The sequence below is a fragment of the Orcinus orca genome, chromosome 11 (genome assembly GCF_937001465.1).
Source record: "Orcinus orca chromosome 11, mOrcOrc1.1, whole genome shotgun sequence".
Classification (NCBI taxonomy): Eukaryota; Metazoa; Chordata; class Mammalia; order Artiodactyla; family Delphinidae; genus Orcinus; species Orcinus orca.
This window is the reverse complement of record NC_064569.1, coordinates 99,423,721-99,561,257: the sequence shown is the minus strand read 5'-3', so window position 1 is coordinate 99,561,257 and position 137,537 is coordinate 99,423,721. Positions and strand designations below refer to the sequence as shown.

Below are 137,537 nucleotides of genomic sequence, written 5' to 3'. Positions count from 1 at the left end.
GAGCCCCCTCCTCTCCCAGGCTTCCCCTCGAATTCCCTTCACAGCCATGCCACGGTCGGCCCCCTGCAGCTCTGTCTTCATGTCACTTCCAGAACCTGCCCCTCGCTGCCTGCACCAGCCCCACCCCCCGTGCTCACCTGGACGGGTCCCTCGCTCGTCCCCTAGACCAGGTGTTCCCTGCTTCTGCCTGCGCCCCCAAACCCCAGCCCCGCTGCAGGGAAATCAATCCTTAGTTCCTTCCCCTGCGCCCCCGCCCCGCCCCCGGGCGATCTGGCCCCGAGGTGCCTCGCACGGGTGGCCCCCCACCTCGGCACGTGCCCCCTCCTCCCGGGAGCTCCCTGCTCACTTTCATCAGCGGCCGTGCTCGCCCATCATCCTCATTATTTTTCCTCCGTGACCCTCACCATGGAATTATCGGAATATGGAATCATTCCGTCTTCACTCCGGGTGGCCTGTCCCCCTGCCTGGGATCCACGCCTTGGGGGAGCAGAAGTGCCCCTCATCCCTGCCACCCCCCACCAGTCCCAGCCCTTTCGATAAATGAGGCGTAGCTTTTTAAACAAGGGACCCAAGAGAATTTGGGGTTCTCTTAACCCTTGGTTACCTTCTGGGGTTCCTCCAGCCCCAAGGCCCCAGCACCAACTCTGGCTGCCCTTCTTTAATGCAGGGTGTGAGAATGGGGGAGACGGCCACCAATATCGCCACGCTGAACATGAAGGACGCCCTCAAGGTCAGGGTGAAGGATGGCTGTGACGTGGAGGACCCCTGCTCCTCTAGCCCCTGCCCGCAGCATAGCCACTGCCACGACACCTGGGACGGCTACTCCTGCATCTGCGACAGAGGTGGGCGCCCACAGCCCCCCTTTCCTGGTGCCCGTCGGTGGAGGGCGACGCCTTTGGTGTTTAAAACACATTGTGGAAAGCCGAGTTGGGTGGCGGCTCCCCCATCACCTCTCTGGGGGTCTGGGGCGCCCTGAGCTTTGTTTCGTAACTAAGGAGTGTCCCTGTGTCCTGTGTCTTCTTCACGTGGGGGACAGGGGACACTTCTGGTTGGATCCTCAGGGCATATACTGAGATGAGGGAGAGTCTGTGAAAGGCGCACATTTAAAAAATAATATGTTCAGGGGTTGTCTCTGAATTTTGAGGTGATGTGGCTGTCCTCAGCTGGTACCCACCCGCTGTGAGCCCTCCCGGGGGGCCTGGGAGGCAGGCCCTCATCTCTGCGTTTCCAGGTCTGACCCCCCCGAGTGTTCGTGCTTCCTGTGACTCTGAGAGGCTCTGCCACTTTCCTCTGCAGAGTGGCATGGCAAGTCGAGGCTTGGGGAAGCCGCAGATTGCTAGCACATCCTAACACAGAGGGTGTCGCTCCGGAAAGCGGACTTGCAAAGCCAGATCCTGGGGTGGGCTAACGCTGGCCTGTCCCCGCAGGGTACTTTGGAAGGAAGTGTGTGGACGCGTGTCATGTGAACCCCTGCAAGCACGTGGCAGCCTGCGTGCACAGCCCCGACTCCCCGCGGGGCTACGTGTGTGAGTGTGGGTCCGGCCACTACGGGCAGTACTGCGAGAACAGGTGAGAGTGCGCCCTCGCTTTCAGGGTCCACGTGGCTACTTCTCCTCCTGACCTGTTCTCTCCTCTTTGCTATTTAACCCCCAAATACGTATGGTTCAGGATAACAAGGACATATCTTTTTCAATTTGGCATGAAATAAACGAGAATCCAGTTGGGCATCTCACACTAACCCCACTGAGCATGTTTCCACCCCAGAAATGCACAGCACAGCTCATTTATCAAGAGCCCAGCTGTGCACAGAGCAGGCAGTCGCTGAGATACGGGAAGATGAGTGTAATTACGGAAAACACTATCTTTCAAGTCGGGAGTGGCAGTCATCTCTGCTGTGCGCGTAGAGTCCTGGTGTAATTCACTGGGGGCATCTTGGTCTCCAGGCCCCCGCAGTCCAGGTGTGTAGTCATCACAGGATGAGCACTTTCTCCCAGATGGGGCCACGAGGTCCTTCACACACCAAGACTCCAGCCCCTTTGGGACGTGATGCGGTGAAGGTTGCTGGTCCTTGGCCAGTGCCGGGCCGTCCTGGCACAGAAGCCGCACGGTGCCAGCCTGCTCCGCCTGGCCGGGACACCTCGCCCTGCTTTTTGTCCACTGGGGGCCGGAGTGTGTGCTGTAACCCCACCCGTGACCCGGATGCAGCACCGCCCTCGGCACCGCACAGCCCGTTGGATGCTGGCGGGTTGGGAGTCAGCGGGGCTGAAGGAGGGGGCGTTCCAGCAGGGACACCAAGGGGGCAGGGCCGGAGAGCAGTGATGGGATGAGACCCGTCTAAGGAGCTCAGCGGGTGGGTCCCGGGCAGAGCCGGCGCGTGCTGTCCCAGCATGTTCTGCGCCGGGGAGACGCACAGGCCTGGGTAGAGGGCCTGCCTGCAAACCGGGAACAGAGCTGGGCTTTGTAGAGGCTGCAGGGGCTCCGCAGAAAAGGGGCAGGATCAGGTCTGGGTGTCAGAGCGCCCCCAGCTCACAGGTGGAGTGTGGTGGAAGCAGACGGAAGGCAGAGGCAAAGGGACCAGCTGGGAGGCCGTGCGGCGTCCCCAAGGGCTGGCGATGCCCGCAAGGCAGGGCTGAGTAGACAGTGAGAAGGGGTGCGACACCAAGCCTCTGGGATCCCCACACTGTTGATGTAGACCCATCAGCACCAGCCTGGAGCCCCAGCCCATCCTGTCGTCGTTATGCCCCTAGCGTGTACACAGTCGGTACTTAATAATTGCTGGTCCCCAGCCCATCCTGGTCGTCGTTATGCCCCTAGCGTGTACACAGCCGGTACTTAATAATTGCTGGTCCCCAGCCCATCCTGGTCGTCGTTATGCCCCTAGCGTGTACACAGCCGGTACTTAATAATTGCTGGTCCCCAGCCCATCCTGGTCGTCGTTATGCCCCTAGCGTGTACACAGCCGGTACTTAATAATTGCTGGTCCCCAGCCCATCCTGGTCGTCGTTATGCCCCTAGCGTGTACACAGCCGGTACTTAATAATTGCTGGTCCCCAGCCCATCCTGGTCGTCGTTATGCCCCTAGCGTGTACACAGCCGGTACTTAATAATTGCTGGTTCCCAGCCCATCCTGGTCGTCGTTATGCCCCTAGCGTGTACACAGTCGGTACTTAATAATTGCTGGTTAGGTGAACAAGTGAGTAGGAGAGGTTGATGGCTGGCGGGTGGGCGGCTGGAATGCCGTTAGCCAGGATAGTAAACACAGGCCAGCGTTTCATTTGCGGAGCCTGAAGGACACTCGGGGGGCATCCCCAGGCAGACGGGTCAGCAGCAGACACTCAAGTGAGCGCTCAGGTGGGGAGGGGGCGTAGGGTGACAGCAACAGGCAGCAGCCACCACCGGGCAGGGCAGGGAGGAGCCTGGCCTCGGCACCGTGGAGGTCGCCTGTTGCAGGGTCTGCCCGGGCACCTCAAGGGGGCGGGACTGGGCAGGTCTGACGGTTCTGAGTCCACCGTGTCCAGCCCAGGGCTGCTCTGAGCTGACTGAAGCAGGCTCCACATCCCAGGAAAGGCTGCTCCCAGCATCCGTGGGGACGTGGTCAGCATTTGACCCCGGGGACCCGGGAAGCATCGATGCTGCCAATCCCACCGGTCTTGTGCTCCCGGGACCCGGGAGAAGGTTGCCCAGGGCAGCTGGGCTCGGTCTGCGCTGGGTGGGGCTGGGTGAAGAACCAGCCTGACAGTGGGTTGGTTGTCGCTGAGCGCCCTCCCTCGCGGGCCAGGCGTCATGGTGTAGGGGTGCTGAGCGGAGAGGACTTACTGACACGGTGCTCCTAGGAAGCTGGGTTGGGGCACTCGCCTGCATCTTGCAGGTGGAAGAAAAAAGTGAGCAAACAAATTATTTTAAAATAACAGTATTGTAGGTAGAACCCTTCCAGATGCGGGGCCCCGGAAGGCTGGGCATAGGTCATAAAATGCTAAGTCCTGCAGGTGGGGGCCAGCAAGGGGGCAACGGACCACTCAGGGGGGCAGGAGGTGCCCAGAACTAGTCCAGCCAGGCCCAGGCCTCCATCATCCCTCTCGTTCCAAAAAGGGCAGTTCTGTACACCTTCCGTCTGCCATCTGATTTCCCAACAGGATTGACCTTCCGTGCCCCAGAGGCTGGTGGGGGAACCCTGTGTGCGGGCCTTGCCACTGTGCTGTCAGCAAAGGCTTCGACCCCGACTGCAACAAGACCAACGGGCAGTGCCAGTGCAAGGTGAGGCCCGGCCGCGGGCGGACAGCAGGGACCCAGGGAGACGGCGGGGCGTGCACACCCACACACCCGCCCACACGTCTACCTGGACGCGAACACACACACGCTTGGGTACTCACAGGGCTCACTGTGGGTGAGCACAGCTTACAGGTTCTCACCTGTGAGCTGGCTCAGCCCCGCACACGGTCACGGGAAACCAAGCAATTTCTGTGAGTTTGATTCATCTTCGTCACCAAACATGGTTCTCCTGATCGGTCATTTTCCTGGTCTTTTATCAAACCACTCGATGATCACCAACATTTTAAAAAATATTTAATTAATTAATTTGCCTGCTCCGGGTCTCAGTTGCGGCATGCAGGATCGTTGCCGCGTGCGGGATCTTTAGTTGTGGCATACGAACTCTTACTTGCAGCATGTGGGATCTAGTTCCCTGCAGGGATCAAACCCGGGCCCCCTGCATTGGGAGTGCGGAGTCTTAGGCCCTGGACCACCAGGGAAGTCCCCAGTGACGACCAACATCTAAAATATGAAAAGCTTTGCCCACTCCCTTGCCTCGGGTGCCTGTCGTCCTCGTGCACAGCCGCAGTGTTCTCAGCCCAAAGCACAGGGAATCCCGGCCCTCTGGGCCTCCCAGAAAACTCCACGTACCTTCAGAATGTTGTGTCGACAACTGCCGTGAGCTGCCGGTAACTTGAATCCCAAAGGAGAATTCTGTGCGTAACAGTAGCCGCTCGGAGGGACGCGCTGTCCCGTGGCCAGGCTTGCTGACCCAAGAGGGGAACCTGCCGTCACGGCGCCCTCTGATGCTCCCCGGCACCCTGTCTGACATGCGTCATGTCCCGCGTGCTCCGCCGTGCCTCCGATGTCGCCTGAAAGATCATAAGGGCCCTAGCAGATCAGGACCACGCAAACCACATGGTGTGAGATGGCGGTCATGGCACTGGTGGGGGGCAGGGCAGGAGGAGAGTGAGGAGGGTACCTGGGGGAAACATGCCTAGGGTTTTTTTTTTTCATCAAAATTTGTAGAAAATGCAGAAAGGACTGTATAAACAGTGACAGTGATACCGTGTGCCCTCCCAGAGTGACTGCTCACATGCAGTGCCTCCTCAGGCACTGGAAGACACACAGTTGGAGCCGCCTGTGGGACAGTTCCGTGTCCCTGCCTGACACAGAAGCCTCTGTCACTGGCCACAAGTCTGCCCAGTTTTCAGCCGGGGACCCTTGGACCTTGGGAAGCCAAGTGTCCTGGCAAGGGCAGTGTGGCCAGTGAATGGCCAAGCTGGGCGTAAATTCAGGACTTCCCAGAACTGAAGCCCATGCTCTTGACCATCAGCTTGACCTGCCCGGTGACAGATGTTCGGGTGGCTTCTAATTTCTCACAATTAAAAAAAACAAAAACACCTCCATCAGCCATCCTGGTACCCTGGTGCATAGATCTCCATTTGAATCACTGTTCCTTTTTAGGACAGATGGTGGCTTACGGTGTTTGCTGAGATGTGAGAGAGGGCGTCTTTTCCTGGAGGACACACCTGCCCCGTCCGTCCTGGGGGCCCCAGACGCCGCTGGCCTGGAGGCCGTGGGTGGAGGACAGCCGGGAGGCCAGGGAGCCGGGCGGGAACCCTGACGTTGCTCAGGAAACGCCCTCCAGGTGTAGGTTGTCTGCGGTGTCTGACGTCCAGTCTCTGCTTCTGGCTCTTGCAGGAGAATTACTACAGGCCCCCGGCGCAGGACACCTGCCTGCCGTGTGACTGCTTCCCGCACGGCTCCCACAGCCGCGCGTGCGACATGGACACTGGCCAGTGCAGCTGCAAGCCCGGCGTCATTGGCCGCCAGTGCAACCGCTGCGACAACCCTTTCGCCGAGGTCACGGTCCTCGGCTGCGAAGGTCCGCGTTGCCCTTGACCCTCTCAGGCTGTACGGCAGGGACAGGCCACTGTGTGTGTGCGTGTGTGCACGCATGTGTGTGCGTGTGTGCACCTGTCTACATGTGCATGCGTGTGTGCGTGTGCGTGCGTGTGTCTACATGTGCGCGCGTGTGTCTGCGTGCGCGTCTCTGCATGCGCCTGCATGCGTCTGTGTGTGCATGCACGTGTGTGTGTGCCTGTGTGTCTGCGTGTGTGCGTGTGCCTGTGTGTGTGCCTGCATGTGTCTGCGTGTGCGTGTCTGCGTCTGCGTGCGTGTGTGCATGTGTGTGCACCCCACACTCCTGGGGCGTGGTGGGGGCGCCTGACAGCCTCCTGGTCCAGCTGTGTCTGCTTGGCCTTCTGTCCACTGGCCCGTCAGGAGGCGTGGGTCAGAGCCTGCGTCCCCCCTCCCCCTGCTCTAACACCGATGCAGGGTGCGAGGGGTCCGGTTCTTGGCGGGGGCGGGGCCTCCGTCCAGGAGGAGCCTGTGGAGCACGCTGCACGTCTGTGCACGGATGTGCCAGGCTGAGCGCCTTCTCCCCTCTGTACCCCAGTGATCTACAACGGCTGTCCCAGAGCATTTGAGGCTGGCATCTGGTGGCCGCAGACCAAGTTCGGGCAGCCGGCCGCAGTGCCGTGCCCTAAAGGGTCTGTGGGTAAGTACCGCGGGGTGTGGCTTGTGGCATCCGTTCCAGGCGGAACATTAGACGGAGGCGTGCGGCTTGCGGGAGAGCCGGCCGAGGCATCGGAACTCACCGCAAGTTCCGTGTTGAAATAGTTCCTTTAGCCAAAGTGATCGGGGGGGTAAGATAACTTTTTCCTCTGTTGTAAATGATAAAACCTGGAAAGAGCACAATGAAAATACAGAGAGTCTAGTGGCTGGGATGGGGACGGCGGCGGGGAGGCTCGGACAAGCTGCCTCACCGTTCACGGCATTGGCATCTCATCGTAAAACGGGGATGGTAGCTGCGTCTGGCCACAGGGGGCTGGGGGAGGTCTGGTGAGTCAGTGCAGAGAAAGCAGCAGCCCGGAGTGGGATCCGGGTGGGCTAGCAGCGCATGTGGACACGGTGGGTGCCCGATGGACCACTCAGCCGATTTCTCTTTTCACGGACTCGCTCAGGTGTCCGCCCATAGTTGCTGGGCAGCTCAGGCCAACGGTAAGGCCTGGTTGTGAACGTCAGGCAGCTGTCAGCGTGTTCCCAGGTCTGAGGGAAGAGCAGCGTTGGCTTCGTGGCTATGGTACCTGCCGGCCCTGGGCCAGCCGAGGGGTTCATTCACAGTTCAGCTTTCAGGCTTGGCGGGTCCTTCTCTGTTCCCTAGGAAACGCGGTCCGGCACTGCAGCGGGGAGAAGGGCTGGCTGCCCCCAGAGCTCTTTAACTGCACCACCGTCTCCTTCGTGGACCTCAAAGCCATGGTAGGCTGCACCCTGGGGACATGCAGGAAGAGGGTGGGCTTCCAGGCTGCCGGGTCATGCTGGTCCCAGGCTGGGCGGGGCCCGGAGACAGCACATCTGTTTGGGGCGCCGCGGCAGCCGTCTCCTCTTCCCTTTCCAGATCCCACCCTGCGTCTGGTTCTGCAGACTCAGAGTCCCCACGTCCGAGCCCCCCGCCTTGCCATCCGCCCATGACTCACGGTGGCATGCTCTCTCCCTTCTTCCACCTGGTGTCTTTTTCCAAGTGCTTTTTAGCCTGACAGACCCTCCTTTTTTGTGCCACGGCCATCAGCCCAATTTCATTTTGGGGCTTGGGGATTTTTAAAGTTCTTTTCTGACAAGGGTATTTCCACTGGAAAGTAGTGGATTCTGAGTCAGGGGAAGGGCCCAGGGCCGACCTGGCGCTTGCTCCCCGACCCAGAACGAGAAGCTGAGCCGGAACGAGACGCAGATGGACGGTGACCGGTCCCTGTGGCTGGCCCGGGCGCTACGCAATGCCACGCGGCACACGGACGCGCTCTTTGGCAACGATGTGCGGACGGCCTACCAGCTGCTGGGCCGCGTCCTGCTGCATGAAAGCAGCCAGCAGGGCTTCGAGCTGGCGGCCACGCGGGATGCCGACTTCCACGAGGTAGGAAGGCGGCGGGCAGAGAGCCCCACACGTGCAGGGGTGAGCTGGACCGGGGGCCCTGGCTTGGTCGTGGAAGGTCGTCTGGCCCGGTGTCCTCAGGGCGAGACTGCCCTTTTCAGACGTGAGCCCAGGCCAGTTCAGTGACCAGCAAAAGGGTTTCCAAGTGTTAGGAGCGTCTTGGCAAAGGGACAGGCCTGATGGTGACGACAGCGGTGCCGCTGTCCGCTGACCACTGCCTGCGCGCCAGTGTCCTGGGGGCTGCAGGAATCGGCCCACTTGTTCCCACACACGTCCTGTACGAAGCTCGGCTGTCGCCCTGCTTTACAATTAAGGAAGCTGAGGCGCAGGGAACCAAGGGCACACAACCCATAAGGGGGGGGTGCCAGGACCGCCACCTCCAAACTCCGAGGTCCTACTCTCACACGGCTTGACGCCTCCTGCTGCAGACAGTCCTGTTTGTCTTTAAGTGATCAGCCCCTGAGGCGTGTCTTTAGCATCACTGGCCAGAGGCGCATTCATCCAGTTTATAAGCTGCTCTTGCCAGGGGTGCGGGTGAGGCGTGGCATTGCCTCGTGCTTCCCCTTCACTCCTCTCTAAGGCCTCCCCGTCCACACAGAGCCCCCGGGGGCCTCCCCTGTCCGTGCGGAGCCCTCAGGGCCTTGGCAGTGTTCCCGCACCTGTATTTCAGTCCAGGTCTGAGAGTCTAGGCCCAGGGATTTGTTTCCACTTCCGGTTCTTTGCAAACAGAAGTTTTCCGACCTGGTTTCCACCTGGGTTGTGGCCCCTGAATCCCCGTGACAGCCCGAGTGTCCTCCCCACGCTGCCCCCTGTTCATCTGAGGTGTTCAGGGCGGGAGCGTCACCGAACTGGAACCCGCAGCGCGTCCTCGGCTGCCTTGCTGTGTGCTCAGCGACGGGGCGACCGTTCCCAGGCCAGGCTCTCCTGGTGGATTCCGATGTAACATCTGGGGGTTCCGATGTAACATCTGGGGGTTCCGATGTATCAGGGGGTGTCTCCGCATGCCTGCTCCCCTTTGTGTCTCGGGGTGCACACGGTGAAACCCCCTGCAAAGTTTCCCCCGACACGTGTCTCCTGCCTTGGAGCTGAGACAACAGCCTCTCGCGGTTTCTGATCCTGGCCCGGCCTGGTCCTGTGACCTAAAGGCTCTCTGGAGCCTGGGCCTCAGCGTGTCAGCCAGGCCTCCGCTGGCCAGCCGCTCACATGAGCTGAGCGCCGTCTGTCTGTCTGTCTGACCAGGACATCGTCCAGGCGGGCAGCGCCCTCCTGGCCCCGGGCACCAGGGCCGCGTGGGAGCAGATCCAGCGGAGCGAGGGGGGCACCGCGCAGCTGCTGAGGCGCTTCGAGGCCTATTTCAGCAACGTGGCCCGAAACCTGCGGAGGACCTACCTGCGGCCCTTCGTCATCGTCACCCCCAACATGAGTGAGGCTGTGGGCCCGGCGGGGGGGACGGTGGAACCCCGGGGCCCATCTCAGGTGCAGCCCCCCTCGGCCATCTCTGGGAGAAGGGTCGACGCTGGCAGGATCTTGGTGGTCCTCTTACCTTCAGAACTAGGTGTGGGGCTGCCCGAGGAAGTGGGCTGGAGGGTCTGGCGGCAGGTCCAGCCTCCAGGCTCACCCAGAGGCACAGACCCTGGGAGAGGGCCGGGGACAGGCAGCTGGCACCTGGCGGAGGGGGAACCCCCTCTCTGGGCTGGGAGCCGAGCCACCAGCAGAGCCAACGCTTGTGGACCGAGTCACCCCGAGGGCCCAGGACGTGCTGCTTGGGGGTCAGGGGTTGAACGTCGGCTTCCTTCCTGGGGAGGAAGCCCTTGTGGTACAGACCTGCCCACCGAGGCATAGCAGCAGCGTCCCTGGAGCGGGGGCCCGTCCTACAGGCACTGCTGGTTTTCTCCTCCCGTGACTGTTTACTTAGCACCCCCATGGGGGCTCGGGCAGGACCCAGGGATTGCCCCTTCCCAGGGAGTCGCCCCTTGAGTTAGCCGGTTATCTGTCGCCAGGAGGGCCTGAGCCTTTAACCCAGGTGCGGCGGCATCCCTGGCGTGAACTCTCAGGCTCCCAGGGAGGGGCCCTCACTTCCTGACCAGAAGATGTTCGGGCTGGTCTGCACCTCCCAGGCCCACCTGAGCCCAGGATGCCACCTGCCTTGCATTGGGGTGGAGGTGGGCTTGGGAGCCCGTCATCACTGGGGCAGGACAGAAGGGTGAGCGCCCTGCATTCCGGCCTCTGTCCCAAGAGAGGGTCTGGCAGAGTTGGCCTGCAGACTCTCGGGGACGGACAGGACACAGGCGCCTGACGGGCACCTGGTGTAGCTGTTGCCCCCCAGCCCCTTCCAGAGACTTCAGGCAGGTCCCGGCCAAACCTCTGGCCCACCTCTGCCAGCACACCCCTCCAGTGTCCTTCTCTGATGCCCTGTGGTTGGGACCATCGCCCCTGCACTGGGCTGAGAGCTTCCTTCTTGGTTCTCCCTGGGCTCGGGCCACAGGCCAGCCCTGTCCATCCTCCCAGTCCTTGGGGCCAGTGGCCCCTGCCTCCTGGGGCCAGCGCTCCCACCCACCCTGGTCCTGAGCGCCTCAGGTGGGAGCACAGCCCTTGCCTGTGCAGTGAATTGAGGGCGCCCTTTGTATCGGGGGTGTTGGAAAAACGGCTCAGCGGGAAGACCTGGGGGGTCGCCCTGGAGCCTGCAGGGCTGACTGCCAGTAGGGACACAGCTGCAGGGAAAAGACACACCCGTGGGGGGGGGCCGGGGGGGCGCCTCCTGAGCTCCCCGAGACCCCCAGTAAGGCACCGGGCTGTGTGACTCAGCAGGAAGTGGAGGTAGGTTCTGTTTAAAGGTGATCGGGGACAGCCGTCCTGGTCGGGTTGAAAACGGCACGGGTCCGGGCAGGCTCTCCGCGGGAGGGCTTGGGAGCCGCGTGTGATGGAGGTCCCTGTCCCCGCAGTTCTCACTGTCGACGTCTTCGACAAACTGAACTTCACGGGAGCCTGGGTGCCGCAGTTCAAGCACGTGCGGGGCGAGGTCCCCAAAGACCTGGAGTCCTCGGTCTTCTTCTCGGAGGACTTCTTCAAACCACCCGAGAGGAAAGGTAAAGCTGCTAAGACAGGACGGCCGCCCTTGGGGGCTGCAGGTGGAGGAGGGCGGGCCTCCGTGGTGCCGCAGGGGGAGTGGGTCCGCTGTCGTCGCAGCGCCACCTGCGCGCGCACATCTGCCCTGCATCCAGCAGCCTGTTTGCTGGCGTCAGACGGAAAGGCAATGGTGGGGTGTTTCTTACAAAACTTTGGCTAATTTATAAGGTGATGAATGAGGGAACACCTAAATCGTGCGTGAGGTTGTCTTCCTTGTGCAGTGAAAAGCTGCCTTTCCGTGGATGTAAAATTTTTAGGCTCCTCCCTGCCCCCCCGCCCCCCCCGCCCCCCCGCAAAACCAAACCAGAGCCGTCTGTGTGCAGTTCTCCAGTCCTGGGTTAGGACTCTAATACCACACGGCTTAAACATGTTGAATTTTCTTAAAGTATTTTTCACAGATCCACTCAAGCTACTGAAAATGTCTGCCCCAAGGTAGGAGCTTGAAGACGTAAAATTCTGTAACGGACAGTTAAACATGTGAAGGGTTTTAGTAAATGCGTTTCGTAGTTACATGGCTATTATTCAGGCATCTTAAAAACTTTTAAAGAGGGTTTCACACGGAGGTGGGATCAAGCTCGACGACTGACCCCATCTTACAAGTTGTATTTATTTGGGATCGATTTGGGTTTTCAACGTTCAGCGGTGTGTTTTGTTCGTCGTTATCCTCAGAATAGCGATATACAGACATCACCCCTTTATCTGTGGTTTCTGAGTTTTCAGTTACCCAAGGTCAAGACCCATGGTCTGGAAAATTCCAGAAATAAAAATTCATGTTTTAAATTGCATGCAGTTCTGAGTAGCTCCTTGCAGACTTACTCCATCCACCCTTTGTCCAGTGTATTGGTCACTTAGGTGATCAGATTGACTGTCCAAGTATCACAGGGCTCGTGTTCAAGTGACCCTTATCTACCTAATATGACGACCTCAGAGCAAAAATACTGATGCTGGCAAGTCAGTTGTGCCAAAGGGAAGCCACGAAGTGCTTCCTTCAAGTGAAAGGGCGAAAATTCTCGACTTAGTAAGGAAAGAAAAATCATACGCTGGGGTTGCTCAGATCCACAGTAAGAAGGAATCTTCTATCTGTGAAATTGTGAGGAAGGAAAAAGAAATATATGCCGGTTTGCCGTTGTACCTAAAACTACAAGTTACAGCCACAGTGCGTGATAAGTGCTTAGTTAAGATAGGAAAGGCATTAAGTTTGTACAATAAGGTATTTTGAAAGAAAGAGAAAGAGACCACATTCACATAACTTTTAATACAGTGTGTAGTTGTAATTGTTCTATTATTGGTTATTGTTGTTTTCTTAATGTGCCTAATTTACAAATTTAGCCTTTTCATAGGTGTGATGTATAGGAAAAAATATACTATATAATAGCGTTGTAATAGTTGCAGTTTCAGGCATCTAGTGGGGGTCAGCCCTGGGGCTTGGCTCTGAGCCTCTGCCCACCTCTCACCCGCCCCCTCGGGCTTCACCAGGCTTACGTCCTCCTTCCTCAGACACTGACCTTCTCCCCTTGGCCCAGATCCCTTCTTTGCTCTGACTCCCTCCTAGGCAGGTTCTCCAGCCCTTGGCCCAGGAGGCATGTGTGCATGTTGCCTGTTCTACTGGGGTGAGGTACCCCCGGATGCTTTGCCCAAAGGGGGGCCTCCGGTACCCACTTGCTGGCTGACTGGTTAGCTGGGGACACGATGGGCCAGTCGAGTCTTGGAGAAAACTGGGCTTTAAACCCATCGATGTGTCCGGGGCCAGGAGCAGACACGGGGAAGGGGTGTGTGTGCTCTGGGGTCACGGTCATGACACGCGCCCGAGAGGCCACCCCGCTGCGGGGTGCTGTCTGGTGTCCCCGCCGCAGCCTCTCACTTGATGCCCCCGGGAGGTGACAGCCCTGCTGGAGGAGGGGGCCTGGAGCCCGGCCCAGGGCGACTGAACAGAGGCAGTGGAGCCAGGCGGTGGGAGGCTTAGGGAGCACCGAGTCAGCGTCCTTATGGGGCCCCGCTTTGTGGGACTTCACAGGAGCGGGGAGCGGGTAGACGCACTTGCTGCTGAAGATGATAACATCGGCTCCTCAAGTCCGAGCCCTCGACAGGGAGGCGTCTGTCTCAAGTCAGGGTGGGGGCCTGGGAGGGTCACCCAGCCTGGGGGAGCATCGGGCCCTCCACTCAGGAAGCCCACAGCCTGCACTGCCCTCGCCCAGAGGAAGAGCCGGAACAGCCCAGTTAGGTGACTGGCCAGACAGAGCAGGAGAGGGGGTGGTGACTCCACGCACCTTCCCAAAAGCTCTCAGCCAGACCCTGGAAAAGAGCAACCCTAGCGGCAGTTGGAGCCTCCTGCCTCCCTGCTGACCCCAAAGCCAGAGTGTCGACCAGCCTGCGTCACTAACCAGCCTGAGTGAGGCTAGGCGGTGTTGCTAACCAGCCTGAATGTAGCTAATCAGGGTTGTTAACCAGGCTGAGTGTGGCTAACCAAGGTTGCTAACCAACCAGTATTGTTAACCAGCCTGAATGTAGCTAGCTGGTGCTGTTAACCAGGCTGAGTGTGGCTAACTGGTGCTGTTAACCAGACTGAGTGTGGCTAGCCGGTATTGTTAACCAGGTTGAGTGTGGCTAACCAGTATTGTTAACCAGGCTGAGTGTGGCTAACCAGTATTGTTAACCAGGCTGAGTGTGGCTAACTGGTGCTGTTAACCAGGCTGAGTGTGGCTAACCAGCATTGTTAATCAGCCTGAGTGTGGCTAGTTGGTGCTGTTAACCAGCCACTGACCAGCACGGCCCTGAGCAGGGTCAGAAGGGCCTGAAAGGTGTGTGGCGTCCCCATCACGGGGGCAGAGGGGAGACCCTCCCCCACTGCACCTCTAGCCCCCACCCCCTGCTCTGCTCCTGTCCTCCCCTCCCCGAGACGTGTCGCCCCTCCCAGAACCCGACCCTCAGGGCTCCACTGCCCGCCCCTCTGGAGCCTGTGCTCTGCGCAGTGCGTACTGGGCGGTGGATGTTTCCGGAGACAACTCCTGGACCAGGCACAGCCGGGGCACTTTGTGGACTGTGGAAAATGTGGGTGACTGTGGCTGCTTTCTACAAAGTCAGTCTCCAGGTTCCCCACATAAGTGGAATCTACGTTATTTGACCAGCTTCTCTCACCGGGCATCGTGTCCTCAAAGTTCATCCACGTTGTAGCCTGTGCCAGAACCTCCTTCCTTTCTAAGCCTAAACGACATCTCCTTATATGGGTGGGACCGCGTGTTGCTTATCCAACATCCGTTGATGGACGCTTGCGCTGCTTACACCTTCTGGCTGTTGTGAATCGCGCTTGCTGTGAGCGTGGGTGTGCAAGCATCTGTCGAGTCCCTGCTTTCAGCTTTTTGGGGTGCACACCCGGAAGTGGAGTTGCAGGGTCCTGTGGTGGTTCTGTGTTTGATCTTTTGAGAAACCTCCTACTGTTTCCCGTGGAACATCTACTGATTTCAGGAAGCAGCGGCTCAAGCAGAAGGCGATTTGGTGGGAACACAGGCGTCCAGCCCCCTTCCTCACGCTGTGCTTACGTTGCAGAGGGCCCCACGGTGAGGCCGGCTGGTCGCAGGGCCGCCCCCCAGACGGCACGCCCGCAGCCCAGCGCCGAGATGGAGGCCCCATTCAAGAGGCGGAAGAGACACCCCGAGGAGCCTGGCCAGTTCGCCATCGCCCTGGTCATCATCTACCGGACCCTGGGGCAGCTCCTGCCCGAGCGCTACGACCCAGACCGCCGCAGCCTCAGGTGAGCCTGGCTCCAGGAGCTCGGGGAGGGGGGGGCAGTTTCCAGAGGGTTCCGAGGCTTCCATAAGTCAGAATCTCAACCACCGGAACATCTGTACAAGCACACTACGCAGTGACCCCGGCCCACGGCCAGAGACCACTGCCCTGTGATCCCCCTGGGACAGAGGTTCGGGGTCTGCCTAGTGTTTCTGCCGGGAACGCCCCTCCCCAGCACACACCCCAGGCTCAGCAGTGTAATTCCTGCTCGGGGCACCCGTCCCCGCACACCTGCCTGCCACCGGCTGTTGGCGGCCCCAGTACCTAGGGCAGCTCAGTAAATACCGGCGGAAGCAGCCAATGCCACCGAAGGGCTTCGAGGCCTGAGTAGAGGCGGAGCACAGAGGCTTCACTTTTCAACCTCAGAATCACTTCCAGCTCCTGCCTGGCTCTGTGGCCTCCATGTGCATCCTTCCCAGTGGCTGGATGAGAGGCCTCTCTGAGCCGTCACCACGGCACCAGCTTCCTTTCACTGGGCATTCCCAGCGTTCCAGGGATTTGCTGTTCTCCACGGTGGGGCCTTGACGTCTTCACGTACATACCTTATCTTCATTTTAAATTTCCGAAGTCTGCCTTTGTCCCAGAGGTGACCCTGTGCTTGCCCGTTGGTGATTAAACCTTTACCAAGGCCTCACCACCCCTCCCTTAGCCACGCCTTCCCAAGGGCTGAGGCCGCGGCTCCGAGCTCGTGCGCCTGATTCTGTCCCTCCTGGAGAGACCTCCGCGCTGTGTCCCCATCAGGGCTGCACACAGGTTTGTGCCTGTGCCCTGGCTTCTCCCCTGCAGGCTGCCTAACCGGCCCGTCATCAACACACCCGTGGTGAGCGCGGTGGTGTACAGCGAGGGGGCCCCGCTGCCCAGCCCCCTGGAGAGGCCCGTCCTGGTGGAGTACACCCTCCTGGAGACCGAGGAGCGCACCAAGCCGGTCTGCGTGTTCTGGAATCACTCCATCACGTACGGGTGATGCCCCTCCCTGCCCTGGAACGCCGCATTTCCTTGGGGGGCTTTGCTGAGGCCAGGTGTGCCTGCGCACAGGTCCCCAACGCTCCGTTGGCAGAGCGCCTTGGGAGCTTTTCTGTGGCCCATTGCTTCCCTTCCAGCCCCTCCTGGGGGTGTCCGAGTCCCCCATAGGCCCACAGTTACACACATGTGCACAGGCATGTACACATGCACACCTGGAAACACAAATATACACGTGTGCACATGCCCCCAGCTATGACCATGCACACGTGTGTACACGAATGCACACAGACACATCTGGAAGCACAGGCGTGCACGATGTTCACACATAGGGTCACACACACATGTGCACACACATGCACAGGCACACATGGAGATCCCTCGAGAAGGCCAGCATGGAGACGGGGCCCCTCGCCTGCGGGACTCCGGCCAACAAGCACCCCATCCACCACCAGAAAAGGCCGGGGTTCTGGACACACACGGGGGCGGGACTCAGGCTGGGCCCAGGGTCCTCCCACCGACAGCGGAAAATCCCTGATGTGTGTAGGGGAGTCCCTGGACCAGGGGAAGGTCCCTGGCCTCAGCCGTCCCGCCCTGGAGACCCACATGGCAGCTGCTGGGGCTGGTTTGACCCCTCAGAGGCCCCGCTCACATCAGCAGCGTCCGTCTGCCTCCCATCCCCGCCCCTGACGCTTGCAGCCAGGACGGAGTTTTGTGCTCACTCCATGCAGCCCAAACGTTCCCCCAGACTGCAGTCCCACTAGGTGGATCGGGTCTCTGCCGCGGGGGCTCTGCTGGGCGCCCGCGCTGGGAAGCAGGTTTGGATCAGCGGGCACCACGCGCCACTCTCTCCCTCCTTCTGTAGTTTCCAAATTCCAGTTAATGAGCGACCCGCCTAGCGCCTGGAGGGCAATAGATGCTTGGCTTACAAAAGAGAATGCAGGGTCCACTTTCACGACGAGGCCGGGTTGAGGTCTGTCTGGCACGCGTTGGGCTCGGCTGTCTCGCATGGTCGGTTGATTGAACCCCAGCAATTAGGCAGCCGGGGCTCTAATTATCCTCTGCTTTGCGCTGCATCTGCCATCCCAGACCTTAAAGTTCTGGGCAAACGTGTGTTAGCCTCCACGTCCCATTTTACAGATGAGTACACTAGGGGCCAGAGAAGCTACTTGGCTCTCCCAGGGTCAGGGAGGGCAGGGCTGTGTCTGAGGCCGAGACACACCTGTAGCAGCCTGTCCCTTGGGGCTTCCCATCAGTAACACGGGGTCGTGATGGGGCCCTGCTTCCAGGCAGTTGCCGTAAAACGTTGTGCAAATATGAAGATGAAAGTATAAAACGGGTGTGAGATGTTTCTTCTTAAATCATCGAGCCTCAAAAGGAGACCAGAGCACACAGTGGCTATTTTAACAGCTGGCTAATGTCTCCGGCAAAGGGGCCTGCGACATCCCGCTGCAGTTTTACTGCTGAACGACGCGTGAACGTGAACGGCAGAGGGTGCTCATCAGAGGCCCCCACCGGCCTGGAAAGGGAAGGGAGAGGGTTCACACGGTCCCAGGGGCCGCCGGGGCTGTGGTCCTCACGGCGATGACAGTGGCACTTGGCTGGGGCACAGCGAAGATGTTGCTTGGGCTCCAGTGGGGGCGGGAGGGCCCCAGAGACCGATTCACCCTGCTTTTCTCTGCAGCATCGGTGGGACCGGAGGGTGGTCGGCCAAGGGCTGTGAGCTGCTGTCCCGAAACCGGACCCACGTCACCTGCCAGTGCAGCCACGCGACTAGCTCGGCCGTGCTCATGGACGTCTCCCGGCGTGAGGTGGGCACCGCCCCCAGGGCAACCCCTGCCCAGCTGGCAAGTGTGTCCTGGCCCCCAAGCCCGCTCTTCTGTGAGCTGCGTCTTTCCTGCTAAGGGCTTTGAACAAACTGAAGCCACAATTAAAAACTGTGCTCCAGGAGGACTGGGCAGAATCTGTTAGGATTTCCGCAACAGAACCCCCTTAGAAGAGTTTTCAAAGAGCCCAGGTTGTAAATTAGAAACGGTTCTGGCAGTCCAGAACCTCAGAGAGGAAACCCCTGGAATGCACACCTCACTTCAAAACAGGGTTCTCAGCAGTCTGTTAGGTGATGCTGTTTCTGCTGCGCTTTGAATTTTAAGGAAGAAAAGAGACGGCTGGCGGGAACAAAGGGAGTGTCTCTCTTAAGGGCTGCACACACTGGCCCCAAAGGACAAAGGAGGCTCGGTCAGGAGCCCCGAGCGGCAGCGGGACAGCTCGTGTTTGGCCTCCAGTGTTTTCGGTGGCCTCTGTGGGCCTCCAGGGAGGCAGGGGGGCCCAAGCAGGGCAGGGTCAGCCTGGCAGGGTTGTGTCCTGATGTCAGGAGCCACACCGAGGCCTGGGAGACCTCACCCTGTTTTCAGGCTGGGATGTGTCCCGGGCGGCCACACCATCATCTCTCCCAGGACTTCCCGGTATGCAGTGGCCCAAGTTTCTGTCACATTCTTGGGAGGGTGAGTCAGCCACTAGTTGCTGCTGATGGGTGTTAGGGTGACAAGAGCAGAGAGTGTGCTGGGAGCCCAAGACAGAAAGCTCCCATGGGCAGGGGCTCCAGGTCCCAGCCTGAAGGGGGTTAATTATTAGTGCTCTTTGTCAGTGGAGGGGCGGATTTGGGGGTCCTCTCATGGCCAGGAAGCTGGGCAGCACCAGGAGGGGACTCGCGGGCAAAGGAAGCAGAAGTTCAGGTAGAAGAAATTAAACCAGAGCAGGAATCAGGGCTCCCACGCCCCAGGGGCCTCAAAACCAGAGGCCAGTAAATAGCGCCCCAGCCTCGGGGAGTAAGTGCGGCTGCAGCCCCCAGCCTCTCTGAGATCCCTGAGCACTCAGTCCCCCCACCCATCCCACTCAGGCCTGGCTCCCCGAGTTCCCCGGGCAGCCCCGGCTCACAGCTCTGTGCAAGTTCAGAACGGTGCTTTCTGGAAGTTACCGGAGAACCGGAGCTGCCTGCTCCCCAAATGCCGAACCTCCGTCGGGTGCCAGGTCCCGGGCGAGTGTCCTATTTTGCAAAAAAAAGCACAGGAGACAACTGTGGTTTCCTGCAGCTGTGGCATCTCTGCCTTTTGTGTGAGCTGAGGCTCTGTTTGAAGGTCTCTCAGCTCAGAATTTGGGTGGACAGGCCCCACACCTGCCGGACAGCAGGAGTTAGGCGTGAGGTTTTTTGTCTTTCAGGGTTTTTTTCTTGTGGCAAAGGACACGTAACAGGAAAGTCACCGTCTCAGCCGTGTTTCCGTGTGTAGGTCAGGGGCATCGTGCGCGCCCACGGTGTTTGCAGCCGTCGCCGCCGACCCCCCCAGAACTTTGTCGCCCGAAGCCGCTCATTTGCTTTTTGGTTGCGGTGTTTGCTCCCCCCGAGAGCCACGTTGCAGTCACGCTGGTCCCTGCCCGCAGCGATAATACGTGAATGTGTCTTGATTGTGCAAAAGCTCCATCCGAGCCGTGGCCCTTACGTGTTCTCCCGCCTCTAACCAACCCGCCCGCAGCACGGAGAGGTCCTGCCCCTGAAGATCGTCACCTACGCCGCCGTGTCCTTGTCGCTGGCCGCCCTGCTGGCGGCCTTCGTGCTCCTGGCGCTGGTGCAGACGCTCCGCTCCAACCTGCACGGCATCCACAAGAACCTCATCGGGGCGCTCTTCTTCTCCCAGCTGGTCTTCGTCATCGGGATCGCCCAGACAGAAAACCCGGTGAGGCCCCGGCCCCTCCCCTCCCTCCACGGCCGCCCGTGGGGCCCCGTGGGAGCGCACGCTGTCCGACCTTCCACCGAGGCCGGAGGAGTCGTCCGGGCGGAGTGTCTGTTGCTGGTTCCGTCCAGCGGGTGGGAAGTTGGGAACCCAGGCCGAGCCTGTGGGCTCACTGCTTTGTGCCTGGTGGGACTCTCCCTCCAAGGGCATCCTCGGGAGCCGGGGGCTCCGTATGCCTCAACTCTTACTTTCCTGGCCCAGGCGCTAGTGATTTCATCAGAAATTACATTTGTGAAACCCAAGAGTCCTGGGAGCTGTCACTTGAGCCTGGAGCTGCCCCTGTCGCGCAGCGTCTCCCAGGCCTGCACTTGCTGGGGAGTCATGGCCACGTTTTCTGTGAAAGCCCGGGTGTTTCCCCAGAGGGGGAGAGAGAAGTCCAGGACAGGCCCAGAACTCAGGGACGTGTTGGTGGCGGCGGGTCGGCAGGGTTGACGCGAGAAGGGAGCTCGAGACTCGTGGAGGAGAGGACGGGGTTACATACGGAGTGTCTTGCTCAAGCCATCCCAGGGCACGTGGGCTCCTGGGGTATCACGTGGGCTCGTGGGGTGTTATATAGGCTTCTGGAAGTTATCGTTAGGTGATTAGATTATATAGCTGATACGATGACCTCACAGAAAAAATCCTAACCAATCTACAGACGCATTACAAGAAATAATGAAAGAGTTTAGCGAGGTGCGTGGCTATCAGAGGAGATCGATGTATATCGTCAGTTGCGTTCCTGCCCACCAGCCACCATGTGTTTAAAATGTAACTTACGAAGGAGTGGCTGGAAACGACTGCAGCAGAGACCCCAGCAGAGGCTGAGGTAGTTTGGCTTTGAAGGAGGAGAGGATGAGGCGCTGGTTGGAGCCAGAGCGGGGGTGGGGTGGGGTTAGGGTTAAGCGGGAGGCGTCTGTAGGATGGGAGAGACCTGAGCCCGAGTGATTCCAGGGGGAGGAGGGAGAAGGGGAGGCTGGTGGCTGGGGCGAGGTCCCCGGGGGGGTGGGACAGGGATCGGCCCTGGAGGGGGAGACGGCGGCACGGCCAAGATCACTGGGGAGAGAAAAGCAAGAGGAAGGAGGGAGGTTTGTGGCTTGGTCCCCGGCTGGTTGCAAGTGGTTTTTCATTTTTACAAAAGGGGTTTTCAGACTACAGGGGTCACAGCACGTCGATGGGGGTGAGGGCAGCATAGGCTCTGTGCCCAAGGCTTTACAGGCACCCTCTGGCTCATTGAAACATCCCTGGGGCCCCGGGAGGTGGCAGCATCCCTGCTCACAGGTGAGGAACCCGGGGCCAGCAAGATTGAGTGACCTGGCCCAGGGCAGACAGTTCACTGTGTGCGTGTGAGTTCATTGTTCATCGCTAGATGGTGACCCTGATGGCCCTGGGGAGACGTGAGGCCAGCTGACCACGTCACATGTGCATATGTAGTGACTCCAGGAAGCTCCCAGGTTACTACTCTCACCTAGTGCTGCTCTCTCCGCGGTGAGGGTTGTGCCCTTCCTTTCTCAGTGGACTGTTCCAGCTGCCGCATGCTGTTAACAGAGCTGACATTTCTTCATTCCTCACGCAGTGAGGACCATTGATCGTCACTGTATTAAATGTACCAAAGACCCAGACCCTAGAAGCACTCTCATCTCTGCCCACAGAGATACTCCAGACACAGACTCGGATGGTGGTACAGGGGTGTCAGGTGCCAGAATGGCCCCCTGGTGGCTGGTGGGGGAGCTGTGCCTGGCCAGAGAAGGGCTGAGCAGGACCGTCCATTCACCGTCCAGGGGGAGGGGCCAGGATTGGAAGGGGACAGGTCGGGGGTCTGGTCATCCAGAGCTTGACGGGCTGGCCGAGCAGCGCCATCTGTGTGTGGCAGGCAGCGTTGTTCCATGGGGAGCCGTGACCGGGTCTGCATTTTAGGAAGAGGGCCCTGGTGACAGGGAAGGTGGGTCGGAAGGGCAGAGATCGGAGGTCAGAGAGGCAGCCAGGATGGCGTCTTCCTAGGTCTGGTGGGTGGAGCGAGGCCAGGACAGCGGCAGGAGGAGAAGGACAGGAGTCAGGACCAGGTGGGCGCGGAGGGAGGGGAAGGAGGGGGGCGTGAAGCCACGAGTCTCCAGGAGGGGGGCCGCCAGGAGAGGTGGAAGCAGACAAGAGTGGCAGGTCTGGGTGAGGCTGGACACACCCATTCCCTGCGGGCTGAGGCGAGTGCAGAGCTGAGCTGGGGAGGCCGCCCGCACGTGAAGAGGACGCGTGTCTGTGGGAATGGACAGCCGGAGAGGGACACGTGGAGTAGAGACCCGGATGGCATTTCTGGCTCGCCGGCCAGGGCCCCTTGCAGCCTGGAGCTCTCCCTCCTCGGTTAGTGCAGGCAGGGGGCCCCTCCGGAGGCTGGCGCTGGGGAGAGAGGCGGGGCATCCAGGCAGACAACCTTGAGAGGTTTGCGTGATGACCTTGGCGGCTCAGCAGCGTGGACACGGGGAGCCCCGGGCCTGGCCAGGGGGACGGACCATGAGCGATTGTCGGGCTCCCAGGGCAGGCGGGGCGCTGGAGAGGCTGGGCCGCCCCTCTGCACCCGCCGGGCTCAGCGCCCCTCCCCTGCCTGCATGTCCTGGGGGGTGGGGGCTGTGTGACTCAGTGCAGAACCCTTCAAGGTGCCTCTGAGTGGTCTGAACAGAGGGACGGAGAGCCGGTGACAGGCCACTCCTTGCAACTAAACGCCGCGTGACAAATGCGCAGAGGCAGTCCCTCACTGGTTTCAAGCACTGACTCATCGGCCGCCTGCAAGGAGAGCTTTGCAGCCTCCATGCGCTGGTGAGCAGGAAGAGAGGGAGGAGGAATGCCGTGCACATAATTCTGGGGCTTTGGCACCGCGCCTGGTTTTGATGGGTGTTCTGTAAACTCACAATCCCATCTCTGGGTGAGGTTTTTCATCTCCCAGATCACTGGCAGGTTGAAATGATTTATTGTGCCTTAGTGTTTGTTCTGTTTCTGGAAAAGGTGGTACCTTCGGTGCCGAAGTCCCTGCATGTACATTACATTTTAGAATGTCAATTTCTGACACTTTTTTTTTTTTTCCCCAAAGGTGGTTTTGTGGGTTTACTTTTCACATTATTTAAGGCAACACGCCAGCCTCCTCACCCTTCTTCCTTCTGCTGAGCCAACGGTGCTTTGCACAGGGGCGGCTGGGGCTTGGCGTGGGGTACCCCAGCCCCAGGCTCCCCCTCCGCGGCCAGGCTGACCGCTTTGCCCGTTGCTAAGTGCGGACCCCCGTTTCCTGTCCAGCATCTGAGGCAGAGGGCATGTCTGCTTGAGTTCCTGCTTTGTGCTGTATTGGGCAAATATTAATGCTAACATGGTTCCCTCCCGCATCTCCGGGGCTTTGTTTCTGGAGAGAACTCGGCCCGTCAAGGTGGTCTTAGCCGCAGGTGGCACCTGTGTTCCCAGCAAGCCTGGGCTCTGGGGCGCTCCCGCGGGTGCGCTGCCCTGGGACTGAGCGGAGGCCTCTGCACGAGTCAGGCGGTGGCCCTCTGTCTCCTACGCTCCTGTCTGTCGGGGTGTGGGTGTCGGCTCAGGCACTGAGAGCCCGGGAGGTCGGGCTGCCACGATAGCAGCCAGGATTGGACAGGATGTTTCAGGGTGTGGCCCTGCCGTGGGCGTGGCCAGGGGCTTTCTCCTCCCCCTCCCCATGTCCTCTCTCTCCTCCCCTGCCAGTCCAGCTTCCTGGGACCTGGAGGGGAGCCTGCCCGCATCTCCCAGCAGGTGGACCTTGGGAATCCTGGACGGGCAGCCAGCCCCTCTCAGGAGGACCCGGCGAGGCTGCTCTGGGCCAAGGTGGAGGTCTTGAAGTTCCATCCCGGAGCACTTGGGACTGGATTTGCACTGACGGCCTCAGGCTGGAAGCCCAGGGTCCCACAGTGTCCCCAGCTCTCCACCACTGCCTTCCTCATGTTCTCGCACCACCTTCGGTGTCCAGGGACTCAGGGCTGGGTCACCAAGGCCCCCAGAGGCCGGGAAGCTGACCCTCAACTGCCCTGTGGAGGTTGACTTTCACTCCCTGGCACTCAGCCACTGGCCAGACACAGACCCACCGGGACAGAAACAGAACAAACGCTCTCATCCCTGTTTTCTTCCGCAGAAGGTAGAGGCTCCGTTAAATCAGCGCAGGTGCGATGACCTTGTTTTCATATGAGGGCGAGGTCACGAGGCCCGAGGCTCCTCCCTCCCGCTGGCTGCATCCGCTGGACCTCGGAGACCCGCACGAAGGCTGGGGTGGTGGGTGAAGGCCACGGTCACGGTCTGGGGCCACAGCCTGAGCAGCCTGCCTCCATGATATTCTTTTTCTAACTTTAAATGAAATGCCAACATTTAAAAATTTGGAGCCGTGACCTGAAAATACAAATTTCTAGCTTCTAATGAAAACACTAGAGGCTCGGCCAACCTGTCGGCCCTGGGTTATGCTCACGCCTGGCGCCGATCCAGGTTGGGGGGTCCCCAGGGCCCCCAGGTGCCTCACTCCGTGTCCTGCGTTCCGCATCAGGAGCCTGAGACGCTTGGGACTGTTGACACTCAGCCGCTCCTGGGTGAATCAAACAGGGAAAAACAACTGACTCGATATCCTTTTTCAGACCTGCGTGCCCTCACGTTTGCAAAGTGGCCCAACTGGGTGCGCCCCCCGCCCCTATCTCCGTGCCATCCGGCCCTCGGTCCGTGGTGCAGGGCCCGCGGGCCGGCGGGCTTCGCTGAGCGGCTGCCTCTCCCCGCAGTTCCTGTGCACGGTGATCGCCATTCTCCTGCACTACGTGTACATGAGCACCTTCGCCTGGACCTTCGTGGAGAGCCTGCACATCCACCGCATGCTGACCGAGGTGCGCAACATCGACGCCGGGCCCATGAGGTTCTACTACGTCGTGGGCTGGGGCATCCCAGCCATCGTCACAGGTGAGGATGCGCAGAGCAGCCCCGCCAGGGGGCCCGGGCTGGGGACCGACCACCACTCGGGGGACCCGCGTGGCACTGCTGATGCAGGAAGCCACGTCAGGTAAACCAGCGCCCCTGGGTGCAGGTGGCGGAGCTCTCTGGCCTCCTCCTGGGCACTCAGCAGAGGAGGGGCACCTGCACCCACATCTGCTCACACGAGTGTCATCGTCAGTGAGGGATGCGTCTCCCGTCAGGTGTGAGCTCCTTGAGACCTGGGCCCAGGCCTGTTCAGGGATTGCCTGTGGCATCTAACAGACAAACGCTCCCTTGTATGCCCGCTTTGTAGATAGATGGATGGGTGGATGGATAGGTGAGTGGATGGATGGATGGAGAGATGGGTGGATGGGTGGGTGGACAGGTGGGTGGGTAGGTAGATGGTTGGATGGAGGATAAATGGATGGATGGTAGATGGATGAACGGACGGATGGTGGATGGGTGGGTAGCTGGGTGGGTGGATGGATCGATGGATGAAAGAATGAGTTAATGAATGAACAGACAGCAGCACTTCTCAGCACACTTTTCACTAAATATGAGAAGGTCAGATTTGCTTCCTATGGGGAAAGATCCCCTCTTGCGTTCACAGAGGGAGAGCGGCACCCTCTCTCCTCAGCAGTCCCTGGCTTCCAGGGATCCAGACACGAAGTCCGAGGCCAGAGGCAGTGGGAGAAGGGGCAGATGCCGCCCCAGTGCTCTGCCCAGCAGCCACCCTGGTTTCCATGGTAGCGTCACCAGCTGGTCTCCTGAGGCCACTCTGCTCCCACCCAGTCTGGGCACCGGGCTGTCCCGTTGTGACTCCTCTCCCTGGGCTCCAAGGGACCCTGAATGACCGTTGTCACCTCCATCCAGGGCTGCTGAGGGGGGGCAGTGGGAGCCGCCCTCACCGGCAGCCACCTCCTCTTGACCCAAAGACTGAACACAGCAGACACACTACGTCGCGTGTTTCCATGCTGTTTCTGGTCAGCTTGTGAGAAAGGTGCTAATTCAGGTGGTTCCTGAGCCCCAAAGACCAGGAAGAATGAGGGCTGGGAGCAGCTGGTTTCGGGGGTCCCCCCAGTGCCCATCTACTAAATCCCTGAAGCAAGGACCTGGTCGTGCTTGGACACTCAGGGCACTCATCTTTAATTTCATCTTCAGTCTGCCCAGAGCCTCTATTGTTATTTGGGTTTTTTTTTTAATTAGCAAGTTAATCTCAGAAACCAGAACATCGGATTTTATTTACATCAAGTTCTATGAAGAGAAACGAGGAAGTCAGGTCAGGATCATTTGCCAATTTGCATATTTTACAAAAGGAAAAAAAGTTTGCTGTCTGCTTTTCTGTGCCCCAGTAAACTCAGAGCGTGGTTCCTGGTCTATACTGTACCCTGTTCCATCTCCACCTGTGTGGTCACCTCAGGCAGCCCCTCCCGACGGGGCTGGATGGAGCAGAGTGTCTCCATGGGACCCTGCATGGGGACAGCCCTTGTCTCAGATGTGGGGCCTGACCCAGCCGGGCCTTTGGGATCCGGGGGGCACGGGGGATGGGGGCCTGAGGCCAGCTCCCCATGTGCTTTCCTTAACCCCCACCAAGTCTCAGTTGCCCAAGAACGCGGGAGCATTCGCACACTCCTTCATTCGTTCATTCAGGGCGGGCCTCTTCTGTGCGGGGCTCCGTTCTAGGCCCGGGATCAGAGCAGTGAGTGAGAACGGCAAAGCCTGTGTCTTCCGGGAGTCGTCCGTCCAGGGAAGACGGGCATTAAGTGATGGTGAACGTGACTCTAGGCTCATCCACAGACCCTGCACTGAGGGGTGGGCTCAGAGCCAGGGGACGGGGGAGGATGAGACCTGCTCTCATCTGGGGGTGGGGTGGGGGGCAGGCCAGGAAGGCTTCCTGGAGGAAGCACTCTTTACACTGGAGGGCTCGCAGGAACCAGGCTGCTGTGCTGGGGGGTGTGCCTTCAGGGCTCCGCATGTGCAAGACCTGAGTGGAGGAAGGCTGGTTGGGGACTGACCTGAGGCTGGGCTGGGGCCGAGTGGGGGGGTGCCACGCGGTCTGGAGTGTGGCCGTGGCCACGCCACAAAGGGCCTAGAAGGCTGCGGAAATACCCGTGTCCGTCTCCTGAGGGCAGTGGGAAGCCATTGTAGGGTTTTGAGCAGTCGGTGGGGAGACTTGACCCTTTAGGGCTTAAGCAAGGGAGTGTGGCCTGTGGAACAGTCCAGGCCAGGTCCGGGGAGGCCACGGCGCGGAGTGGGCTGCTGCTTTGTCCTAAGCAAGGTCTGTGTTGGAGAAGCCACTCCAGACTTCACCTTGACGGTTCTGTAAGGGCAAGTCCTGCTCTAGCTTGTGACATGGTTAGAAACCATGGCTGTGGCTTAGATAACATAGGAAACTCCTCATTTGCCTAGCACCTTGGAGTGGTGACCCTTCCTGGGGTGTGTGCATGTGCGTATATGTGTGTGTGTGGCGTGTGTGCTCTGTGCACGCACATGAGTGTGGCGTGTGTGGCATGTGCCTGCCCTCAGGTCCTTGCACCTGTGGTCCATGGCCATGTCCTGGCTTCCACGTGGCCCAGCAATCAGGGCATCCCCATCGTGCTTCGTGCCTGGTCCTGGCGGGTCCCGTCACCTCCGTCTTCTGTCTCTCTCCCACCTCCGTCAGCAGCCCTGGCCCAGGTGGGCTCCCCACCTCTGGGGTGAATCCGCGAGCAGGTCTGGCCATGGTGGGCCTGTGACTGGCCTTTGCTGGGAGGGGACCTGGGCCTTTGTCATTTCCCGGCTGTTTATCTCGGGTTCCCCGCCCTTCCCTCTGAGCGCCATGCCGGGGGCCCCGGGTCCTGCCTGGGGTCTGGGAACACCCTGTTGTGGCCACCCCCCCATCGGGGTGGCCCTCACTCTTCTCCTCCCTGTTGTCCAGGACTTGCGGTGGGCCTGGACCCCCAGGGCTACGGAAACCCGGACTTCTGCTGGCTGTCCCTTCGTGACACCCTGATCTGGAGCTTTGCGGGGCCCGTCGGAACCGTGATCGTCGTGAGTGCCGGGGGCTTCTCAGAACCCCTGACTATCAGGGTCGTGGGAGGCCGGGTGCCCCTTGGGTACGCTGGCTTGAAGGGTGTTTGGGGCCGATGGGTTACCAGCTCCGCTGAGCATCTGGGCGGACAGGAAGGGCTGACCTCACGGTGATAAAGCCTTGTCCTCAGACCCGTGGGTGCTGGGATCTGGTCCAGGTCCGCGTCCACCTCCAGCAGGCTCCTGGGCTCTGAGGCCTCGTCCCAGAGGCACCTCCCGAGATGTGGGCTGAAGACCCTCAGAAGCCTTTGGCTTTTGAAGGTCTCTAGTGACAGTACAATGGAGCGGCCACTGGACTTCGGGTTTCTCCGTTTGGTTTGTTTTCAGGTCAACACAGTCATTTTTGTCCTGTCTGCAAAGGTCTCCTGCCAAAGGAAGCGCCATTATTATGAGAGAAAACGGGTCGTGTAAGTTGTTGCCTAACCCGGTCAGTGGGTGGGACCTGACGTGGGGCCAGCCCCACCCGAGACCCCTGCCTGTCCCCATGAAAGTGCCCGTCACCGGGCCCGTCCAGGGCGTCATGGCAGCCACGTCAGTGGGGAATCAACAGGCCGCAGTGGGGAGAGGCCAGCCGTGTCTGGACGTGTCTGGGCTGTGCCGAGTGGAGTCTGGATCTCTCGGGGGAGAGCTGGACATCGTGGAGGAAAGCGAGGGAGGCTGACCACAGGGGGACTGGGGCAGGTGGCCGGCCGGGGTGGCAGCCTGGACCAGGGAGGGAGAGATGTTTAGGATGTAGGACCCACGGGGTTTGTGGTGGAGTCACTGAGGGGAGAGGGGGTAGCAGTGACGCCTGGGTGTCCTCGCCTGGACCAGCAGGAGGAGGGGGATGGTGACAGCCGGGTGCGGGGAGGTGCCAGGGCGCCTGGACACTCCCTGGAGTCAGACAGGGTGGGGGTGGGGGATGGAACTTTCTGGGTTGGTGGTGACAGTGATGCCGACACCACAGGAGTGGAGGAGCTCGCCCAGCGAGAGGGTGCAGCGCAGGAGGATGGGGCCCAACAGAGAGGGGGCCTCCCATGTTTTCAGGTTGGGAGAGAGCAGGGGACCCACAGAAAAGCCTTGCGGGAGGCAGGCAGGGCAGCTTCGGGAGAGCTCAAGCCACGAGAGGGTCGGGGGAGGGGAGGACAAGGGTGTCCACCGGGCCCGAGCTGGGGGTCCAGGGAAGGGAGGATGTGTGAGGAGGGGCTGAGGGGCCGCAGAAGGTGCCGGTCCACCCGGCGCACAGGAGAGCAGAGTCTGAAAAGGCCACGGAGGAGCAGAGACCGCGGGCAGGGGACGCGGAGTCGGGGTCCAGCCTGCTCCACCGTCGTCCGCTTCCTCCCCGCCCCAGACCTACCTTTCCCAGCCCTTGCCTCACGTTAGCACACGCAGTTCCCTCCAGCACCCCACGACCCCACCAGGGATGCACGTCACCGTCCGTTCCCCTTCGGCTGGGGAGACCGAGGCAGAGAGCAGGAAGCCCTTGCTAGGAGCCTGCACGGCGGGCCTGACACCTTCTCGCCACGCACCTCCTCCAGGTCCACGTACCTTCCGGGCCGTGCACCAGGCTTCCCGGAGTCGCTGTGGGTGCAGCCCGTGTACCAGCCTTGGCTCCTAGTTTCCTATTTACCTGTTTGCTTTTTAACTGCTCCCCACTAAGCTGTCTTTTCCCCTGTGTGAGCCAGGGGCTGCCTCATGGTAGATGCTTCGAAAGGGTGTGGGAAGGAAAGAGGGTGGGGGATGGACGCTGCAGCCATGCCCCTGTCCCGCCCCCGCAGTTCCCTCGTGAGGACGGCCTTCTTCCTGCTGCTGCTCATCAGCGCCACCTGGCTTCTGGGGCTGCTGGCCGTGAACAGCGACGCGCTCACCTTCCGCTACCTCTTTGCCGTCTTCAGCTGCTTACAGGTGGCTGGCTGTCAGAACGATCTGGCGGGGCCCAGGGGTCACCTGTCTGAAATGCCCCAACCCCGAGTGGCCCCGAGAGGGTCCCCGGGGAGATCCTTGACCTGGCGTCCGGGCTGTGTTCTCGCTCTCTGGACACACGGGGCTGCACCGTGGCTGTCCTTCCGGTGTCGGCGCAGTTTGTTAGGGGTTATGGTGAAGCCTCGTGGTCCTGCCACCGAAAAAAAGGCGCCTGTTGCTCCAAAGGCAGCTCTGCCCCGAGCCCTCCCAGGGACCCCCATTCCATGGCCTCCTGTGTGTCTGTCGGGACGCAGTCCTCTGCTCACCCCCTCCCCGGCCAGGATAAATCCCACTGTGTCCCCAGGAGGATGCTGGCCACTTACTGTCCACACCGTGGACCCTGATTAATGATGCAACATTGGGGATCCAGATGGCCCGGGGGCTGGGGCCTGGGAAGGGGTCCTCCAGGCACCGGGCGTGCGGGCTGCCCTGACCAGGCCCCCGACCTGGAGAAATTGGAAGCCCCCGGGGCAGGGAGGCCGGGCGTGGGCCATGGTGGGCGTCTGCAGCCGCGGCGGCCCTGGGCACCGTCAGCTCCACGTGGCTGAGCTATGCTCCGTGCATCCTCCGGGCAGGCAGGTGGGCGGTGAGGCAGCGGCAGGGCCCTGGCTTCTCTATGGGGGCCAAGCCCGGCGCTGACCTGCCCCCTCCTCTGCAGGGCCTCGCCGTCCTCTTGCTCCACTGCGTGTTCAACAGAGAGGTCCGGAAACACCTGAAGGGTGTGCTCGCTGGGAAGAAGCCGTACCCCGACGACTCAGCCACCACGAGGGCCACCCTGCTGACGGTAGGGGGCTCCCGGGGATGCCAGGGCCTGGACCAGCATCAGACACAGCCCCTTGGTCTCGCGTCCCCCACAAAAGGGGGCATCACAGATCTGTCCCCGGAGTGTGGCATCCAGCCTTCCCTGCAGCCCCGGGAGCGAGCCGAGTCGACGGGGTGGGGTCTGTCCAGCTCACAGCCTCTTCCCCCGCCATGGCCGGCGGGGATCCTGTCTAGAAGCAGGGCCGGTGGGAGCTGCCACCGGGCCGCTGTGCCCTGTTCCCGGCAGGGGCACGGTCAGGGTGCTGCACGGGGGCTTGTGGTGGGGACCGAGCCACCCTCTGCGCCCTGGTGGCCTCTGCTCAGACGATAACCAGCCCCCTTCCCCCAGCGCTCCCTCAACTGCAACAACACGTACGGCGAGGAGCCCGACGTGTTCCGCACGGCCCTGGGCGAGTCCACCGCCTCGCTGGACAGCACCATCAGGTCAGGCCGGGCCGGCGCCCCTGCTGTGGCCGTGGGGGGGGAAGCTCTCCGAGCAAACGTGGGCTTTGCCGCCTTCGCCCCGAGCTATGTGCCCTGCTGTTTGAGTCCACGTGTGTTTATCCGTGTGCTCCGGGAGTCTCGTGGCAGAGAACCTTCCAGAGCCCAGTGTGGCTGCCCTGGCACACGCAGAAGGCGCTGGGTGATGGCGGGGGGCCGGTCATGCATCCCCCAGAGCAACGATGCTGAGCCCACCCACCTCTACTCTCTCCAGGGACAAAGGGGGCCAGAAGCTCAGCGTGTCCTCTGGGCCGGCGCGGGGCGGCCACGGGGAGCCAGACGCGTCCTTTGTACCCAGGAGCACCAAGAAGCCCCATGGTACGTGTCCCCTGGGGCGCGGTCTCCCGTCAGCCTGCGCGTCTCCCTCCTGGGGGTCATGGCGAGAGCTTCCTGCTGGCTCTCGGCTGCCCCGTGGGCCCCTCGGTCACCGGAGAACGTACAGCCTTGAAGAGGTGGCCACCGCACACTGGGAGGGTCAGCGGGCACCCAGTGCCCTCCAGTGCCCGGGCCCAGGTGGCTCCAGTCTGCAGGAAGCACCCCGCCCCCCGCCCCCCGCCTGAGCCCTGTCCCTCCCGCCTGCCCTGCAGGCCACGACTCGGACTCGGACAGCGAGCTGTCCCTGGATGAGCAGAGCAGCTCTTACGCTTCCTCACGCTCCTCCGACAGCGAGGACGACGGGGTCGCGGCTGAGGACAGATGGGACCCGGCCCAGGGCCCCGTGCACAGCACCCCCAAAGGTGAGTGAGCCCGCTGGCTGCAGAGCGGCCCTCAGCCGTGGCTGCCTGCCCCTGGGACGGGGCTGCGGCGGCAGGAAGGACAGCCCCCAGCTCACCGTCCGCAGAGGACAGGTGACGTCTCAGGGGTCTCTGTGGGACCCTCACAGCCAGGACTCCTAACCCCACTGCTGCAGGGAGCACGACGCTCCCGGGTGTGGGGATGGGGGGCGGGGGCTTGAGGCTGGGATCCCACCCCAGGACCTTCCCTCTCAGCCTCGGTGTCCCCACCTGGATGGCGCGGCCCTGCCAGGCCTGCGGGTCGGGGACCGTGGGTCAGCGCCGCTCGGGACACGCCCCCGCTGAGCCGAGCAGGCAGCCGCCCTGCATGTTGAGGGTCTGTCTTGTGCCTCAGTGGACTCTGTGGCCAACCACGTCCCAGCCGGCTGGCCTGATGAGAGCCTGGCCGGGAGCGACAGTGAGGGACCGGGCGAGCAGCCCCGCCTGAAGGTGGAGACCAAGGTCAGCGTGGAGCTGCACCTGGACGAGCAGGGCAACCACTGCAGCGAGCGCATCCCGGCCCGGGAGAGTGGGGGCCCCAGGCCCGCGGCCGCACCGCCCAGCCAGCTCCCCGAGCAGAGAAAAGGTGCCGAGGGCCCACTGTCCCTGGAGCTGGGGGCTGGGAAGTCCCTGGTCCTGGGGGAGGCAGGCCCAGGCACGGGGTTCGGGGGTGGGGTCCGTGGGGCACGGGGGTGGTGCCCGGCGGGGCAGGGGTGAGACCCGAGGGGGAGAGGAGTGGCCGAGAGCTCAGCTCTGCATGACAGTCCCTCCCCGAGCCCACTGCATCCAGCAGAGGCAGCCTGATCGTGACCTTCTCGGATCCCCCCGACCCCCCCAACCCCACCCCCAGGCATCTTGAAAAACAAAGTCACCTACCCGCCGCCACTGACGGAGAAAATGCTGAAGTCGCGGCTGCGAGAGAAGCTGGCTGAGCGGGAGCAGAGCCCCGCGTCCTCGCGGCCGTCCTCCCTGGCCTCCAGCGACGGTGTCCGCGCCCCCGACGGCGCCATCCCCGCCAAGACGCTGCACCGGGAGCCAGGGCGCGAGCACCTCAACGGGGTGGCCATGAACGTGCGGGCCGGGAGCGCCCAGGCCCACGGCTCCGGCTCTGAGTGAGTAGCCTGGGCCGTGGCGGGAGGGACGGCGGGGGTGGCCCCCAGCCAACCTCCCCGTGGTCCCCCGTCTGGAGGACAGGCCCCGAGCACAGAGGCGTGCCCAGGCAGAGGCCCGGGGGCTGCGGTGGGCTTCCACCCGGGAGAGGGCCCCTGCTTGGGATCAGGAGGCCGGAGGTGCAGCAGACGCCTGTCAAGGCCCTGTGTCCCGTCCAGCCCTGAAGCTCTAGGACTTGAGACCATGTGGGACCAAACGTTTTATGAGCAGTTTCCTTGGCCCAGGGTCATTACTGCCCCATTTTGTGGTTAAGGAGACTGAGGCTGGGGCGGGGTGGGGGTGGGGGCGCCTGGCCGCAGAGTCGCGGAGCTGGGATCCCGCTCCAGACGTCCCCGGGAGGTGGGGAGAATGGGAGCCGGGTCTTCTAGAACAACCTTCCTAAAACTTAGAGACTGACTCGGCTTGCTAGCCTTGGTGCTCTGGGCGCCGTCCGAGGCCAGCCCTGGGGAGGACGCTCAGATGGGCCTGGGTCTCCGGGTGGCCCTGGCCGTCGGGGGTACAGGTTGATTGTCCCCTCCCCTGCCTGCCAGTGTCGCTGTGTCCACGCATGAGCTTGCCCTCCGTGGAGCCTCCGGGCACCCCGTCCCCTGAGTGGGGGGTTCTGCCCCATGCCCCCCGAGTGGGGGTCTGCCCCTGCACAACCTCGGACCCAGCCCAGCTGCTGGCTTCACGGGGGGCAGGGGCCGTCCTCGCTGACCCTCCGCCTGCCTGACGGCTTCTTCCCACGCGCAGAGGCAGTAACGAAACTTCACTTTGAACCATCAGGAAACCGTGAAGACAAGCCCATCACCTCCGCCCAGGCCTCTGTGCTGTGTCGTTGTGCTCCTGGACCTTGGAGCTCAGGGGGGTTCCCTGCCCTGTCAGCGAAGCAGGCCCTGGTGGCGGGGGCCCCATGGGGCTGCAGTGGTAGCCCCGTGACTGGCATGACTGAAGGTCCAGACACAAAGCGCTGAGCTGCCCCGGAGGCTCAGGGCCCCTTAGACCCGTGACAAGTGCCAAAGGCCACAGGCACGGGAGGCGTGGACTCCCGGGCCGGCACAGCTCAACCCTCGGACTGCGGACAGAGCCAAAACCGTGCGCTGGCCTGGCCGGGACAGGGCCCAGCAGGAGAGCTGGCCTTGAGAGGAGCCGCCGGGCCGGCTGGCCAGGACTCAGGGCCGCAGGCAGCTCCCTGCAGTGCAGGCCCGGGGCCAGCAGCTCCACAGCCCTCTGCAAAGGCAGCCCTTGTCTTGAAGCAGATCGCTTTCCTTTGTTGCAAAGGTGTAGATACTGCTGTATATTTGTATGGAACTTTGAAAAGGCAAAAACCTCTGTATATTTCGCATGCGTACTGACTCTGTCCATACTGGGAGATCTGTGGGATGATCTCTCCCTCTTTCTGACGTCAGGAAGATTGCACAGCCAGCCTGGAGTCTGGCACGCATCCAGCAACTGGTGTCCCAGCAAAGCAGAGGTGGGTAGTGTGTAGGGAGCGCTGCTGGACAGAGGTTCCGGTTCTGCTTCCAGCCCAGAGGCAGGAGTCCGTGGGCATCACACGTGGCCGCCTGGATGTGCAGCACATTTGCATTTGCGATGCTTGCCCTCAGCTCCCATCTGCCTGGACGGGTGTGGCTCCGAGACAGGGCCATCTGGGGCTGGACCAGGAGCTCTGCTGAGTGAGTGTGGGATGCAGGTGCACGCGGCCGCGACCGACACACTGGTCATCCCTTGCCCCCTTCGCTGGGGTGGGCCCCACTCTGAGCCCCGCGGGGCCTCCCTGGCCCCCTTCCCGGTCAGCGGTACTGCAGGTGGGGAATTCCTTTGTTCCTCTGCTCCTGTTCTCGGTGGGACTGTAAAATGTTCACACGTTCCTGATTCAGACGGAGGTATGAGGTCTTCCAGGATGTCACATTCCTTCCTGCCAATTTTCTAGCTCTTTTAGAGTCCGAGGAGCTCCAGGCAGGCGGGGGTCTCACCCCCAGAGTCTGACCAATTACTTCATTTTGCTTCAAATGGCCAATTGTGAGAAGGGACAAAGCCTCAGCACACTGTTCAATAGTTACCAAGCTGTTTTTTGGAAACTCACACCAAGGACCGGCTGTGACTCCCTCTGTGGGCAGTCGGCACAGCGTGGCCTGAGGGGCTGTGGAACGGGGCCCAGAATTACTCAGACACGTCTTATTTCAGTGTTTCTGTTGTTCCTCAGTCGGATGCCCAAATAAACGGTCAGCACAGCTGCCTCCAAATACGAGAAACCATAAAATATGATGAAAATCAAGTAAAGTGCAAAGATGTCCATACTGTATTATTTTGATGAAAATGCGAGTATTGTTAGTGGCTGAGAGGAAAACATACCTGATACTCAGGTCTAAGACCACAGGCTTCATACAGAAATGAAATGAGAACCCAAAGCCCTCACACTTGAATGAATTATAAATGTGCCTTAGCAGGGGAGTGGCCTTTTCAAGATACAAAAGAATAGTACCTTCAAATGTTTACCATTGAGGAGACATTTTCTAAGTAAAAAAAAAAGTGGAAATATTTTTTAGTCTGAACACTTCACTTTCGTATTGTCCCATAGTCTTCTGCAACTGGACTTTGTCCCTTGAGATGTATTTAGTTTTTTCATTTGATCAGAACTGTTAACCAAAAAAACAACTGTCAGTTTTATTAAGACAGGAAAAATGTAAACCTATTTTTGTGACTTAAGACTTTATGAGAGATAGACACTGGAGGTTTTTTTAAACAAATGTGTATTTATTAATGTTCAGAACACTGGAATTGCAACACAAATGAGGAAAGAGTCTACAATAAATTAAGATTTTTTTGCATTTGTACTTTTGCTGTCGGGTTTTCCCCCCACTCCTGCATCCCTGTTGCCGCCCCTTCCTAAGGCAGCCCTGGAAAAGGGACCATGTACAGGATGCCGACAAGCCCGGGGGAGCAGGAGCCATTCCGGAACCTTCTATCCGTTTCCTGCTCATCCAGACTCTAGCACCTTGCACTTCAAAATGTTTTCCTGCACCAACCTCTCCTGTCCTTCTGGGACGCCAGTGAACACAACTGGTTCCTGAGGCTTCGTTCATCTGTTTTCACTCTTGTTTTCTCTCTGTTCTTCAGGTTAGATCATTTCTAGTGATCAACTTTCAGGTTGACTGATTCTTTCCTCTATCATCTCCATTCTGCTGTTGAGCCTGTCCAGTGATTTTTTTTTCTTTTAAATACTGTAATTTTAAGTTCTAAAATTTCCATTTGGTTCCTTTTGATTAATTTTATTTCTCTACTGAAGACTTCGAGTTTTCCGTGAATTTCGTGTTTACCTCACAGAGCATGATGATAACAGGAGCTTTAAATTCTCTAGTAATTTGGCATCTGGGTCATCTTGGGGCCGCAAATCTGTTTTCTTTTCTCTCTGTGTTTCCTGGTTCCTTGTGTGCTAATTTCAAACTGAATCCTTGATTGACATTTTTGAATGTTACGTCATGAGCCTCAGGGTCCTGTTAAAATGTGCTGGCAGATGTCAGTTGTTTGTTTTAGAAGGCGGTCAACCCCATTAGGTTCAGACCACAAGTTCTGTCTCCTTCTGTGGCTGTGACTTTGCTGTGCTGCCTTGGGTCCACTCTGTACACCTGCCACTCAGTTAGTCTAGGACTTGGGCTGGTTTATGTCCGTTCTGCCCTCAGAGCCTTTCATATGCTGCTTTGGGTCTGTTCCAACTCAGGGTGAGCCAGTGCCTGTCAGTATATATGGAAAGCGAGGGGTCCACTCCGCCAGCGCTGTCTCCTCTCTGGGATTTGCCTCACACGCTGTTACTCCTGGCACCCCTTTTCTTGGTTCCTCTATGCAAAAAGATGGGTTTCTTCCAGGGTTCTAGCTGCCTGCACTGCCTCACTTCCACCCACCTGGGGCTACCTTTGGGGAGAATCAGCAGGAGCAAAGAGAAGACAGTGGGAGGGGCTCCCACACACTCCTCAGCCCGCAGGGCTCCCCCTTCCCAGGCCTCTCTTTGAGTCCTTGCCCCAGTGCTGGCCACACAGCTCCAGAGGTTGGGGCCACGCTTAGGTCAAGCCTGGGAGAAAAAAAGAGGAAAACCACCCATGAACGCCCCACCCCCAAAGGCCACTCTCAGGTTCTGCTCCCTCCCCTGTCCCCCTGCTAACATTCACCTGTCAAGAGTGCCTGGTCATGAGCGTGACAGAATACCACCATCTCAAGCCAGAAGTGCTGCTTAAGGGGGGGACACATGTGAGGAGAGTAGCCCCCCGCTGAAGGGAGCAGGTGCGTCCGCTGGGCCTGGGTGGCCTCCCGTGGACATAAATAATTGCACTCCACACCAACCTAGCCAAGGCCACTCCAGGACCCGCGGGATCGAGACAGAAACACGGACGTGAACACAGAACATCTGAATGCCGTCCAGGCCACAGAAACATCCAAGCCTCCCCCATCCCAGCTGTAAGAGTAAGCGCTCCCTCACATCGCGGCTGTAGCCTCACTCCAGGCTCCCTCCCTGTAGACACTGGGGGTGCAGGGACGTCCGGGGCTTGCGAAGGCTTCTGGGGAAATGGGCAACCAAGGCAGCTGGAGCCCAGGAATGTGGGCAGAAGACAGGCCCCGGGGCTTGACCCCGACCCCAGCCCCTCTGCACTCCCCACCTGGAAGTGCAGCCCTGGAGTCTGGGAGAGGCCCAGTGGTGTGCCCTGGCCAACAGCTAGGCATTGCCCAGAGGCCTCCCAGAGTCGGTCAGCTGTGCCCCCAGAGAGAAGGTGGTACTGCGGCCCGGAGGCTGCCACGGGCGCAGCCCAGGTGAGGCCTGGTGACCAGGGGCAGCGGCAGGCTTGTGCTCCCTCCTCCCGCCTCCACTGGCCAACCTAGCTGGAGGCCTGGTGTCGGGCTGGCAGGACGCGAAGAGCCGTCCAGAGGCCAGAAGGGCAGCCTCCGCTCTGCTGGCCTGTGTCCATGCCGACTGCCTCCACCCGCCCCTCCTCCCACTGTGGCGGCTCCCCAGACGGGGCCACAGCTCAGCCCTCGGTTCCGCGCAAGAGCCCCAGACCCAGGGCAGTGGGTCCTGGGAAACCTGAGTCCAGGGAGGCTCCACGCTGCCCTGGGAGCTGGCAGAACAAAGGCGGTGTCTCAGCCCCGGCGTCCATGCTGGGCTGGGTGTCCCCAGGGGCACTGCTGTCCCGTCCGGTCCCCTCTGCCCAGCACGACGTGGAAAGCACCTGCCGGGCTGTGGTCAGCCTCCCGGCTGGGTCAGGGCAACACCTCCCTGGGCCAGCCCCGCTGGAGCAGCCGCCCAGCCCTCCACCTCCAGCCTACAGGGCCTACGTCTCCATCTGGATCACGGAGATGCTCTTGGAAGCCCCTTGGCGGGGGTGGGAAGTGCCTGCATGTCTGCTCCAGCCCACGCCCCGCCCTGGGGACGCGCCCTGCTGGGTGGGGCCTTGGCTAGGAGGGAGCCAGGGGGGTGCCCAGAAACAGGAGGAGGGGGAATGGGAGGGGCTCCAGCTCTGCCTGGAGGGAGGACGCTGAGTGCCCCAGGGCAGGGCGGGGCCGGGACCCTCAGTCCCTACGGAGCTGTGTCCTCCTCCCCACACGGCTTGCCCACTTCCCGGGTCACAGCCCAGATCCAGCCCCCCGCCCCTCACCGGCCCCCACCGCAGAGTGGGCATCTGTGCCGCCGAAGGACTGGGCACCGCTGAGCCGGGGTTGGGGGGAGCGGTGGGCGCAGCTCTCGGTCACCCTGACGCAGGGTCACACTCAGCCGGCTGTAGGGCCCAGCCCACCGCGTGCCCCTGCCCCAGGCCGGCAGGGCCGCAGGGCCAGGCTTGAGGCTGGTCCCCCCGGCAGGCGGCAGCCCCTGCGCAGACCCGGGGCAAGTCCCAAGCGCGGTGTCCGTTCCCATCCTCCTCCCTCGGCCCCAGGTGGCAGAGCCTGGCTGTGCAGGAGGGCGACCACTCAGTGCTCGAGAATGGTCCATCTCGACCCGCTAGAGAACCAAGGGCATCTGGACCCCCTTCTCGTCCAAACCTCCACAGCCCACCTGGTCCTCTCCTGTCCCCTCCCATCTGTACCTCACACCGGCCAGAGAGATCCTTTGCTCAAAACCCTCTCCAGGCCTCCCCTCCTGTCCAGAAGGAAGCCCTGTTCTCACTGTGGCCGCAGGCCCTGCACATTCTGGAGCCCAGGTGCCCGTCACCCACTTCAAGCCCCTCCCTTGTGTGACCTTCCTGGGGGCAGGAGCTCCGTCCCAGGTGACTTGACCCAGGGCTGGCCCTGCAGCTCTGCCCCTCAGCACAAGGGGCTTCTGAGCCTTGGGGGGCCACGTGACCCCCCCCGAGTTGCTCCCCATCAGCATAGCACCTGGAAGAATATGCCGCACTGCCTCTGCTCTAGAACCTTCTAACCCACAGGAGACGGGAGCCACACTTCTAGCCTCCACAGGAGCCTGGCTTGGAGCACAAGCAAGGGCTGAGTCTGAGGTCAGTGAGAGGGAGAGCCTGAGGCTCGTCCATCCTGGCACCGGAGCAGGTGGCTGGGCCCCTGAGCAGAGCACCAGGGACCCTGGGGCCCACCGGGAGCCGGGACAGGGCACTAACCCGCGCCAAGGCAGGGAAGCTGGAGGCACTGGGGCACGCAGAAGTGTGCCCTTCCAGGAAGAGCCAACCCCCACCTGACCCAGCTGACCGCACCCCCGGGAAGGCCTGGTGGAGCGTCTCCAAACCTCCCGCCTCCAAGTCCTGCGGTGGCTCCCCAGCGGGCCTTTCAACTGCCCACGGCAGGACGACGGCCACCCACGATGCCCCCGGCCAAAGCCAGCTCCAAAGGTGCTCTCATCTGCCACTCAGCGCTGCACAAAACACGCACGTGCTCTATGGTGTGTGTTTGTGTCCCGAAGGGCACAGGTTGAAACCCTAGCCCTGATGTGGTGGCAGCCATTGGGTCTTTTTTTTTTTTGCGGTACACGGGCCTCTCACTGTTGTGGCCTCTCCCGTTGCGAAGCACAGGCTCCGGACGCGCAGGCTCAGCGGCCATGGCTCACGGGCCCAGCCGCTCCGCGGCATGTGGGATCTTCCCGGACCGGGGCACGAACCCGTGTCCCCTGCATCGGCAGGCGGACTCCCAACCACTGCGCCACCAGGGAAGCCCGCCATTGGGTCTTGAGGGTGGGGCCCTCATGAAGCGGACAGGTGTTCTTCAGAGGCCGCAGGGAGCTCCCTGGCAGTCCAGTGGTTATGATTCAGCACTTTCATGGCCGAGGGCCGGGGTTCGGTCCCTGGTGGGGGAATGGAGATCCCACAAGCTGCGTGGCGCGGCTGGGGGTGGGGCGGTCCCAGAAAAACCCCTGCCCCTTCCACCACGCGAAGACACAGTGAGAAGACGGTCACCGGCCCCCCGTAAGACGACCCTCCCCCGTCGGAGCTGGCACCTTGACCTCAGACTTCCAGGCTCCACAACCATGAGAAATAAACTTCCCTTGTTTATAAGCTACCCTTCAGCTCTCGAAGTGACTGGCCAGGGTGCCTGGCCAGGGTGCCGGGCACTCTGCAGGGGGAGGGGAGGCTCCCGTGCAGCTGCCTGGACTGGGGGCAGGGCCGCCGCCCCTCAGAGTGGCCTCAAGGTCACACTGTCCCCCTCAGATACCCTTGCAGGCTGGGAGTCAGCTCAAGGGCCGTCACACATCCTGTGCCACAGGTGAGGGTGGACACAGCCGTGAACGGAGGCGGAGGAAGGGGGGATCCCATTGCTCTCCCGTGCAGCACACACCCCCGCCTCCCCACACGTGGCTAGTGCCGTGGAGCCCCCGAGACAGCCCACCCAGGCCCCACCCCACTGGAAGCCATCAGAATCCAAACCCCAGACAGAGTTTTTATTGGGTACTGCCCCTGCAGCCCATCCATCCCTCCCCACAGGTCCCCTCGGCATGCCCCCGGACGGGAAGCCCTCTAGGGGGTGCGCAAGAGGAACTCCACCCATGGGGCACTTGGGACAGACCCGCCGGCCAGCAAGCAGAGAGGATGGGCTCTCCCCGGCTCTGAAGCGGCCCTGCCCCCGGCTCCGCTCGTCCACGTCTCCTCCCATGAGCCCCACAGCAGCCGCTCGGCCTCTGTCAGAGCGTGGGTCCCTGGCCCGGGCTGTCACCCCGGCCGATGCTGGAGCCCTCCACGGTCACATCGGGTCTGCTCCTGCCCTTCTGGAGTGTGTAGGCGGATGGCCCCAGGCGCAGGATCTTCCCACTGCCCAGGCACTCGCCCCCTTTGTAGAACACAGCGAACTGCAGAGGAGAGAGGCCGTGTCACCTGCAGTGCGACCCAGCATCCGGGTGCCCACAGTGCAGCCAGGAGCCCGGACCTGGGGCTGGGGAGGGGCAATGCTCTGCCTCCCCATCTTCTGTCCTTGTCCCCGGGGCCCAGAAAAGCGGCGGGCCAAGGCAGGGCAGCCGGCGCTCCCACTAGCCGCGCAAGAGCCAGGCCTCACGGTTGCAGGGCTGCCTGTGCACCCATCCTCGCGGGCTGTGTGAGCCGAGCACCGCAGCCCCTCTGCCCCTCAGCTCCCCCTGGAGACCAGCTGCTCTGGTCCGGAGGAAATGCCATCCTTCCAGAGCACGAAGCCTGCTCCTCCGAGCGGCCGAGCAGCTGCTGAGGAGGGCCGGGTTCCGGGGCAAAGGCAGGCGCAGACTTGGGGCTGAGACGCCCACTCACCTGTCCCAGGGCGAGAGCCCGCACAGCCTTCACGGCCGTCACCCACACAGTGCCGTCTTGATTGAGGGTCAGCACGCAGGGCACTGGGGGAAGAGAAGGACCCTTGGAGGGGGTGCTGGCCTTGCCACATGTGCTCAGACCCAGGCCTCGGGCCCCCGGGGAGGAAGGAGCAGGCAGCGAGGACAAAGGAAGCTCGGGGCGACGGCCAGAGGGGCTCCGCGCCGCCCGCCCGGGCCCCGGGGCGGCACACACACTACCTGCCGGCGGCCTGCCAGCGAGACCCTCAGTCCCACCCGCCCCGGCAACCTGCCCTCTTCCAGAGACTGACCGACCCTGTGTCACGGACGAAGGAGGCTAAGCTGGCCTCAGCGCCCCCCAGGCTGTCTCTGCGGAGGCAGAGGGCACGGAGGCCTACACGTTATACAATCTGAACAGTGGGGGCCCAGGCCCAGGTCGAATCACCGGTCCTAACTCTGGCCTCACCCGGGGATCCCCGCTCAGTCACCTAGCGCCATCTGGTGGCGGAACCGGAAGTGGCACTCCATCATCTTGTCACGGACCAGGGCTGCGGGCGGCTCCTCAGCCACCCAGTGCACGCGGCCGGTCCGCAGCAGGTCCCTGTACAGGGCCGGGTGGTCTGTCCGGGGGGCCTGCGGAGCGGAGCGCGAGGACGTGACGCCCTGGAGCCCTCAGTGGAGGGTCCTGCCCCAAAGCCCCCTCTGCACTTCATTACTAATGATAACAGTAAACACTCACTGAAATCCACGCTCACACGTGGAAATGCATGCGCTTATCCCTCGAGCCTGTCTACCCCACTTTGAAGATGAGGAAACTGAGGCACGAGAGGGAAAGTCACTCGTCATGGCCACACTCAGCAAATAGCAAAGGAGCATGCGATCCAACCCCATGACCTCTCCTCCTGGAAGTTCACCCTGCCCCCACCACAACCCGGCGTCCCAGGGCCAGACGCACACGGGACAGCCACGTCGCCACAGGGATCCCACCAAGCCCCACGTGGCTGGGGACAGGCCTCCTAGGCCTCCATGTACCTGGCCTCCTAGGACTTAGTAGGCCTCCCCTGAGGGAGGACCAAGGGCATCAAGCCCAGGGCCCTTGGGCTCTAAGTAGATAAGGAGACCCACACAGGGCACAAGTGTCAGTGGATGTCCTTTCTCAAAGCAAAAGAGACAGCTAAACTTTACACTAAAGTCCCTTTAACTCATGCTGGACCAGAATCACCGTCCAGGCCCTTGTGCCCAGGGCTCTTCTGGGCGGTGGTGTCCCCGAGGCCTGCTGGCCCCTCTGCCCGCATCTAACGGAGGGTCCCCCAGCTCTGGGACAGAGCGTGCTCAGAGCCGGGACGCTCAGCCTCGGCACTGCTGAGATGTGGGGCCGGATCACTGTGGAGGGGACGGGGCTCCCTGGCTTCACCCCCTGGACGCCAGCAGCACCTGCTCCCCTCCTCCCTCCCCCATGCCGTGATGCTGAAATGTCCCAGGGAGGGGAGCAGGGCAAACATGCCCCCTTTGTGAAGTCCTGCTCTAGAGCTTGGGGACACAGTCCCGGGTCCAGTGGCCCAGAGCCCCGCTGCGGCAGAAGGCCTAGGTCGGTCCCAGCTCTGCACCCTATCTGTTCAACAGTGAATCGCTGGAGGCCTCTGTGTGCAGGCCCTGCCCCAGGCACTGAGCCACCCCGCTCCAACGGACCTTCCCACGTTTCTTAACCTTTGAGTCTTGTAAAATCGGAGGAATACATCTATCTACAAGGATCGATATGATGATTAATAATGCGACCAGCAGACAGTAAAAGCCTAGTAAGCACCTTAAACAAAACCCTTCGGTACCTAGGGCCAATCCCGGGAGGAGGCAGAGGAGAGGCAAGGATGCACCTGACCGCAGCTGCCCTGCAGACGCCCCACCCCGCCTGGCTCAGCACCGTGGGCTCTGCCACAACCAGGCCTCCGTCACCTCACCCGCCCGACTCACCACGAGCACGTCGCCCCTGACGCCATCCTTCTCCACCACGTACCAGGGCTCCCGCAAGCCACCTATGTTGGCTCTCTGGCCCAAAGTATACAGGAACCAACCTGTGGAAACAGTTTCTCAGCGAGGTGGGAGGGGCCCCGTCTCAAACGTCCCACCCTCGCGACGGGGAGGAGGCTGGGAGGCAGCAGGCAGGAGGCTCCCTCTGCGGACCACCCGGGCGGCCTGGCTTAGGCTGTACCTCCCACCCCACGAGGAGCCGTTCCAGCTGCGCGGCCCCCTGACCCACCAGGAGCAGGAACTGCTCCTTTAGAACGTGGGCCAAGTGCCCCGCCTGAAGCCACAAGCCCCTCTTGCTGAGCCCCCGTGTACTAACCGCCTCGGGGCCAGGACACCAGGCTGCCCCGGTTTCTCTGTGCACCCTCACCCCCACCACAAACACCACAAGGCCAGCCGGCTAGGCCACGCCTCCCCCAGCCCCCAGCCCCACGGGGGAACCGGCGCCAAGCTCAGCGCTCCACTTCTGCAAGCCAGGCAACGGAGCTGGGCTCCCCTGCGTGCCCTGGCAGCCTCCTGCCGGGAAAGGCTGCGAGCGCCCTGCAAGTTGTCCCCAGCAGGGCCGGCACGTCCTCCCTCAGGAACGCTCAGCTCTCTGGGAGCCCGTGACGTCTAAGGCCCGCTCCCTCCAACAGCACCAGGAAGGGGAAGCCGTCCGGCCCAAACCGAGGTGAGGGTCTCCAAGGAACAAGCCCCTTGGGAGTGTCCATGTCTGAGCCCCAGCCCTCGTCCTTCCGGCAGGTCAGACCCACGCTGGACCAAGTCTCGTCTGTCACCAGGCCCCCAAGGGCACAGCCCCACCGTTGACCAAGCCCGCCTCTGTCCTCCCACCTGGGCTGTGAACTCTCGCGCCTGACCCGTCCTCCCCACGCCGGCTCAGGGCAGGCTCAGGGTGCCCCGACCCCCAGCGGCGTCTGCGAATGAGGGAGCAGCACCTGGGGTGCAGCACTCCGGCCAGGAGGGCCACCTTCTGGTCCCAACTCTTCACGGCGTCCTAAGTCATGAAACTCATGCTCTGAAGTCAACCTAACTCCTTCCCTCCAGTGGAGTTTTCCTGTAGTCTGGTATTCTCTGTATGTAATGAAAAAATAAGTCTATTCATGGAGACTTAATACATAACTCAGAGAGTGAGGCTTCTGAACCAGACGGCATCCTCTGTTATCGGCTGCGATGCTTAAAAGGAGCCCACGTCTCAAATCGCAAACACCCGGTCAGAGCCACTCCCACCGTCCCTGGCGCCACCCACCGCCGTGCCTGCGGAACTGGAATCATCTCTAAATCCCCAGAGCTCAAACTTGCCCCACGCCTCAAGGAGCTCAGGAAGAAAAGCAGCCCAGGGTTGCTTCTCACCTTTATGCGTTCCCAGAACCTTATTGTCTTCTATTGAAATAAATTTACCAGGTCGAGGCTGTAAATACTGGAAAACAAACGTTTCATTGCTAACAGGTCCAGGTCCAGAGCAGAAACGCGGCTCCAACCTTTTGCATCAAAAGCCACTCACCTGAAGGATGAAATTTTCAAAATTTCTTTTACCAACGAAACAGATGCCCATGCTCTGAAACGAAAGGAAGGCCGACCGTGAGACGAACGGCCGGGTGGGGTCCTGCACTCCACCTGGAGAGCCTGGGCAGGGGCGGGAGGGACACACGGGGCCTCTCGGGGCCTCACCTGCCCCAAGCCGCCCCTCCCCCGGGCCAGGGGCCTGGCTTCCCTTCTCCAGCACCACACACACCAGTCCCAGCCACAAACAGATCTCAGGGGCTTACTTCAGGCCCCAGACACGGACCTCGGCAGCTAAGTAGGCAGTGCCACCTCCACACCCGGCAGGGCCCGGCCCCGCGCTGCAGACCCTCAGACCAGCCGCCCAGGAAAGAACACTAAAGCTGCTTAAGCCCTCAGGCCAGTCGGTGAGTCTCAGGGGAGAGACAGGGACCAGAGCAGAAGCAGGAAGTACAAGCCAGGCCACGAGGTGAAGCATCGCGGGAGGGTCCGAGGAAGGAGAGTCTCTTCTCCAGGTGACGTTTCTAGCACGCGGGAAGGCCTAGCGGGAACAGGCTCGCCGTCCCGCGCTCATGGTTCGGCTTCCTCGCTCACGCGCTGGCCTGTGTCCCTAGAACACGGGTCCTATGAGGGCGGCTCGCTCAGCTCTTACCGGTCACACCCAGAAACCGAACAGGTAGAGACATGAGTAGAGATGCTACAGGTGGAGGGATGAGCACAGGGCTGGCTTCCCTGGGGACAGCAACTTGCTGGCAAGAGCACAGCTGTGCCCGTCCCCAGGACAGCCGTGAAGCAGTGGCTGCAGCTAAGGCCGCCTCAACCCGAAGCCGCCTGGTTAGACCGACCGCCCCAGGGTCTGCCGAGCCCGCTGGGACCCCTCCCACATTGCACCCCACCCTCTAGCACCAAGCGCCCACCACACTGGCTTCACCTCAACTCCACCACTGCGCCAGGCTCGGGGCCTTTGCACAGGCTCTTCCCCCGACCGTCTACGTGACACTAAATCCTATTCACCCTGAGGCCTGAGGACAGACAGACTTTCCTTGGAGGCCTTTCCTGGTGTCTGTCCCTGCCCCCGAATCTAGATCAGAGCCCGTGGCATTTTCTCTCACCGGACCCTACACCTTCTCTCAGGGACACCTCCTGAGTTTACAACGGTAGGTTTGTCTGTCTGCCCCCTTGACGTAAGCTCCCTGAAGGCAGGGGTGGAACTGCGCTCCTCACCGTGTCCTCAGAGGCCAGTGGTGCAGTGCCTGGCGCAAAGAAGACACCTGACGGGGCCGTGCTGACGCGTGGATGGAAACAGAGATGTGTGTGCCGATGGGGGGCTCGGAGCCCGGTCCTCACGGTCCTGCTCTCACCTGGCAGCTGAGCCAAGAGCACCCCAGCCAGCCACCTAGCGGCCAGGACAGCTGCCACCCCCGGGGGGCCGAGGCACGGCCGGGAGGGAGAGGTCCCTCCTCTGCTGCTTTCTGAAGGACCCAGCCCCTCCCACTGTGTGCACGACAGGCTCCTCGCTCGACGCCAGAGCCCAGGCAGGGGAGGTGGTGCAGGACCCCAGGCTGGGAGCACGCACACCCCTCAATCCTACCTCTTTTTTCTGAAGCACATGATGAAGTCTATTCTCAGCAGCTATTTTCTTTACAAAATCTTTTGTTAATCCCCCCAGGGGGAAGAGGGTTCTCCTCAGGGCATCCTGGGAAACCTGGCTGAGAAAGAAGGTCTGGTCTTTAAAGCTGTCAGCTGCTTGCAGAAGTTTTACCACTGCCAAGAGTAAAGAACAAAAGATGTTGCAGGAATAAAAATCATCATACTTTGCTTTTAATAATGTCCTTCTGTTTACTTTGATAGATTACCCCTGGTCTGGCAGAAACAAAGATCAATACTCAATAGAAGACTTCCAGAAAAGAGAACTGCCGTGGTTAAGGTAAGAAAAAGTCTCATCCCTAACTGATCTACTATTGAAAAAAATATGCAGAGGGTAGAGTTTATGTGATAAGGACACTTACTCCAGTTCATATGTTAGACTATATCTGCAAAGATTAAACATCACATGACAAAAATGGTATGAAGTATTAAGAAAAAAACAAACTCAGCCACATCTGGGAAAACTGGACGAGACAACGTACAGAAAATCCTGCTGAAATGGTGTCAGCTGTGCTGTTTCCTAATAACCACAGGATGTGTTTGCACCGTGGCTGCTCTCAGGGACCCTGCTCACTTCCCAGGTCCCACAGTGGACGCCAACCACGTCCCCCAGCAGCACCCGGCTTCTAAACATACTCCCCACTTGGTCACAGTGGGCTTTTCTTATGGTTCGAGCTGACATCCGTCAGCTGCTCCTCTGCAGTTTCTCTAATGTTCTATTCATTGTAAACACCCGTTCCCGGCTGGACAGCGACAGTGCAGAGCTGTGACTGACCCTGGCCATGGGATGCGGTTCAGGAAACAAGGCCCGCCTCCATCTCCGGGTCCCTCGGTCCTGCCTGGTGTGTTACAGACCTTCCATGACTGCAAACGCTGGGTCCCCCACTCTGCAGCTCAATGACCAACGGAGGAAACCGAACGTGACACCAGTGTTCCAGATTCTTTCCACGTGACTCACAACCAGGGCTAAGCAAAGCCTCGGCAAGTCACACCCACAGCTCACACCCGTGCCAAGGGTACAAACAGCCCAAGTGCAGCGTGCAGCTCGGCCCAGTCACATGTGTAACATGCTCTCTGTGTAGCTAATGTTTTCCACCCGTGACCTCAAATTTGATTCTCACTTTAGCCCTATGATAGAATTATCCCCATTTTCAGATGAGGAAACTGAGGCTCAGATAATTAAAGTGACTGCCCACAATGGTGCAGGGAGAGAAGCGCAGAGCTGGAAACTGAGCTCAGTCGCCTGGTTTCTGTCCCACCACGTTTTACGTACAAAACAACAGCATCAAGTGAAACGTGAAAAACTGAGTCCAACCAGTCGTCAGGCAGGCAGACTCATCTGCCAGAGGTTCTTTTTGTTCCAAAACTAAACTTAAACAGCCTAAGTGCATATAAAAGCCTCAGAATACTGGGAGCAATGTGCAATTTCTCAAAGTTCTCGGTTATTTTAAAACAAACTCAAAATCTATGATTTTTAAGAAAGCAAGCAGGAACCCTAAACCATGGACAGGGATGCCTGCTAGGCAATGGTCTGCCTGTGCCTGGAGCCTCATTCACACCTTCGCTCCTCCGGGTCGGCCGTGGTGCTACCTGCCACGGGGACGGGGGAGGACATCTACCCTGGCCCAGGGCCCGGGGTCAGGAGCGCAGGCTGGACTCTGCTGCCCCTATGCGCTCTCCCCAGGGACCCAGGCCAGGAGGCCCCAGACCAGGTCTCCAGGGCAACTGAGTCAGAGCAAAATAAAAATCTCTAGGTGCCTAAAACGCACACAGAGAACAAAGACACTGTGGTATTATTAAAACAGCTACACAGAACAAAGCACACGCCAATGCAGTCAGAGGTCTGAGCGCCTCCGGCCTGTCAAAAAGGCCCAGAAAGCTCTGTGAGGCGCCACATGTTCTAGGAGGTAAGCGGGGGTGGCTATGTGACGTGGAAACAAATCCTTCATCTACTCAGGCCCCTTAGACCGACGTTCACTGGGCAAATTCCACCATGGAGTCCCCAGGCGGCAGGGCTGGGCAGTCAAAGCCGTGTCCTCCTGACGTGGAGTGTTTCCTGGTGAGGGTTGCCCAGGAGTGCGAAGGCAGCACCGGGGAGGGAAGCGGTCACCTCTCCCCACACATCAGCCCCCGACCACAAACACAGACACACACACAGACACAGACACACACACACACACACACACAGACACACACACACACACACACACACACACACACACACACAGACACACACACACACACACACACACACACACACACACGGAACACAAACGGCCCAGCGCCCTGCAGGCAGCAGCGAGAGGCCTTCCCAACATCACGTAGGCGGTGTCCTTGTCTGGGCCCTGCCAGTAAGGTTATCTCTGGCCTCGGCTGCTGTGAGAGGGGGGAAGGAGGGAGAGAGAAGGAAAACAGGGTGGATCAGGCCGGATGACACGGAGGACGGCACAACGACCAGGGACGGCGGAGCTGAACAGACGCAGCTGGGATCCAGCCCCCCAACCCGAGGCAGCCCGGTTGGCGAGTGCAGCCAAGCTTCAGTTTCCTCATCTGAGAACCAGAACCAGAGAACCCGCATGCTGGCACTGCCAAGAGGGGCGCGGGGAGGGAGGCGGTGGGCGTGAGGCGGCCAGGGCAGGCCAGACGCGGGGAAATGCCAACTCCCCCACGGGGCTGCAGCAGTGGAAACTGCCCACAGAAACAGGGCTCCGAGCCCCATCTTGCCTTTCACTTAATAATGACGCCAACTCCTCTGTTCTACATGCAGATGTACCAGGACAAGCCAGCAGCTTCCCAGGTGACTGCCTGGCATTTTCTAGGCAGGTGGAACTTCGCTCCCTTTGACACTGATGAGCTAATTTATATACGTAATCTTCGTAGGCATAGTTACAAGCCTGGCTGCCAGGCCTGTGCCATGTCAGGTCCCAGCACTCATGTCACACTAAAGAACACCTCAATCTCAAGTCCTCACAAACTCGAGGGCAAGAATCAGGGCCTGTTACACTCCAATTATTATTGTTGTGCGTCTCCTCCCAGAACTGGGTTATGAATTACGGCTTCAGTTTCCCAGCAGCCCTGGCCCGGGCGCCCCACCTGAGCCTCCTCCTGGTACCAATCACAGGCCCTTGGGGAAAACGACCCTCTCGGTAACTGTCCTTTTTCGAAGAGGAAACCAAAACCAATGAGCTAGTTTGGAACACACGGAGAGAAGTCGTGCAGGTGTGCTCAAACAACTCACTGTCATTCTTCAAAATAGTTTACTTCATTCACAAATAATTAAGCTCTGGCCCAGGCACTTTTACTCACCATTTCTAATTTCAAATCGATTTCTAAAAAGCCCTTCTGGCCTCCTAACGTGCTTCTGCTGAAAGACCTCTTCATCTTCCAGGGACGTTCTTGCATAGTGACCCGTAGCAACTGCATCTGCTCCTGAGAGGTTTTTAAAAATACGAAGATCAGATTTTATTTATTTTTATTTAAAAAATTTTTTTAATTTTAATTTTACAGTACAGATGTCTATCCTGTCAAATACTTTAATACAACTGACATTCTGTTTTTTTAATTTTTTGGCTGCGTTGGGTCTTCGTTGCTGTGCACGGGCTTTCTCTAGTAGTGGCGATCAGGGGCTACTCTTCGCTGAGGAGTATGGGCTTCTCATTGTCGTGGCTTCTCTTGTTGCGGAGCACGGGCTCTAGGCATGCGGGCTTCAGTAGCTGTGGCATGCAGGCTCAGCAGTTGTGGCTCACAGGCTCTAGAGTGCAGGCTCGACGGGCTTAGTTGCTCCGCGGCATGTGGGATCTTCCCGGACCAGGGATCGAACCTGTATCCCCTGCACTGGCAGGCGGATTCTGAACCACTGCACCACCAGGGAAATCTCTGGAGATTTTTTAATTTACTTTTTAATTTTTTTTTTATATAGCAGGTTCTTATTAGTTATCTGTTTTATACATATTAGTGTATATATGTCAAGCCCAATCTCCCAATTCATCCCACCACCACTACCCTCTGCCCCTTTCTCCCCTTGGTGTCCATACGTTTGTTCTCTACATCTGTGTCTGTATTTCTGTCTTGCAAACCAGTTCATCTGTACCATTTTTCTAGATTCCACATATACGTGTTAACATACGATATTTGTTTTTCTCTTTCTGACTTACTTCACTCTGTATGACAGCCTCTAGGCCCATCCATGTCTCTACAAATGACCCAATTTCATTCCTTTTTATAGCTGAGTAATATTCCATTGCATATATGTACCATATCTTCTTTATTCATTCGTCTGTTGATGGGTATTTAGGTTGCTTCCATGACCTGGCTATTGTAAATAGTGCTGCAATGAACACTGGGGTGCACGTGTCTTTTTGAATTATGGTTTTCTCTGGTTATATGCCCAGTAGTGGGATTGCTGGATCATATGGTAATTCTATTTTTAGTTTTTTAAGGAACCTCCATACAGTTCTCCATAGTGGCTGTATCAATTTACATTCCCACCGAGATGCAAGAGGGTTCCCTTATCTGCACACCCTCTCTAGCATTTGTTGTTTCTAGATTTTCTGATGAAGCCCATTCTAACTGGTGTGAGATGATAACCTCATTGTAGTTCTGATTTGCATTTCTCTAATTAGTGATGTTGAGCAGCTTTTCATGTGCTTCTTGGCCATCTGTATGTCTTCTTTGGACAAATGTCTATTTAGGTCTTCTGCCCATTTTTTGACTGGGTTGTTTGTATTTTTAATATTGAGCTGCATGAGCTGTTTATATATTTTGGAGATTAACCCTTTGTCCGTCGATTCGTTTGCAAATATTTTCTCCCATTCTGAGGGTTCTCTTTTTGTCTTGTTTATAGTTTCCTTCGCTGTGCAAAAGCTTTTAAGTTTCATTAGGTCCCACTTGTTTACTTTTGATTTTATTTCCGTTACTCTAGGAGGTGGATCAAAAAAGATCTTGCTGTAATTTATGTCATATTGTGTTCTTCCTATGTTTTCCTCTAAGAGTTTTATACTGTCCAGTCTTACATTTAGATCTTTAATCCATTTTATTTTTGTGTATGGTGTTAGGGAGTGTTCTAATTTCATTCTTTTACATGTAGCTGTCCAGTTTTCCCAGCACACTTATGAAGAGACTGTCTTTTCTCCATTGTATATCCTTGCCTTCTTTGTCATAGATTAGTTGACCACAGGTGTGTGGCTTTATCTCTGGGATTTCTATCCTGTTCCATTGATCTATATTTCTGTTTTTGTGCCAGTACCATATTGCCTTGATTACTGTAGCTTTGTAGTATAGTCTGAAGTCAGGGAGCCTGATTCCTCCAGCTCCTTTTTTTCCCCTCGAGATTGCTTTGGCTATTTTAGGTCTTTTGTGTCTCCACACAAATTTTAAGATTTTTTTGTTCTAGTTCTGTAAAAAAAAATGCCATTGGTAATCTGATAGGCATTGCACTGAATCTGTAGATTGCTTTGGGTAGTATAGTCATTTTCACAATATTGATTCTTCCAATCCAAGAGCATGGTATATCTCTCCATCTGTTTGTGTCATCTTTGATTTCTTTCATCAGTGTTTTTTTTTTTTTTTTTGCTGTACGCAGGCCTCTCACTGCTGTGGCCTCTCCTGTTGCGGAGCACAGGCTCCGGACGCGCAGGCTCAGCGGCCATGGCTCACGGGCCCAGCCGCTCTGTGGCATGTGGGATCTTCCCGGACCGGGGCACGAACCTGTGTCCCCTGCATCAGCAGGCAGACTCTCAACCACTGCATCACCAGGGAAGCCCTCATCAGTGTTTTATAGTTTTCTGAGTACAGGTCTTTCACCTCCTTAGGTAGGTTTATTCCTAGGTATTTTATTCTTTTCGTTGCAACGGTGAATGGGACTGTTTTCTTAATTTCTCTTAAAGATTTTTCATCATTAGTGTATAGGAATGCAAGAGATTTTTGTGTATTAATTTTGTTTCCTTCAACCTTGCCAAATTCATTGATTAGCTCTAGTAGTTTTCTGGTGACATCTTTAGGATTATCTATGTATAGTATCATGTCATCTGCAAACAGTGATAGTTTTATTTCTTCTTTTCTAATTTGAATTCTTTTTCTTTTTCTTCTCTGATTGCCATTGCTAGGAGTTCCAAAACTATGTTGAATAATAGTGGCGAGAGTGGACATCCTTGTCTTGTTCCTGATCTTAGAGGAAATGCTTTCAGTTTTTCACCATTGAGAATGATGTTTGCTGTGGGTTTGTCATATATGGCCTTTATTATGTTGAGGTAAGTTCGCTCTATGCCCACTTTCTGGAGAGTTTTTATCATAAATGGGTGTTGAATTTTGTCAAAAGCTTTTTCTGCATCTATTGAGATGATCATATGGTCTTTATTCTTCAATTTGTTAATATGATGTATCACACTGATTTGTGTATACTGAAGAATCCTTGCATCCCTGGGATAAATCTCACTTGATCATGGTATATGATCCTTTTAATGTGTTGTTGGATTCTGTCTGCTGGTATTTTGTTGAGGACTTTTGCATCTATATTCACCAGTGATAATGGTCTGTAATTTTCTTTTTTTGTAGTATCTTTGTCTTGTTTTGGTATCAGGCTGATGGTGGCCTCATAGAATGAGTTTGGGAGTGTTCCTTCCTCTGCCATTTTTTGGAAGAGCTTGAGAAGGATGGGTGTTAGTTCATCTCTAAATGTTTGATAGAATTCACCTGTGAAGCCATCTGGTCCTGGACTTTTGTTTGTTGAAAGATTTTTAATCACAGTTTCAATTTCATTGCTTGTGATTGGTCTGTTCATATTTTCTGTTTCTTCCTGGTTCAGTCTTGGAAGGTTATACCTTTCTAAGAATTTGTCCATTCCTTCTAGGTTGTCCATTTTATTGGCATAGAGTTGCTTGTAGTAGTCTCTTAGGATGCTTTGTATTTCTGTGGTGTCTGTTGTAACTTCTCCTTTTTCATTTCTAATTTAATTGATCTGAGTTCTCTCCCTCTTTTTCTTGATGAGTCTGGCTAAAAGTTTATCAATTTTGTTTATCTTCTCAAAGAACCAGTTTTTCGTTTTATTGATCTTTGCTATTGTTTTCTTTGTTTCTATTTCATTTATTTCTGCTCTGATCTTTATGATTTCCTTCCTTCTACTGACTTGAGGTTTTTGTCTGTTCTTCTTTCTCTAGTTGCTTTAGGTGTAAGGTTAGATTGTTTATTTGAGCTTTTCCTTGTTTCTTGAGGTAGGACTGTATTGCTATAAACTTCCCTATTAGAACTGCTTTAGCTGCATCCCATAGGTTTTGGATCATTGTGTTTTCCATGTCATTTGTTTCTAGGTATTTTTTGATTTCCTCTGATTTCTTCAGTGATCTCTTGGTTATTTAGTAACGTACTGTTTAGCCTCCATGTGTTTGTGTTTACTTTTCTTCCCCTGTAATTTATTTCTAATCTCATAGCATTGTGGTTGCAAAAGATGCTTGATATGATTTCAATTATTTTTAATTTACTGAGGCTTGATTTGTGACCCAAGATGTGATCTATCCTGCAGAATGTTTCATGTACACTTGAGAAGAAAGTGTAATCTGCTGTTTTCGGATGGAATGTCCTATAAATATCAATTAAATCTATCTTGTCTATTGTGTCATTTAAAGCTTGTGTTTCCTTAGTAATTTCCTGTCTGGATGATCTGTCCATTGGTGTAAGTGAGGTGTTAAAGTCCCCCACTATTATTGTGTTCCTGTCAATTTCCTCTTTTATAGCTGTTAGCATCTGCCTTATGTATTGAGGTGCTCCTATGTTGGGTGCATATATATTTGTAATTGCTACATCTTCTTCTTGGATTTATCCCTTGATCATTATGTAGTGTCCTTCCTTGTCTCTTGCAACATTCTTTATTTTAAAGTCTATTATATCTGATATGAGTACTGGTACTCCAGCTTTCTTTTGATTCCCATTTGCATGGAATCTCTTTTTCCATCCCCTCACTTTCAGTCTATATGTGTCCCTAGGTCTGAAGTTGGTCTCTTGTAGACAGCATATATATGGGTCTTGTTTCTGTATCCATTGCGTGAGCCTGTGTCTTTTGGTTGGAGCATTTAATCCATTCACATTTAAGGTAATTATTGATATATATGTTCCTATGACCATTTTTCAAATTGTTATGGGTTTGTGTTTTTGTAGGTCCTTTTCTTCTCTGGTGTTTCCCACTTAAAGAAGTTCCTTTAGCATTTGTTATAAAGCCGGTTTGGTGGTGCTGAATTCTCTTAGCTTTTACTTGTCTGTAAAGCTTTTGATTTCTCTGTCGAATCTGAATGAGATCCTTGGTGGGTAGAGTACTTGGTCATAGGTTCTTCTCTTTCACCACTTTAAATATATCATGCCATTCCCTTCTGGCTCGTAGAGTTTCTGCTGAGAATTCAGCTGTTGACCTTATGGGAGTTCCCTTGTATGTTATTTGTCATTTTTCCCTTGTTGCTTTTAATAATTTTTCTTTGTCTTCAATTTTTGTCAGTTTGATTACTATGTATCTTGGTGTGTTTCTCCTTGGGTTTATCCTGCCTGGGACTCTCTGTAATTCCTGGACTTGGATGGCTATTTCCTTTCCCATGTTAGGGAAGTTTTCGACTATAATCTCTTCAAATATTTTCTCAGGTCCTTTCTCTCTCTCTTCTCCTTCTGGGACCCCTATAAGGTGAATGTTGGTACGTTTAATGTTGTCCCAGAGGTCTCTTAGGCTTCATTTCTTTTCATTCTTTTTTTCTTTACTCTGTTCCATGGCAGTGAATTCCACCATTCTGTCTTCCAGGTCACTTATCCATTCTTCTGCCTCAGTTATTCTGCTATTGATTCCTTCTAGTGTATTTTTCATTTCAGTTATTGTAGTGTTCATCTGTTTGTTTGTTCTTTAATTCTTCTAGGTCTTTGTTAAACACCTCTTGCACCTTCTTGATCTTTGCCTCCATTTTTTTCCTGAGGTCCTGGATCACCTTCACTATCATTGTTCTGAATTCTTTTTCTGGAAGGTTGCCTATCTCCGCTTCATTTAGTTGTTTTTCTGGGGTTTTATCTTGTTCCTTCATCTGGTACATAGTCCTCGGCCTTTTCATTTTGTCTATCTTTCTGTGAATGTGGTTTTTGTTCCACAGGCTGAAGGACTGTAGTTCTTCTTGTTTCTGCTGTCTGCCCTCTGGTGCATGAGGCTATCCGAGAGGCCTGTGCAAGCTTCCTGATGGGAGGGACTGGTGGTGGGTGGAGCTGGGTGCTGCTCTGGTGGGCAGAGCTCAGTCCGCTAGTATTGGAGGATCTCCTTCAGAGGCAGGGGGCAGCTGCGGCTCACCACAAGGACAAAGACTTTGGCAGCAGAAGTTCTGGGAAGTACTCCTTGGCGTAAGCCCTCCCGGAGTCCGCCATTAGCCCCACCCTTATTTTTTAAATTTTTATTTAAAAAATATTTTTGGTCGTGCCACACAGAATGTGGGATCTTAGTTCCCTGACCCGGGATTGAACCCGCACCCCCTGCAGTGGAAGCACAAGTCTTAACCACTGGACCACCACGGAAGTCCCGAGGATCAAATTTTAGACTTGCACTTGCTGGCCTTGGCCAGTCGGAGCCCAGGGTGCACCAAGCAGCAGACAGACGCCAGGTCTCACACCAGGCAGTCTGTGCAGATTACCTGCCCCACTCCCAAACACCCAGATCCCAGGGAATAGAGGCACACCTGAAATTCTATTAAATAAGCAGCCTTTAGGTCTCTAAATTGATATAATCTTGCTACAAGATTTCACTGTATCTCTAAGAGTCTTTCTAAAGTTAATATCTATCCATTCATTCTAGCTTAAGGAAAAATTCAGATATGCACACAAGTACAAAAAGCTAATTTCAGTGTTTCTTATACTAAGGAAAAACTGAAAACAACTGAAACGTTCAACACCAGGAGAATATGAAGTAAATCAAAGTGCCATTGCCATAATAACAGTGCCACTTACACAGAATTTTTAATGGGAAAACGCTTATGATATTGTTCAGTAGGGAAAGAAAGTTTATGACTCTACTTTTTTTAATGTACAGAAAAAAATGAAGACAAATATCAGAAAGTCTCCTCCTTTGATTCTGGGAGGTGAAATTATAGGTGACACTTTCCCTTATCTTTTTTACTCTTCTGAGTTTTAAATTTTCTTTAATAAATACATATTATTTTTATAACAGTGAAGGACCATGCAGCATAGTCAATTTCTTCTTTCCACATAATGCAAAAAAGTGAAAGAACCTACCAAGGCACATATTAATCCATGACCTTTGCACTGAGTGAAAATTTCAGACATTTCGTATTGCAAGAGACTTTTTCCAGGAAGGTGCAGCAAAACTGATTCAGTACTTAACCAACCAAAGTAGCTCAGTGTAAAACAAAAGACACAGTAAGAATTAACTGCTGCATATTAACTACTTGAAAAAGCACATTTAGGAACACATTATTAAATCTTGATTGATTTTCTAATAGAGAAAAAAAAACACTTTATTTCCTTAAAGAACCACCAGTTACACTGCAAAAATGTAGGATTCTTTGTGAGAAGCCCTAAGATTTCAGAGGTCTAGGTTTCGAGTATTTTTATTCTGTGTTGTACTGTTCACACAGTAAATTCAGACTCAGAAACGTTTACCGCAGAAGTTCTTCCGAAGCATCCCCAACAGATGGCCACCTAGGGGCTCCCTGAAAAGCTAAGGTGACAAGGAGCTTCAAGCTCTACAAAGGCAAGCATCATGCCCCGTGAAGAGCTGTTTGTGCCTCCCCTAAGTGAAATCTTTCTCCTGCGCACCCCAGCTCTGGCCTCTGGGGTCCCAAGCTAGAATGTGATCCTGAGTCACATGCTTGCGTGCTGCTATGATGGCCCCAAAGTATCATCAGATGGAGTATTTCCCACACTCTCAAAATAAAAACCAACTCATGCTCCATGAGCCTGTCACTCTTTTTCCCGAGTAAACTGGAACTAAATGCAGCCACTAGACGTAGGCTGCCCAGTGTGGACCCCAGCGGACCCCTCCCCCTTCCTCGGATGTCCTGACCACAAGGCAAACTTGGGCTGCACTGGCTCTGATGCCAGACTGCAGGCTCACAGTCAGCTCGAGGCCCCTCGAGGCCCTAGATCGACTCCCAATCCTGTACCAGAAGATTTAATTACTGAACCTAGGTAGCAAACTTTGCATTTATCTCTACTCAATTTCATGTTATTGGTGTTAGCCCAGCATTCAAATTTGTTAGGACTTCAATTCGTAGTTCTCATAGGCATTTTTGGTAAAAAATAACCTAACTCCATGAACCGACTTTTCATCATTGTCGTCTCAGCGGCAGGTCACTTGCGTATCAGGTTGGCAAGCCGACTCTGTCCCCTTTTAAGTCATTGCAAAGTGCTGACAGGACAGAGTGGCCAGTGGTCCTGTGACCCCACTGGGCCACTGGCACACAGCATGTCTTGGCACATGGCCAGATGTGGCAGGGTGGGCTGCAACGGGCCAGAACAATGTGCAAGACCAGCATCCAGCGCTCCAGAAGCTCATTATGGTGGCCCTGACGGCAGGGGACAAGAAGAGAACGTGACTTCACAAAAGCACAGCAACGGATACCACGAGGAGCCTAAGTAAGCAGGTCAGCAGCAGGGGGTTCAACAAACAGGAATGGGGATGTCCCACCAGGCCGACGGGAATGAGAAGGCAGGAAGCTGGGAACGGACAAACTCTGCAGGCAAGCTGTCGGTAGCGGCAGGACCTTGAGCAGAAACGGGCTTTCTGAACAGGCCACTAAGACATGGCTCCAAACCAGAGAAACGAAACAGACCCAGGACCCAGAATCAGCTACAGACCCAGACCCGTTTCCGAGACAAAGCAGACGCCTGCTTTTAAAGCAAGAGAAAAGGTCTCAGTAGGACCAGCAGAAAGGATGACTAATAAGAAACGAAATGCCGAGTTTCTTAAGTTCTGAATTAGGGCTCCTGAAACTTCCGCTAAATATAACCACATCTGGAACTAGAGCTGCTTTGAGCAAAGTCGAACCTGCAGGCAGGGTCTGGGGGCCTCACCTTTCAACTCTCGCCAGTGATCCAACACTTCGTTCCTCAGGGTTTTCTGAGGTTGGTTCTCCTGAAATCCACTGTGCTAGTCCTTATGGCTGTGCGGCCCGTGACAAAGATGCACTCTCTCCCCCCTAGGATCCTATCATTTGTGCATCGCCAGAGAGTTCTTTCTTATCCAGTGAAATACAAAATACTAACATTTTCACTGCTTCCTTTCCTTCTGCAAGATGAAACTGCTTACAAGGCTTTGACTTCTGGCTTTCTCTGAAAATCTTATGATATTCTCCTTTTTTAATTTCAAGATACTTTATTATTTTTTTCAACAGGTCACAACACTAAGCTTCTGGTCCATTCTGCCTGCCATTGCACAAGCTACAAACATTTGCTCAGCAGGCGAAGGGCACTCTTTAGTAGCATGTTTGAGAAGTGAATAAAAAGCCACATAGAACAAATATTGCAATAGTTTCCATAGGAACACAGGTAAGTGTGACCCCACCTCCCAGGCTTCCACATTGCCGCATCTGTGCCAAGCCTACTCACACAGAAACCTCAAACCTTGCAGAAACTAAGTTAAATGGTCCCCCCAAACCCTTAATTCAAGCTAAACTCACAGTTAACAGCTATGAGAATGGTGTCTACACGTCAACACAGGTTGCAGCACAGGCTGGGTGACCTTCATTCTACTCTCCCAAGCACAGGACACAGGCACAGTGCCACCATCCTGCTCCTCTGATCTGGGTAGGAAGTTGTGGTTCTGCATTTGCTGCGTCAGTTGCCACGTGGGCCCTGACATCACATAGTAGATGGTCAGCCTCTGGAATCCACTGAAGTGGATTCAGCAGCGACAGTGTGAGCACCCACGTTTTCAAAGAGCATCCAATCTCCCATATGCATCTCGGGCAAGTTACAGTGCTCAACAATGCGATCGAGGTCATCGCAGGTCAGTCTCCAGATGCTGGATGGATAACACTTCCCATCTGGTTTGGGGCTCTTCTGCAGAAGGGGCTTCATACGTGCATGGTCATAAAGGATGCAGCTGAAAGCTCCACAGACTCCATCATTCACGTAATACATAAAGGTCTGTTCACTCGACTCATCTTTATCATCAGAGCCTGTCTGCTCCTCTAATGGGAGGTTTTTTTGCAATGATATTAACTGTGAGCTTGAAAGCTGATGCAACGTAGTTATCTGCCTGGCTCAGCTATGATTCTCACTCTGGAGTCTAATGGAAAATACTTGTCCAAGACTGGGTTGATCTCTTCAAATTTAAGCTTTACATCCTCAGATCCAGAAAAGCCACCACCAATATCAAACAGATACATGTTGAAACCGACCTCAGCTCCCAGAAATCTTATAATTCTTAAAAAGACAAACGCAGATAATCCCAATTACTTACCAAGATTATCCACAGCATAATTAAAAAAACAACTGAATTTGATATGTTTGTTGCAGACTATGTCAGGATTGGGAGTTCTTCCTTTTTCATATTCATTTAAAAAATCACTGGAATAAAAGAAAAAGACTTTTCACTTCTAAGTGTGAGACACTCTATGGAAAAATAAATCAGCTAAATTACTTGCTTAATTTAGAGTTTCTCCCTGTCTTACCAAAACTATAATTTTCTACAAAACAGAAGAGCTTCAGTATAGAGCCATTTTCAATATTTTCATCAAATATCTGTTTAAAGACAGCTGCAGTTTCCATCTGAACCTACACTCACCAGGCCCCAGGCCCCACTGTACCGTTTCCCAAAGTAAGACCCAAAGGACCCCCTCCATCAGAATCACCTGAAGCGCCTGCTCAAGTGCAGGTTCCAGGGCCCCATCCCAGACCCAGCTCGAGGTATCTGTTTAACCAGCACCCCAGCTGACTCTTCAGCCTGACATCTACTGCCCAGTGGATCTGTCCTCAGGGACCAGTCACAGCCAGCCTTCTGTGGGAGACCTCGGCCTTAGCTCCCTCATACTAATTTAGCAGAGACATTAGACTTCTGGCAGGTGGCACAGTCACAGGAATAAGGGCTAGGGGTGCTCTGGGATGCAGGCCTGACCTCTAACACAGACTCCCTGAGGGCGGCTGAGGCCTCCCACACACAGTCTTCAGCACCACTGCCAAAACAAAAAGTGCCGGCTGCACGCCATTGGCCCGGCTGACTACGGCAGTCCTGCCCTTAGGAAGCCTTCTGCGTCGGGAACTGCACCCACCTGAACACATCATTCCAATACTCCTTCACGTAGGACACTTGATGGAAGGGGATGTCTAGGATTTGGCAAACTCTGTAAGCGTCTTCGCAGTCTTTGTCAGCCGTGCAAACTCCATGCTCATCCAGCGAGTCCCAGTTCTTCATAAACACCCCTGTCACCTGGTAACCTGGGGGAGGGGCGAAGGGCAAATTAAAGAGAGTTTATGAAATCAACCTTGGGCGGAAAAAGCAGTGACTCCTGAGCTCTCCGGTGCCTCTGTGTACGGGTGCCTGGCAGTCCCCCCCTTTGCCACGTGGCCTTCTGTGCTCTGACTACATCTTAGTGCAAACTGTTCCTGACTCTCCGGCTGATGCTCGCACCCTGACCCTCCCCCTGCACTTTGTAAAGGCCTCCTTCCTCACAATACGCTGTGGGGCTGTACTGATTGCCCGCGTCCCCAAGACTGTTCATCTTGTATGAACAAGACGGCATTTTTTCACCTTCATGCTCCCACGCACAATGCCAAGCACATAGAGGCGTAGCCAACGTGTGACTGAATGAAAGAAGAGCAGAAATTCAACACAATTTTTCGAAACAAATACAAACCACCATTCAGTTATCAGAAAAGTAAACTCATTTCAAAAGTTATTTCCAATTACTATCTAAGAATTAGATTCTAAGTCACCAGACATAAAGACATTTAAAATTTTGGCTACTTTATTGTAAGGGCTGTACTATCTGTATATTTTGAGACCGTTTTCTCCCTTTTCTGCCGCTTACAAAGCACCCAACCAAATACTGGAAAGACCAACTTTAGGACTACACAGATGTCTACCACATATGAGAAATCTGTTTTTTGGTTAGGCTCAATGTAATGAAAGACAGGGCATTTGACCGTAAAAGGTTTAATACAGTACTCCAAAGAACAGAGATGCAGTGACACAGCTTTGCCAAATACTAAAAGGTCACATTAGCAAGACCACCCCCCCATCCCAGCAGGTAACAGGCCCTCCCTCCTCTGCTTCGCAAACCACATGACTCTGCTTCTCTTGTAGTGCACACCACACTAGGTGCCCGTAGTTCCCGTCCATGCTCCCTGTAGCTCAGTAAAACATGGAGCTGTGTCTCATACACCCACGTGTCCCCAGCTCCCAGCAGTGCCCAGCAGAGAACAGGAGCTTAACCAGAACAAACACACAACTCCACATCCAGAGCTTTAAAAATCCCCTCTTCTGGGCTTCCCTGGTGGCGCAGTGGTTGAGAGTCCGCCTGCTGATGCAGGGGACGCGGGTTCGTGTCCCGGTCCGGGAGGATCCCACATGCTGCGGAGCGGCTGGGCCCGTGAGCCATGGCCGCTGGGCCTGCACGTCCGGAGCCTGTGCTCCGCAACGGGAGAGGCCGCAGCAGTGAAAGGTCCGTGTACCGCAAAAAAAAAAAATCTCCTCTTCTATAGCCTGATCTGCCTGCTCATCTTTCTTCTGGAGATGTGACCCATTTACATGGGCACAGGCTCTGGCACTCCAGTATGGGACCAGAGCACCTTGCCAGTCCTTAACTTTCCAGGAGGCACGTGACAGAACACACACGTCCAACAAGACTGGGAAAAACCCCAATGCCGAGTGGAGAGGATCAGGCCTTTTCTTTGCTACGTCCATCAGCTTCTCCCACGGAGGAGCAAAACCCAAGGAAGCTGGAATACGAAGCTGTACAGTCTGGATTCTGGGAAGGAGAGCTTACCTTCCGGAAGTAGTAAAATAACGTATCTAGACTCTCCAGGGCCACCTGCCGCATCTCCCCAAACATGTCACAGCCTCATCAGAACCCTTCAAGGGCTCTGCACTGCTACCCAACACAGTCGAAAGCCCCTCATAGAACATATTGCATAACCAGGGCTCAACCTACCTCTCCACCCCCCTCTCCTTCTGATAGGGACAGAGTAAAGGGACAAAGTAGGTAATTAAATAGTCCCACTAGGGGATTGTAAGTAAAGAAGAAAGTATGGGAGACCCCTGTAAGTTAATGATCACTCAAGAAAGCAGGTTTGCTTAACCATAAAACCAAGCAGGCTTGCTTAGTAACAAAACCATGCAACAGAAGCATGAGACATGCCCCAAAACAATAAAACAATGCTGGCATGAGACCCACATCCTGCCCGGTGAGCTCAGTAAGTTAATGATTCCTAGGACATGCTCCTCTGTGTGTACTAAAAACAAAAATATAAGGAAAGGGTGACATTATACTGAAACCTGAGATGATTTACCATTTTTAGCATACGTTACCGCCTTTTTGCTAATTCTCATTGTGCCATGACAGTCCTGGCTTGACCATGTAGGGACAAGAAAACTCCCCCAGCCAATGTGGAGGAGCTGATGATGGAAGACTGACGTCTACTCAAGAATGAGGAAGAAGGTGGTCTTTTCCCCCTCCCCACCTTTCCTCTGATTTTAAAACTGTAACCCACTAAGTTCTCAGGGCACAGCACCCTCTCGCCCGCCTGCTTGTAAGCCTCACAAACGTCCTATTCTAATACATCCCTTCTTATCTATCACTTTGCCTCTCGCTGAATTCTTTCCGCGCTGAGACATGAAGAACCGGAACCGCCCCCGCCCCCAAACGCCACCTCACGGTCTCACTTCCGCCTCCCTCTGGCCAGAGCCAGCTCCTGCTGCTGACTCCGCCAGAAAGCCCTTTTCTCCTCCCCGATCTTTGCTTAGTGAAATCCTACTCCTCCTGCAAGTCTTGCAACCATGGATTTGAGGAGTCTAGGTCTCCCATCTTCCAGGTTGGCACCTCCTCAACTAATAAACCTTCCTCTGCTCCAAACTCGAACTTTCGGTTTGTTTAGCCTCACTCTGCGTTGGGCACATGAACCTGGGTTCGACAAGTCTCCTCTCAAACACTACCGCCTCTGTGATTCGTTGCTTCCCCCTTTCTCGCAATTGTATGTGCCTACAGTTTGCCTATACTGCTATTTAACTTTTTTTATTGCACCTTTCATAACAGCTACAGTTACTAATAATATGAACTAATAACCACTACTGTTTTCCGCGTGCCTGATATGTGCTGGGCACTGGGGTTAAATCTCTGTATGAATTATGTTATCTAATACTTCCAGTAACCCTGTGACGTAGGTGTTCCCTCCACTTCACAGACAGGGAGCGCTTACATCACTCGTCCCAGGTCAGGAACCTTGCACTCACTCTGCATTGCAAGTACCTAAGCACGAAAGGCGGCTCACAGCAGAGGGTCCACAAGTGTCACTAGGGGTACGAGGCCTCACAATGAGAGAGGGCCACACAGACGGAGAAGTCAGACGGGCAGTTCACCTCAGCTCCCGACCCGGGGCACCCGTTAGTCGCCTGAAGAAACAAGCGCTTTTGCGCAAAAGTTTGTCATCCACCGAACCAAGACCACAGACACGATTTAATAAACAGACCACCCGTCGGTACTTGTCGCACACGTTGCCTGACGGCCATGTCGTTTGTCGTAAGAGCAAGGACCTCCACGGAGGCTGCTGTGTCCGCAGAGGTCAGCGCTCCCCAGGCTAAGTGCGGACGCCGCCGCCATCGCCCCGGATGCAGGGTCTCGGAGCCAGGGAGAAACGCGGCCCCCCGAAGTCGAAGACCCCCCCCTTCACTGCGTCGGTAACGGGTGGCCCGACTGCTCCCCAGCAGTCGGGGCTGCGGTCGCGCGCTCTCCGACCCCCAGGCACAGGGTGAGGGGCCGGGGCGCCGCACGACCGGGCGGAACTCTACGAGAAGGGGCGGTCTGGGCCCTCGGTCGCCTCACCTCTCCGCCTCAGCAGCAGCGCGGCCACGGCGCTGTCCACCCCGCCCGACACGGCGCACACGACGTGCCGCGCCCCCTGCATCGCCCGCGGCCACCTTTCCTTGTAGTCGCCGCCGCCGCCGCCGCCGCCGCCGCCGCCGCCGCCGAGAACACGTCGCGCCGGAAGTCCCGCCCCCTCGGCGGCGCTCTCGCAGAAGAGGTCCGGCCGGAAGCATGTTCTCGGCGTCCTGAGTTCCGCCTGGCCCGCCGCTCCCCGGCTTCAGTTCGCGAGTCGGGCTCTCTACCCACGCCCCCTGCCAGCCAGGCCGTCAGCTTCCCTCTTGGCGAGCGCAGTTCCCCGAGACGCTCGGAGTTTGTTGCGTTAGTGTGTATGTGTGTCGTGTGTGGCTTAGGCGGGCGCCCTGTGAACAGGCTGGTAAACGAAAGAAGGATGTGAGGTCGCCCCGAGGGCGTGATGTCCAGCGGGGTTCTTCTGGCAGCAGGCGCAGGTCTTACCTTAACTAAGCAGGAAGGGAAGACTAGCAGGTGGAGGGGGACCTGTACGAAGGCCCTGGGCCTGGGGACGGGGTGTGGGGCCGGACCAGGCGGGAGCAGGGGCGACACGATCACAGTTACGTTCCTAGGAAGATGTTCGTGGCTGCCCTGCGGATCTGAGCAGAGAGCCTGGTTGGGAGGCCGTGACAGCAGCTGTCTTGTTATGGAATAGGGGGACCTGCTGCTCTCCGCTTACAAAATTGGTACTCACAAATGGTAGACAGGAAAGCTGCTTTTAATCAGAATGCCGGCAGTCTGGGGAGATGGGGGACTCAGCGTCCCCAAGAAACCACCTCCAAAGATTCTGCTCGGCCATGAGAGTTTTCAAAGGGAAACAGAGAAGTAATCTCAATCATTGAGAAGGGGGGTGTGGGGGGAGGTGGGGAGCGGTCAGAGTCGTCACCATACTGTGATCTTCCTCTGGATGTTATCTTGTTCACACAGTTTGGTCACACGGTTTATTTAGGAGATTACTGAAAGGGAAGCTGGGGAAGAGATCTGGTCATGTTAATTACTTATTCTTCATTTCTACTTCTTTGATTTACGGAAAGAACTGATAAGCTAGGCAAGGTATTGTGTGATTAAAAAGAGATTTGAGGGCCTTTCCTGATAGCGCAGTGGTTAAGAGTCCAAATTGCCTGCCAGTGCAGGGGACACGGGTTCAAGCCCCGGTCCAGGAAGATCCCACATGCCGCGGAGCAACTAACCCCGTGCGCCATAACTACCGAGCCTGCACTCTAGAGCCCACGAGCCACAACTACTGAGCTCGCGTGCCTAGAGCCCGTGCTCCGCAGCAAAAGAAGCCACCGCAGTGAGAAGCACGTGCACTGCAACAAAAGAGTGGCCCCCGCTCACCGCAACTAGAGAAAGCCCACGCACAGCAACGAAGATCAACACGGCCAAAAATTAAAAAAAAAAAAATTTGAAAGGCGTGCTTGGGCCAGAGATGAGTAGAGCGTGGGGGTGCCCGGTTTAAAGGTTACTTACAATATAGCTTTGCTAAAGGGACAGGAAAAGGGGCTTCCTGCTGAGGGCGGTTTCCTATAAAGAGCCACTTACAGTCTGGGAAGGAAATGGTGGCGACAGAGAGATGCATATTTGGAGGTAAATCTACAGCCCTTGCTGGTGGAATGGACGTGGGGGATGAGAAAGAGTGTGGAGGACTTGATGATGGTGTCTCGTGGCATGTTTCCTGAGGATGAAGTGCCTGCCAGGTCAGCCTCAGTGTGTGAGGTGCATTGGGGCCATCGGACTGGAGATGCAGCTGTTCCTGAAGGAACGAGCGAGCCTGAGGGTGAGGGTGGGGATGGGGGCCTGGCACAGGGTGGCAGGGGGGCTGATTTGGGGTGATAGAACCTGGAAATATTTTCTGGGCCTAATAGAAGAGAGTGGGAAGGGAAGAGCATGTAAATGAAAGCAAAGGAAGAGGCCCAGATGGGACACCTAGACAGAGCAGAGCTGGCTGGAGGTCCAGTGACTGACGGCGCGAGCAGCTGGGAGAGCAGGGAGCTGGAGGTCAGTGCGCAGTGCCAAGGCCAGGAGTGCCACAGGGCTCAGGGGACTGTGAGATTTGGTTTGATGCCAGCGGCTACGGCCCACATGTGCCAAACACAGACACTCTGTAAGTCAGTGACTCTTAGCTTTTTCTACTTCCACCCACAGTTCCATTTTACAGGGTGGCCCAGTGTACACACCAACCTCCACACATGAGTGTAAGAAAGAACGGTTCTCAAAACAGCTCTTACCTTGAAACGTGCCATGTACCTATTATTTTTGTTTTAAAACTGCTGCTGCTGTTCACTAAATTGATTTCAGGTAGGATTTGAACCACGGTTTGAAAAAAGCAGGAGAGGAAAGGCACTACAAATGCAGATGGTTTTTCAGTCTGGCCAGTAACACACGCACCAAAGCTTGGCGTTAAAATCACATTAATTTCTTAACAGTTTCTTGAAAAGTTAACAGTGGACATAAATGTCTAAACGTGGATTATTATTAGGCAAGTCATTTTCTTGAGGACAGGAATAGTTTTAAGAGTCTCGAGTGAAATGAGGAAGGCCCCAAGTCCCCATTTATGAGACGAGAAGCAGGAACTGCCAACTGGAGCAGGCAGGATGAGCTCCCTGGTTGGAGGGAAGGACACAGGGCCCCTGTGGGGACACAGAAGAAGGTACCAGGGAAACATCCAACAAGGGGCGCATTTCCCGGAAGAGATGAGTAAACCCAGTATCTGGATGCCTGGCCTTCAGCGGATTTAAGGGTGAGCACTTAGTCGAGGTTGTGGAGTGGCCCAGCTGATGTCACTGGACTTTGGGCTCAGTCTGGGGGACCCCACCTTGCCGGGGGGCAGTTTGGTGCAGGGTTGGGGCAGAGTCCAGTTTCCTGACCAGCAAAGGGCTCTGGGGTTAGGAGTGCTGCCACCCACCTCCAAAGTGGCTGAAACCTGACACATCGGCAACTTCTCTTCTGCTCCTTTGCAGTTAAATGTGCGGTGTTTTAGCTACCTGGTAGCTCCAGGTCTTTAATCACTGTGCATGATCCAGGTCCATGATGGACCAGCCATGTAAATGACTATGACATCCCAGGTGCTGTCTGCCAATAGCAAGGTAAGATGTGTGGATGGCAGAGCTGTGAAACGTGAAGGCATTTGCACCGGGAAATTAATGAAATGTGGTGAAAATCTCCTGAAGTTGGACCTCTAAACCCAGGAAGGTGGCCCTCTGGTGGCCATTGACACTGCTGTACAGAAGAAGTGGCCGGCCCCTCCCTGGGCTCTGGAAGCACCTTGGTCTCCCTTCCAGTGGTGGACTTAGGGGCCAGGAGCCAGAGAGGAAAAGAGCTTTGTCAGACCCGAGCAGCCAGACAGAAACCCAGACAGGAAGGGAAAGGGGTGACACACGGGGTGGCAGGTACCGCTTTATCCAGCGCGTGCTCTGGGGGGCCTCCTCCCACCTGTTTGAAGAGACTTCAGGTCAGGTTACGTCTGTCCTGCCTGGGGACACTTGTAGATTGGACAAGGCACCACGGCCCCCAGGAGAGCTTGGCTGTTCCCGAGGAGCCTGGGGGAGGGGGGGCACGGGATGAGAAGAGCCAGGGAGCAGGCGGGGCCAAAGGCCCAGCTCGACCCCAGCTGTGGGTGGGATGGCCGGAGCCCATTTGGTCCCTCTCTCCCACCCACCGTCACGCCCCCAGAAGACTGATGCGTGAGCTTCGCACCCACTGTGACCCCCGGCAGAAATGCAGCCTGTGCACTGGAGATTCTCCATAAATGTGTGTTGAATGAATTCGATTTGGGGTTTTCCCCTGTGAAATGGGGGGCCGGGTCAGACAGCTGAGGACCCCTGCGGTGGATTCTAGAATTCCACACTGCCCACCGGAGTGGAGACAAGAGGGAAGGAGTGGACGGCCGTGACTCCTCTGGGCTCTCCAGCTGGCCAGGGAGTGTTCCCAGGGCGAGGGCCCTGTTCCAGGAGTCTAACCGCTAGTTTACCAGGGACGACTCCAGTTATGAACTCTGACTTCCAAGCATTCCCGCCTTTACCTGTGACGCCCTCTCTACAGGTGTGGCGGTGCCACCCACGGTGTGCTCTTTTCTACTCTTGATACCACGGGAGTCGCCGTTCCAAATGATGATTTGCCTTCACGACATTCACCAGAGAAAGTGCAAGCACAGCCCTCTGGAGACAGAGTTCCCTGGTTTCGTGCTGGGAACACTGGATGGGAGCCCCCAAAGCAGGTCCAATCAGCAGCTTTTCTACTGTGTGCTGTGAAGCCACTGAATTAAGACTGTGAGAAATGATCTATACGGATTAGTGGCTTTCAGGCCAGCTAGTTTTCAACAAATGTAAGTTAGAACAGCTCCAGGCAGGGAGTAAGCCTTCCAGTGACCCTGCCGCCCTCCTGCTGCGCGCACCCGAGGGGACCGTCCCTTGTACACCTCCTGTCACCTTGGTATCAGATAAGCCCCTCCTCTCCCACGCTTCCCTCTCCATCCCGCACCCCACCTCCCTAGAGCAGCCTCCCCTTAAGGTGTTGTCTCTGGCCCATCTCATCGGAATCACCTGGGTGCCCAGTGAAAGTGCAGATTACCAGGCCTGCCCCGGACCTGAGGGTTGGGGCCTGGGGTCTGCATTTAACCAATTTTTCTTCACACTAAATTTTGAAAATCACTTTTGTAGAAAGCAAGTCTGGATAATATAAATTGTGCATACTGATTAGTAATAACAATCGCTATGCATGTTTGAAAATCAGGATAATCTTAAACATCAGGACAGGCTTTAATACATTTCATTTATTTTACAATTTAACTTAATCTAGACTGTTTAACTTTTCATACAAACTTAATTTTAAAAATAGTCACTTGCTATTTTACATACAAAAGGTTCAAAACAAATTCTTCACCTGGAGCGACTGTGGCTCTGCTCCCAGCGTGTGAGCGGGGCCGTGAGGACGGGGGCCGTGAGGACGGAGGTCGTTGGCCGGTAGTGACCTCAGGTGGCCAAACACCCCCCAACCCCACGGCCCCGCTCCAGGCACGGCAGCTTTACTCAGGGTTCTGTTTTGTGTTTCAAGTTTTCCAATACAATTCCTCGTAAAATTTATTTCTGAGGGTGGAAAACCACTTTAGGACTGACTGTTCTTGTCACTTTGAGTGAAATGCAAAGGATTTCATTCCGCTCAGAACTTGAGAAGTGGTGACTCCACGTTTTCCTTGTCAGCCTCGGGGCTCAGCAGGATCAGAGGGGAAGCCAAGTCTATGAGCTGCAGGAGGGAAGCCAGAGGTGAACGGAGCGTCCGTGCCGCCCCTTCCCGGCCCGCAGACCCCGAAGGACTGGTCCCCTGAAGACCAGGCTGCCTGCGGCCAGCTCCCCGCGGCTCGGCACCCAGCTGCTCAGTGAACCTGGCTCAGGCCCAGTGGAAAGGCACCTTGGCCATCGTGTGTAAGCAGCTGGAGGGAGAAGACACCAAGTTCCTCAGCCGTTTCTGCTCGCGCGGCACACGTGAAGCACCCGGGGGCCCTGGCCCTGGGAGGGCTCCCGGGTGGCTTCCTGCTCGCGACTTGGCGAACTGTGCGCTCACACCGCTAACGGTGAGGCGAGCCGAGCCACGTCGCCCTCAGGAGCCCCAGTGGCCACTCTCCAGGGTCACCGGGACGTGCCTGGGGGAAGAGGAGACCCAACTGAGACCACCCAAGGCCGAAGCCAGCGAGGCCCCTGCCACACCTCACCTGTCCCACCTCGTGGCAGGGCTTGGCCACAGCCCTCCTGTCGGCGTCTGGGGTGTTTGTCAGGAGGTCGACCAGGGGCCCGCTTCCAGACCCCAAAGCCACGCTCGCCTCCGGCGTCTTGCAGAAGTCGATGAGCGGGAGGTCGCCCAGGGGTGTGGCTGCAGCCCGCAGGGTGACGCTAAGCTGATCCAGTTTGACATCCACGAGGAGAGCCTAGGCAAGAAACAAGACTGAAAGGCGATCCTAGCATCTTCTGTCAACCATCTTGGGAAGACAAGTGGCCTCTGCTTAGGTCCCACGTGACTGACAGTTTGGAAACCCAAGGAAGGAGGGCTGGGCTGGGCCCTGGTGGGGGGAGGGGCTGCAGTGGGCACCGATGGCCCTCCAGCTCGTCCGCTCCCTCCTGCCAGGGGCCAACGCTGGAGCTCCCGCTCACCCACTCCCTGCTGCCCTGCTTCCCATCTCCCACCCTTTGAAACCTGGCCATCTCCATGGTTGGAAACAGGGGAGACACAGCTTTTGTCTCCTCCAGAGGTGGGAGGTCCCGACCCCTTCCCTTCGGTGCAGCTGGCACCAGAGGAGCCGGGGTCACAGGTGACATTCCGCGGTCATCTGGGGGGAGCCCAGGACAGCACAAGTCAACGCTGTCTGCTTCTCTCACCTCACTGGGTGTTGTAGCTTCAGGTGGCTGTGCTTCGTCCAGTGCTACTTCTGTGGTGACACTTTTTGAAAACATGAAATCACTCTTTTCTGGAGAAAAGTTAAGCGCCTGTGGCACAGCAGACGCAGGAGGAAAGCTCCCATCCGGGGACCAGCCTGAGGGCCCGGCGGCGGCCCTGCTGTCACCCTCTCTCACTGGCGCAGTTCTGCGGGAGGGAAAGAGGGCATCTCATCAGGACACTTCCGAGCGACGCTCGTTTGTTTGGCTGTGGCTCGGGGAGACTGTTTTTGGAGAAGCGTCGTCCCGTGAGGAGCGGCCAGCTCTGGTTCCTGCTCCTGCAGGACGACTGCACGGTCTCCGAGGTCCCTCTCAGCGCCAGCTACCAGTCTGGATCCCACGTGCCTATGTGATGCCTTTTTCCATAAGGTATTAAAGAGGAGGAACAAGCGAGGACCACGTGCGGGCATCCCGCCTCTGTCCACGCGCTGCGGCCACGTCCACCCTCCCGCCCGGGATGCCACCTCCTTGGAAGGCCTGGGCCCGCGGACAGGTCTGAATGCCCTGGTTACACACTCTGCGGCGGGGCCGTCCCCATCCACCTGTCACCCTGCAGATATGCTGCCCTGGTGTCTGTGTTTCCTGTTAGACGGTGCAGGGAGACCCGGCCGGGCCGCCACTTCCCGCCGCGTCTCCAGGCCCAGGACAGAGTCTGCCGCCTGGTGGGCCTCAGACACCCGATGACTCGGAACCGAATTACAGGAGGAAAGCAGCAGTTTCCGTAAATTAATACAGCGTCTTTTCTTTTTAATATTTTAAAGGCTTCATAATAATTTGAAAGAATTTTTCCCTCTGCTGACGCCTGCAAACCTACGACGCATATGAACAGAGCACTGTGACTGGCCACACGATGGCCCTGTGTCTTACTGTCTGGCGTCCCTTCTCCCCCACGTGACACACAGCCCAGCACTTTCTTTTTCTAGTCTTCCGTGTCCTCACAGAACTAAACAGACATGTACATGCCCGACACCCACTGCTGGCAGATCTGCGCACTAGCGCCCCCAGCCTTTCCCAACGCTCTGCCACAGGAGAGAATCGAGGCCTGATGCCGCCCTGTGCCCGTTCAGTCTCCTGCACAGACGAAGCAGGACCAGGGCCAGCGAGTGGGAGACAGGGCAGAGGCGGGTGGGCAGCACCTTTTCCCAGGAAGCCTGAGTGTGGCCACCCTGACTGAAACCCTCAAGGGCAAGGCTGGGGGCTCTCCCTGGAACCCGGCCACAAGGACAGCTCCTGAGTGCGCAGCTCTGCCCCAGGGCTCCTCCCTGTGGGAGACTCTGGTCTCCCCCAAGGGTGTAACGAGGTCCAGGCATCCTCCCCGCCTGCTCAGGCCCCCGGCCTGGACCCGGGATGTGACGTCAGGAGAGAAACACAACCAAGGAGCAGGTGGCCTGCCTTCCCCGCAGAGACCCACCAATGGGAGGGCGTGCAGTGCGGCCAGGCTCCCCCACGCTGCCGAGAAGCGGTGATGAACCAGTCCGGCTGCTTCCCGACCGTGATTTCCCAGCACATGAGCGCTTGAGGTCTTATGAATCTGACACAGACTTTTGCAGCCTTTAACTCTTACCTCACTGCAGACTTTTTCTGGGGCTCAGAAGAAAGTCGCCGAGCAGACACACGCAGGGGAGAAGCCAGAGCCCTGGGCACAGTTTTAGGGGTCGCCAGGGGCAGGCTGGAGAGTCGACGGCTGGCAGGCGTGGGCAGGGCTGACCTGCGCCCCCTGCTCACAGGGGTCCTCACGCTGTTTTCAAGGCTCTGCGATGCTGAGGACCATCTAGCAGGAGTGCTGTGAGCAACCCTAGAAACACGAAAGTCTTAAGCAGAACAAAAAATCTAACAATTCAGCCATGCGCTAACGCAGTAGAAAGTCCATGGTTTCAATGTGGAAGATTCAGGCCAGCGAAGCCCATTAGAGCCCTGTCCTCTGAGCAGGGGGTGCGGCCACCGACCCCCCGGGAGCCCTGGCATGGGCTTCGGGTCCTCAGTGGGCCCAATCTGAGGTTCTGATCCAGTGTGGCTGCACATCATGGGTGGCATCATGAAATGCTCTCCATGGGAGCTCATAGGGATCTCAAAGTCACCTCTTGCTGGCGTTAAGTATTTCCACAAGGAAGTCCAGACCCAGGGCGGGCCCGGCAGGGCACGCGAGCTGACAAGCACTCTCCCTGTGTGCACCTGCTCCTGGGTCTAAGGCCCCTGAATCAGGTGTGAACACAGGTGAGTGACTCGGGGCACCGGATGCCTGTTTCCCACGCATCTCTCCTTCCCACCCTGGCGATACCTGCGGCTTCACCTGCCAGCGCATCCTGCCTCACTGTCAGTTTGTTTGGTTGTTGATAAAGGAGAGAGACCGAATAAAGTAAACTGTTATCTTATTAACTAAAATAAAGTCAAGGGCCTCCCGCCCACGTGGAGCCCATGGGAGGCCAGATGGCACACGTATCGTCCACCAAGGACAGTCCGCATGCTCAAGGAGAGTCTAAACGCAGACTAACATCCCCTGAGAGACAGTCACCGCAGGAGCGGGGGCAGGAGGTGCTGTAAGCAAGCTGCCGCGCCCTGCAGACTTCCGGGACCTGCCCCACGTCCGTCACTGCTGAGCACTGGCAGCTCCACCACGAACTCCAGTGAAAATAAAGACAGATTTAAACAAATGTAAGCTTCACAGTAGCCCTGGCAGGTAGGAACCGTTTCCCTGTTGTACAGGCGAGAAGACCGAGGCACAGAGAGGTGAATCGAGGCCGCCAGTGGCCATCAGGTCGGGTCTTGCTCTGAGCCGCTGTGCGAGGCGGGAAGGCGGCTCAGCGTGGCTGATACTGTAAGGGAAGCATCTGGCCCAAGCCCAGGAAGTGCCCCCCAAGTTCACATACAAGGAAATGAAGGCCCGGAGCCGCGCAGAGTGGCGGATGGCCCAGGCTGGGCTGGGGCGGACCCGGGGTTAGGCCCTGCTCCGGCGCTTGTCCTGCCCGCCGCACCCCAGCAAGGTCCGAAGCAGCGCTCCCACCCTGGCCACATGCTGGTGCCGGGACCCCAGCCTTGGGAACAGTGCTCCTGTGGGTCAGTGACCTCACTTTTGCCCCGCCCCCAGCTGACGGGCCCAGGACTGAGCTGCACTGGGCCAGGGTCCCTCCACTGTGACAGCACTCAGAGCTGGGCCAGGGCCCGGTCACCAGAGGGCCAGACGTGTGGGGGAGCAGCCCACCCACCTCAGCAGGTGGCAGTAAAGGTGGCAGCAGGAAAGCAGTCAGGGGAGGGGCTGCCCTTCGTGTGAATGACTCCCAGGCAGGCACACGTGCGCACGCGTGTTTTCTTACTGTTTGCGGCACTGCTGTGCTGTGCTTGGTTCCATCCCCGCTGGACAGATGGGGAAACGCGGTCAGAACGGTAACCTGCACTAGATCTAGACCACACAGTGGCAGCACTGGGACTCAAACCGGAGTCTGAGTGGCTGAGCCAGGCCAGTGGTCTTCAAATGGGGTGCACACGAGTCACCTGGGAGACCCTGCAGGCCCAGGGCTCCACCCCAGACCACTGATCGGAACCTCCGTGGGGGGCTGGGCGGTCTGGCTGGAGAACTGCAGGTTCAGCCTGAGGACTGGCACTCCCAGCTCCGGAGGCGAGTCTGGGGCCGCCGTCACCACGAGGGACACGAGGGCGGCTCCAAGAGACCAGGCTCAGGCCAGGCACGTGGAGCCAGGCTGTGGGTTCAGAAGTTAGTAGGGGCCTCAGTTTGTTCTCGTAAGAAAAGAGTGGCACAGACACATATACACTACCAGATGTAAAACAGATAGCCAGTGGGAAGCAGCTGTATAGCACAGGGAGATCAGCTCGGTGCTTTGCAAGGGGTGGGATAGGGAGGGAGGGAGGGAGGGAGGGAGGCGCAAGAGGGAGGGGATATGGGGACATATGTATACATGTAGCTGATTCACTTTGTTATACAGCAGAAACTAACACACCATTGTAAAGCAATTATACGCCAATAAAGAAGCTAAAAAAAAAAAAGAGGAAGCAGACCGACTCAGTACCTCCCCACCGACGTGCAGGACTGTGGCCTCTGCGCCCGACAGGACTTTGGTGTCGCACCGTCCAGGGGTTCACCTGAGATGAGAAGGGAAGTGACGGTCAGTCAGATGCGGGGCAGGTGACGCATCTGCCTTCACCAAACAGGCGGTCCTCCTCTAAGTGTCCCGTGTTCCCAAGATGCAGCGAAGACGGCACGTAAAGTAGACGAAGGCCAGACAAGCCGGAGGGAAAACCTTCCGGCCCTGGCATGTGGGAAGGGACATGTCCTCCCTCCCCGGGGACCCACCAGGCAGGGCTGTGGTGCCCAACCAGCGGGTGCAGAGGAGGAAGAGTCCTGGTCCCTCCACTGCCCTCAGCCTGGCTAATCCCCAGACGGGGAAGGAGTGGCCCGAGGGACAAGGCGGGACTCAGCAAGCGACCCCGTCGGGTCTCCCCGTGAGCCCCGCCTGCAGAAGCGGCGCCAACACGGGGGTTCCAGGCGGGCCCCACAGAGCCCGCCACCACCTCGGCTCTCGGGAACCGGGAGGGCACGAGGTCATCTTAAGACGTGACGTTATTTATGTGCCGTCTGGCGGTTGATGAGCATTTCTGCATGTGTGATCTCATCTGGTCACAAGGCAACGACCAGCGGGCTCAGATGACTGAGCCCCGGGCCGCCATCCACGGGGACCAAGTCCCAGACTCACCCGGGGGCCCCCAAAGCCGCAGGTGCCAGGCCCCCTGGCAGCACCCTGCTGTGTTTTGGAAGCCAAGGGCAGAGGCCGACCCCAGCCCCAAAGGGGAAGGTGGCCCGGGTTTCCAAGGAGGCAGGAGAGGCCCAGGCCCTGCTGCTACGGGTACCTCCCCCCCGGCCCCCCATCTCAAATCAACCTGCACCTGCCCCCTCGCCCCGTCCTCCCTCTCTGCCCCCGATCCACGTCTCTGTGCCTCTTCACGGCAAATCTTCTCAAAAGAGCTGCCCGTATGTGCTTATCCTCATCTTCCACCTCCTGTTCTTTTCAAACATTGATCGGATCAAAGTGACCCACACACCAAAAAAAAAAAACAAGAGATTCAAAATGGCAGCCTCCAGCCACACCTACCCTATTTCCACCTTGCTTGTTTCCTGAGGTGTTTACCTTCCATCTCTAAATTACATAGCCTGCTACTTCCTCGTTTTTCAAAACCTTGAGATGTCATGATATGATCCCAGCTCCCTCACAGTCTCACGGCCCCGATCCATGCGGCCGCCTGCCCTCCAGGGTTTCCGTTTTGACAACTGAGTCTAATGGAGTACACAGCCCATCTTCTCGCAGTGCCCATCCATCCCGTACCTCGAGTTCGTAAGAACTGCCTCCAGGGACTTCCCCGGTGGCCCAGAGGGTAAGACTCCGCACTCCCAATGCAGGGGACCCGGGTTCGATCCCTGGTTGGGGGACTAGAACCTGCACGCATGGCACAACTAAGAAGTCCACACGGCGCACCGAAGATCCCGCGTGCCACAACTAAGACCCGGCGCAGCCAAAACAAATAAATATTTTTTAGAAAAGGAAAAAAAAAACAAACAGAACTGCCTCCATCTCTTGCTGGTTTCTTGTTTGGGGGCCTGTGACGAAATGTCCTGCAACCTCTGTCTTTGGGAGCGTTTCCACGTGGCTGCCTCTTGGGCTCCAAGCCCACACGTTTCCTGGAGGTCTCTCTCCCAGACCGGGCTGCGCCCCTCACTCTCACCGCCTCCTGTGTTGGGTTCCCGCTTTTCAGGCCCCATAACTTCTTCTTTCCTGTTTCCTCCCTCATCCTAGTGGAAGACTCTTCAGGAGCTTCCAGAGAGTGCACAGGAGGGCAACTATTTTTGTGGAATTTTAGATTATTCAAGTGCCCTTATTATACCCCAGTCAACCAAGGCTTAGTCCAGGGCCCGAGTCCGAAGGGCCTGGAAATTACTTCCTCCCGGAGCTGCAGGTGCTCTTCCCTCCAAGTAGCTTCTGATCCACAGAGACGCCTGCCGGTCCCCCCAGGTCTCCGTCCCTCATGTGGTTCCTGGAAGCAGTCACGGTAAATGACACTCAGAACCAAGAGTGTTTTCAGAGAGTTGTACCCTAAAGGCTCTGCTGCAGGCTCTGTTCACACCGTCCCCATGGCTCCTCTGTGATGACAGCCAGGGTCACGCGGCAGCCAGAGTGAGCGGCCACCGCACGGGCAGAGCTGCACGTGCTCGACAGCAGGGTCGCGCCCCCAGCCTTGCGGGCAGACTTCGTGGAACCACTCGGCCCAGGACGAACGACGACAGGTGTGCCCGCTATGGACCTGATGTTGCGAAGCAACAGGAACAGCCTTGCGCAGCGAGCGTGCAGATGTCAGAAGGGCCGAGGGCTGAGGGCCCCGCCTGGGCAGCGGAGGGCAGGAGTCCTGTGGCTCCACACGGCTGACAGCCGGGCGGTGGGGGACCAGTCGGCAGCCAGGCAGCAGCAGCACCTTGGCCAGAGGCGTGTCGGGCTGCGGGCGTTTGGGAAGAGGAAGCAAACGCTGCTGAACGCAGTCCACGGGCCCTGCGCCAGGGGCTGCCCCGAAGGCCCCGTCTGTCAGGGCGTCCGTGTCTGCAAACACACCAGGCTCTCCGCGGCGGAAAGCTAAACTTCACCTGCAGCTGAGGCTGCTCCTCTGAGGTCCAAGCTCACACCCGGCCCACGGAGCCCGCGGGCACTGCAGACTCCACAGGTCCACACTGGACAGCTAGTCTCCACCCCGAGCTGCTCTCCCTCCGGCCCTCCATCACCATGGTGCTCCTGCCAAAGCCTCGGGGTCACTCTGAGTCCCCAAGGCCACATTGCCTCCTGGTCTCCCAGAGCGTCCCCAGGTCGGAGCCCTTCTCACCTTTGCTGCCACCACCTCCGCGATCTCTCGTCTGGACCCCAGCCAGGCGTGGGCATGGTCCTCCCTGCTCCCACTCTGGCCACAGGGCCTGTCTCTCCCTCTGCTGAGGGATCTGTTGAAGGTCATGCTCCTCCCTGCTCAGACCCTCGCAGGCACCCGCTCTCGCACGGGTATGCCGACGGCCACCTCCACGCACGGCCCAGGCGAGCTGGCCTCTGACTGCCTCTCCGTCTCCGTCTCTTCTTACCCTTCTCCTCGCTCACTAACGGGGCTGAGGTTGCTGGTTTTGATCAGTATCTGCTCCCCTCTTCTTAGAAAGACATTTTAGCTGAGTGTAGGAAAGACCCCATACCTTAGCATCGCCTGCAGGTAAGTGTGGTCACGTGACCAAGTCCTGAGCAATGACTTCCACAGAAGGAAGTGGCATGTGCAACTTCCAGTAAGTATCCTTGGAAGGTAGGGCTTTGTTCTTCACCTATTTCACCTTTCCTGCTGGTAGGTGTGAGGGCTGGAGCTGGTGCAGCCATACTAGATGATGAGGAAGAGAAGCTAACCATGGCAAAACAAGATGGAAGAGGCCCGGACCCCTAACACAACGAGAGCCATAGCAGCTCTGGAAAATTTACGTAGACTTTCAAGTGAGAGGGAACTAAACATCTATCTTGATGAAAACCAATGCTATTCTGGGCTTGTAGCAGAACCTAACCCTAACTTAACTACACCTCCCTACCACTCCAGCCTTCGTTCTGTTTTCAGAACTCGTCCAGCATCTTTCTGCCTCAGGACCTTTGCACTTGCCGTTTCCTGCCTGGACCGTTCCCCCTCTGGCTCTTCTAATGGCTGCCTTCTCCTCATGGTTCAGATCTCAGCTCAGTGTCACCTCTTGAGGGAGCCTGCACTGGCCATCTAAGCTTAAAGCACCGCTCTATCTAAATTCTTCCCCATCCTCTTTTATTCACTTATGATCTGAAAGTATACTTATTTGACATTTCTTATCTTTTACTCTTAATATGTACGTTCCACGAGTAGGATATCTGTCTCACCATTACATCCCTTATACCTAAAGGAGTGTCCAGCACTGGACAACACTCCAAAGAACGGCTCATTCTTACATAAGCAGTAACTCAAGTGAGGTTGTCACGTGTTAAAGGCCACCTGTACTGGCCAGTGAAGCTGACAACTTCAAAACATTCAAGCCACTAGAAGGCATGTGCTTGAGAGAGGGGGCCAGAGCTGCGCTCCCCCTTCATCAGCTCCATGCAACTCCTTGCATTATATACATTTATCAGATTAATTCACCTTGACCAAACGCCCCGCCTACTACTTGCCAGACACCATGCAGGGCTTTCTGCCTGGTAGCGCTGCCAGGATGCCGGGGCCGGTGGGGAGGGCCCAAGGAGGCTGGAACTGGAGGGGTAGAGTACTAGAGAGGAGGGAGCTACAGAGAGAGAAGGAGCTCTAGAAACCTGAGAGGGACCCCGAGTCCTCACTGCATAGAGAGCAGCAGCACGCACAGGGGGCAGGACTCCCAAAGAGACAAGAACCACCACTAGGAACACTGCCAGCACCACGCAGGGCTGCGAAACACACCAACTGGCCAGAGCGGACACCTCGTGGACACAGCACACTCAGGAGAGGCTCAGAAAGGCCACACGTTAGTTGCGGGGCTAAACTATCCCAAGAGCAAAGGCCAAGACCCGCCCCATCAAAGCTCTAAAAGAAGCCCCGAAAGGATCAAGTTCTCCTGAAATTTAACTGCCTGCCAAAGGAAAATTCAACTTCTTAAGGAGAGACAACAAAGTCCAGACATACAAAAATATAAAATGTATGACGTCTAGCAGACAATAAAAAGTTACTGGGACGAATTGGGAGACTGGGATTGACATATATACACTATTGATACTATGTATAAGATAGACAACTAATGAGAACCTACTGTAGAGCACAGGGAACTCTACTCAGTGCTCTGAGGTGACCTAAATGAGAAGGAAATCCAAAAGAGAGGGGATATGTGTATACGTATAGCTGATTCACTTTGCTGTACAATACAAACTAATACAATATTGTAAAGCAACTATACTCCAATTAAAAAAAAATTTTTTTAAGGTAAATCTATAAACATTAAAAAAAAATTATTAAGCATGTGAAGAAGCAGGAAAATGTGACCATAACCAGGAAAAAATTAGTTGATAAAAACAGACCCAAAATGATGGAGAAGATGGAATTAGAAGAAACAGACTTTAGAACAACCATTCGAAATATGTTCAAGAATTCAAAGGAAAACATAAAGACCATGAGGACAAAAATGGGGAAACTATAATGTCAGAAATGAAAATTTAACTGGACGGGCTCAAGGGCAGATTAGACACACTGCAGAAAAAGCTGTGTACACATGGGGACGAGATGGTAGAAACTATCAGAACTGAACCACAAGACAAGAGGCTGGGGTGGTGCGGGGAAAACACAGCTTCGGTGACCTAAACGACAACATACAGAGGCCTACCACACAGGTAACTAGAGTGCCAGGAAATGAGGCGAAGCAAGAAAAAATACTTGAAGGAATAATGGACACATTTTTTTCAGATTTGATTAAAAATATCAACCCACAGATCAAAGTAGCTCAAGAACCCCCAAGCAGGATAAACACAAAGAAAACCATATGAAAATACCTAATAATCGACATGCGGGAAATAACAGGAGAAAATCTTAAGAGCAGCCACGCGACAATGACATGTTACATAGAGGGCAGGAATATAATACAAGGTAAGAAGTTCACTGAATTATCCAACACAAGGAGAATTAGAAGACATATATAAAGTGCTTTAAGTAAAACGAAAGCAAAGAAACCACCATCACCAAAACCAACAATTTTTTAAATTTTAAATATAATTCGTTCAATATTTTTAAAGCACATTAAAAAATAAATAAAAAAATAAAAACACATTAAAGTTCATCTATTACTTACCAGTAGAACACTCGGGAATTTTAAACTGATTTGTAGCGGTGGGCATAACCCTCGCCTTGGAATTCAGACAGGAATCGCGCCTTCTTGTAGTCCCGGTCTTATTCATCTGAGAAGATTGTGACAAACTGAGATGAGAGTTCAGCCCGGGGCCTCCCTGTCCTGGACTCTGGGGTTGGGTGAGAGCTGCTCTGGTGGGTGCCCTGGGCTGCTCCGCTGTCGACTCAGCAACTCCGGGCCTCTGGCTCTGCCTGCAGGACACGCCTGCAGGGCCCGGCTGCAGACACAGCCGTGGCAGGACAAGCCCCGTTCTGCCCGACTGGCTGGTGTTGGACTGGGAACTGTCCGCAGGAATGCCTGGACGGTCCCTTGGCTTCGCTGGAAGAGGAGACACAAAATCTGGTTATCGCTCAAGCCGATGTTACTTTTAAATGATGAAGTTATTTCTCTCTCTCTGACACACACACACACAAGATATGCTAATCTACCTTAAAATATTTTCAAATGAGGAAAATTACTTATTTCTATCATGGTGATTTCCATATTAAAAAAATATGACATATGAACAATATTCTTTATGTCCATCAGGCAACATCCTCAAACACGGGACAACCCAGATTGCTCGTGGCTTAGCTGAATGTAGTCTCAGGCGCCAATTCCGGACACAATTACCAAGATGCATATAAGGATACGTAAGTTCAAGCTCTCCTATCTTCATTGATCATGTCGACAGCAGAAAACTACCCTAGCTGAACAGGTGAAAATGGATGGTCTAGACACATGCCTCACCTGGCCAGCCAGGGAGGTGGGGAGGAAACATGAAGAGAAGACAGTCCTCACTGGTCGGTTCCTTTAAATTACAAGGAAGTTAGGTCATATCAATTATGAGCGTTACTTAAATCAGCATAGTAGATAAACTAGGGTGAAAATACTCAGCTGCCAGCATACGCAATACAGAGCTCAATCTGGTAAAAGGTTCTTAAGAGAAATTTAAGAGAATGACTGAAGCCACAGCTCACGTTACACCGTGTTAACAGTTTCACAGTGCTCTCCCCATCACACTATGGAATCTGACCCTGGTGATTCTGCTACGCACAACAGAGAAATATACACTCACCAGAAGCCTCCCCTCAATCCGTCTCAACCTTTCCCAGAGGCAGGACCAGAAATCGTAAACAAAAATGGTGCTGATGCCCAGAACCATTACAGCAAAACAGACCTCACAGCACCTAATGTCATGGAACTTTCTTTCACTGAACACATGCCACATGCGAGACACAGGAATGAGACTTTACGTGGTTCTTCTAAGGCCCACAAGGACACCGCCAGGGAGGTGTCATCCCCTCAGTTTGTAAAGATACAGGAACAACTTAAGTTCTCTTAACCACCAACTAACAGGGTTCCAAATCAGATCAGTCTCATCCAGGAGTTTAGACTTTTCACGTTTTGTATACAAAATGCACACCATGCTGCCTAGCCTATGGTCAGAGTCTACACAGCCAATATAATTTGAAGAGAGTTTCGTCCTAAAGAAAGAGCAGGAAGTCGAATGCCTCTCCCCGTAGCCTCCTAGGGTTTCTTCCCTACCGCTAGATGGCACCCTTGGCTTGCAAAGATTAAAAAGGAGCTTGAATTTAAACAGGTTTGGGAGTACAGACTTAAATACACACACAGGAGTTACAGGGATCCTATGCCCTAGACGATCTGGAACAGACCTACTTTAAAAAAATCTGTGTCTAATCACATGACTGAGGCCGGCCTCAGCGTCCTTCCAGGTCCGCTGGCACCAGGAGAGCGTGCCCACTTTGTGACTGCTTATCCTACCCTGAACCAGGACTGCCCATCAGAGGAGGACAGGGACCCCAACAGTCTCCCCTGCCCCAGACCACAGCAAGCCTTCCAGAACCTTCTGCTAAGTGGTTCTGTGACAAGTCTGGCAGGAATGGACAGCGCTCAGGGCCGGCCTTACCTTTGCCAGCCGCTGGAGAGGCACACACGCTGGCACTCACTCCCGAGACGGACCCTGAGGAGGACTTTCTTGCAAGACTGCCAGCACATCCAGGTGGCTTTAACATGGTTTTCTTCAGCCCAAACTAAAACAAAGACTTCATTACTACCCATGGCTTATTACTGCAAAAGTGGGGTTTTAAAATGGCTTTTAATAGTTTACAAATTGTCTTGAATTTAAGGAAGAAAAAGGTCAAGCAGTACTTCCCACGGAGTGGCCGACAAAGCCCTGCGTGAGGAACCCCTGGCAGCCTGCTCACGGCAGATCTGGGGCCTGGACCCTGGCCTACGGAGTCAACAGCTGCGAGGCCCAGCACTGGGCAGCCTTAACGAGTACCACCAGTGACGTGGCACTTTTCACAAGCACACACAGCTCAACGCTGGAAAATAAACAGCAAAGATGTGGACGGTAGTCCCCATGCCTGTGAGGGGCTGCAGTTTTCAGAGCACCGACGTTCCATCTCCTCGGTGCACGGACGCAGTGAGGGAGACCCTGTGCTCAGAGAGGCTGACGTTCCTCAGTCCATTCGGCTCCCCGGGGGCAGAGGCCGGCCCCTCACGCATGCCAGGCCTGTGTGCCCTGCATTTCGCCAAGCTGCCTCTCCTGTCTTCAACCGGGTCTTATTTTCAACCTCCCTAACCTATTTTCAACCTCCCTAACCTTGATTTTAATCAAGACGCATCCCACGTGGGGGACTTCCCTGGCGGTCCAGAGGTTAAGACTCTGCGCTCCCACTGCAGGGGGCCTGGGTTCAATCCCTGGTCGGGGAACTAAGATCCCACATGCCGCATGGCGCGGCCTGAAAAAAAAACAAAAAGACACGTCCCCTGTATACAAAGCGTCCCCTTATTCCCTTCGACCACAGGCCAAAGCCCCCCTCGGCACTGGCCAACCCACCTTGTTTGGAACAGGGAGCGACCGCTTGCCTTGGACCACGTGGTTTCCACCAGCTGGCAAGCTAGCGATGATGTCCCGGGCGGCACATGGCTTGTCAGGGGGCACGCTGCTGTGGGAATCCTTTTCATTTAGGATTTTCATCCTGGAAGGACCAGCTGGTTTCTCTTTCATGGGCTGAAAAATTGTAAATTGAAACGTGAGAACTACTTAGTCTTTCACAATGTACAGATACACGAAGGCTTCAGTTAGAGCAACTGCAGCCACCATCCATCTCCCAACACATGGTCCTCAGTTCATCACCTGGATGGGGCTTCCCTGGTGGCGCGGTGGCTAAGAATCCGCCTGCTGATGCAGGGGACACGGGTTCAAGCCCTGGTCCGGGAAGATCCCACATGCCGTGGAGCAACTAAGTCCATGCGCCACAACTACTGAGCCTGCGCTCTAGAGCCCGCGAGCCACAACTACTGACCCTCGTGCCACAACTACTGACGCCCGCGTGCCTAGAGCCCGTGCTCCGCAACAAGAGAAGCCACTGCAGTGAGAAGCCCACGCACTGCAACCAAGAGTAGCCCCTGCTCGCTGCAACTAGAGAAGGCCCGCGCGCAGCAACGATGACCCAACGCAGCCAAAAAAATATTAATACAATAATAAATAAAATTCATCACCTGGATGGAAAGGAATATGGCGGCTCACTTCCTCCGCCAAATTACCAGACAGGATGGTGATGGAGCTGGCTTCCTCACTGAACACAGGGCGAAATAATACCAAGACAGACCATTAACAGGAAGAATTCCTCTAGAGCGCCTCCTCAGTCAGGACTCATATTTAAGGGTGATAATGAGGAAACTGGTTCCAGTTACATAAAGTTTAAAATGCTGTACAGAACGGAATCATTCATTAAATGGTCATGCCCTCCACCAGAGGGGCTGCTTAACTGCAATAAATCTTCATTTAGGACTGAGCAGAGTCCAACAGAGAACAAATTCCTGACATTCAGGTACAAGGGCATTCATGGAACAAATCCACGCTTCCATAAGCAACCCCTCACACGAAGACTTCATAAGAAGCAAAAGCAGCTCATAAAGCAGTAACCTTCTCTTTCCTTTACACCATTTTTTAAATTGAGACACACTTCCCGTAACATAAAATTCACCATTTAAAGTGTGCATGTCTGTGGTTTTTATACTCTGTGCTGTGCAGCCACTTACAATGTAACTGTAGGCCATTTTTGTTGCTCCTAAAAGAAACTCGTGGCCATTAGCGGCCACTGCGCACTCCCCCAACCTCCCAGCCCAGACAGCCACAGACATACTGTCTCTAGAACGGGGCCTGCCTATTACGGTCACTTCCTGTGCCTGAGGCCGTGCGGCATGGGGCCGTCTGCGCTTGGCTTCTTTCACTGACCTAGTCCCCAGGGTCATCTGTATGTAGCTTCCCATGTGCAAGCCCTCCATTGCTTCATGGCTAAAAATACTCCACGCACGGAGAGACCACATCTCCCTGATCCATTCATCAGCTGATGGGCATCTGGGTTGGTACTGATTTGGGGTTATTATGAATGCTGCTGCTATGAACATTGCTACACAGGTTTTTGCGTGGACATACGTTTTCAATTTTCTTGAGAATATGCCAGAGTGTGGAGATTGCTGGGTCATGTGATAACTCTATGTTTAACTTTTCCAGGAACTGCCAAGCCAAACTGTTTCCACAGTGGCCGCACCACTGCACAGTCCCATGAGCGATGTACATCCTCACCAACACTTGTTGTTTTTTCTCCTAACTACGGCCATCCTAGCAGCTGCCTTGCAAAGACACTTCTAAATAGTACAATCAAGTGGTCCAGCTGTGTCTAGAGGCGATCCTCACAGGGGTGACCTGTGTCAGTGAGTCACTCTGGATGTGAATGACTCTCCCCACAGAAACAATGTGGGGAGTGATGGGGGTGCCCAAGTGAGCTCAACCGCTGCCTAGGGGTCCAACTAACTCCTCACTGACCAAAAACTCAGCTCTCTGGCAATAGAGCACTACTTAGGACCAGGAAAATAAAAGGACCCAGAAGAAGCAAAATTATACCCCAACTCCCTGTCCTGAGTCCACGGGTTACGCACAGAACCACGTTGCTTTCATTCTAGAAACATCATTTCAGAAATTTACATCCAAATGATTTCCAGGAAGAGGAGTTTGCATGATTAAAGGAGCAGTCTCAGCCCTGGGGAAGCAATGGTCGCACGCCCCGTTGGTGCAGGGCTCTGCATGCCAGACCCACTTTCAGCTTGGTTCAATGCTGGGTTCTGATAGTAGGGAGTCGTGTGGTTCCGGAGATGTGCTCGTAGAGGGAAGCGATTTTCTAGGCCCTTGCTGGGTGTTCTGCATCGACCTAAACCTGCTAACAACCCCACAAAGCATCATTCCTCTCTCACTGGCTCGGAGAGCTGAAGCCTGTTGCCCAGGGCAGCGGAGCGGGGAAAGGGCGCAGGGCAGGCTCCAAGCTGCTCCTCCCTGAGGCAAACCCAGGAGGCGGCTGTAATCTGACACCCACCCTCTGCTGCCCCAGAGCCCTCCCACAAGAGCCGCTCGGACTCCCGCTTCCCAGAGATGGCTGGCCGCACCCCACTGCCCCCTCCCAAGGCACTGCATCCACTCATGCCTGGGAGGGAACAATCTAAACTCAGTCATGGTTAAGGAGGGAGACCAATGGCCATTCCCAGAGGGGGGATTTTTGGAAGAAGTTGCTTGTTAACGCACATAAAATCCCTAACGGGTGGAATGCCCAGTGCTGTAACAAAACAGAAGGCAAGATCTCAAACAGAATTGAGGAGAAGGTGTTTTTAAGTCACCACAGCAGCGAGGCAGCCCCGCCCACGGGCCCCAAGCCCCGCCCATGCGCCCCAAGCCCCGCCCACGCGCCCCAAGCCCCGCTCTCCGCGCCACTGGCACTGCTGCTCCTGGACTTCCCACGCCTGCGCTTCGGGGCCTCAGAGCAGCTGCGTTCCCAGGTTCCTCCCCACAACAGTTTCTGTTCTAGGGCACAAACCAAGCGGGCTCAGAAGCACGGCAGCGGCTGGCTCCCCAGATAAATGTGCTGCTGGGGGTCGTGGCTACCTTCTCCAGGGCCGAGGGAATGCTTTTTCCTCTAAGAGACGAGGCTCGCGGCAGCAGCAATTTGCTGGTGACCTTTTTCTGAGCGCCAGCCTGGTCCGGAGGGTGAGCAGCGCCTGGCTCCACTGGCAAAGAGGAGCACGAGGCGTGCGGTGGCCCCGGCGTCTGGGGGCGGCTCGCCTGCGCAGGAGCAGCCGGCAGGGCCGCACCCGAGGGGGGCTGGGAGCCCCAGAGCGGCGGTCCCCTGGAGGGGCTGTCCGGCAGGTGGTACGTCTCCCTCTTCAGTGACTTGGGGCTTTTCTTCGCTTCATTTTCCCTCTCAAAGAGGTGTATTTTTAGTTTTGATTCCTGTATGAATCCTTCCACTGCCTGGCTCCCGGGGCCTTTGGGCGTGGCAGCTGGGGTCGCCTTGGCTTTGCTGTTGCTTTGTATCTGTAAGGCCAGTAAGTGAGCTTCTTTATAAACTTCCACAAACTTTTCCCCAGTCAGAGGACTCCAAGATGCTGGCAGAGGAGGCTCTTCAGGAATCTGATGATTTAATTCTAAGCCGGCAGCAATACATCTTTCTTTATGGCCAACAGGTCCAAGAAAGACTTCATCATCTTCATTGGCACTATTTTATCAGAAAAGGATTATTAATAACACGGGCATTTAAATGAAAGATTAACTGAACGTGGTTATACAAAGGCCAGGGAAGAAAACTCATTTGTTTACCTTGAAGAAGACAATGAGAGATCAAAGTCAAACTTTTCATCAGCCAAAAGAAGAGTATCTGGGGAGGAGAAAGTCAGTCGTTACTTTAGGGATGGGCTGCTAACGAGAAAACATCACCATAGTCTCTACAGCTGTCAAAACTAGTTTGAAATCTCACTTCCAAAAGTGTGACATCATTATTTTAATAGCCACATTTTCTTAAGGGGCGTTAGATTATCTTATTTTTTCCATTTCCTTTTAAAAGCAGCATCAGCCATTCTGTGTTTGCTGAGCTGCCACCAAAGCCTAAGTCCTTATTTTTCAGCCCTTATTTTAAAGATATAATCGGAAATGCATTCGCCGAGTCATCGGAATAGCTTTGCAAGACTAGGTAAGTCGTTTTCTGGTATAGAACAGTTTCAAAAGACCAGCTGCCTCAGCTCCCCTAGAATTAAATTCCCCATGTACGAAGTGCACCTAGTCCTCTTTCAGAAGCAAATTCAGCGTTACTCAAGCGCACGGCAGGGCTCCATGCATACCTGTCGACTGTCGCCTCTCCTTGGAGCTCATCCTGAACGCCCAGATAAAACTGCTCCCCGTGCCCTGTCCACCACAGTGCCTTCCCCAGCCGTGCGTGTCCACGAGCCTCCACTGACAGACCACGGGCTCTGGGGCAGCGGGTCCCTCGGCTGGGACGGCCGCTCGCTCCTCCAGCTTCACACCCCACTCCACTCCTGTCCTCCCCTAGGGCTCCTGCAGCCCCCGGCCGGACCTCTGCCTTAGCACCCCATCCTGTAAATGTCTCTCACCAACCAGGCTGTAAGCTCCTCCAGGACAGCAAATGCCTGCTAACTCTCCCAAACTCCCCAATGTCCAGCTAAGGGCCCGGACTCGGCAAACATTTATCAAAATGCAATAAACTGCTATTTCAATACTATAAACTTCAGATACCACTTTCACAAATCTTACTTTATTTGATCCTAATAAACAATGCACCATGCTTATCAAAACCATAAAATTTAAAAATATACTGATAGCCTAATTAGGTCCTACTTAGTCAATTCAATTAATCCTAACTACCTAATCAAGGATAAGCTAGAAAGCACAATTGCACAGAAGAAATAAAGAGAAATAGAGAAAGAGATTAAAAGATTCATAAGCTAGTTTGCTCAACTCTGTGCACATAAACCTAAGAACTTGGCTGACAGAGATAATGTTCTAGGAAATAGAATATTTTTTGTATTTAAATGATTAAAATCGATTTATTTGCAAACCTGACTCCAAAAGAAAGAAAAAAAAATCTTAATAGTTCAATTATCACAAAGTAACTGGAGAAACATTAAAGAGCCATTCTCCCCAAAAAAGCACAAGTCCTAGACAGTTTCGCAGGATGATTCTATCAAACCTTTCAAGAACATGTCATTCCAAAACCATTTATACTGCTCCAGAGGACAGGAAAAGAGAAACCTTCCAGATTGCATCTGTGAAGCAAGCACAACCGTACCAAAAACCTACCAAGTTTGCTCTAGAAAGAAAACTAAGGACTTGGCTTGTGTCAACATAAAAGTCCTAAATAGGCATATTTGCAAACAGAACCCAGCAACACATTAAGAGTCGATGATGATGCCTCTATCATGACCAAGCGAGGTTCAGCCAGGACCTCAGGACTGCAGGACAGTTTAGTTTCACACAGTCTAGTAGCATGATCACATTACTAGACCTAAGTGGGAAGCCAGGGTCACCTCCACATACACTGACAAGGCACATGACAAAACGCAACATACACTGTTGACTTTAAAAGAACTACAAAGAAAGTAATAGACATATTTTATCATATAAGGAAGTACCCATTTCAACCCAAAAGCCAAAATTAGATTTAATGGGATACCATCAGAAGCATTCCTCCTAAAGCCAGGAGCAAATACATATTATCAGTTAGGATAGATTAACTTATGCTGAAGTAACAAACAATCGCCAAATCTCAAGTGGCTTATAACAGCAAAGCTGTATTTCTCACTCAAACTGTCTGCCAGGGCCCCATTCCATGTCCCCCTCACTCCAGAACCCAGGCTGACGGAGCCTCCACCATCCGAAGCGCTGCTGGTCTTCATGGCAGAAGAAAGGGAAATAGCAAATTCCACATTGGGTCTAAAAGACCTACAAGTGACACATAACATTCCCCTTTCACTGGACATCTGAGGCAAATCCAACTTGAAGTGGGCAGGGAAGTACAATTCTACCATGTATCCAAGAGGAAAAAAAAAAAAGCAGAAATACTGATGAACAGCACTACTGACTACCATCTACACATAAATTAACCAGCAAGCCCACATCAGGCTTAATGGAAAACTAAAGAAGTTCCTTTAACGCTGGCAGCGTGGCAAGGCCATCTACGGTCACAATTCTTCATTATGGTGGATGCATTAACCAACACGATTAGACAAAGGAAAGAATTTGGAGGTTAAAATTACCACAATGCCCAGATGCTATGATTACAGACACAAGACAAATCAAGAAAATCAACTAAAAACTATTATAAATTGTAAACGGATAAAAGCACATGGCTGACTAAATTATTACACAACAATCAACAGCTCTCAGGACATCCCTGGTGGTCCAGTGCTTAAGACTCCGCACTCCCAATGCAGGCAGCACGGGTTTGATCCCTGGTCGGGGAGCTAAGATCCCACATGCTGCACGGCACAGCCACAAAAAACAAACAAACAAACAACACCTTTCACATCTAAAAAGAACGGAAGATACAGTGGAAGAAAAGACCTCATTTACTGTAGCACCAAGGAAATGCAAAACACCTAAGAACAAACCTAACAAGAAATATGCAACATGGATATAAAAAAAAGCTTAGTATATCATAAAGGTAACATATCAAATAAAAGGGGAAAGCGGATTATTCAATTAATGGTATTGAGATAAACTTGATAACCTTTTTGAGGGGGGAAAATATATGTATCTAAAGTTTGATCCATACCTCATACCATACCAGAACAAATTCCAAATAAGTCAAAGACTTAACTGAAAAAATGAAACCCTAAGGGAACAAGAAACCATGGGGAAATCACTTTGTAACCTGGTGTGCAGAGGTCTAACTATGATACCAAACTGGAAGCCATAAAACAAAAAGTTGACAGTCCAATATATTAATAATTTAACATCTCTGCATGGCAGAAATAACCATGAGCAAAGTTAAAAGAAACAAGCAGGGAAAAGAACACGTGCAGCTCACGTCACAAAGGGCCAACTGGTGAACAGTGCTGCAAGCTGTAAGGAAACAACTAAGGCAGAACGGAAGAACAGACAAAGGATATGAACAGAGGAAATTTACGGGAGATAAAATGACATGTTCTTAAATATATGACCAGAAGTCCGGCCGCACTCAAAAATAAGAGTAATGAAAAATCCTGAGATTCCGGAGATTCCACTTTTCATTTATAAGACTGTTAAAAATCAAAAAGGTTGATCTGTAAGTTACTACAGCTCTACAGAGGGTAACCTGGCAGTATCTACTAAGTAAGAAATGCACATACACTTTGACCCAGAAGTCTCCCGCTGTCAAGTATCCCCTATTATTATTATTATTTTTGGCTGCGCTGCACGGCTTGTGAGATCTTAGTTCCCCGACCAGGGATTGAACCCGGGCCCTCAGCAGTGAAAGCGCCAGAGTCCTAACTACTGGACCGCCAGGGGATTCCCCCCACGTTATTTATTGCAGCAGCATTTGTTACAGCAAGACAACAGACACAAACTAAATGTTCCCGGATAGCAGAGAGGAGTACAGCACAGCCCCACAGCGGAATGGAACACTACTTAGGCTCAAAAAAACAAAAAGTAACACTTCATATACTGATTTACAAAGATCATCAAGATAAATTAGGTGTAAAAGCCAAGATGCAGAACAGAGCTCTATATGCTACAGAAAGGGGCTCAATGACACACACTGCCTTGGCCTCGCACAAGTTAGGTCTGGACCACCCAGGAGGCCAATGACATCAGGGGCCTTTGGAGGTGGTAACTGGGCAGCTGAGGGATAAAAAGGAGATGGAGACGTACATTTCACGTTTTACGTGTCTGAACCTAGGAAGTCATTTCTACAGGTCACTGCTACAGACTTCCATCTGTCTGCTGTGGAGAAAGGAATCCCGGACCGGGAGTCAGGGGAAAAGCCTTCTACATCAGGCTCCGCGACTGGCTCCGAGTGACCTGGGCTGGCTGCCTTGTCCATTCTGCAAACTCGGGCCATGTGCTCCCCTGGGAGTGCACTGTCCAGTGGGCACACTAAGTGAAAGGCAGTGTGGTGAGGGGCCAACGTGGAGGTGGGGACACCTCTGAGGAAGTGGCCAGTGGCAGGAGGAGGTGGAAACATAGGTAGGATCAGATCCCGGACAGCGTCCAAGCCATGACAGGCTTTTACTTTACCCAAAGTGGGACAGGAGCTATTGAAGGGTTTTAAGCAGAAGAGAGATATGCTCTAACTTTTATGTTTAAAAGGTTACCCTGGGGGCTGTGTACAGTGTATCAGAAAAGAAGCAGGTAGTATCTACTGAAATTACAGTGCACACACTGGAAATTACAGTGCACACTCTGCAAAATATACAAGTAGGTAGGGACTTCCCTGGTGGCACAGTAGTTAAGACTCCACGCTCCCAGTGCAGGGGGCCCTGGTTTGATCCCTGGTCAGGGAACTAGATCCCACATGCCGCAACTAAGAGTTCACATGCTGCAACTAAGGAGCCCATGTGCCACAACCAAGAAGCTGGTGAGCTGCAACTAAGGAGCCTGTCTGCCGCAACTAAGACCCAGCACAACCAAATAAATAAATAAATATTGAAGAATAAAATAAAATAAAATACTTATGAATAAATATTAAAAAAACAAAAAAGTAGGTGGAGGTGAGTTAACATGGCTGAGACCAAGGTGGTGGCATTTGGGTGGAACTGGAAAGGGGTAGATGGATCCAAGCTATATGGTGGAAATGACAATAACTGATGATTGAAGGAATGTGGCAGCTTCACAACTTTCACAGCTGGGTGAATGGAGAGGCAATTTACTTCCATTAGAAAGACAAAGAGCCTGCTAAGAATGGGGTGGGAGCCAGGTACCTGCTGAGTTAAGAGGTGGGAGACATTTATGTGAAGATGCCAAGTACAAGGGCAGGTGAACACACAACGCCAGAGCTCAGAGGAGAGGCTGCGCTCAAGACAAAATGTGGGCACCACCAGAAAGGAGAATGGATTTAAAGCCGTGGGACTGTCTTAGAACCTGTGCGGGGAAGTACAAAGAGACCCCAGACCAGGTCCCAGAGAGAGGAAGAGAAGTCTGCAAAGAGATGGAAGTACACCAGCCAGGGAGGCAGGAGGAAAACCAAGATGCCTCAGAAGCCAAGCAAGGAAAGTTTCCGGAAGGAGAAAAGGTCCAAGGTTACTGAGAGGACAGAAAAATGAGAGCAGATTTGGCAACACGGATGTCCTCCGTGACAGATAAAGGCAGCTTGAGTGGAGTGTCGGGGCACAGGGGGTTGGCAGAGGTTGAAGGATGTGAAAAAATAGTGAAGATTCTTGAAGTCTGGCTCTGAATGAGGCACACGGCAGTGTGGAGAGGGAGCGGAGGATATGGGACAAGTCAGATAATGGGACCTATCTGCACGTCGATGATGAACGTGAGTTAATGGACAGGCAAAAAACTAAGGATGCGAAGGGAAGGTGACAGAGGGCTGAAGGCCTCAGGAAGCAGCAACGGGGGATTCAGCGGGCACATGGAAGGGCCTCGGAAGGGGGGATAGAAGAGGAAGGGGGAGAAGACTGCAGCGGCAAATACTGTTCTAGATCCAATGAAGCAGCACCGATGACTGGCATCCTCTAGGATGGCTTCTGCAGAATGGAGTAGTTAAGGATACAGGGAGACCCAGTCTACTCGCATGGGTGTTGTGAAGAACAAAGGATAAAGGATGTCAACACGCTTTAGCAGAAAAAGAGGGCGTGGCCCTTAACTCATTCTGTGAGTCTGCTGTCACCTCCACACTCAAACCTGACAGGAACAGAACAAGACAGCAAAGTTACAGACCAGGCTCACTCACTAACGTGGTGGCCAAGATCCTGAACAAGTCTCGGCCAACAGAAACCAGCAACAAGCAAAAAAAAAGGCAACCTCAAATCCGATTCCACAAATATCCGAGTGCCTATCAAGTGTCCGGCACTGAGGACACTGCAGTAAATAAAACCGACAAGAATCTCTGCTGTGACAGAAGTTAAACCTGGGGGGTAAAGGGAATGTAGAAAAGCGGAAAATAAAGAAGTTAGAGGGATGCAAACTCCCTGAAGACAGGGACCAGGAGTTCAACGGGTGCAGAGCACGGGATGAGCCGTGAATAAATAAACGAGTTCTCGCAGGACCTGCATCTTCCCTGAGCTCCCCGAACCAACAGCGCTGTAGTCACAGGGACGTACCATCCTTCTTGGGAACCTCCATCTCCGCTTCTCGGGCCAGGCTGGCTGAAGGCACGTCGCTGCCGTCCCCTCCTTGCGCGGCGAGGGCTGTCAGAAGTCACTGCTGGGACCAGAGGCAAGAAGGTGAGCGGGTGTCAGAGCCCAGGCCCCGGGTTCCTCCAGCCCCCGGGTTCCTCCAGCCCCAGGGAAGCCCCGCAGCGTGGGCCGCTGCAGCTCGGACTAGGCAGAGGGGGCTGGCGGCCGCGGCGGGTCAGGGAGGGACGGGGATGCCGGTAGAGGCCACCTGAGCCGCAGCCCGAGGCCCTCCGCGACGCACACCCCGGGCTCGCACGCCTCCGGGCCGGGAGCTCTGGGGCGGCGCCGTCCGAGAGAGGCCTGAACGCCCCGGATCCAGACCCGGACAACCGAACTCCTGGGCTGGACTGCTGGGGGCTTTGGTTTGCCCCCAGGGCGACCCCGTCCTCGCCGCACCGCGCAAGGGAAACCCGCGGCCCCCCGGCCGAGCCCCTGCCGCGCCCGAGTCCCCCAGGATCCCCGGCCCGAGCCGCCTGCCACGCCTGAGCACCCCGATGGTGCCCCCTCACCCAGAGCTGCCGCGACGCTCCGGCCGACGCGCCTCCGTCCCGGGTTTAAACGCGCCGCGGCGGACGCGCTGCGGGCTGCTCATTGGCCGGTTTGAAAGGCCGCGGCGCCCGGTGCATCCTGGGGTTTGTAGTCGGAGTCACGGAAGAGGAGCGCGGCGCGCGTGCGCACTGCTTCCAAGCTCTTTGCTTGGCCGAGGTCCGCCCCGGACCTGCGGCGAACCCGCAGCGTGGGGCAGGGTTCCCTAGAGCTCGCGTGGTGTCTCCGCAGTCTCGGCATCAGGACAGCTACACGTTGCAAGGGACATGGTTCTGATCCCAGCTCTTCATCCCTAAGTAAAAATCAAATTCCTATCGTAGGGTGTTGACGTGGCGACCAAACAGAACAGGTGCATCTACCTGCTTTGTAAAGCGTTACGGGTCAGTTCTTAATAGCTTAAGAAGACCCGTCCCTGCCCCGAGGAGCGCCCGGGGGGCTCTGGGTGACCAGACATCTTAGTTTATAACCCCTGGACCAGGAGAACCTGTCTAGGGCCTGAGCACGGCCTGCCCTCTGCAACCCCTTTAGGCTTAGTCCTGGCATCCCTGACACCTCGTTTCTATCTGGGGGCTCCCTCTGCAGTCTTCAGCCTCGCTCTTTGCCTCCGCCTCCACTGCATTCTGATGTGCTAGTCTCCCCCCTCTCCTCCCTGAGCCTCTGTCCATGGCTCCTTTCTGAGCTCCATCATCTGCTCAGGATCCTGCTTAAGTGGAGAAGAAAGATGGGGCCAGACAGACCCAGGTGCAAATCCCAGCTGCAGGTATTGGTCAAGAGCCTTTGCGTTGCAAGTTACAGAAAACCAGCTTCAAGTTGGCTTCAGAAAAATAATTTATTAGCTTGAGGAACAGGGAAGTCCAGGAATGGCCCTGGCTGCTGGCCTGGAAGGAGAGAGGGGCTTGAAGGAGGGTCCTGGGTCAGATTGTCCCCCCAGCGGCCTCTCTGGGTCCCACTCAGCTTCCAGCAGGCTGCCTTTGTTGGGCCCACTGGCCTGGGAGCTCCACGCTTCCCTCGGCCTGCCAGGGCCTCCTGAAGACAGCGGCCAGGTTGGTGTGGCCTGTGCTCAGTCCATGGTCCCAAGGCCTGGGTTTGCCTGACTCACGACTACAGGGCCACCGCGGCAGGAGCCCAGAGGGTCCTAGACGCGAGGGCTGTTGGCCCAGTTGTCAGGTCCCCACAGCCCTGTGGGTGTCTGCTGGGGGCGAGGGTCCCCAAACACCCACTCCCGATGCTCTTCCCCCTGTATCACGGCAGCACGTACGACGTGCTTGGTAAACACAGCAATTGTTAACAAGTTGTTGCTGCTATATCTTCATCCATCTCTTCTCTTGGTCTCCTCCTCTCTTCTATCAATGGCCTACCCACTGTAGATTCGTTTTTTCCTTTCCCCAGTAGATTCTGCTTCATTTTTTAATGCACTCATTCAAGGGGTCATTCACCAGTCATGGGTTCACTGACAGGTAGTCAGTGCAGGCTCTGTGCTGGGTGATGTGGGGACCCAGATGCTGTCCCTGATCTGAGGAGGTCACAGCTGGGGAGAAAGGTGCAATAGCAAGGGCTGTGGGGCACCAGCCTGCAGTGGGAGAGCAGGGGCCTTCCTGGAGGAGGGACCAGGGTTCCTGCTTCCCTGGCCAAGTTGTGTCTTGCTTGGAACCAGGAGCGGGGAGGGCAGACGGGGCATGGGCAGGCTCTGTCAGGGGAACTGGCAGGAGGGGACAGCTCAGGATGGGAAGGCAGGCTTTCCCTTGGGTTGTGTCCCTAGCTCCTGGGGATTAATAGCCCCTCTCTTGAAATCCCATTGTAATTACTCTGTTCTTGACTCACTGCCCAGCCCCACACCCAAGTTCAAGGAGAAGCCTGTCTCCCCAGGACCCAGCCCAGGCCTGACAAATAGAAGATGCCCACCCAGCAACAGTTAGTCAAAGGAACCGATTAACTAATTTATTTTAATCCCAGGAATTTGTCTAGTCGATTTGCAGGTGTCTGCTGTCTCCCAGGAGACCTGCCCCCCGTGAGTCTCTAGCTAATTTCAGTTTGCACTGAAGGAACCTGAGAAACATTTATGGGCTGGTATCGCCCCTCACAGCACGGCCGAGTCGGCACGTTCTCCCGAGACCTGCAGCGTGCGGGGGTTGGGGGGGGGGGCGTCAGGGCCAGGTTACCGATGGGGAAGGAGACCGAGGCAGCATTTATAAAACTGTCTCAGATCTTGTTCAAGCCACATCACAATGCTTTGGTTTTTGCCACAGCAAGGCAACCTCTGAGCTCGATCCTCACACCCCAGATAGCACACCGCCAGCTCAGTGAGTGTGCATTCCTATAATTAAAGGCATGGCTGACAAAGGAAACCAGGTACCCAAGGCCCCTTTATGAAGTCCAGCTTAGAATAAAGAGAAAACAAGCCCAAACCAGCGCCACCAAAGCCCAGGGAGAAGCTTGAGGACATCTCTGCAGAGACAGCAGAAGGGCCGAGGCCCCAGGCAGCAAGATGGGGGTCCCTCTCCCAGGAAGCACAGGGGCCTGGGGTGAATGTCCCCAGGGCCTCCGCTAGCTGTGACCCTGGGCAAGTCACTCCCCCGCATTGGTACCCTCACCCAAAAGGTCGGACAACAGAACCTGCCTGGAATACAGGGAGGAAGACAGAATGAAGGGGTTTATCCCAGGGGCAGCCTAGGCTGCGGGGGAGGGGTGCCCCCAGGGGCTGCATAGGAGACTCCCCTCCCCCAGCTGAGCCCAGCACCAACCCTTCCGACCCCTGACCGACCAGAAGGTATAAGGGTCCCCTGGGAAAATACAATTTGCAAGGCAAGTGGAACAGCGGTCCCCACCTCAGCTCTGACTGCTTAGAACTGCACCCTGGCCCTTAACGAGGATGAGAAGATTCAGAATCATGTTGAAAATTGATTTCTGTCCCCTCTTCCTGTAACGCTGCTGGTTATTTCTGTCCCCTCTTCCTGTAACGCTGCTGGTTACAGGGCTTCACCTTTACAGGCCTAATCGACAGGCTCCAGCTACTTGTAACCCTGCGAAGCCAGTGTGGCAGCTGGTCTGATGGCCCGGGAGGCTCCGCGGGCAGGTGGCCAGCGCCTCACTGCAGGAGGTGGACGGCGGCCGCCCTACGGATGAGCCTCGCGGTCAGTGGGGAGTTGGGCTTCAAGGCGTCTCGCTCCATCAGAAGGCTCCTGGGGAAACAGAGACGGGCTCTGTGTTGGAACCTCCTAGAATGTGGGGGGCGGGTGGTCCTGCCACCCCAAGGCAGGACACAGGCAGCATGGGCTGGGGCCCGAGTGGCAGAGAGCAAGATGCTCCCCTTCCCAAGTGGTGGAGGGAGGGGACGGCATCACGGCAGAGGGGACTAGAGGGACAAAGGCCCAGAGGCAGGACGCCAGGGATGGGGACCAGAGGGAAGGGGGGCGGAGATGTGAGGATGAGACAGCGTGGACTCTGGAGCCCCGCGTGCTCGCACTGGCCCAGGACCTCCGGTGTTCCAAGAGCCTCCCGACAATGCTCCCGCACAGCGATGCCTGCACAGCGATGCCCACGTGCAGAAAATGTCAGGGCGAGCACAGCCCCGCGGCCTCGTCTGCCCCAGGAACTCGGGGCCCATCCTCCCGCCATACAGAATGCTGGGACCAGTGGGGAGAGCACGACTGTGGGGATCGGGGGGAGAGCCACGCCTGAGGATGTTCCAGGAAAGCGAGTGGCAGAAGAGATGGTGTGGGAAAAACCTCTTTCAACAAAGAGAGAATCATTTAAGGCAAAGACCCCAAACAATTGACAACAGCGATTCTGTGCGCTGCGGGTGCGGTTAAGGGGCCGGGGCCTGGCACTTGGGGCAGGGACACCATGCAGGGGGCTGAGCGTTTCCACCTTGGACAGGAGGGGAGCTGAGCCGTGTGTGGATGGCAGGAGGGCACCAGGAGGGGGCGTGCCTGTCACCCCGACAGCAGCAGGCTCCCCTCGCACTCCCAGAGGCAGACCCCCTACTGCGCCCCCCGCCCCCCAGCGTGGACTTCGTCACCCCGCCCGTGTGCTGGCCCCAGCTCCCCTGCTCAAGCCCACACCCTCCTCTCTGTCCAAAGGGCCCCACCCTCCCTGCCCAGCTGCCAGAGGTGCCACACCAGGCCTGGAGCTCCCCAAGCGGCTCCACCACTAGAGAAATGCGTGAGGTTTTGCACGTGGCCACGGAGGGGGACAGTGAGGGGCATGTGTCCAGGGTGCTCCAGGGTTTGACCATTTCCAGCATGTCCATCCAGACTCAGGTGTGACACAGCGTCCACACCTGTTTCACCAGCACCTGCACTGCTCGCTTTGGAATGGTCTTCGGGGCAGCCGGGCCCTGCCCACCGTGGGCCGCCCGTGCCTGTGCTTGGACACTGGCGCTTTCCACCTGACCTCTAACCTCGAGCGCCCAGCAGGGGCCTCCTGGGCCCCACAGTGCAGCCTGGACTTGCAGTGGCAGCTTCGCTGGGCCTCACGACACCCCTCCTGCCCACCCGGCACCCCTTGGCTCCCCTCTTTCCCCTCGGCGTTCCAGGAGGGTCTAAGGGATGGGGGGGTCACATCTCCCCCCAGGAGCATAGGGGCTGGTGCAGGTCGAGGTGAATGGGGTGTGGGACAGCGAAGGCTGCCGGCGATGGCTGGCTTCACGGGTAGAGCTTTCTTCTTGGGGTGCCCCTACCCTGACACCCCAATCCTCCAGCCACACCCCTCCTCCTAACCAGATCACCCCTGGCCTGGTTAAACTCGCTTGGTTTCAGGCCTCCCCGAGAGTGTCACCTCCACCAGGCACCCTCCCCCTCCTGACCCCCACCCACTCATCACAGCGTCTTGGGCAGTACGCCCGCCCTCGTGGCAGTTTTACACATATTTGTGGCATTGGTTGCCTCGTGTCAGTTCCCACAGGAGAGGTAAGCTCCGTGCAGCCTGGGCCTGGGTCTCCTGCCCGCACCCCCCCGCCCCTGGCACCCAGCACAGGTAGGAGAATGTGACATGCAGCCTGGGCCTGGGTCTCCTGTCCGCCACCCCCCCCCCCCCGCCCCTGGCACCCAGCACAGGTAGGAGAATGTGAGCTGAGACCCAAAGGGTCGGTAGGCGTCAGCAGGTGCAAGAGAAGAAAGGATGTCCCAGGCAGAGGGTGTGGCACGTGCAAAGGCCGAGGGGCCTGAAAGAGTAACTGCAGCTCACTGTGGCCAGAAATGAGGAGTGGGCTGGGAGGGCAGGAGGGGGGGCCTGGGGGTGGGGGTGGTCAGATCCTTTGGTCAAGTTGAAGACGCTCACAGGGGGAGAACGAGGCACCCCCGTAGCCTTGTATCTCTGCCTCAGAGGTGGGCACCACCTCGGGCCAAGGGAGGTGGGAGCCTCTGGGCACCTGGAAGCCTGTGGGGAGACCCCCGAGTGAGACGGGGCTGTGCTCGGGGTCCTTCCCAGCTGGGCTTTGGGACCAGAACGAGGAACTCACCGGGCCACGTTCTTGTGGATGCTGGACGAGCAGTTTAAGGCCGCGTGAATCAGTAACTGGTTGAAGACGTCTCTCTGAAAGGTCAAGTGGGCACATGAGGCTCTGTGACGTGGGACGAGGTATAGGGACGCCTGCCCCCTCCCCACTGCAGGCTGGCCTGTTCTCAGGGACAAGCTTACTGGGGGATGTGAACGACAAGGACTCTCCCACACTGTGGGCACCAACACTGCGGAGACAGAGGCCGTGGGGCACAGGGGCTCCCGGACTGGCCCTTGCACCGCAGCTGCTGGCTCACCTGGGCGTTGCTGCCTCCGATCTGGACAATCCGGTGGCGGATGGGCAGGAGCAGTTCCACCACGCCGTCGGGGTTCCCGCTCTGGGCCTCCACCAGGGCCTGGCACAAAGGCAGCCCCACGTCGCGGGCCAGGAGGTGCTGGTGGTTCTCCCCCGGGGACCTGCCAGCCAAGAGGGTGCCCCCAGCGTCCTGCAGGGCCTCGTGCTGCCCCCCCCACTCAGGCGCCTGAGGAGGAGGCTGTCTCCTCCTCAGCCCAGCATCCCTGGCTCCGTGCCTGACACAGTAGGTGCTGTGATCAGGTGACCTGACAGAGGACAAGACGCCAGGGAGGGGAGAGAACTGGGCTCTAAACTCAGTTCAACTGCGATGTGGCCTTGGGCGGATGCCCCACGCCTGGCCTCGGTTTGCTCATCTGTAAGGTGGGAGTAGCAGTGCCGCCCTCGCAGGGCAATGCAGGTGAAGGCTGGCACTGGAGCTGGCGCCGGCCCCTGGAGTGAACAGCTGTGGCAGGCTTTGTCTTCCCGTTGCCCTCAGGTGGTAGTCGATCTGGGTCGTGAGGGCCGGGGGCCTGAAGCTACGTCCCCAGCCAAAGCCCCCAGTTCATGCAGTTCAGCCCTGGGAGGAGGGGCAGGGCAAGCGGCCGTGGGTGGCCACCCTCCCCCAGGCACCCGGGACAAACCACCAGGGTTCATGGGTCCCACAGCTCTAGCCCTACAGGCAGGAGACGAGGGCTGGCTGCCTCCTTGGTGGCCTGTGCTGTGCAGAGCCCGCTTCCCTGGACTCTCTCTGGCCCCCGCTGTGATTGGAACCGGCTCAGGAACTGTGCTGGGTGTGTGTCACCGCGTCACTGCCCCTCACTCTCCTACCAGCCTGTCCCAGCAGATGAGGAAACAGGCTCACATCAGAGAGCTGAGGCCCTGTAAGCGGCGGGTCTCTCTGGTTCCAGGGCCTCACGGCATCCCCTGGGCATGACGCTGCCATTGAGGCCTAGGGGATGGAGAGGCTGCTCTGTGTCCTGGGGGAGCCAACTATACCCTTGCAGGGCACACCCTGCGGGGACGCACGCCCGGGCGGGGGGTGGGGAGTGGACACCTGGGGGCACACACTTGCGGGGGATGCACACCTATGGGGACAAACACCCAGGAGGCGCACACCTGCGAGAAGCCCTCCACGGGCGTCTGTGCGGCTGTACCCACCAGTGGGGCCTCCAGCCCCCCAGTCAGGCAGGGGTGGCATGAGCAGCCCCCCAGGGCCCTCTCAGCAGGGCGGGGGTCCCCCTGGTGGCCCCGGGCCCTCCACGTACTCGCTGGCATCCCGCAGGGTGGTCAGCAGCTCCTGCGTGGTCCGGGAGTCCCCAGCGCCCAGGGACGCCATCAGCAAGTGCGCATCGTTGAAGAGGAGGATGTGGTCCCGGCTGTGCTTCTGGGTCACGGACAGGACATCTTGCCACCGCTCACCCACAGACACCCCTGGGGACACGGGAGGACACCCGCAGGCCTGGCATGAGCGCTGTGCGCACGGGCCTCTGGCACCCACGGGTGGCTCCAGGTGAGGAGGCCGGGTGACGCTGGCAGGCGGTGTCTGGCCTTGGGCTTAGGCTTTGGGGGCCGGTTTATATTAACTTTGTTTAATCATAAAGGCGGCAGACGGGTAAGGTAGAAAGCAAAAAAAAAAAAAAAAAAAAAAAAGCTATGGAAGGGTATTAAATGAGGTCTCTGGACCCTTTGACAAACCCCAAACCACTTTAAAAATTCTTCCCGTGGTTCTCACTGGGCAGGCACCTGACACAGCACAGCACAGCGGAATTCATAAGAAGCATCCTTCGGCCTTTGGGTCCGGATCTCCAGCTCTGGACAGTCCCTCCTCTGCTCCGCTCTCCACCACCGCCTCCCGCCTCCTGTCCCTCCCGCTCCTGCAACTTTTACCCGAGTTTTCCTACTGCTCCTAGCGGGCTCTTCCCGTGACCTTGTTGTTGCCCTTGACTTCCGTTTCTCCGCCTGTCAGTTGGACGCGGCTCTGAAGTCTCCACTCTGCATGCTGAGGGAGCAAGTGACCTTCCTCTTCCCTCCACAGGCCCCGAGGCACCCACACCGTGCCTCCCAGCCTCCAGGCTGGGCCCCTCCTCCGGCGAATTCAGGGGGGCCCAGGCTGCGCCTCCACAGGCAAAGGGTCAACAGGACTCAACTGCCCCCAGGCCCCCCCCCCCCCGCCACCGAGTTCCGATGGTTTTGGCCGGACAGAGACACAGGCCTCCACCAGCCTGGGTTCCGGTGTCCAGGCCTTATCACCTGGACAGCCGTGAGAGCCCCTCACTGTTCTCCCAGCTCCTCACGGATGCCCCGGCCTCCAGCCCGGCCTCCCCTGGCTCAGCCCCCCTGCTGGACAGAGCCTGGCCAGCCCTGCCCCGCGGGCTCCCCGCAGACCCGGATGAAAGCCACACTCTTCACCCTCCCTCCCCAGCTCTCAGCCTCCTCTGCTCCTCTGAGCGCATGGACCCCACACTCCGTCACTCATCCCCATAACAGGCCACTGGCTTCTGTGTCCTGGGGGCTTCAGATAGGCTGCTTCCCACCTGTAACATCCTGTCCCGCCGCCACCCGGCAAAACCCTACGTTCCCTTCCATGGCTCACGTTTCACCTCCTCTAGGAAGCCTTCCCAGAGTCCCCGGAAACAGCCAGTCCTGCCGGGGCCTCATCCCCACTGACCCAGGCCCTACAGTGGGTACAGGTTTGGCTCTGCTGAGCCTGGGGGAGAGGGGAGAGCTATCTGGTACCCCAGTGGTTGGCCATAAGCCTTCCGTAGCCCTCAGGGCTATGGGCAACCCCATCCAGGCTCCCTGAAGAGCACTGCATGACACTGTTGGGAAAACCCTCCCTCTGAAATCCCAGGGAGTTGAGAAACTGAGGTGGCACCCAAAGACAGGTGGCCAGGCGCCACCCGCGCCATGCAGGCCTGGCAGGTAGGCTGTGGGAACGGCAGGTGCCAGCAGGACTCGGAGCCCGAGGCTGCACACTGAGGAGCGGAGGGAGCTGGGAGAAAGGGCAGCAGTGGCCTGGCCCACTGGCCTCAGGCCAGCTGGAAGGCAGCCTCAGGGCTGGTACCCGAAGCCGCGCCGTCCCGGGACCGGGAGCAGGCCCTGGAGAAACTCGCTAATGAGCTCCTGCCGGCCTGAGCCCAGGCCGTGGCACCGTCCCCTCCTCGGGTGGGAGGAGAAGAGCCAGAGGAGAAGGCCCAGACCCGGTACCTTCCATCTGCAGCCGGTAGAGCATGGAGCAGCTGTCCACCACGTCCAGCATTGCGCCGCTGCCCCGCAGGCTGGGGAGGATCTGGAAGACAAGAGCAGGCAGGGGATGAGGGGCTGCAGGGACGGCCAGAGCCCAGCCCTCTGGGCTGTGCGTAGGGCCTGGGCAGAGCCAGCCCTCAGCCAACAGGAGCCACCGCCAGTGTCCCCTCCAGCCCAGCTCTCAGGGCCACTCCCCTCTCCGAGGGCCTGGGCCGCTCCAGCTGCCCAAGGGACACTGGACAGACTTGAGAAAGAGCCCGCCGCACTGGCACCTGGGGGAGCACCTGCCGGGCCCTGGCACCTGTCACCTCCTGCCCCCAGCCCTGGTCTATGACGGCAGAGAATCATCTCGCCCGACCACGATTCCACATTCGGCTGGTCTACGTCTCACGGCACACAGCTCGTCACCCTTCACTCTTTACTACGAAATCCCGACAACTCGAGAGGATGATTTATAGGAAACTTTACTGAGTGTTTTTCTCTGGGGTTTAGATCCTCAAATTACAAGCATTTTTGTGACCCCAGGCTCTGCTATTAAGCCCATGGTGGGGTCCCCAGCAGTTGCAAGTTAGGCTTTTTTTTTCCCTCTTAAACATACCTAGGGGGTGGAGGCAGGGGGAATAGGGAGGTAGTGTTTAGTAGGCCAGGAGTTTCTGTTTGGAAAGATGAAAAAGTTCCAGAAATGGATGGTGGTGGTGGCTGCACCACCATGTGAATATACTTAATGCTTCAGAACCATACACTCAAAACTAGTTAAAACGGTAAAATATGGTATGTATATTTTACTACAGAAAAAAAAAAATTCCTGGGGGGCTTCCCTGGTGGCTCAGTGGTTAAGAATCCACCTGCCAATGCAGGGGACATGGGTTCGATCCCTGGTCCAGGAAGATCCCGCATGCCGCGGAGCAACTAAGCCCGTGCGCCACAACTACTGAGCCTGTGCTCTAGAGCCTGCGAACCACAACTACTGAGCCCACGTGGTGCAACTACTGAAGCCCACGTGCCTAGAGCCTGTGCTCCGCAACAAGAGAAGCCACCGCAATGAGAAGCCCGCGCACCGCAATGAAGAGTAGCCCCCGCTCGCTGCAACTAGAGAAAGTCTGCACACAACGAAGACCTTTCTTTTAAAAAGAACATACAAATACATTTTAAAATAAAATAAAATAAAATGACTGGAGGGAAGCCTGAGATTTCAGAGATGACCAAATGAGATGTGCAATCTACCAACGCCCACGGGCAAAGAGTCAAATCCCATTCTGGGTTTTGACACCGCTCTGCGAGAGAATTGATGCCGGGAGGTCTTACACAATAGCTGTGCTCTCGCTCCAGCTGTGGGTCTGGCTGGGGTAACACTGACTGACTCAAAGATCTGTTAGAGACTGAAGGGTAAATCGCTGCAGTAAACCAAATCGGGTGCAAGCGTGGACTTACGTGGTCATCATAAATGGTCAATGCGGCCTCGTATTCGCCCTGGAAAAATGAAGTTCCGGGATTAACACGTGGAGGAGGTGAAATGAGATGCTGAGACATGAATTGCAAATGACCTCGACAAAGCCCCCGCCCCACAGCCGTGGTGGGTCTCAGGATGGGAGGAGAGGAACCCACCTCTGCCCCAGCCCTTCGCTCCCCTGTGTAGAAGACACAGCAGCAGCTCCTGCTGCTAAGGGGGCCCTTTCTGCGAAAGCATTATTCTTCCCATGAAGCGCTTGTCAAGCGGCTGCCAGCTTTTTCATGTGTTTCTTCTAGGATTGTTTTTCCCTTTATTTTCCTTACTGCCCAGTTGGGTTCACTGCTTTCTTGGAGACACTGTATCACTGCATTCTGCCTGTCATTACAGGGTCCTCACCTTCCAAGCATTTCTCTTTGGACATTTAGGGAGCTTCTAGATTTTCTCTACGATAAACTGTAAGACAAACCCTTATAAATGGGACCCAGTGGTGGAATCACTGGGGTCAAGGGTGTCCCCACACCCTCACTGCCACTGGGGCAAAGCATTCGGAGGGTCCCATGGTTCATTCAGCTACGTCCGTGAGGTGGGAGCCTAGCAGTCCACTACAGCAGCAGGCGCTCGGGCTACCCTGTCTCCACAAATGGCACACGATACACATGATTTCCAAGTCCAGACAGTGCAGAATACCTAAAGTAGTTTAAGCCTGAAAAGCTATTTGAAAACATGAGTGCTCTGCTGCATCAGGACACCTTTGAAACGTGCAATCACACCGTACTGCTCCACAGGATACAAAGTATAGCAAAAGGGAGAAAAATATTTCTTTCCTTGGACATCTTTATAGGATAAGACAGCCGGTCATCTTACCTTTTCAATCAGATATAAAGCCCAGTGCCAATAATTGTGACAAGCAAGCATGTCAGAGTCCTGGGGAAAGAACGAGAGAATGAGGGAAAAATCTGACAGCCTGTTGGGGGGAGGCGTGAAGCAGCTGCTGTTCTGTGCCAACGCAGAGCGCCACAGCTCTGAACGCAGGAAACGCTTCCCGGGCACCCGCCCTGGCCGGCCTGTGCCGGCGAGTCCACGCCCCATCTTCTCCTTTGGCTCCGAGCCTCGGCGAGTGGCGTGCCGGAATTTTCCGAGGATGCTGAGGCTGCGGCAGGCTGGCATCTTAGCCCCAGGGCGAGAAGGCAGGAGAACCAAAGCCTCACCTTCCTTGGGTGTGGAGTGGAGAAAATGAATAAGTCTATCCGAACGGCTGCAGAGGCCCACTGCGTCCAAACAGTGCAATGCATCCAGTAAAACCCTACGGATCAGTGAGCCCAGGGCCAAACTCCCTGCAGGTCCTGTCAGAGCCCACAGAATAAGGGGAATGGGGTGACATCTAGACAGCTGCAGCTGGTACGCTTTTGGCCGTACCATGAACACTAGCTTACGGGGCTGCGGCTGACACTTCCTTCTCTGCCTGGATACCACCTCCCATCTCCTGGAAAGGAACTGACAATGCCTCCTCCACGGCCCACGTCTACCTGGCACCTGTATTTGAGCGTGACAACCCACCCAACTCCCCTCTCCCTTACAGGCCACTGTAGGCCTTGGCGCCTTTGCTTAAGCTGATCCTACATCTCCCTGTCCTCTGCCTAGCAAACACCTACTCACCCTGCAATACTCAGCTCATACGTTGCCTCCTCCAGGAAGCCTTCCCTGACTGTTTCTCCCTCAAGCCGAGTTGGGTGGGATGCCTCCTCTGGGTTTCCACATCCCCAAGAATGCCCCTGGCATGGTGCGGTCATGCGCTGCTAGGGAACTGCTCGCTCCACTTGACGGGCCTTTTGAGGACAGAGAGGTCTGGGTGGGACTCTCAGTGGGGTCCCCAGGGAGGGGCACAGCCAAATGCCTGGGGCAGGTGCTGGAGGAGGAGGAAAGGGAGCCCCAGGCCACATCGTCCACCCCAGGGCTGTGCAGCCAGGCCAGAGGCTGGCAGGAGCCACTGCAGGGACGTGTGCAGGCATCAGGGGACGAGCGCCTGCTGGAGATGGCCCCAGCCACCTCGGGCTGCCTGTTACAGTGGGACTAACACTGATGGGGACTCCTTCGGGGCAAGGGCTTCACAGTGGTTGCGGCAGCAGGTTTTCAGGTAAGGAAACCGAGGCTCAGAGGGACCACGGTCTTGTCCTGGGGTGGAGCCAGGCCTCAAGCACCCAGGTCCAGGAAAATCGCAGTCTGGGGGCAGGAAGTAAGTGGAATACAAATGACCTGGCCCTGGCCACGCCTCCGCGGCCTCCCCCTCAGAGGACACGGCAACTCTGCGCTCCCTCCACCCAGACTCAACACCTGCAGGGGGAGCCCGAGGACAAGGGCCCGACCCACACTGTACCCCCACCCCCACCCAGGGCCTAGCTCGTGCCCAGCGTTCGGGGATCCTTAAAAAGATCTGGGGGCTTCCCTGGCGGCGCAGTGGTTGAGAATCCGCCTGCCGACGCAAGGGACGCGGTTTCCATCCCTGGTCCGGGAAGATCCCACATGCCGCGGAGCAACTAAGCTCGTGCGCCACAACTACTGAGCCTGAGCTCTGGAGCCCGCGAGCCACAACTACTGAAGCCCACACACCTGGAGCCTGTGCTCTGCAACAAGCCACCACAATGAGAAGCCCGGGCACCGCAACAAAGAGTGGCCCCTGCTTGCTGCAACTAAGGAAAGCCCACACGCGGCAACAAAGACCCAACGCAGCCGAAGAAGAAAAAAAGATCTGAGTATGAATCTAATGAGATTATAGTTCTCAAAGCTTCTCTTACACCAGTTCGCCGACTCTACTTAATGCCAGGAATCTGCCTTCTTGTAAATTAATTCTCGCTGGCCTGTCCTAGGCCAGGGAGCTGCTGGGAGGAACTGAGGTGACCATGCCAGTCCCCTGTTCCCTGCCTGGTTCCTGGTCTCTCCGTGGTTTGCTAAATCACTGAGCACCTGCTGCCCGGTGCCAGGCCCTGGCAGAGACGCACTGTCTTGGCCGGCGGTGCCCTGGGAAGCCCACCATAGCACAGAGAAGGGCAGAGCAGCAGACCGCACCTGGATAGGTAGCCAGGCTGTAGGCCAGAGACACACTCAAGGACCACAGGCGCACGCAGAGGGAGGGCCACAGCAGCTGGGCGCAGGCGGGCGCCGGGGGTGGGAGCAGGGAGGCCCCTGGGTGTTAAGGCCCCAGGAAAGGGTCTGGAAGGGCTTGAGGGGTCTGGATGGCATCCACGCTGCTGCCTCACCAGGGCCCTGAGCCCCGCACACCAGCCCCACCGGCAGTGGCTGGGCCGTCGTCCCTCCCATCAAGCCCTGGCTGCACCGCGTGCTCCCTGAGGACGCTCTGTGGTTCTGGGGTCTGTGTCCAGTCTGCTGGCCGGTGAGCTCACAGTTTTTACCCCTGCTGGGCTCTCGTTTCCCCTTTCTCATCCATTCCTTCTACAACCTCAGGCCACAACCAGTTCTAGAAACACCTTCAAAACATCAGCGGATGTCGGGAAGCCGTGGGGTTCCCAGGGGATTTGGTGGCTTGACAGAAACGCTTCCAAGTGGAAGATGAGTTCTCCCCAGAACTAAGCCACGCCTTGTATCTCCATCCGTTAATCCCTGGCTTAACTTGGGGGAACAAATAGAATTTTCCAGGCAGGTGGGCAGACACGAATCATACCTTCCAGTGGGTTTCTGAGCACTGCATGAACTCCAATCCATCCTGGACCTCTGCTTTCATCTCATGAATATGGGCGATGGTGTGCACCGACCACGCGTCCGTCGGGTTAATAGACAAAGCCTACGTGGCGGGGGTGTGGGGGTTGGGCGGGGGACAAGTCGAGATAACATGGGTGAGTCAGGCTGCCCGGTGACAAGGCGTCCCCAAGCCGTGCCGGGGCACGAGGGGCCTGGGCAAGCAAGGGGCCTGGGCTCTGCCTCAAAATAACGACCCCAAGGACCGGCCCGTTGACCAAACACCAGATGCTGCCGGAGAGGGTATCACTGCCCATTTTGCAGATGAGGAGACTAAGGTTCAGAGAGGCTAAGTGACTTGCCCGGGCCCACACAGTTGGGTGGCACTGGGGTCTCTCCAAAGCAGGGGCTCATCCAACCCCCTGGCCCCCAGCCTCCTGCATACAGCTGAGTCGCTGCCCAGTTTCCCCTGTGGTGGGAAGTAAGGCCGCCTTCCTCTCGCAACTGCCGTGGAGGCCAGTGGACACCGAGTGTGTGCGCTCCAGGGGCTCTCGGCTGCCCCTCCGACTAGCACACATGCAAGGACCACACACATGCAAGGACCACATGTGTGGCTTTCCGGGCTCCTTCTGGTATCACTGCTAGGAACAACAAGAGCCGCTCCGATGACCCTTGGACTTGACGGTGACGACACGGCAGGCGGGACACGAGGTCCGACTCCCATCTCACGGCGGGTAGTTTAGCTCATGGCTACGGAGCGCCTACTGATCCTGGCACAGAGCAGTAAGCCGGGGCTCACCACGGGCCTGTGGACCATCCACACGAGCCCAGGTCCTCCACACCTGATCACGGGGTCCCCCCAGCCCTGCCACCTCAGGTGCCCACGCCTTTCACAGAAGCAGAACTGGGAAAGCCCAGCACCTTCACCCCTGGCCTGGCACCTGCTGCGGGGTCTATGCTGGCAGGTGGTCCCCAGCAAGCCCCACCTCCCTGCTGCAGCCCTGACTTGCATGGGCCCAACCGGTCCACGTGGGGACACAGAAAAAGGCCACATCTGTAGGGAACGACGGGCAGCCCGGGGCAGAACCCTGCAGGACCAGGACCCTTCAGGAGACCCCAGGGGCGCAGCTGAGCAGGCTGAAGGGACCTGCTAAGCGTGCTGCGGAAGGCAGAGGCTCAGGGCAGCAGGGCCGCTCTCATCCCCCTGCTGGGATTAAGCTCCCCCCTCACTGAGGGGTTCCTGACCGGCTCCCTCCCAAGGTTCCCTGGGACAGAGTCTACAAGGCCAGAGCGATCCGGCCCTGCCTGCCCCCAGACTTTGCTCCCAGCACCCGGCCCGCCCACCTCCGCCCTAAGTCTCAGTCTATCAAGTGCTCCGTGACCCTGAACTCGCTGCGGCTCTCCTTCCCCGACAGCTGCCCTTCGCTCTTCCTGCCCTGGGCGTTCAGCCTGCAGACAAGGCCCACGCGTCACCACCATGAGGCGTCTCCAGACTCCAGTGGAGCCTGTGCAGCCCACCCTCGCTCTCCTAGAGGCCTGGCCTTGCCCAGTAACTGTCTGTGGTGGGCTGGTGCTGGGGTCAGAGTGTGGGCGCCTGAAGGAGAAGGGGCGTGAAGGGAGCAGAGCGGGGCACCCCACGCCACCGCTTCCTGCTCCTGGCGGGTGTGAACCTGCACCTTTTGGTCACCCTCTGACTTCTTGAACCATCCTGCCAGCCCTCAGGTGCCCACATAGACGGCACCCAGAGGGAGGGTCCAGCTGCCAAGGTCTCCAGGGGACCCTTCCTACAGCTGGCCCCCTGGATGGTGGTGCCTGGTCACCCAGATTGCCGTGAAGCCCCCTGTGCCCCTCGACGGCCTGACTCAGGGCTAAAGCACAGACCCCATCATCCTACTGTCAAATCTGCGCTCTATTCTATAAGTAGAGTGGTTGTCAGAGACCCCACAGGCCCTGTGGGCCCCCGGAGGGTGCCGGCTGTCTCCCAGGGAGGGGTGCTGGGAGCCAACTAGGGCAAAAACTCGGGGGGAGAGCCCTGGCTGGGTGCTGGGGAGCAGGTCTGTCCAGGCAGCAAGAAGGACTGTGCTCAGGTGGCCTGGGTGACCGTGGCTCTGCCTTCTGTGAGCTGTGTGGCCACGGCCTTGGCCTCTCCGGGCCTGGTCGCCCTCCTCTGGGCAATGAAGAGTTCAATGCCCCGCTGCAGAGGATCGAGCCGACAGGAGCGGCGTGTACACTGAGTGCCGGCCCTGAGCCAGGCACAGGAGTGGTTGTCACCCCCTTGTGCGTGGCGGCCCCTCCCTGGGACTCAGTTTCCACTCCCGCGACAGGAGGAGCTGGAGAGGGACTCTGAGAGCCAGAGATGCTGAGGCTCCTGGGCCTGCGAGCGAGGGACGTCCACCCTGCCAGCCAGCCCATCTCCACCAGCACGGAAGGAGGGGCCCGGGCCGGCAGGAAGCGCTTAGCATCCCACCCTGTTCTGCACCCTTGGCCGCTGCCCCCTCCGGATGGGGGCGGTGCTCAAGAGAAGGGCTGGCCAGCAGGACCCCAACGCCAGGTCAGGGCCCACTGGAAGCAGTCTGATGAAATAAAATCTATATCTTAAGGCAGGACAAGAAAAGTTAAACATAAAGTTCTCTCTCTGGGCTTGTTTGGGCCTCCTCCCTCCCTCCCTGATGTGCATGTACGTGTGTTACACATCCATCAGTGCTCCTCAGAGATGGGAGCACCTGCCGGACTGTAAACATCAATTCTTCCCTTTTTTCTGATGCTAGCAATGTAAGTTCTTAAAAGAACGCGTTCTTCCCCAGCTCTGTAGGGGGTCGTGGTGACTCGCCCGCTGGCTCTGTCCGTGCTTACCCGGACTATGTATCCTTGGTGACCTCTACATAAAACATCAGGATGTCATTTTGATGTACGATCCTTTGTCTCCAAAACGTAGATGACTATGACTGTACCTTTGAGTTCTAACAGGCTGAACAGTTCTCAGAACTTTCTGAGAATCTGCTTCCCGGGTTACAATCCTCAGTTTGGCTCGAATAAAATTCCCCTTTTTTTTCTTAACTTGATAGTTCATTGAATTTTCAGCGACAAGCCTCACTCATCACTCATCTGTCAGCTCCTGAAGGCTTGGTGAAGTCAGTGACACTTAGACACGTGAGGTCTCAGGTGGGAGAAGTGACGCTGATATTCACTTCCCTACTTACAAAGTCTGGGTCCAGCAGCGCAAACTGTGGGCCCTGGAGATACGGAGCTGGGGGCGTGCAGAGCTGCCATTCCGTGTGACCCTAAGCAAGAGGGGTGGACGGAACCTCCCTAGGCCTCATTTGCCTTCATGGCCTGGGTGGGGAGTTTTCTGAGCAAGGCGGCTTTGCAAACCCAGGGTGGGGAAAAGGGGAGGGAGCTGCCCTCTCTGTTAACATGAGCCCTCCTGGTAGGAAACGAGGTCCTGAGTGGGTAGGGTGCAGCGCGCCTGGCGTGCTCTCCTCCACCTGACCCCACTCCACAAGGGCTCAGGCATCTCAGGAAGGGCCCACTTACCTCTTTGGCGAGCTTTTCCGCCCGATCGTAGAAGTTGGTTTCCATCAGTCCGAAAGAATAGATGCCTTTCACGTAGCTGAAAACAGAAGAAAATTATTTTTTTAAAAAGTGCACTTGGGCTTCCCTGGTGGCGCAGTGGTTGACAGTCTGCCTGCTAATGCAGGGGACGCGGGTTCGGGCCCTGGTCTGGAAGGATCCCCCGTGCCGCGGAGCGGCTGGGCCCATGAGCCATGGCTGCTGAGCCTGCGCGTCCGGAGCCTGTGCTCCGCAACGGGAGAGGCCACATCAGTGAGAGGCCCGCGCACCGCGATGAGGAGTGGTCCCCGCTGGCCACGGCTGGAGAGGGCCCTTGCGCGGAGACGGGGACCCATCGCAGCCATAAATAAATAAATAAATAAATAAAAAGCCAAGCATTTGAAGCCCTTTTTAAAAAAAAAAAAAAAAACTGCACTAGAACCGTTCAACCCTCAACATGACCCATGTCGGTCAAACTGTGTCTCCCCCAAAATGGTACGTTTAAACACATGCCCTCACTTGGAATTAGAGTCTCTGCAGACCATCATCAAGCTCACGTTAAGATGAGGTCATCCTGGATTAGGGTGGGCCCTACATCCAATGACTGATGTCCTCATAAGAGAAAGGAGAAGGAGGAAGGCTTGGACACAGACACACATGGACACACACACAAAGGACAGACAGTCACGTGGAGACGAAGGCAGAGACTGCAGTGATTTCAGACTTGCGCTAGTCCCCAGTCACAGGAGCCAATTCCTTAAAACAAATACCTTCCCCCGCCACCCCACCCCACCCCGCTCCATATATATATGTAAATAGTATAGATATAGATACAGGTATACACACCCTATTGGTTCTGTTCTCTGGAGAACCCTGACTAATACAGCTCTTCAATCTATTAGTCCACTTGACCTTCACAACGATCCTATGACTAAAATGCAACGGAGGTGATCATGTGTGGTGGTCCCTAGGGCTGTTCATGGTTATTCCAGGCCTCCCTCTCCTCCCAGCCCAAAGTAGAGTTGCACTTCCTGGCCCCCTGTGAGTGGGTGACTGGATTTGACCAGTGGCTCGGGAGCTGCAGGGCACACCCTTCACTCTGAGCACTAATGCCATTGTGAGTCCCCCAGGAGAGCTCTTTCCCTCTTAGCAGCTGGTGTATCCCGAGAGCAGTTACTTCATCAGCTGGGATCCTGGAGGGCGACAGTGGCAGGGGTGTGGAGCCTCAGCTCTCCTATGATGGACAGTGAGAAACTAATCTTTGTTGTAATAAGCTTTGGAGAAAAAGATCTAGAGGATGTTTGTTACTGTGGCAAAAATTATCTTGTGCTGACTGATACATAATAGTACTACCTCATTCCCAGGACGGGATAAAGATCAAATGAAGACGTGAAGCCTTTTCACTTTTTTTTTTTTTGGCCGATCTTCGCGGCTTGCAGGATCTTAGTTCCCCGACCAGGGGTTGAACCCGCACCCCCTGCGATGGAAGTGTGAAGTTCCAACCACTGGGTCATCAGGGAAGTCCCAACTTTTCACTGTAAAGAACTAGGAAATAACAACAGTAGTCTCACTAGTTTTAGGGCAGGGCCAGGAGAGTTGCCACGTTTTCAGGGCAGAGGAGAGAGACTAAGAAACAGAAACGATGTGATTTCCTGCTAGCACCTACCTGCTAAGGGGGATGTCGGGTGTCCAGAAGGGATAAATTCGAGCCACAGAATCTCTCATCTGTTCCTGGTAGCCCAGGTAAAAATAGGTATCGTGGGAAAATTTCAGGGCCAACATGTCTGTCGGGTAGTCCTGGAGAATCTGTTCCCACAGCTCACAGGCTTTTGGAAGGTTCCTGGAAGCCAAGAGAAGTTTCTCAGCAACACTGAACACAGTTCACACACAAGGAGTGGAAAAGGCTTAATTTCTTGCAGTGTCACAGCCTGCACTGAACTGATTAAAAGATACGTGTAAGTCTCTACGTTAGGTTGTGGCTCAGAAAATTGAAAAGCTTCAGTGGGAAGTTTTACTCTCTAATTCAAGAAAAGAAAAAAAAAAAAAACTAGTTTAAGAAGTTACCAAAGACAATTTCACCTGAGACCGTGAACCAGCTTCAGGAAGGCTGAGAGGTGGCATTCCACCCCTCTGCTGACATCCGCACCCACTTGCCAGGAACACCAGGACAGAACTCTCTCTGTCACTGCTTCAGAACGCCTGTAGCATCAGCTCAGGTCACCCAGCTCTGCGGGCATCTCTCCTGCCCAAGCAGACACAGGGGCTGTCCTGGGGGCAGGCACCAGGGTCAGGACTCCCACACACAGGGGGACGGACAGCTGCGGGAACGACAGATGCTCAGAGGTGTGTGAGTGCCAGGGGCATAAGGGCGACGGTTTTCTTCTTTCTCCTATCTCTTATCTATTTCTGTACTGTGGTCCTACTATTTTTGTAATGAAAATAATAACCAATTTATTTGACGAAACACAATAAGTTGCTTTGCATTCTAACCTGGGAGTCCTAACCAACCACGTCCTCATTCAGCAGTCAGCTGAGGACAGAGCAGTAGGCAGGATGCGATTCTCAATAAGGCGGGCATGGGAGTCAGGGTGAGAATCCCCCGAGGCCCCCACCGCACGGCGCAGTGGCAGCCCGTGGCATCGCCCAGTGTGGCCTCGGAGAGCCAGCCCCTGGGCCAGGGAGGCCCCTCACCCCTTGGCAAAGGTCTCTACTGCAGACACGTGCAGCCGTTCCCGCCGCGTCAGGGTCTGAGATTTGGAAATCTCCACCATCGTCTTCACAGCCAGGTCCAGCTCCTTGTCCAGCCTCACGGAGCTTCCGGTGCCAATCAGAATGAGGCCATTAGCGATGGCGTGGCCCAGGGCTGGCGAAAGGTGGGGAAATAGCTGGTGATTCAGACGGTCCCACCCAGCCCAGCCCAGCCCCGCATGTGAAATAAACACCCAACGTCCCAAGAGGGGCAAGCCAGGTGGCCGGTCGGGTGTGTCCCCACCGACAGCCCGGAACTCAGCTCCTCACCAGGCACGTGGAGGGCATTCTGGGGAGTGCCAACGTGTGGAGCCCCTGCGCCCCCCTCACCAGGTGAACTGGTTAGGGGCTGCCTACGGGCTCCTCCGGAGCCCCACCTGCTTCCCTCGCAGCTGCTACTGTCACTACCAGCAGCACAGGGCCTCCCAAGGGCCACCCGGTAGATGCTGTCAGGGGCTGGTCCCCAGAAGGGAGAAACCATGATCCTGTCTTGGCTGTTCTCATTCGCTGAGAGCTCGGGGGCCGAGGAAGATGGGGGTGTGCCTTGTGGCCCTTGTAGCAGCCTTGCTGCAGGTGTGCTGGTCCCCAGGTCTTACCTGGGCTTCCCAGCCCCAACCTTGACAGAGGAAGGGTATCTGCTGGCATTTGGAACTCAGTCTTTGGCCCAGGCTTGGGATCTAGGACCCAACCACAGTGCCAGGACCACCCATGTGGCCCCTGCTTCTGACCTGGGGCCAGGGTCTGCTCGGAGAACCTGAGCCCACGCCTGCACACTGGCTCCCGTGACAGCTCCCTTCATCCCCTATTCTGCGCCCCTTGCCCTCACTGGGACCTGGCCACAGTGGGGGTCCCTGCTGCCCTCCCGTCCTCAGCCCTTCTGCCCAGCCCAGAACCTCACCCACCCTGGGCCACCCTCCTGGGGTTCCAGAATGCACTGGGCTGACCCCGCCCGCGTGCCTGCCACGCACACGGCTCGCCTGTGATGGCAGCCTGTCACCGGGTCGGCCCTCCCCGTCACAGCTGCTGTGGGGTTGGCCTCGCTAGTGCCCAGAGAGGCTGCAGTGGCCAGTTCTTGTGTTCCGAGGGGTCCGGGCTTTGGACTGAGACAGGCTTGTCTGATCCCAGCGCCCCAACTACCAGCTGGGTGGCTTTGGGTATATTTCTTACTCTCTACTCTCTCTGAATCTCAGTTTCCTCATATGAGAACTGGGATCAGTGTCTTAAGGAGAACGTTTGAAAGACACCTTCTATAGAACCTGGCATCTTTATGGGAGCAGCTGTTATTCCAAGCACAGTGGTGGCTAGCACCTTCCCTCCCTCCCAACCTGGTCACTGCCACCAGCCCTGCCCTCCCCAACCCAGCTGAGTCCTGCAGTCAGGGAAACAGTGAGGGGCTGGACTTGTGAAACGGGGCTCCTCAACCCAGGGAAAGCATCACTCACCGAAGGTCGGATCTGCTGCTTTGAGCTTTGACAGGCAGCCCTCAATGCCACCAAGACTCTGGTCATTGGTCCATTTCACGTACTGAAATTTAAAAGATTCAACAAAGCTGTCCCCAAGGAGTTTTTAGTTCATGTAAATGAAGGCGTGTTTCTAAACCTTGATATTTTTTTTTTTTTCTTTCTAGAACACTGGTATTTTCTGGACCTTGGCTCAAAGAAAACATAACTGGGTTGATTTCATATGAAGAGGCTGAATACACGGAACTCAAGGCACATTTTCTAAGGCTGGTGAGGCCACCATTTTCAAAAAAGAAACATCTAAAGGAAGGCTCTTCCTGACAGGTGACCTGCCCACAGTGTCGGCTTCGTCAGCCCCAAGAGGGGCCTCGACACTGGGTATCAAAATAGGAAACTTGCTACTTCCTATTCATTCCTTTAAAAAAGAATCACAGTAAACATTCATTACAGAAAGGAAGAGGCATGAAAGCCAAAAGATCAAAAATATACTTCATCTCATCTCATTATCATTTTTGACAATTTGGTGTATTTGTTTCTAGTCTTTTTTTAATGCCTAATTTTTTAAGATAAATTTATTTATTTTTGGCTGCGTTGGGTCTTCATTGCTGCGTGTGGGATTCTCAACCACTGCGCCACCAGGGAAGCCCCTAATTTTTTTAAAAACTATTTATTTATTGTCTGTGTCGGGTCTTAGTTGTGGCATGCGGGATATTTCGTTGTGGCAGGCGGGCTTCTCTCTTGTTGTGGTGCGTGGGCTTTGTTGCCCCGTGGCATGTGGGATCTTAGTTCCCTGACCAGGGATTGAACCAGCGTCTCCTGCATTGCAAGACAGATTCTTAATCACTGGACCACCAGGGAAGTCCCAGCAAACACATTTTAAATGAAAAATACCTGACCCAGGTCTTAATTTTTAAAAATCCTAAAACCATAATAAAGCATTAGATTTTAGAATGTGCCCTGTCAGTTGTCCAACTTACATCTACACAGAATTAGCACATGTATTTTAACAAGACACAAGGGAGCTGGCACAGAGACGCAGACGCACAGCAGGGGCGGGGGGAGAGGTGGGGTGGCTGCCGCTGCACTGGGGAACTTTCCCTGCAACAAACTGTGCTCTGCAGAGGCCAGAAGTTGCGGGAAGGGGACAAACAGACAAAGAGCTCAAATGCACACAGTGGAGGCCCTTGGCAAGCTGACGGCATTTCCCCAGTAGTTTCTTGTATGGCCCTTATGTTTCTAGAGGCTTCCTTGGCCCTTATGCTGCACGGACAGAATCAGTAGGTAGCGATTTCACCGCCCTTGAAAAAGCCCAGCTCTAGTTTTCCATCAGTGTGTCTAGACCCAGGTGCATCCTGCCGCTCACTGCAGGTAATGCCGCTCACTGCCTACACTGCTGGGCCAAAGCCCAGCTCTAGTTTTCCATCAGTGTGTCTAGACCCAGGTGCATCACTGCAAAGGTCAGCTCAGCTCTCTGGACCTCAGTTTCCCCACCTGTCAAGCAAAGTATTTGGACCTTACCTCTGAGACTCCCCTAGTTCTAAGACTATAGGCTCCTTCACTGGTGTTAGAAATGACTGGTAATACGGTGGAAGGTCGTAGAACAGCCATAGGTGGGAGCAGTATATGCACAGATTAGCCCCAGGAGTGGGGCCCCATGCCATAAACGGAGGAGCCCCATACCAAACCCTCAGCACCCTCACAGGCCAACGCCTGCCACTGGGGGGACCTCTCAGCCATGCCCTGGGCAGGCAGAACTGTTCCCACGCCCTGGGGGTACAGGTACATGGATTCTGTTGCAGTCGATTTCTCAAGTCTGCGTGCGGTTTAAAAAGCATCCACCACTTTCTGAGACATTGACTGTGGGGCTTTGGAGCGGCCTGAGCCATCGGTCCTGTGCAAGGATGCTTCAAAGCATTATGAAGAACGTTCAGGTCCCCGGGAAGCCCTAATATACTCAAGTTTACCAGGAGATTCGGGCAGGAATGGGGTTAACGGGCTGCATTGCTTATAAAATCAGGATAAAGATGTAAAGTTTTGAAAGCTTCGAGTCCCGTGCCTGCTCACGTCATCCCTGACCAGCTTTACTTGGAGAGCACATCAGCTGACAGGCAGTTTGGCTGTAAACTCAAGCAAGCTGTGTTAGCTGGGAGCTACGGCATCACTGTGCACGCGTGGAAGTACCATTTCCTTGTGGCACGAATAAAGGCAGCTGTAAGATGCACCCCAAAAAATGTTTTTAATGAAAATAAAAACCATTCACCAATTTAAGAAACCTCCCCCTGGACCGTTACAGAAGGGGCCACCACTCCTCTCCACGGGCATACCTGGGTCAGGGTGGCATCAAACAGCCTGCAGGCCTCGTTGCTTGGGGTTGAGAGAGGGAGCCCGGCATCCTTCCAAGCCTACACACAGCAAGAAGGGGTCTTATTCCATGTAGCCCTCCAAGCAAACACACACGATCCCCAACCCGCAAGCACCGAGGATGCTAATGTCTGTCATCCTGCAGGTATGGGCTTCCCATAAGACCCGTCCTTGTGGGGCAGGCACAGACTCCCAGACTTCTCAGACGGTGCAGTGTGGAGAGAGCTGAGGCCTGGGTGGGACAGATCCTGACACAAATCCCAGGGCCCTCTAAGTAGCTGAGTGCCCTCAGGCAACGTCCTCCCTCTGACCCCTGTCTGGCCCCTCTGTGAAATGGGGCACTGGAGGATACATGGGGTGACTGTAAAGTGTCTGCCAGGGAGCAGACGCTCAGTAAGGGGGAGTCCCTGATCAGGCGGCAGGGAGGTCTGCCAGGACAGAAGAAGGGCTAGCGCTGGAGGGCAAAACCAGGAGGGTGGTCCTGCCACCTGGCTGGCAAGGTGCCAACCACCAAGACAATTCCTCTCATCTCCCCACTTTACCAGATAGTTCAGACCTTCAGGAAACATCCCCAACTAACTGAACTGTTCAGTGTAATCGCTGTGTCGGTGTCTTGCCAGGGGCGCAGACAGGCGACTCCCCGGTATGGAGAAATGACCTTTACTCCGGCCAGCCCAGCGGGCGGCTCCTCGGAGTGGCTGTGCGTAGGTCCCCTCGCTCCTCTGAACGCCCCTTCCTCAAGTGCAAAATGGGTCCAGGCTCCCTGCCCCCGCGGGTCCCGTGGGAGACCCTCACTAACGCCCAGCGTCCCCGCTGTGTCGCGCCCGGGTTAAGCTTTTTACGAGGACCTGGGGTCTCCGCGGGGCGGGGCCCCGCGCCGCAGATTTTCCGGAGGCGGGGGTCACAGTAGGGTCCTCTGGTCCCTTCCGTGCGCCCAGAAGGCGTGCCCGTCTCTCGGGGTCCGTGTCCCCGCCGGACCCCTGGCAGGGCTGATCCCGCCACTCCCGGGGTCGTGGGGCCGCGGGGAACCCGGGCGGGGACGGCCTCCGCGTACCTGGCAGTCGCGCAGGGGCGCGGTCGCGGCCATGGTGCTGGATCGGTGTCAGGGTCGCGGGCTGCGCGCGCCGCCGCGGGCTTCCGGGTTGGGGGCGGGGAGTCGAGTCCCGGGGGCGAGGCGGGGCGGCCCCCGCTGTCCGCTCGCTCACTGGTCCGCTTCGGACACACCCACCTCTCCGGGCCGGGTCCCCCGGCGGACCCCTCCGGCTCTCTTCTCCGGGGCTGCGGGAACCCGAGTCGGCTTGAGGCGAGCAGCTTTTGTGTGCGCCCCCGCCTCCCCCATCAGACTGGGAGCCTGGGGCGGAAGGGCCAGAGGGCGGGCCGGGAGATTCCTCCCTTTGGGGACCCTCTGGGAGGCGACTGCAGAGTCCCCTGGGAGGCAGAGGAGCCCTGGGACAGCGGTCGCTTTCAAGCTCTAAGTGTCCCACTCGGAAGCCACGCACGCGCGTGCAGACATTCACAGAGGTCATTTTGACCTGTGGTCGGGCCTTGCCCTGCACCCTCTCCAGGGCAGAGGTTGGAGTGGCGGGTAGGGAGAGTGTCTTTTTTTTTTTTTTAACATCTTTATTGGGGTATAATTGCTTTACAATGCTGTGCTAGTTTCTGCTTTATAACAAAGTGAATCAGTTATACATATACATATGTTCCCATATCTCTTCCCTCTTGCGTCTCCCTCCCTCCCACCCTCCCTATCCCACCCCTCCAGGCGGTCACAAAGCACCGAGCTGATATCCCTGTGCTATGCGGCTGCTTCCCACTAGGTATCTACCTTACGTTTGGTAGCGTATATATGTCCATGCCTCTCTCTCGCTTTGTCACAGCTCACCCTTCCCCCTCCCCATATCCTCAAGTCCGTTCTCCAGTAGGTCTGTGTCTTTATTCCTGCGTGCCCATCATCGGATGAATGGATAAAGAAGATGTGGCACATATATACAACGGACTATTACTCAGCTATAAAAAGAAACGAAATTGAGCTATATATAATGAGGTGGATAGACCTAGAGTCTGTCATACAGAGTGAAGTAAGTCAGAAAGAGAAAGACAAATACCCTATGCTAACACATATATATGGAATTTAAGGAAAAAAAATGTCATGCAGAACCTAGTGGTAAGACAGGGAGAGTGTCTTTGAGACCAAAAAAATGTGAGGTGACATTTTCCCTCCCCTTCCCCTCACGCCTGCAAGGGCCTTCTGGAGGCCCCTAGACCTGTGCCCCTGCAGGGCCTGGGCCTGGAAGCTGGTGTTGGCTGGTGGCAGCAGCTTTGAGCCACCAGTGGGATCAGGGGCTGTGGTAGGCAAGCCCTGGGTGTGGCCATGGGTGTGCAACCTGGACAGTCATACAGGGCCTCACACTTAGAAGGGCCCCGTGCTTGGTGGAAAGCTCAGCTGTTGCCATCTTGAAATCTTTAACAGTTTTTGAACAACGTCCCCACATTTTCATTTTTCACAGGGCGCTGAAAATCATGTAGTCAGTCCTCTGACAGGCAGTCCATTAACAAGTGCATCTTTTCTGAATTCCCCACTGCTCACCACCTCCACCACCACTAACCCTAAACTGAGTCAGGACCAGCTCACTGGCATACCGAGTGTTCTTCCAGAAGTCAGGCCTGTCCCTTTGATTTCCCTGGACCCCGCTTAATTGGCCTGTCTCCTTGCATTCCTGCCCACCTACAGTCTATCTCCCTCACAACAGAAGGATGCTTCCCAACTGGAAATCAGATCAGGGCCCTTCCCTGCTCAAAACCCTCCAAAGACTTCCCAACCCACTTGAGATAAAATTCAAATGTATGATCGTGGGCTCTGAGGCTAAGCTTGCTCTGGTCATCAGCCATCTCTCCAACGGCATCTTCTACCACTTTCTCTCCTCTCTGCTCACTCCAGCCCCACTACTAACCTTCTCTCTCGTTCCTGCCCCCACGCATTTGAACGTACAGTTCTCTGTGCTAGCTATCCCGCTCCCTAGCTCTTTGTGAGCCTTGCTCCCTCATTTCTTGCTGATCTGCTGGCTCAGATGGTGCCTCTTCCAAGAGGCCTTCCTTGACTCCCCTATCTCATCCTCATTTCTTATCTCTTAATCTGCCTTATTTTTCTTCATATCACTTATCACACTCAAAATTATACATGTTATATCATGCCTGGGTTATTTTTGATTGTCTCTCACCCCCATTATAATGGAAGCTCCTTGAGAACTGGGCCTGGGGCTGATGCCTAGAAAAATGTCTGGTATGTAGTAGGTGCTTGAGAAACATGTGTGAAATGACTAATGCTAAATGAATTAATGGGGAATGAAAGGAAAAAAAAATCAGAGATAATAAGGGATAATCAGGGATAATAAGAAAACAAATAATTAGGTGATAGACCTAAATCCAACCATATCAATAATTACATGAAATGGTGACAGTAATTACATTAAATGTTGATGGTCTAAGTACTCAATTAAAAGGCAGAGACTGACTGAGTGGATAAAAGAGTAAAACTCTATTAAATGTTGCCTATAAAAGACCACTTTAAACATAAAGACATAAATAAGTTGAAAGTAAACGAATGAAAAAACATATGTCCATAGACGGTAAGCATAAGAAGGCTAGTGTGGCTATTTTATTTTACTTCATTCCCCCCCCAGTTTTATTGAGATATAATTGACATATAGTGTGGCTATTTTAACACCAGGTAAAGGAAACTTCAAAACAAAGATTATCACCAGAGATAAAGACATCTCATAATGATATTAGGGGCAATTCATCAGGAAGATATAACCACAAATGTGTGTCTACCTAATAAACAGAGTCCCAAAATACCAGAGGCAAAAACTGACAGAATTAAAGAATGAAATAGACAATTCCACAGTTATAGTAGGAGAGATTAACGTCTTCTCTCAGCAATTGATAGAACAACTAGACAAAAATGCAGAAAAGACATAGATCTAAGCAACACTACCACCCCTCTTGACCTACCTGCCATCTACAGAACACTCCACCCAACAACAGAATACACATTCTTTTTTTTTCTTTTTCTTTTTTTTTTCACATTCTTTTAAAGTTTCATGTAACATACATTCAGACCACACGATGGGCTTTCAAACAAGTCTCAATACATTCAAAGGGATAAAAGTCATACAGATTGTATTCTCTGACCATAACAAAATTAAATTAGAAATCAGTAACTGTGAATATTTTCACAGAAACTCCAAATATCTGGAAATTCACAGGTCAAACCAAAACAGGGGAAATAAAAAATATTTATAATTGAATGATAATAAAATATGGTAAGTATGTTGGATGCAGTGTTTGGCGGGAAACTGACAGCACTAAATGCTTCTATTAGAAAAGAAGATCTAAAATCAATGGCACAGGGTTTCACCCTAAGAAAGTAGAAAGACATATACACACTGCTATATATAAAATAGATAACTAATAAGGACCTACTGTACAGCACAGGGAACTCTACTCAGTACTCTGTAATGACCTACATGAGAAAAGAATCTAAAAAAGAGTGGATATATGTATAACTGCTTCACTTTGCTGTACAGCAGAAAATAACAAAACATTGTAAAGCAACTATACTCCAATAATAATTTTTTTTAAAAAAAGGAAAACTAAGTAAGAAACCCAGTGAGCAGTCCCCCTCTCCCTCTACTCAGGGAGCCCACTGACGAAAGCTCTCACTTTCCACCGCTTTGTAATGAGTTTTCCCGGGTGTAGGGGGGCGGGCTCCTGCTAGGGGTCTCCTTGGAGGGTCAGCAGACTGCGCCACAGGAACCCCACTAACAACCCTGACCCGAGGCCTACCCAGGTGTGGGCACGGGCCAGCCGCCCGCAGCCCCTACCCCCACGCCCGCGCCCCGTGACCCCGCGGCCCGCGCCCCCGTGGCCGTTGGTCCGCGGCCTCCGCAGCGCCTCCCACTTTCCGCTCCCATGCGGCCGGGACCCGTGCTCCTCCTACTGGGCCTGGGCCTGAGCCTGAGCGGTGGCCCTGGCCGCCGCCCGCCGACCCCGGCTCCTCGCGGGGCCAGCGCCACCGTCCCTAGGGTGCCCGGCTCGCCGTCCGGCGACCTACTCGGCCGGGAGCCCGCCTCGGCCCGCCGCGCCCCGCCCGAGGCCCGGGTCCGCGTCCCGGCGCGGACCCAGGCGGCCGTGCTGCGCTCGGTCAGGGGCGCCCGGGGCCTCGGGGTGCGCGGCGTCGGCGGTGGCGGCGGCGGCGTTGGCGGCGGCCGCGCCCGCTTCAGCCTACGGCCCCGCGCGGCCCCGGGCGGCGGCGTCATCCTGAGCGGCGGCCGCGACCTCTGTCTGCGGACCGGGCGGCTCACAGGCCCGGCGCCGCGCTGCCTCCGCACGCACGTCCTGCTGCGCGCCCGCCGCGCTGCCGCCGCCGCCGCCGCCGCGCCCGCCCACGTGGACCTGAAGCTGTCGGCGCCCGGCGGCCGGCTCTCCCTGCGCTGGCTCGCCCGCCTGCCGCGCTCCCTCGGGCGTCTGGAGTGGACCTTCCGCCTCGGGCTGCTCGGGCCCACGGTCCCCACGGCCGCCGCTGCCGCCGCCCGCGTGTCGACCCGCTCGGCGGTGTCGCCCCTTTCGGCTCTGCCCCGCGGCCCACGCTCCTACGCGGGCTTAGTGGCCAGAACCAAGTGTCCCACGGACGGGCCCACGCCTGTCGTCTTAGAGGCTGTCAACCCGAACACTTCCCAAGCCTTGGAGTCCTCGGTGTCCCGTCAGGGGGTTTGTGTGTTGGATCTGGTGAGGATCGAAAGGAATGACGATTCTCTCCTGCAGCTGACCCGGAAGATGGAAGTCACCATCAATGCCACGGTTAAGGCCCACTGCCCAAACCAAAGGTTCTTTGGTCAGTATTGGAAACTCTATTCCGTGGCCTCTGTATCTGACAAGCCGGACTGGACTAAACCTTTGCAAAACCCACCTTTCAAGTCAGAGAACACTCCATCAAGTATACGTATCTCCGCGCATTCTTTATCTTGGGGGGTGTATCTGCTTAATTTCTCCGTGTACATCGTCACATATGATCCAACGATACCTCCGAAGAAAGACTCAGATTCCATCTATATCATCATTGTTAAAAGTCCCCTGCAGGCGGTTATTCCTGGGGATACCAACATCACAGTTAATTTCACAGATGGACTGACTCTGAATGGAAATATGTCCTCTGATCCAGATGCAGGAAACCCTTTAGAGGGACTTCATTTTTTTTGGTACTGTACCACAGACCCAAGAAACTACGATGGACATGAAATTACAGTGAGGAGCAAGGAAGTCTGTCTCCCAGAGCAGGTTGATCTCAGGTGGACGTGGGCCTCCGGTCCTATACTCACACTTTTGCCAGAAACACTTCACGGCGGCCGTGCGTATTTTTTCAGACTGGTGGTCCAGAAGAACGACAGAACAGCATTTGCTGATAGGACAGTGCATGTGCTCCAAGGACCAGCACCTGTAGCAAACATTTCATGTATTGAAAATTGTGATACAGTTTTGATTATATCAGAGAGATTTTCTTTGTCTCTAGAATGCCCACGTTGTAAAGCAGGCCGTGATGTCTATCAATGGTCCATTCTGTCGTCTTCAGGTGGGAAGATGCCATTTGATTGGACGGGGCAAACAACAACAGGGCGGAACGGTGCATATTTGTCTGTAAAAGCTTTCGCTTTTCGGCGTTTCGTTGAAGATAAGTTTTGGATTTCTCTCAATCTAGCAACCTGGGGTGGATCGAGCTTGGTCTTACAGCATCCCTTCGTTATTCACCACGTCCCTGAAACCACAGAATGCAAAATTGATCCAGCTGAAGGAATTGCCTTCATTACTAAATTTGTTGTCCATTGTAGTAGTTTCAAGGATAAGAACATCGTTCCTACGTATAAAATAATAGTTCCTGATGTGCGTGGTTTTGGTGAAATCAGTTCTTTAAAAGAGAATAACTTTGGGTCCATCCTCTATTGGGGGAAGAATTGCACAGCGCCCCCTTCCTTTCTCCCTGTTGGTGTGTTGGCCAATCATTACGCCTTGAAGATATATGCTCAGGCATATAATACCTCTCTGGGAGCTTTTTCTCAGGTGACTTTGTACGCCACTGTACAGGCTCCCACTGACATAAACTCATCAAGGACTGTGCTGCAGGAGTTATTCAATTCCACTGTGGGACCAGATTCATCACTGTCTACTTTGCTTCAACAGCAGGAGTTTTTACCTGCAGGTTATTTAATGTATATTGTAGCTTCTGTCTTGAATAGCATGAAAACCGACTCAAATCTGCAAGCTGACCAAATTGGACTCCGAGAACACCTTTTCAATCAGTCTTTCATTCTTCCTGTAAACACTTTGGCGGAAATTAGCCAGGTGGTCATGACTGTTACTAAATTAACGCAGAAAACCTCGGAGTTCTCCTCGCTTGCTCAGAAACTGGCCACGGTGAGGATTTGGCAAGCAAGCCGAGCCCTCCAAGACTGTCACCAGAGAGATAAGCACATTTCTTCTGAGCAGATAGAAAGTGTAAGCACTGGAATATTAACAAGTTTGTCTAATATCCTGAAACTGATGGTTCGTCATGAAGTGGTCGAAGAGCCTTTCCATGTCGTGGAATCCCTAGCAGAAACAGTATTGGCTGTAAAAGTGCCAGAGGATAAGACCACTGCGATGAGGACGTCCAACTTTAACATGTATGTCAAGAAAACGGAGAAGTGGAATGTTACCAAGTTTTTCAGCACTGAGAAACACTGTCGAAATTGTTTTTATCCAACCCTGAACGTGAGCAGCGTTCCTAGTCTGCCTGCCAACGCTCCGATCTCTACAATGTTTTGTGAGTTTGCAGATGACCCTTTCCCTTGGCTAAATTATGGGGAAAACATTTTGACCGAGGTGGTTGGATTCCGAATGACAGGAACCGAGGCCACCGGTGACGTGATTGAGATCACCCCTGATGTAGTGGAAGTGTACCTCGTCAGAAAAAACTTGAGCTTTGGGACTTTTAATCTCACGGTGGGCCCCAACAAGGAGTCTTCTAAAGCAAATGAGTCACTGAGAAAGACGACGGGGGCATTTAGCTTTGGAGTGGACAGCAGAGCAGGGAAGGAGGTGCTGATCCACATTGTGACGGAAGTGGCCGTGTTGTTCACGGTGCTGGTGTATGCTGGCCGCCAGATCACACCCACCGCTTTGATCGCCACCTACCTCGTGCCCCATCGCATCCCCCCAGTTGCCCAAGACAGTGACCTGTTTGACCCTGACTGTACAGTGACGGAGGCCCGCGTGGTTTGCCTTCCCCCATCCCTGTTGCGGGTCATAGCTCAGCGAACCAGCTCCTCTGAGCCTACCGTCGCTGTGGTTCTGCAGGCCCCTCATTTTGTCCTAAAGCCCAATGACAAGTTAGTGAGAATTTCTGTTTTCAGCACTCAATGCTTGGACATGTATGGGATCCAGAGCGATTGGAGAGAAGACACCTGCGTTGTCGGAGAGAAGACCACCTGGCAGAAAGTGCACTGTATCTGCAAGAACCCAGGGCGGGCCAGGCGGCAGCTGGACGCAATGAAACTAGCCAACCTCCACCTGCGTACCCGCTATTTGACGGCCAAGGTGATCGTGGTCCCTAACCCCGTGGATCTGCGATTAGAGGTCCTCAAGAGCGTTACCCAAAACCCCGTGACCCTCTTCACTGTACTTTTCATTATGCTCTTGTACATAGTCCTAGGGTTCTGGGCCTTGCACAGAGATGAAATGGACAAGTGTCTTAGGGAGCAAGTGGTAGTTCTACCCGATAACGATCCTTATGATAATGTATGTTACCTAGTCACTGTTTTTACAGGAAGCCGTTGTGGGTCTGGGACCAGGGCCAATGTCTTTGTCCAACTTCAGGGAACAGAGAGTAGCAGCGATGTGCATTGTTTAAGCCATCCACAGTTTACAACCCTCTACCGAGGAAGCGTCAGCACTTTCCTCCTAACGACGAAAAATGACTTGGGGGACATCCGTTCCATCCGCGTGTGGCACAACAACGAGGGCAGGTCCCCTAGTTGGTACTTAAGTAGAATCAAAGTGGAGAATCTGTTCAGCAGACACATCTGGCTGTTCATGTGCCGGGAATGGCTTTCTATTGACACCTCTTTGGACAGAACCTTTCAAGTAACCCCCCCAGATAAGTCTCTCAACAGAATGGATTTTTTCCTTACAGATTTAAGTTATAGGCTGGGGAGAAGCCACATGTGGTTCTCTGTTTTTTCTGGTGTCATTGCTACACGGTTCACTAGGCTCCAGAGACTGTCCTGTTGCTTAGCCATGTTGCTGTCCTCCCTTCTGTGTAATATTATGTTCTTTAATCTAAATAAAGAAAAAGAAGCGGAGTCACAAGAGGGGAAGTACCTCAGGTCGATGGTGATCGGGATGGAAAGTGTCTTAATTACCATCCCTGTGCAACTAATGATCACGTCTTTGTTCGTCTATTCCCAGAGGAGACCTCAGGTGACCCTAGGGGAGGTCGCTCCTCGGAAGCATCCGTGGACACCAGCAGCAAGTGAACACTGGCAAGAACGATTAGCAAAGTGGCACACTCGTGAAACTGGCAACGCACGCTCCCGGGAGCCTGAAAAGCTTCCACCTACTAGGAGAAGTCCTGGACTTCCCGAGGCTTCTGTCAAGACCACTTCTAAAAGACGGCCCCAGCCCAAGCGAGCAGAAAGCAAGGTCTCCCGCACCCAAAGAAAAAATAAAAACGCCAATAACCCAAACGTTGAAGACAATCAAAGTGTTCCTCCTGGAGAGCACCCTCGCCAGCCCGGTGCTACACCCCTCAAAGAGAAGACCAGGATTGTTCTGCCGTGGTGTTGCGTTTATGTCGCATGGCTCTTGGTTTTTGTCACTTGTAGCATATCCTCATTCTTTATTGTATTTTATGGACTGACTTACGGCTACGAAAAGTCAATAGAATGGCTGTTTGCATCATTTTGTTGCTTCTTGCAGTCAGTTTTTCTGGTGCAACCATCTAAAATTATGGTCGTGTCAGGCTACAGAACAAGTAAGCCCAAGTATTGTGAGAACCTTCTGTGGGTTGGCAACTTTCGCTACAGTGAGATCAAGCTGCAGAGCATCACGCAGAACCCAGAGGAAATGCGCAGGCGCCAGCAGCACGTCGTCCAGCTCCGAAGCTCGAGGATGTACCAGCCCCTCACTGAAGACGACATCACAATCTTCAAAAGAAAGAAGAGGATTAAGAGAAGAGCTTTCCTGTTCCTGAGCTACATCCTCACTCACTTCATGTTTCTGGCCCTCCTGCTGAGTCTGGTCACCCTCCTACGCCACACCGATGGCTTTTACTATAATCGGTTTATTCGTGACCAGTTCTCTCTGGATCTGGCGTCGGTGACCAAGCTGGAAGACATCTTTCGGTGGCTGAACAGCGTGCTGTTGCCTCTGCTCCACAACGACCTGCGTCCCACCTTTCTCCCTGAAAGCTCCTCTAAAATCCTCGGCCTGCCACGGATGAGGCAGGTGAGGGCGCAACCTGGAGAGAAAACCTGTCTGCCTGCCAAACACTTCACGCAGGACAGCCTCAAAAGAGAGATTCACTGTCACCCCGAATACGGCACTGACCCAGAAGACACAGAAAGCTACTCCGGGTTGTGGAATAGAGTTAGTAAGCGGGCTGTAGACAAGACTACGAAAGGATTTACTTACAAGCCTGGAGAAAAGAGATGGGTGTACTATTCCTATGGGCTGTTGCATACCTACGGGTCAGGAGGGTACGCGTTCTATTTTTTTCCGGAAGAGCAGCAGTTTAATTCCACACGGAGGCTCAGCGAACTCCAGGGAAGCCGTTGGCTGGATGAAAAGACATGGGCTGTGATCTTGGAACTAACAACTTTTAATCCAGACACCACTCTCTTCTGCAGCATTTCAGTCATCTTTGAGGTCTCTCGGGTAGGAGTTGTGAACGCTAGCCTGTCTGCGCACTCCTTCTCGCTTGCCGATTTCAACAGAAAAACTTCCGCAGAAATCTACTTGTACGTGGCCATCCTCATTTTCTTCTTTGCCTACGTTGTCGACGAGGTCTACATCATCACACAAGAAAGGTCCGCCTACGTGAAAAGTGTATATAATTTGCTCAACTTTGCTTTAAAATGCATCTTTACCGTGTTGATCGTGCTCTTTTTCAGGAAACACTTCTTGGCTGTCAGTATAATTCGGTTTTACCTGTCGAACTCTGAGGATTTCATTCCCTTTCATGCAGTGTCTCAAGTAGATCACGCCATGAGGGTGATGTTGGGTTTCCTGTTGTTTCTGACAATCCTGAAGTCCCTCAGGTATTCCAGGTTCTTTTACAATGTGCGTCTCGCACAGAGGACCATCCAGACTGCCCTTCCCGGCATCTGCCACATGGCACTAGTGGTGTCCGTGTATTTCTTTGTCTACATGACTTTTGGTTACCTGGTATTCGGGCAGCACGAATGGAACTACAGTGATATGACTCACGCCATGCAGACAGTACTCTCCTACTGCGTTTCAGCTTTTCAGAACACGGAATTTTCCAGTAACCGGGTTCTCGGGGTCCTGTTTCTCTCATCTTTTCTGCTGGTGACGATCTGCATATTGATCAACTTATTTCAGGCGGTGATTTTGTCTGCCTACAGGGAAATGAAGCAGCCCGTGTATGAGGAGCCCTCAGAAGAAGCGGAAGCAATGACCTACCTGTGTCACAGACTAAGAACTGCATTTGGCTTTCTGTCCTTGAAATCCAAGGCGGAAGACCAACCCAAGTTCTTTGCCAACATGTTGTACGGGCAGCCAGAGAAGCGCGACAGCCGGTACCTGGGGCTGAAGACCAGAAACATTAATGGGAAGAAAACGGTGTATCTCGTTGTGTGATCCATGACAGTTTCAAGGTCCACAGGCCGGCTTCTCTCAAATGCTCACTTTCTGGGATTAAGGCTCAGTTGTGCTTTCTCCCCGTGTCCTTCACAATGCACACCCCCTACGTCTGGAAGTATCCGCAGTCTTGGCCTCCCCTTCGGGACTTGAGGGTGTCAGAGTGCAGTGCAGCCTCTACAGAGAGAGGAGGAGGACAGCCTGCGAGTCCTGGGTTGGTTTCCCTGTGGCTGGGAAGCTGGTGTCTTTGGTACCTGCTGCAGTTTAGAAGGTTAGAGACCCAGATCTGGGGTAGGGAACTCAAAGGCCCCCTCAACCTCACCCCACCTTGCCGGAAGCAGCAGGAAAATCCTGCCCCCCTCCCCGGGGCTGGGAGGCCAGCACTCGCGCTTCAGTGCCTCAGCCCCGCTGGCTCTTCCCTTTGCACACATGGCTGCGGGGCCTCCCCCACCCTCCCAGCTCCGCCGCCCACACTGCCAGGTGGGCCAGGGCCTTGTGATGAGTCCCAGGAGTTGCCCTTGTGCCTGGGAATGCAGGGATGTGGACCTGGGGGTCAGAGGTCTGAAGCTTCCCATCTACTCAAGGCCACTGCAAGTGAAAGATGTAAAGTGTCATAACGTTTTCTGGCCATGAGACGTGACTTTTATTAAACAGCAAGAAGGTGTGTGGGGGTGTGGGTTCACACTGAAAGATAGTAAATATTCTGTATAATGTATATAGCAATATATACATCCAGGATTTGGGCTTTGGGTTATTGATGGCCTGGTGGATTGTTTTGAAAACATTGTTTAAGAAAAATAGGCTAGCAGCTGTTGGATTTTCACTCCGAAACATGCTCATTTATGTAGACGCCACTTTAAGCTTGATCAGAATTAAATGTGAGATTTCTTCTGTGAGACCTGCAGTGATTCCTGTGAGGGGGTGTGTACACCGATGGCTCCTGCCCTCAAAGTCGAGGGCCAGCAAAGGGGGACAACAGGCAGGTGGGCAGCTGCTGTGTCCCAGGTGTTTGTTACTCACTTGGCGCCCCGTAGTCCTGTGCTGCACGGGAATGGTCATGGTACCCTGCACCTTGGCAGGTACGGGCATGCACACACGCACGTGTGCATGCGTTCCATCGTTTCCTCCCCAGGGGAGGCCTGAGAACCTGGGGTGGGGGGTGGCCTTCTCTGCCAGCTGAGATAATGAAGAGGTTTTGTGACTCACCCAAGACCACCCACACGGTTAGGGTCAGAAGGTCAGTTCTGGGTTTTCTAACTGCCCTGGTGGGACGTCTCAGGTGTGGCTGGGCTCTGGCCACCGGTTCCAAGTGAAGTGCACATTCATGGTTAGCACCTCTCATTACCACCTGACTTTTGAACAGGTTGGGAAGGCGTAAGCATGGGGGCCAAATGTTTACTTTTTCCTGGGGTCTGGTCAGGTGCAGTCACCCATGGAACGCAGAAAGGGGGAGTGTAAGCCCCAGGTGATGTGCAGGCGACATGGGGCAGGCCTCGCCCTAGAGGCTTCGAAGACCTAGGCAGACAAGGCAGACTCCGGTGCTCTGTGGCTGGATACACCCAGACATTCTTCCCAAATTTAGGATCAGCTGAAGTCTCTACCCCTGTGGTGCTGTGGGAGGCCGAGGGTTACACTAATTGGCCTTGCTTCCCTGGAAGAAAGCCCCCAGGCCCGCATAGCATCTCATGATTGGGAGCTGTGAGTGACAGGGTCATAAAGGCAGGGCCCAAGTGGGCCATCCAGGAACAAGGCGGGGGTGGGGGGTGGGGTGGGCTGATTGATGACCAGGGACAGCAGCTGCAGGCCCCTCAAAGGAGACAAGACTGTCACCTTGTGGCTACAGTGAGAAATCTAGCAGAGTCACAGGGCTGTTTCCACGCACACTGGGAGAGAGGGGAGTGCCAGGGGCCTTCTAATGATAGAGCAATGACAAGTATTTACATAGTTTAGAAATATTAGAGATGCCAATTATAACATTGTCAGTGTGAAAATTAATAAAGGGACACCTCACTAAAATGGAGTCGGGAGGCCAGAAGTGGGGGCTCTCATGCACGTACCACTCAGGCCAACACAGATCCCAACGGGAAGAGAGGTACCATTCCTCTCCGGCAGGAAGCGATGCTATTTTACTAGGCAGCAGGAGGAAGGAAGGTTTTCTCCTCGCCTGGCAACAGCCCAGCCAATAAGAGACTGTCACAACTCACACTAGATTGCCTACTCCCAGTTTCCTCCAATGGACAGTTTGTTTATAAAAGCCCCGCCCAACTTCCCTTTCTCTATAAAAAAAGTTCCCTCTCCTTTGCTTTACCAGACTTACGCGTCCCAAATTGCAGTTCTTTGCTGCTCCCGAATAAACCCATCTTGCTGGTAAAAATAACCGCTGGTGAAAACAAAACTGGCTGTTTTATTGTTTTAGGTTAACATCAGGAAAACAAAGTAACGAGACAATCAAAATTTAGAAGGTCATTTTCACAGGACATGGCAACAATTTCTAAAGGAGTCTTTTAAGACGCCTTTGTTCCCATCAGTTTCCAGGGATAGGGTAGGCATGTTCCAGAACAAGTTGGAAACAGTTATGAATACCCTCCCAAGTCTGTATTGCACAGGAAAACAAGATAAATGTTCTTGGATTTGTTCTCCATGTAGCCCCTTATTAACTCAGAGTAGTAGAACAAGTTTTAGATGCAGAGAGACGGCTCCATCTGAAGCTCCACGTCCTTCATCTACCTCAAACCCTTTTACCAATTATGAAGACTTGCATTTGTAAGGCCTGCTTCTGTATGTATATTATACTCTTAAATATTTACTTCAAAGCTATACACCGTTAAAGGTATTTTGTCCATTGCAATAAATTCAGGTCTCTCCATGCATCCTCCCTCCACCACTCCACAGAGGGCCAGCCTTTCCCTTGAGCCAGAAGAAACCTCCAGTGTCTCTTGTCGTGGAAGACTTCATCTGGGTGCTGGTTACACTGCTGTACTTACTTTGTGAGAATTCATCTTGCCGCACACTTAGGAAGTATCTACTTTTCTGTATGTGTGTTACGCTTTTTAAGAGTTTACTTAAAAAACGAAGGCCTGCTTCTGGAATTTCATTAGCACTAAAATAAAAGTGCCAGACTTTGGACGTTAATTTTACTGGCAGAAATGGAGAAACGGATGAATAAATTGGACTTAACAGCGAAATGAGGTATGTAAGGAATTAATCCTCCAGAGTTACCCCCTCCTTTCATTGCTGTTAGCAATGCTTTGCTTTAGATTCTAATCTGCATTCAGTTCCTTATTTTTCAATTTTCAAATTTCCTTTCTCAGGCTTCACTTGAATATGCAATGTATAATACTCGTTTAGTGTCATGATTTTTAAAAAGCTTAATCGCTTAAGACAACATTTATACAAGGTCTTATAAGTCCTGCCACAAAATCTAGGTAGCTATATTCCCTGGCAAGGCCACCCCTAACGTCGTGGGGTCCAGGCAGGATGACAAATATCTGCATGTCTAAATATTTAAAGGTTATAAAACAAGTTTACAAACCATTACATAAAATATGTTATAGCCACCTATCTTGACACCCACACTTTCATAAGGGCAAAATTAAAAATTATTTGTAATGCTATGGTTTTTATATAGATGAAAAATGGGCAGAATATCAAAGATAACTGAATTACTATTGTGTACCTCTGGGTGTTCTGTTGGTGGGCCACTGATCTTTGGATGAGTAAAAAAACATACATAATCCATAAATTATTGTGTGTGTGTTCCATAAAGTTTATTTTTCTTGAATTCATTTCAGAAAAATCATCGTGTTGATAATTACAAAGATTTTCACATAACTGTGTTGTATTGACAATAGTGCCAAATTAGACAAACTTTCCTGAGTCTTAACAGTTTGCAGATAGTTTTTAATGATTTCAGCTGGGAGAAACTTCACTCTGCTGAGGGAGTAGCAACGGGAACTGTCAATAAATTTCTGAAAGTTTTAGATTTAGAATTGAACCACGAGTATTGATATCATGTTTAAACACTGTAAGGAGGGTGCATATAAAAAGATCATATTATATTACCATTATATTAAACATCATTATATTCTCCTTTCGTTTCATCATCTAAATGTCATCATTAATTCATTGTTATCATCATTTGTTACAACACATCTAGATCCATCCAGTTTTTGTTTTTGTTTTTTGTTCTGTTTTTTTTTTTTTTTTTTGCGGTACGCGGGCCTCTCACTGTTGTGGCCTCTCCCGTTGAGGAGCACAGGCTCCGGACGCGCAGGCTCAGCGGCCATGGCTCACGGGCCCAACCGCTCCGCGGCATGTGGGATCTTCCCGGACCGGGGCACGAACCCGTGTCCCCTGCATCGGCAGGCAGACTCTCAACCACTGCACCACCAGGGAAGCCCCATCCAGTATTTTTTAAGTTTTTCACCTTTGACATTTTTCAGCACTGGGATTTTATAAAGAAAACTGAAAACTGCAGTGGGTTGCTCACTTTGTTTAAATCTCTGTCGGATAGAGACTATGAGGATCCACAATGGTCAGAAAACAGTCTCTACGGAAATTAGTTTTGGGATTATTTGTGCACGACTCTTCTTCAGACTCCAGTAGATGTTACTGTTTCCTAGTTCTAACTTCCCTACGTTGTATTTGAATGTCATTTTAGTGGGTTTTTTAAAAAAATGCACTTTATTTTTTAGAGCAGTTTATGTTTACATCAAAAGTGACAGGACGTTGCAGAGATTTCCCATATACCTCTGCCCACACACAAGCGTAGCCTCCCCATTGTCACCATCCCCTGCCAGAGTGGAAGATCTGTTATAACTGATGAACCCACACCACCATAATCACTCAAAGTCCATAGTTTACATTAGGGTTCACTCAGCGTTACACATTCTATGGGTTTGAATAAATGTATAATGACATATCCACCATTGTACCATCATATAGAGTATTTTCACTGCCCTAAAAATCCTGTGTCCTCAACCTTTTCGTCCCTCCCTCCCCCAGCCCCTGATCATTTTAGTGTCTCCAATATTCTGCCTTTTCCAGACTGTCATAGAGTCGGAATCATACGCTGTGTGGCCTTTTCACATTGTATTCTTTCACTTAAGTCACATGCACCTACGTTCCCTCCATGTCTTTTCATGGCTCGATAGCTCATTTCTTTTTAGTGCTGAGTAATATTCCATTGTCTGGATGGACCACAGTTTATTTATCCATTGACCTACTGAAAGACATGTTGGTTGCTTCCAAGTTTCGGCAATTATGAGCATGAATAAAGGTGTAATAACCACGTGTGCAGGTTTTTATATGGACATAATCTTTCGACTCCTTTGGGTAAATATCAAGGAGCATGATTGCTGGATCACATGGTAAGAGTGTCTGTTTTGGTAAGAAACTTCCAAACTGTCTTTCAAAGTGGCTGCACCATTTTGCATCCCCACCAGCCATGAATGAGAGTTCCTGCTGCTCTACGTCCTCGCCAGCATTTGCTGGTGTCAGTGTTCTGGATTTCGGCCATTCTAATAGGTGTGCAGTGGTATCTCATTGCTGTTTTAACTTGCATTTCCGTGATGACATAGGATGTGGAACATCTTTTCATATGCTTATTTGTCATCTGTGTATCTTCTTTGGTGAGGTGTCTGTTAAGGTCTTTGGCCCATTCTTTAATTGGGTTGTTTGTCTTATTACTGTTGAGTTTTAATAGTTCTTTGTACATTTTGGATAACAGTCCTTTGTCATATATACCTTTGGCAAATACTTTCTCTCATGCTGTGGCTTGTCATTTCATTCTCTTGATTTAGTTCTTATTTCACATGCAGTTTCTTTTGGGAAACCATTTTTTTCTAAAGCTTTATTAGATATTTTTAATCCTTTTGGATTTTTTGGTAAGTTTTTTCTTATATTAATAACTGTGGACAGCTCAAATCAAAATTAACTTTATTTTCTGACAAAGTCCATGATTTGCTCTTTGAATATCATTTCACTTTAACTCTTCCAGTGCAGCTCGTAACTTGTCTAAACTGTCTAATGGCTTTGACAGCATTCGTGGGTTAACCAGTCATGTATCTCAGAGTGGATTTAGGTCAAATTTTAAATGCTTTATCAAGTGGCCCATCTTTGGGCAGATCCAAAAATAAAAACCAACAGTATGTAATCTTTGAATTGATCCAAAGAGTGCTATTGCTGTAAGCACAGTTGAGGTCACATGCTCTAGTAGCAAAATGTAAGGGCTCGCTAATTCTTGAGGCTCACGGCAGGAGCCGCTCTGGCTCAAGTCCAGAAATAATTCTTGTTGTCAGCAT

General features: G+C 55.1%; 5 protein-coding genes and 1 pseudogene across 17 annotated transcripts in view; 2 read left to right on the top strand and 4 right to left on the bottom strand.

Annotated features, from left to right (window-relative positions):
* Positions 1-35,887, top strand: part of CELSR1 (cadherin EGF LAG seven-pass G-type receptor 1) — a 149,399-nt gene extending 113,512 nt beyond the window's left edge. For 2 of the 5 annotated variants that reach the window (XM_049694601.1, XM_049694599.1), the window contains 24 exons: positions 668-842; positions 1,428-1,569; positions 4,134-4,254; positions 5,953-6,136; positions 6,710-6,811; positions 7,478-7,572; positions 8,012-8,221; positions 9,479-9,662; positions 11,182-11,325; positions 14,909-15,113; positions 15,890-16,102; positions 17,793-17,919; positions 19,636-19,836; positions 24,630-24,804; positions 27,734-27,846; positions 28,213-28,292; positions 29,643-29,769; positions 30,485-30,610; positions 30,977-31,071; positions 31,343-31,446; positions 31,716-31,865; positions 32,257-32,487; positions 32,752-33,013; positions 33,804-35,887. In XM_049694601.1, the coding sequence (XP_049550558.1) occupies positions 668-842; positions 1,428-1,569; positions 4,134-4,254; positions 5,953-6,136; positions 6,710-6,811; positions 7,478-7,572; positions 8,012-8,221; positions 9,479-9,662; positions 11,182-11,325; positions 14,909-15,113; positions 15,890-16,102; positions 17,793-17,919; positions 19,636-19,836; positions 24,630-24,804; positions 27,734-27,846; positions 28,213-28,292; positions 29,643-29,769; positions 30,485-30,610; positions 30,977-31,071; positions 31,343-31,446; positions 31,716-31,865; positions 32,257-32,487; positions 32,752-33,013; positions 33,804-33,828 (3,591 nt within the window). In that variant the 3' untranslated portion in view covers positions 33,829-35,887. Of the gene's footprint in view, positions 1-667; positions 843-1,427; positions 1,570-4,133; positions 4,255-5,952; positions 6,137-6,709; positions 6,812-7,477; positions 7,573-8,011; positions 8,222-9,478; positions 9,663-11,181; positions 11,326-14,908; positions 15,114-15,889; positions 16,103-17,792; positions 17,920-19,635; positions 19,837-24,491; positions 24,530-24,629; positions 24,805-27,733; positions 27,847-28,212; positions 28,293-29,642; positions 29,770-30,484; positions 30,611-30,976; positions 31,072-31,342; positions 31,447-31,715; positions 31,866-32,256; positions 32,488-32,751; positions 33,014-33,803 lie in introns of those variants that run through there. The other 3 variants (XM_049694600.1, XM_004279656.3, XM_049694602.1) reach the window with 3 other exon arrangements.
* A 5,016-nt stretch (positions 35,888-40,903) lies between these two features.
* TRMU (tRNA mitochondrial 2-thiouridylase) lies at positions 40,904-65,084 on the bottom strand. Of its 5 annotated transcripts, none has more exons than XM_004279655.4 (11): positions 64,941-65,083; positions 61,173-61,338; positions 60,365-60,471; positions 50,242-50,364; positions 46,880-47,052; positions 45,290-45,343; positions 45,139-45,205; positions 43,735-43,835; positions 42,255-42,399; positions 41,750-41,832; positions 40,904-41,322 (listed from the first exon to the last, which is right to left on the bottom strand). In XM_004279655.4, exons 1-11 carry the CDS (start codon positions 65,020-65,022, stop codon positions 41,158-41,160), a joined length of 1,266 nt encoding a protein of 421 aa, XP_004279703.1. In that variant the 5' UTR covers positions 65,023-65,083; the 3' UTR covers positions 40,904-41,157. The 5 variants fall into 5 exon arrangements, with proteins under 5 accessions (XP_004279703.1, XP_033261153.1, XP_033261154.1 ...); XM_033405262.2 differs by lacking the exon at positions 64,941-65,083 and adding an exon at positions 63,412-63,532; XM_033405263.2 differs by lacking the exon at positions 50,242-50,364.
* Positions 50,463-60,353, bottom strand: LOC125960491 (ornithine decarboxylase-like; annotated as a pseudogene).
* Positions 65,085-69,744: 4,660 nt separating the features above from the next.
* GTSE1 (G2 and S-phase expressed 1) lies at positions 69,745-95,091 on the bottom strand. Of its 4 annotated transcripts, XM_049694606.1 has the most exons (11): positions 94,410-94,979; positions 87,970-88,027; positions 87,259-87,868; positions 84,157-84,330; positions 83,221-83,344; positions 81,255-81,629; positions 75,439-75,511; positions 72,981-73,211; positions 71,360-71,564; positions 70,699-70,911; positions 69,745-70,232 (listed from the first exon to the last, which is right to left on the bottom strand). In XM_049694606.1, the coding sequence occupies exons 1-11, from the start codon at positions 94,429-94,431 to the stop codon at positions 70,149-70,151; spliced, it is 2,169 nt and encodes a 722-aa protein (XP_049550563.1). In that variant the 5' UTR covers positions 94,432-94,979; the 3' UTR covers positions 69,745-70,148. The 4 variants fall into 4 exon arrangements, with proteins under 4 accessions (XP_049550563.1, XP_049550561.1, XP_049550562.1 ...); XM_049694604.1 differs by lacking the exon at positions 69,745-70,232 and adding an exon at positions 94,994-95,091 and having other exon boundaries at positions 70,773-71,564; positions 94,410-94,512; XM_049694605.1 differs by lacking the exon at positions 69,745-70,232 and adding an exon at positions 94,994-95,045 and having other exon boundaries at positions 70,773-71,564; positions 94,410-94,509.
* Positions 95,092-95,840: 749 nt separating this feature from the next.
* Positions 95,841-120,940, bottom strand: TTC38 (tetratricopeptide repeat domain 38). 2 transcript variants are annotated; one of them, XM_004279593.4, is made up of 14 exons: positions 120,380-120,934; positions 119,289-119,366; positions 116,947-117,028; positions 115,448-115,619; positions 114,423-114,596; positions 112,742-112,817; positions 109,194-109,313; positions 106,382-106,441; positions 105,499-105,537; positions 104,029-104,110; positions 102,087-102,252; positions 100,784-100,943; positions 100,489-100,562; positions 95,841-98,209 (listed from the first exon to the last, which is right to left on the bottom strand). In XM_004279593.4, exons 1-14 carry the CDS (start codon positions 120,410-120,412, stop codon positions 98,116-98,118), a joined length of 1,410 nt encoding a protein of 469 aa, XP_004279641.2. In that variant the 5' UTR covers positions 120,413-120,934; the 3' UTR covers positions 95,841-98,115. The 2 variants fall into 2 exon arrangements, with proteins under 2 accessions (XP_004279641.2, XP_033261150.2); XM_033405259.2 differs by lacking the exons at positions 95,841-98,209; positions 100,489-100,562; positions 100,784-100,943 and adding an exon at positions 100,995-101,398 and having other exon boundaries at positions 120,380-120,940.
* A 3,356-nt stretch (positions 120,941-124,296) lies between these two features.
* PKDREJ (polycystin family receptor for egg jelly) lies at positions 124,297-132,131 on the top strand. The gene is made up of 2 exons (XM_033404959.1): positions 124,297-127,953; positions 128,824-132,131. Exons 1-2 carry the CDS (start codon positions 124,297-124,299, stop codon positions 131,233-131,235), a joined length of 6,069 nt encoding a protein of 2,022 aa, XP_033260850.1. The 3' UTR covers positions 131,236-132,131.
* The last annotated feature ends 5,406 nt before the right edge of the window (positions 132,132-137,537 follow it).

Bases quoted from the DNA above. Each gene is read 5' to 3' on its own strand.
- TRMU (XM_004279655.4), bottom strand. From the start codon at position 65,022: ATGCAGGGGGCGCGGCACGTCGTGTGCGCCGTGTCGGGCGGGGTGGAC. The intron at 45,206-45,289 runs GTGAGTGGCTTT...TTTGTTTTCCAG, and splicing joins TTGAAAATTTCATCCTTCAG to TATTTACAGCCTCGACCTGG. The intron at 41,323-41,749 runs GTGAGTGGGCGT...TCTCCTCTGCAG, and splicing joins GGGCTCTCGCCCTGGGACAG to TTCGCTGTGTTCTACAAAGG.
- GTSE1 (XM_049694604.1), bottom strand. From the start codon at position 94,431: ATGGAGGTTCCCAAGAAGGATG. The intron at 83,345-84,156 runs GTGGGTTGGCCA...TCTTTGTTTTAG, and splicing joins CGCTCCCTGTTCCAAACAAG to TTTGGGCTGAAGAAAACCAT. The intron at 71,565-72,980 runs GTAAGAGTTAAA...TCCCTCCCGCAG, and splicing joins CAGAAAAAGTCTGCAGTGAG to AACTGCGCCAGTGAGAGAGG.
- PKDREJ (XM_033404959.1), top strand. From the start codon at position 124,297: ATGCGGCCGGGACCCGTGCTCCTCCTACTGGGCCTGGGCCTGAGCCTG. The intron at 127,954-128,823 runs GTGATCGTGGTC...GTCTATTCCCAG, and splicing joins CCCGCTATTTGACGGCCAAG to AGGAGACCTCAGGTGACCCT.
- TTC38 (XM_004279593.4), bottom strand. From the start codon at position 120,412: ATGGCCGCGACCGCGCCCCTGCGCGACTGCCAG. The intron at 117,029-119,288 runs GTATGCCCGTGG...TTTAAATTTCAG, and splicing joins TTGATGCCACCCTGACCCAG to TACGTGAAATGGACCAATGA. The intron at 102,253-104,028 runs GTACCGGGTCTG...CCGTGTCCCCAG, and splicing joins CTACCGGCTGCAGATGGAAG to GGGTGTCTGTGGGTGAGCGG.